This window comes from Aotus nancymaae, unplaced genomic scaffold, assembly GCF_030222135.1.
Source record: "Aotus nancymaae isolate 86718 unplaced genomic scaffold, 86718_ANA_hifiasm-v0.15.2.pri h1tg000008l, whole genome shotgun sequence".
NCBI classification, from domain to species: domain Eukaryota; kingdom Metazoa; phylum Chordata; class Mammalia; order Primates; family Aotidae; genus Aotus; species Aotus nancymaae.
The window spans coordinates 29,633,477-29,777,655 of NW_026988419.1; the positions used below are offsets into that span (position 1 = coordinate 29,633,477).

The window sequence follows — 144,179 nt, forward strand, 5'->3', positions numbered from 1 at the left end:
ATCCATAAATAAAGGTTTATTGGAATGCAGCCTCGTTCATTTGTTTATATATTGTTTATGTCTGCTTTCACACTACAATGGCAAAATTGATTATCTAAAGAAGACAGTATAGTCATAAAGCCTAAATTATGTACTATCTGGCCCTTAACAGAAAAAAATTTGCCTATTCCTGGTCTACAACATTGAAAGAGTTAGAGATGTTAAATAGGAACATGTCAAAGAAATCAATTTCAGGCAAACCAACAAAGGCTATCAAGTAGCCACATTAAGTCCCACAATCAAAACTAAGCGGTTACCCTGAGGAGCGGGAAAAGAAAAAAAAATGAAGGAATATACAAAGTACACACTCTACACTTGGTGTGGAGGTAATATCTGTGCTGCTCACTGCCACATCCCTCCCTGTATCTAGCCCGCTTCTTAGTACTGGGCAGATGCCCCTTAACTAGTTCTAGAATGAATGAAGTGGAAGAGAGGAAGGAGAAACATAAAGCAAGTGAAACACGCATTGCATAGGGTTGGGGGTAAGAGGCAGGCTCCCCAACAACAACCTGAAGTTTGTCTACCCTGTGTAATATGTCCAGGTCTCAAAAGTTAGCAGAAATCCCCACTTGGGAAGCTAAGTGTGTGCCCAAGAGATTGAGGAGATGACTAAATAACTATGGTAGCCTGATGCCCATGCAAGATCACCTTTTCCACCCCTTCCTCAGTCACCAGATACAAACATATTTAGTCCAGAAACTAACTTCAGACATGGAGATTAGCAAGGGGAAGGAAATCAAATATAAAGCTCATAAAATAAACAGCACCACTTGTCACTGTTGATCTTTGATTAACTGGCTCTTCTTTCCGAAACAGGGCCTCCTTTTCTTCTTCCTCTCTCTCTCTCTTTCTCTTTGTTTCAGGTGACACCCACACATATCCTTCAGTGTTGGCAGAGATGCTCACTGAGATAACAACTGGAGTTCATGCTGCACATTTTCATCTTTGTGTGTCATCATCACCATGTAAAACCACAACTCTAGGAAAACAAAGCTGTTTGCTGCTCTTTTCAACTGACATTTCCACTCAGCTCATGATTTGTTCTTTGGAGCCAGAGGAGAGTTTCAATCTATCATTGAGATAGCTCTGCCTGATGAAGTGTAAAATCCAGTCCACCCCCACCCTGAAATCCATTCACCTTTCTTCAATTTTTTGTCCCTTCAAATTCCCAGCATCCAAGGACCTTTCAGAGTTTCAACAGGCAAATCAGATAGGAAAATGGGCTTTGGGAAGCACACATTCTAGCCCTGAGAGCTGCACCAAGAATGAGGTCAGCTTGGAAGAGCTGATATATTCTTTGATCACCCAAATTTCATCTCAAGTAATTTTCAGGTGTTGGACCCAGTGTCCACATCCTAAAATGGATGAAAGTCACTCTGAGAAAATGTGTCACCTTCTGTTCTGGTCAGTGGCCTGGGTTTCTAAGTGCTAGGATCCTGTGAATCTTCAAAGAGAAACCACGTATTTCTTCTGGGACGCCAAATCAGAGAAAGCTGAGAGGACCCACCATTCACATGTGTTCTTGATGGGGTGTGATCCCAGTTCACTGCAGCTTCAGCCTCCTAAATAGCTGGGACTACAGGGCTGCACCATCACATTTGGCTAATTTTTTTTTTAAATAGAGACAGGGTCTCCCTATGTTGCCCAGGCTGGTCTTAAACTCCTAGACTCAAGTGATCCCCTTGCATTAGCCTCCCAAAGTGCTGAGATTACAGGCGAGAGTGATCATGTCCAGCCCCAAACTTTCTTATGAGTGCCACTCTCAAATAGTCAAGAGTTAGGCCTCAGTTTAAGAAACACAAATAGATGTTAGAAGCAAAGTTGCCAGACAAGGTTCTGGTCTCCTTTTCAGACCATCCCACTTGCTGCTGCACAGTGTGATGGTCAGGTCCCCATTACAATGGATCCAGAAGCTTCTTTGATTTTTTCTTACCTATCCATTGTCTCTGATCCAGACACGATAGGAGAGAAGAAAGGGTACTGCTTTAAAAAGGAATCAATCTGTTTTACCATACTACAGGGAAAAAGTGAATTCAGGGTTATGGGCAATTGCAATATTTACCCATTTACACAAGCTACAATGTGGTGGAGGTGTTAGGTGAAGTGAAGTTTGCATTTTACTTTGTTTTGAACTTGAATTTCAAGGTACTAGAACCTTTTTACAGAACTGGGTTACACTAGTTTTATTAGCACAGTAAAGGAGTGCTTGTTGAGCAGATTCATTTAATGGCTGACTTTTTTTTTTTTTTACCCATCTTGTTCCTTTCCAATTGATTTGATTTGTCCTATTGAGCTATCCATGAGTAACTAGCTGAGTTCAGTCTTTCTTGGAGTAGTATGAGACATGTAAGCTAATTTTTTTCAAGTTTAATTACCTTTATTAAGTTTAATAAGCTTCATTTCAACAAAGAAAAGAATCAGTTGGGAGATGAACTCATTGCACACCCATTTAATTGACTCTGGATCAGCTTCAGAGTAAAATGTACAACAGAGGAAACAGAAGATGCTACATGAATTATTAGACCAGCTCTTGTGTCTGTTGTTTAAGTGCCTTTCCCTTCCCCTACCCACAAGATGCTGTGTGTGTGCGTGTGTGTGTGCGTGTGACTGTGTGTGTGTGTTATTAGAGTGTTCAGCTATGATATGAGCATGACAGGTGAAGAAGCTGAATCTTCTGTTCCCAGCATTTCCATTTTGAGTTCTTTTTGAATCAAAGCCAGAGAAGGCATTTACAGAATTCGTTGAGGGTAAAATCACCTCAGAAAAAAAGAGCAGCAGGTCAGTAGTAGGATGGGATTTCAACTACAAAGACAACTTTTCAGAAGTCTTAAACTAAAGATATGTTTAAAATATAGCCAGTACTCCATTAAGAGGGAATCTGAGGACTTCAACGGAAAATCAACTTACTCCTGACAGTGACTTAGTTGGCATGACTTTTCTAACAGTATTGGTTTTCCTCACCGCACAAAAATTTCTAAAATGTAAATGAATTTATATTCATCAGATTTTCTTTCACCAGATTTGGCTATATATATATTTTACCTCCTGTTTTTTTAATAAAATGTTTTTGAACTTCTTAACAGGAAAGTAGAAAACAGAACTGGCTCTCTCTCTCTCAAAGTATGATTATAACCTTTAGTCCAATCGTTAATTCATAAGACCATGTAAAACTCATTCACTCAGTCAATAAATATTTATTATATGCCAGGCACTGCTCTGGGCACTGGAGATACAGCAAGAAACAAAGCAAAGTTATTTCCCTCATGGAGCTTATAAACCATAAATAAATAAGTAAAATGTCTGATGTAAGAGATGATAAAATGCTATGGAGAAAAATAAGGAAGCAGACAGGGTGTTGGGGAGTTTATCTAAGGGAGAAGATGACACTTGAGCAAAGACCTGAAGGGTGACGAAGCAAGCCAGGTCATCTATGGAAGGGCATTCCAGACAGAGGAAATAGGACGTGTTAAGGTCCTGAGGTAGGAATATGCCTGTGATGTTTGAGTAGGAATATGTCAGAAAGTATGCATATAGCTTAGGAAAGAGAGACTTCATGAGCCTCAAATGACCTTCCAGATAACAAAGACTCCCTCACCCCAGATCTTGAGAGAGTCTATGTCACTGTCTTTGATCTGGGTTAGTAATAAGTCTATGGCAGTCATGATCCTGGCTCTGGGTCCATTATTGGCACCATCTTCAATCTCCAGCATGTAGTTGAATTTAACACTTTGGGGTCAGTATCCAGGTCTGGTAGAGTTCCCATCTGGCAGTGCAAATGGCTGGGATGAGGAATGAGACATCCATTTGACCATCAACAGCCTCATTAGAATAGCCATGAGGACTGGTGGCTCAGTTAGTTAACCTGAGTGACTGATGAGGTCAAGGCTGAAGTTGGATCTCTCTCAAACTTGAGAGCATTCACATCACACAGAATACATAGGTAAGCCTAGCCTGATATCTCAAAGAGGTCAACCATTGGTCTGATAAGAAATTGTGACTGAAGTCAAGCAAACCAACCAGAAATGTACCCTGCTTGAAGTGAAATTAGTATTTGAAAGTCTAGCTTTTTAAAAAATGGCTAAACAGGAGATTTATACAAGGATTTACCCCACAGTTCTTTTAAATAGCAAGTTCTCTCCAGATTCATTGTCAAAGTGAAGCATATCTAGTCTGAAAGCATATTTTTCTTAATACTGAAAGACAATATTAAAGTACAAATTTAAAGCAGTCATATAGCAGTTTAGTAATTTTATCACTGAATATATAGAACATAATGTACACTTGGTCTCTTTAAATTGGCATGCTTAGTCCAAATAGGTGAGCTCACAATCAAAAATTACAGGAATACCATTAATTTATAAGACTCTTACAATAATAGCAGCAAATGACATTGTTTTCTTCATAACTACCATATCTGAAACTATAAAAGCGTTGCTCCAACCACTGTTTTTGAACCATTTCTTGGTTCATACTAATAGTGAAAATGGACTTCCCTATGTAACATTTCTTCTCTGTTTCTGTGCAGAGTGAGTAAGAAACATCTCAAGTGTGATTCATCTTTAGTAGGCCTACTTTTCCAGTCAGAAAACAAAATCATTTATTACCATTGATCAAGTCTTTCCATTTAAAAAAAAATGTATTTATATATTTGCCACCGCCACTTCTAAACACTCTGCAGCTCTGTCATTTTCAAATACAATCTGATAACTTGGATTGAAGAACTCTGTGTGCCCAAGAAGCTGGCAAGTGGCACAGGTGCCAGGGTAAATTCAACAGTTCTTCATCACCCAAGTACTGCTGGGTTTGATCTTCTTGGGACTGATTAAATTCATGAAAGGGAAGCCCATTTAAAAAATCAACCAAAGTACAGTATTTTCTATCTGGAATCTCAAGATTCCTACTCCACCCCTCCTTCCCACATTGAAAAAAAAATTCAAAGACCTCTTTCTATACATAAAAGTGAGGGGTGCCCTATATTTCATTACAAAATAAACTATTTCAAGAAATAAGAAAATGATGGAAGTTAAGAGGCCCTCATATTATAGCACCTCATCCCTGCGTAGTGGGTTTAAATTTGCATTACAATAGTCCCCTTTTCTTAGGCTATTCCCCTGTTTAATTTTTATACATAATTTATCTATATGGCAATAATGCCAATAGCTAACATTATATGTTAGGCATGCTACTAAATGTCAGGGACAGGCAGAGACAAAGACAGACTTGGGCCATGCCCTCATGGAGATTATAGTATAGGAAGAAACATTTGTGACCATTATCTCCATTTTATAGTTGAAGAACTATCATCTTAGGTGGGCAGTGACTTGCCTGAGGCTATTCAACTAATAACGAGACTTGAACCAAATCATGTGCCTCTAAAATCTAAACTCCTCCAACACTTGAATTAACTGAAGCACGAACAAATGGTGAGGGCCGCCAAAGGGCCATTCTTCAAGGTCCCCAGGCATATTCTAGTTGACTCAAACTGGAGGCAGAAAAATATCCATGGTCATTCCAGGGTCAGGCCCTACCCAGTCCCGTAAGAACTTTGATAATCTCAAAAGACACACTCCAAAATACTTTCCCATGTGAATGGACCTCCAATGTACAGGAGCAGCTGAGTCTAGAGTTTTGGAACTCTGAACCCTAAACCACATAAAGTCCCTGTAGAGGAGCTCTCGCCAAGGCTCCTTCTGCCTGACACCTTCTGGAAGATTGTCACCCAATGATGGCCACCTCCTCAGCACATGGCAAGTATTTCATCATTCCATTCTGTTCTTCCTCCTTCTGAAGAAGCTTCTTGGGACTCATCCCTCACACTCTAATGAATGCTAACATCCCTTCGTCACAGTATTCTCACTTCTCCTACGGACACTCTTTTCGCGTCCCACTTTGGATCTCCACACAAACAATAAAGAGACCAACTGTGCAATCCTGAAGCATATAAAACAGGAAAGCTTCTGCCTGGTCTGATTGGAATGAGCTCTTAGACAAATAATCCTTCATAGTACTTAAATAATTCTGTGGTTTTGTTGTTGTTATCATCGTTTGAGCCAGAGTCTCACTCTATGGCCCAGGCTGGAGTGCAGTGGAGTGATCTTGGCTCACTGCAGCCTCCGCCTCCCAGGTTCAAGCAATTCTCGTGCCTCAGCCTCCTGAGTAGCTGGGATTACAGGTGCCCACCACCAGGCCCGGCTAATTTTTGTATTTTTAGTATAGACCGGGTTTCACCATCTTGACCAGGCTAGTCCTGGCCTCAAGTGATCTGCCCACCTCGGCCTCCCAAAGTGCTGGGATTACAGGTGCGAGCCACTGTACCAGGTCCCATGGTACTGAAATAATTTTGACGTAAAGTGACCTTATTTCCTGACATATTCTTTCTTGATGTAGGAGAACTATTTTATTCTTTCGAAAGTACCTTGTGAACATTAGCACTGAAGTCCCAAACAGGGAGTGAGGAAAGCAAGTTGGTTTACCTGATATTGCTTTGAGGGAATCCCTCATTTGACTAAATCCCTTATTTGGTCAAAATGACTAAATATGGCCAGAATTCATATACTAAAAGGAAATTCATAAACTAAAATTCATAAACTAAAAGGAAAACAGCATTAAATAGGAACTAAGTGGCTCATTTCACGAGTAGGAGACAGTGTTTTAATGTTTTTTAAATATTTGTCTTCTTCTCCCTCCCCCTAATCTAACTTACCCCATCGAACCCACAGATTACACCCATTTAGCCTAAACACCTATTTAACCAAAAGAAATGACTTTCTAGCCTTTCTTCTCCAACTAAAACGTCCGTGGATACCACACTTTTCTTGACTGAGATGTACAGGTGAGTGAGAAAGGAAAGAGGCTCCCAGAATCCACTCCCTTTTTGTTTTCTACACCAACTTCTCAGTCAAGTCAATAAATATAGTAAGTTTGGATGTGGGTCATGGCACTGTAAGACTTGGCCTGCCACAGGAAATCTCTTTAACTTCATTTCAGAGTCTCAAAATGATCTTGATATTTGGTCTAGTCACTCAAGAAAAATCGGCATTGGTGGCCTAACAGGCGCCTGAGGTGGCCGGCTGGAGATGAGGCGGTCATTTCCTATCCAGAGCAGTGATGTTGAGCAGATGGGGGCTGCCAGCCGGCTGGCTTCTGGATAGGCGTCCGTGTCAGGAGCGATAGGCTGCGAAGTCACGTGGCGGGGCGTAGGGCTGGTAGTGCCTGCGGGTAGGCCCGGGGCGGCGGGGAGTCATGTTCATATAGTCACTGTGCAGAAGCCTGCTCCTCCTACTCCTCATCTGCAGAAAAGAGAAGTGTCAGTGTGGAGGGACAATGTCAGGGAAGGAGTTTTAAGACTTTGGGGACAACTATTCATGATATTAACTGTCAAATGACAAATACTAACCTTTTTTGAGTACCTTGGACTTGGGTAATGACTGATCAAACCTAACTACTGACTCTTCAAAATGAACTTGAACTTGAAAAATCTCAATGAAAATATTTTAGAGAAATGCATCCCTGTTACTTTCAATGCTGTCATTTGACCTGAATTCAAAATGCATACTAATTAACATATCCACTGTTGATATCTAATACACTTGAAGGCCCTTCCTCCTTTGACTAGGTTAAAGCCTAACCCTCATTGCAATCTTCTTCCATTAGAATTTGCTTAGCAAGCTGTTTTCCCATAAGTAACCAAAGAGGACCTTCAGCTCCTTCAGAGTCCGGAATAATCACAAATTTGAAAAGATAGGAGTCCATACTAATGGCCATTTACAGTTCTAGACAACTAGTACATTCCTATTTCTTTAGGGGTATGTATTTCTATAAAGACAATAGTGTCACTCCTCTCTCTTCCATAGGCTCAGCTCCCTCAGGATGAATTTCCACCAGGAGTGAGAGAAGTAAGAGCAATAGTTTCACCCACCATGAATCTGAGCAAAGTTTTTGACTAAGGGTTAGGAGCATCATTTCTGGACCAATGTGATAGTAAATTTTACATTTTTTATAAGTGACCCAGAAAACATCAAAAAACAGAAACCCGTCAGATTTCTGGATGCGGAATTCTCTGTTATGAAAAAAGTGCCTAATTCCTGGCACATAGGCTTGATACCTAAGTAGATATGCTGTACATGAATGACATGATACCTAAATGAATAAATAAGTGAATGATTTCAGCCCTGGTTTTGTTCCATACCCTCCTGCCTGAGCACTTCACACCTTCCTTGTCAAAGGGGCATGAGTAAGCGCAAAAGAAAGGTTTGAAAAACACTGACCCCATGTTACTAAACACAGCTAATGTGTTTTAAGGCCTCATCTTCTTCAACTCTCAGCAGCATTCTATACTATTGATAACTCTCTTCTTTTTGTGATACTATTTCTCTTTGTTATCTATGACATCCCAGTTTTTATCCTACCTGTCTGGCTGCTCCTTCCCTGCCTCCTTTGCAAGCTCATCCTTCTCTAACCAGATGTTAGAATTTCTCACTGCTTGGTCCTAGGCCTTCTTCTCTACTCTATCTTCTTTCCCTAGGCAACCTCGTTCACATTCACAGCTTCAATTATCACCTACTCACCCAAATTTATATCTTTGGAATAAACCTCAAAGGCACTCTAAACTCAACATGTCTAAAATAAAACTCAAGAGTTCACCCAAATGCTGTTTTTTTTACCAGTGTTTCTCATCTGAGTGAATGACACTACCATATATACAGTTGCCCAAGACAGACCTCCTAACCTCATCCTTGACACCTCAAACTCCCTTAGTCCCTGTCCCAGGGGACATTTGGTGAAGTCTAAAGACATTTTGGATCTTCACAATGCAGAGGGATGCTACTGGCATCTACCGGGTAGAAGTCAGAGATGCTGCTAAACATCCTATATTGCACAGGGCAGTCCTCTGCAACAAAGAATTGTCTTGGTTCTACATCCTTTCTGTAAATGAAAGACTAGAGCTGTCTTGAGCACAGGATCATAACAGGGCGGAGGTGAGGCCAAGGAATGTCTATCCCCAGATGAGTGTAGAAAACAGCTGGTGATAACCTGGGAAGCATATTTAGTACTTACTCCAACCCTGATGACTCCCCTTGCCAAACCTCCAAGTGTCAGCCTTTGCCTCTGGACACTCAAACCAAACCACAGCTGGTGGAGAGGCCCCAGTAATAAAGGTGTCTTGACTCTCAGGTTCTTCACGTTGCACACAAAGATAATGAAAGGTCTATTCCAGTCAGTCCCGTGCTTATCCTCAAGCGCTTGTCAGATGGCGGACTTACTTATTATCACACTAACTCTAAACACAGCAGTGGGATGAAAATGACAAATGCATGGCTGGAAACAAACACCATGCAGAACCCACAGCACCTATGTGCATCGAGCATGTGTGCATATGTGTGCAGGAAGTACCTACCCTATGTGTCTGTGTCATCTCCTTCAGCAGTGAATGTCAGCTAATGATATGTGATTTCTGAACCACTCCTCCTTCGCCCTTCTTCCCATGCCACCCTTACCCACTTGTCTCCTGGGAATAGCAGAACACAGGGCATATGCAAGGTAGTCTACTTAAGTACATGGTCTTCAAAAATCTAGTGGATTATTATAAAAAGCAGACACTACCTGTCCACATACTATTCACATTCCTCACATTGTGATCTGCAGTGGGGAACATAATGTTTTTTAAAATATTCCTTTAGACTAGGAAAAGGGGCAGCTTTACCAGCACAGCTGCGTAAGTGGAGAATTGAAAGACAGTGACAGGTGCTGGTCTGTGGCAGCTTGACCGAAGGGAATTCTTTATTTATTCAAATGTCAACATCAGGTCAAGAACTGAGATAGAATCTGCAGCTGGTCCCAGAAACCCACGCAGCCTAGAAACCCACTCAACCTAGAACTGCCTACAGTAGCATATCGTAGGCACTCAGGAAGTTCCAGAAAACAGCAACTTTCATCAAGGCACGCTGCAGACCAGCCAAAAATAGGATCTCAGAAAATTACCGAGGAAATAGCTAAACTCTGGGGATCCATAATGGCCTAGATGCCCAGCTCAGCAATGTACTTGTTGCTTAAACAGCAACAGCAGAAGAAGATGACTCCAGAGTAAAAATACTGTGTTATTCAATGAAACGTAGACAAACTTGTACTTGTACTCTTTTGATAAGAGAGTACAAAGACCCAGGTGTGAGATGCAGACAAATGGCAGTTCTTACTGGGTAACTGAACTGACTGCAAGAGGCCACAAATGACAAGACTGCCCAATTCACGGGGAGTCTGTAAGACAAAGTAAAACAAAAATAAATTTTTTTAAGACAAAGCAAGATGAACCTCACTAGGAATTAGTAGTGCTGCCAAGGAGAAACCCAGAGTGTCTGGTGTGTCTGAGTTGAAAGTAAACGGTTTAAACTCATTGAAAGTGAGAAGCTGCTTTTGTCCCTTTGGGTGACTCAAGTCACTCAGTAAATTGATGTCTCATTATACTAACTGACATTCTAATGCATATTTAGAATAAGTTTTCAATAATGAGCAGTGTCCTCTGGCCACTGAAGGTTAAAGTAGTTCCCAAAACTACTTTCTGCAGAGCTAGTAAATTACCTTGACCTAGGTCAGCATGTCACAGGGAAGTGCCTTTCCTGGAGGAGTACCCAAAGGGCCATCGTGCCTGGCCTTTAAGTTAGGAAGTTGAGATTCCCAATGAGAGGATTGAAAAGCCATATGGTAGGCGTAAAAGCCAATGGCCAGAGACTAGGAAGAAATAAAAACTAAGAATTCTAAAAATTCTAAAATTATCAGCAAACACCACAGAGGATCAAAGCTAGAAGGTAAATTGGATGAAGACACCAAGATCTGGAAAGATGAAAGTCAACTAGCATCAGAGGCAGAATTCAGGCGATATTTTACAATACCAATCCCCACCTTCAGGGTTGGGCTACTTGCAGAAGGCAAGCCAGGCAAATTCCTAAGATGATACCTTGTATGAGGAATTTCCAGGAACAAACAACCACTTTGTGTTCTACCCTGCAGCAAGCACAGATTAGGCAACGGGCAGCCTGACAAATGTCCATCTGAGCCCTAGGGTCTTCTGAACTGCAAGGACCATGTGGGGAACAATTGAAAGGTAAACTTCAGCAATAGGCCAAGAAAAGTCTAAAAGAATATAAGACTGGATAATGGGAAGCCATAACTATGGAGCCAGGTCTGTACCCCCAGTCACCAAGCTGATAGTAAACAGGATGGCTTCACATGGTATGGCTTTCAGAAATCACTGACCCATCTATAAATTAGGTAAACATATGGATTATGTCTTAAAGATGAGTATCATACTTCAGGCAGACTCATTTAAATCCTTAATCTGACCTCTCTGGAGGTTATCAATTCATCTATCCAATAAGCATTCATTGGCACCAAATGTACTTAATATCAAATGGAGAATATCAAGAGAAGTAGTGGATGGAGAATATCAAGAGAAATAGTCTTTTATCCTTGAAGAGAATATATTCTTCATTGAATAAGTGACTCACACATGCATGTAACTTCTAGAAAAAAATTCAAAGACAACATGGAGTCAATACATGAGGTATTCTGTACCATACTGTGTGCATAAGAAGTTTCCCAGTAAAAAAAACATTGTCACTCAGGGATCCATTCTCAACTGTAGACACCTTCATCAAAACGTGTTCAAACCTAGGCCAAAAATTCAATGTTGAGGAAAGTAAAGAAAAATACACCACATTTATTACGTAAACATTTGCAAAAGTTGATACTTCAATTCAGCGGTGAGAGCTCAGAAAATTCTAACTCCCATTATAGTTTCATAATGACAGCACCGTACTTGGCCTCACACAATTCAACTACTTCAGAAGAGAAAAAAATATGACTCAGATAAACAGATGTAGTTTCTTTGCTAGGTTTGAATACACGATTTCAGTAGCCAAGTTTCTCATGATTTTTGATCAAGCCAACATTGTACATCAGCTTTAATTGCCTAGCTTCCCAAGTTGCCTAGCTGTTTATACATGCATACGCATTAACACTGTTTTATGTGTCATAATTACATCGCAAAATGGGAAGAAGAAAGGTAACTGCTCCTCATCCCCCCACCCTAATTTGCCCATTTAGCTTCTTATTCTGCCTGGCCACCTACTCAGTGCCTTCTGGGAAATCTAACTCATATCGGATTTTTAGCTCAGATAAAGTTGAACAGGCTAAAAGAAAACCTACTCAACCATGGGGAAAAGAAAATAATCTCATCATATATTAAACAGAAAATAAACCACATAGGCAAACTTCTTGAATATGTTCAGATTGCATGTGCAGTGGAAAAGTTACATAAAAGCAGTGCTGCTTCTCTTACCCAGAAAACACTAAGGGCCACTGTTACTAGCAAGCTGTAGGAAGCCAGGACTCCACCAACCACTGCCAGTGCCCAGAAGGGCTGAGAAGGTCCAGAAAATGAGGGACCTGGACAAAGGTGTTTCCCTGAAAAATAAAATAGAGTGGATTAAATGATACAGGAATAGCAATTGAGTACATTTCCTTCCTTGTGAACATCAGAGAAAAATGTGAAAGAAATAAAAATATTTAAAATACCATCAGCTTAGAGTATATAGATTTCTGCTTTGAGATTCACCCAACCCCACCACTGACCATGACCTGGTCAGTTTTCATGACTACATTTGAAAGCCATTACTTTAGGGTAGTACACTGGAGACTTGTGTTCACTTGACTCTGTGGAATCTACTGTGTGATTCAAAATGGTAACTTCCAATGGCCTTAACCTAACTTCACCCCTTTCTTCCATCAGAAGATAGTTAATCAGGACCCGAAACTGCATCCTTGGAATAAGTTGAATAAAATACATGTTTTCAAACCTTAAAAAAGTCATCAGCCTAATATGGTAGTAGAACACTGGACTGGTAATCAGAGGATAAATTTCTAGCTCCAAGGCCATCTAATAGATTATATGATGACGAACAAGTAGCTTTTTATCTTTGGGACTCAAAAGGGGATGAGAAGGAACCTGTAGAGTTCTATTCAAAATTAGAGAAAATTAGAACTAGAAAGCATACCAATAATCCTCTAGTCCACTGATTTTCAATTCTAGCTGCACATTAAATTATCTGATGAAGTTTGAAAATATAACAATGTCCAGCACCCCTTCCTCAACCCATATCAATTACATCAGAATCTCAATGCCTGGAACGAGGCATTGATATTCCTTTTAAAACCTACTCAAATTCATGATATGCAGACAGGATTGAAAATTACTAAGTACAGGATCATTGGTGTCCTTCCCAGTTCTACTATAAATGACATATTATGTGTATATGTGTGTACACATATATGTAAAATACTATCCTAAAGTAGTAGTATCATTCATATAGGAAAAAATATTTCACTCTTAGCTTCAAGCAAAATAGCATAATTGTTTAACGTTTGACTTGATACAATCAAAATATTCTGCTTGGACATTGTAGATATTAGAAATCTAAATGGGACTCAGCAAACAAAATATTCACACATGAATTGTCTCTATTTTGCCGGAACACAAAAGCTAATCTGCCACATTAAGTTAATGGTTCTTTCTTTATTTAGTATCCTATTTTTCATCAGCACGGCTCTGTTCCAGCATAGAAGAAAAACCATTAATGGCATTATGCTAGGATTCGATATAAAACTGAACATGTATTTTTCTTATCATTCCACAAAAGGGAAAATCTATGAAGTATACACAAAGTATGCCAAAAAAATCAAATTTTACTTGTTGCTATCAATAAACTATATTCTTTTGAGTTGGGAATCATGATTTTTCTCCCCACCATTTAGAGAGAACATAACATCAACAAAAGCTCAGTAGACTTATTTTCACTAATTCACGAATAGTGCTTAATAATTATATTGAGTTTTTGACTATGAAAAAGTTAGGTGACTTATTCAAGATCGCAGAGTTGATTAATAGCAAATTTCATGTCCCCTGGTTTCTAGTTCAGCATTCTTTGTATGTTTAAGAAAATGGAAAGGTACTTTTACAGAGGAAAGTTATGGACCCCCAAAAAATAATTACTTAGAACTGAGTCTTCCTGAATCTTAACCCATTAGAGCCAGCTGTTAGTTGAGGGCACCTGGGCTTACATTTTAATGGTAACCTTTTTTCTGCCATGACCCACTCGAATTGAGAAAAATGAATGATCTAGTCCCACATGCTGCAACTTTATCACTTATTCTCCCACTCAATGTCAGCAAAGGAAAATAAAGATATTCAAAATATAACCTTGAAACTCTACAGTAAAAGGAAAAAACTTTCTGAAAACATTATTTGTCTTTGTTAGTATCAAATCACTTAGGCCTTATTCAACCCTACCACTGACCAAGACCTAGTTTTCTGGACTGCATTTGAAAACCATCACTTTAGGGTGGTATACTGGTAAAGTTATATGTTACCTTTCACGTGGATAATGGTTCCATTGCTCTTCTCGCTGTCTAGGTAAGGAGGAGGATACATGATTTCAATTTTGCAGAAGTAAATATCTGTTTGGTTAACATACAAATTCTGGAGGTAGAATGTCACTGATTCATTCCCCAATTTCCCATCACAGTTGAACCCCGTTGCTGAGTTAACCTGAAGCAACTGGGAGTAATTCCCATGCACAACACAGACTTGCACAGCACTATCCACTCCTTTGTGAAGGGATGCCTGGAACTGCCTTGAGAAGAGATTGCAGGAATACTTGCAGGTAAGGTTGACCGCGTTGTCATACGCCTCAAGCATGGGCAACTGCTTCACCAAAATCTTGTTTCCTGGGGGAAAAAATCATTTGCTTATAACAAGAATATAAGGACAATTTTTATTCCTGAAAGCAAAATGTATTAATTAACTGAATGAACAGATCTCCAGCAAAGGCTTTCTCTTGGCAGAAAATGTAGGACCTCTTGGGGGGATAATTATACTGAGAGTTCAAAAGTTAACATTTTGATATTATTTTCGTCCTCTTTTGAATGGAACAATGGAGCATGTTTTCACCTGGAAGGCAGCACATGACTTTCTGTTGGCAATGAGCACCACAGCCATGCACTCACAATTTTTGAATCTCTTCCTAAGACATTAATATTAATTATGCATTGGGCCAATTTCCTGATGGAGTGATATACTTGGAGGTAGTTTTATTACCTGACACAGACACGCAAATAGATTTGTTTGTTTGATTGGTTGGTTGGTTGGTTGGTTGGTTTCTGAGACAGTCTTACTCTGTTACCCAGGCCGGAGTGCAGTGGTGCAATCTTGGCTCACTGCAACCTCCACCACCCAAATTCAAACAATTCTCCTGCCTCAGCCTCCTGAGTAGCTGGGATTACAGGCATGCACCACTACGCCTGGCTAATTTTTATATTTTTTTAGTATAGACAGGGTTCCACCATGTTAGCTAGGCTGGTCTCAAACTCCTAGCCTCAAGTGATCCACCCGCCTCAGCCTCCCAAAGTGCTGGAATTATAGGTATAAGCCACCACGCCCAGTCTACAGATAGATTTGTTTTTAAGTTGTGATATGGGATTTTGTAAAGGAATTAAAATATTTTGAAACGTTTTTACTTTATTTATTGCCCATTCCAAGAGTGGGATGAAGAGATAAGAAAAAATGTAACCCAAAAGTTTGCTTTAATTTGTTTTCCACACCAAATTCATAGAATAGCCTCCTCAAGAAATTCATAGATTTATGCCCTTAAATCATAAAAGGTGAAAGAGTCTTACAGGAGTTATCTCTCTGGTCCATCATCTACATTTACTCCTATCCCAATAAAACATCAAAGAACCTGGAGACCATTTAGTTCAATCTTTAAAAGCACAGAAACTGAAACTAGGTTATCAACTCCATAAGGGAAGAGAACACATTGTCTCATTTCCCATGGTATCCCCACTGCTGGCACATGACAGTATTATTTCTTTTTTTTCTTTTTCCTAATGACTGTATAAGGCCTAGAAACATTAGCTGGTTTGTCTAAAGTCACCAAACAAATGGTGAGCAAAGCCAGAACTAAAACCCAAGTTGTCTACAACCAACTGAGAAATAGAACACTGAAGCACTGAGAATCAACTTTGCAACCAAGAGAACTTCCAAAATGTTTCTACAACAACAAACCACTTTGTGTCTTTGATTCAAATTTCAATATAAACAAAAGCATTTTTTTTGCTGTTGTTTGGGTTATGCTAATAATTATTTACCTACTTGCGTTTTCTTTATTTGAAACTACATCCCATATACCCACACCAAAGAGCCAAATAGAATCAGATTCATTTTTAAATGAAATTTACAATTTCACTGAATTTGAATTCATACATACAGGTGTTTTGTTTTTGTTTTGCCAAGAAGGGAGTGGCAGAGAACTAAATTAATAGTAGCTTTTTGTCTCCTACATAATCAACAATGCTGGCAGGCATGATGGCTCACACCTTTGTGATCCTAGCACTTTGGGAGGCCAAGGTGGGAAGATTGCTTGAACCCAGGAGTTCAACACCAGACTGGGCAACATAGCAAGACCCCATCTCTACAAAATTCTTTTTTTTAAAAAATCAATGCTGTTTATATCAAGAACTTTAAAATGAAAAAATATCTGTGCTCAGGTCCTCCCACTTCTGGAAATTCTGATTTAATTGGTCTAGGCTGGGGAGACAGGTGGAGAAGGATTAAGTTTTTTTATTTTAGATAATAACTTTATTGAGGTATAATTCAGTTACTATAAAGTTTGCTGTCTTAAAGTGTAAAATTCAGAGATTTTTTAAACATATTCACAAAGTTATGAATGAATCACCACTATCTGATTCCAGAATATTTTCATTACTCCAAAAAGAAATACTATGGTCATTTACCATCACCCCTCTTCTTCCCTCCCTTAAATCCCTGGAAACCACTAATCTACTTTGGTCCTATGAATTTGCCTACTCTGGACCTTTTTAATAAATAGAATCATACACTATATGGCTTTTTGTGTCTGCTTCTTTCACTTAGCATAATGTTTTCAAGGTTCATCCATGGTGTACCATGCATCAGAACTTCATCACTCTTTATGGCCAAATAATATTCCATTGTATTTTCCATTTGTTTTTCCATTCATCACTTTTTGGCTACTATGAATAACGCTGCTGTGAGCATTTGCATACAGATTTTTATGTGGACATATGTTTTCAACTCTCTTAGGTATTTATCAGGAGTGAAATTGCTGGATCATGTGGTAACTCTATGTTTAACTTTTTGAGCAATTGCCAAACTGTTTCCAAAGCAACTGCACCATCGTACATTCTCACTAGCAGTGAATGAGGGCTCCACTTTATCCTTATCCTTGTCCACACTTGTTATTGTCCATCTTTTCTGTTATAGCCATCCTGGTGGATATGAAGTGATATCTCATCATGGTTTGATTTGCATTACTCTGATAACTAATGGTATTATTTATCTTTTCATGTGTTTATTAGCCATTGGTCTATTCTTTTTAGAGAAATGTCTATTCAGATTATTTGCCCATTTATTAACTAGTTATTTATCTTTTTCTTATTGAATTACAGAGTTATTTATACATTTTTTATACTTTTTTTTTGACAGAGTCTCGTTCTGTCGCCTCGGCTGGAGTGCAGTGGCACGATCTTGGCTCACTGCAACCTCTGCTGCCTGGGATCAAGTGATTTTCCTGCCTCAGCCTCCCAAGTAGCTAGAATTGGTGGTGCCCACCATCACGCCCGCTAATTTTTTTATTTTTAGTAGAGATGGGATTTCTCCATGTGGGCCAGGCTGGTCTCAAACTCCCGACCTCAGGTGATCCTCCTGTCTCAGCCTTGATACAAGTTCCTTATCAGATATGTAATATGCAAATATTTTCTCTCATTCTGTGAATTGTCTTTCATGTTGCCTTAAAAGTTCTCCCACTTGATTCTAATATTCAACTGAGTTAAAAGCCACTATGGCCTAGTGGAAATCTAAAAGCCTTCAGTTTTCCAAGGCTAATTAAATCAGAATCTCTGGGTATAGGACCCAGGCATCCATTTATTTTTTTTTTAAGTTTATCTAGTAATTCTAAAGATGGCAGTCAAGTTTGAGAACCAATGGTGTAACAGAGGAAAACTAACTTCTTATCCTCAAATAGGCCTCCACAGGCTTTTCCAACATCATTTCCTCAAAGCAAAACCCTCCTAATTAGGCAGATCATTTAAGCCAATATCCCAGGAACACACTGTGAGTATTCCTACCTCCAAGTATTGTCTACTAACTCCTTGGCACAGAGCACCACTCCCTTCTCAGGTCTCAAAATGATTACTGTCACTATCGCTCACTTGACAGTTGGTCGAGTTCTACCTTTTGAACAACTCTTGTTTCACATGCTTCAATTGCTTAGCTTTGAATTCATGTGCATTTCCCCTAGGCCCCTGGTTTCCAGCCTCTTGACAGAAAAGACCACATATTATGCTTCTTTACCTAACGCAGTGTGACTAATAGACTCTCATTAAATAATTGTTAGAGTGAAAGATGGTTGATCGGACTGTACTATTGTCATCGGCAGCTAGGTCTGACTACCATCTCATTAAATCCTTTTTCAAAACCTATGTCAACAACTTTAACATCACTTATTATTTGTTCCACAAATATTTTGCAAAAGCACTGAAAAGTAATCATGCTAAGAATCAAAAATTTCAACCTACCTTAGTACAAACATTCAATTTGTACGTTGTTGTTGTTGCTTTTGATTTATTTTATTTGTTTCCTTTTTTTACTTAGAAGGAGTCATTAGGTCAGTTTTGATTGGAAGAGCAACCAACTACAGCAAGAAACACCAGTACCTCCCTTCCTTTTCAGAGAGTGCACGTTAGGCATTTGTATTTCTGCTTGCTCACCAAACCCCCCAATTGTGTTTCTGTTGCTAATTATTTGGCTTCTGTTTTAATGCACATTCAAACTCTTCCTGATCTGCCTTTGTGAGCTGATATAAAGAAAAAGATGATAATGAGAATAGGACTTCTTTATGGGGATAAAAAAACAAGTGTGGGTGGGCTGGAGAGAAATCCCAGATGACTCCCCAGTTTGATTCCCTCTCCCAGCACCCACAGTGAGGTGGAGAGGAGAAAGGGAGAGGGAGGAAGGAAGAAAAGCTATGGCATCTTGAGTCCAGTGGTTTGCTGAGTATGTCTTGTCTAACTTAGGGTGTGACATGCTCCTAAGATGCACATGGGAGAGAAGAATTGATTTCCCCAAAATGAATGGCACTCAATTCCTGTCCCTGGGCAGCTCACGATCTGGTGGGGAAGAAAGATATAAATAGACTCTACTTTAAACACAGTGACACCGTGATCTGCACAAAGCTTCTGGGGGCAACTGGGAACCCAGCTAACGTATCTCCAGAGATGACTGTTGACCTGAGTCCTGAAGGATTATACATACGTGGATTTGACCAACTTTTACTAAGTAAAAGTTAGCAGGGCTAAGATGTATCTTTGTACTGGGGACCGGGGTACGGTGGGAGAGTGTGTGTTTGGGCTGAGGGTGAGTTATGGAACTGTGGGGAGGATAAGACAAAGAGAGAAAAAGAGCAGTCTGGGCAATGGAGATGAGGAGGGTAAGAAAGAGTGTGGCAGACATGGGGGATTACAGCTACCTCCTTTTTTCTGGTCCATGAGTTACGAAAGACAAGATTGCCAAAGCAATTATAGTTCATGCCATTAGAGAGTTTGAGCTCTCTTCTGCAGGTGACGAAGATCTATTGAAGGCTTTTAGGCAGAAAAGTGATGCGCATGACTTTTCATTTTATATAGATCACTTTAGCAACAACATGGAAGGTAACTTTGAAGGATGTAAGAGTGAAAACATGTAGACCAGTTAGGATATAGTTGCAGTAGTCTAGCCAAGAGGTGATAAGAGACTTGGCTATGGTTTGAAAGAAGTGAATAGACTTGAGAAATATTTATAGGCTACACTTTGCAAAACTCAACATTGGCTTAGACGTGGTAAGTGACAAAGGAGGAGGAGTTAAAAATGGCTGTCCTTAGGCTGCACAGACCAACCAGCAACTGTTTTCCCTTTGCCCTAAATCTCTTTTCACTCATCTCTTCTTCATTACAAGACCACAATAGGCAGCTCAGAAATCGAGGTGCAGTTTGGACATCTGGGACATGAAGAAGACATTCTTCCAAACTGAGTTATCATTGCAAAGAAAATACAAATTAATTCAAAGTTTACTGAGAACACAGTGGACTCTTAGGCGCTTATTTCAGTATTTGCTGTTTTTCAGAAGGCAGAAGCAGCGATCCTTCTCTCCTAAAACGATTTTTCCTTCACAAGGCTTAATTTAGTGAGATAACTAGAAGATAGATTTTCCTTCTGTCCATCATGGGGACTCCAAATTTCAACCTCAGCCTTGTTGAGACTGATTGGATTTCTCTTGAACCTATTCTACTTCAGCACTACAGACTGAGCACTTTCTCAGGAAGGAGCAATGCAAGGCCCCATTGTCTAGGCTGGCTGTTACATATTCAATATTCTCTTGGTTGATGGCATGTCCAGCAACTGAGCAAGGACACAAAAAATGCTTTACTTTGTGACTCTTTGTGCTAAGATTTTGCTTGGAAAGAGCTTGAAAACTATGGGTTTTCAATAAGGCCATTTGATGAAAAGCCATCCAATTTATCGATTATGTTTACTTTCCTCCCTCTTCTTTGTCAACATAGATCATTTTTAAATTAGCTGGCTCTCAAACGTAGATACTATGCTTGAAATAGTTTGCTTACTATGTGTTAATATGTAGCTAACAGCCTCCCAGTTTAGAATTCAAGCTAAGTTCAAGGTGGCTGATAAAATCTCTTGTTTATCAATATTTATATCCTTATAGCATTTGGTCCCACCTTGGTTCAAGTCAACAATTCAGACAAGCCCAAATGGGAAACTATCTCATAGGACCTCAAAATCTATTTCTGCTTTGTGAGACACTAAATGAAAGAAATTTACTTTTGGTGCTAGAAAAAGATAACCAGTGACTCTAAGTGATACTGAGTATGTGTGATCATTATGACTTCAAGTAAACACAATAATTCTGATTTCTCTTATTTTCTTTTAAAATGGGGCATGTGTAAAAATGCACACCCCTTGCTCTATGACAGTGAAGTAAAAACATGGAGAACTCAAAGTAGCTGATAATCAGAATATCAGATGACATTTGGCTTTGATATGTATTTTGGTTCTCTGAGTTTTTGAAAATCCATAGTACTTCAAATAAAGTAAGGATATATTATAAATGCAAGGATGTATCACAAATGTAAGGACATATCTAGACTCAGAAGAAACCCAAATAGTTAGCTCCCTCATCGTAACTTCTGTTTGATCCAGTTCATGCTAGCAGTGGAAAGCATTCTTCTTAGGCTACTTGGGTATTAGCAGACCTAGCCCTTTCCCTATGAATATTTGATTTTCCTTCTTGTGAGTATTCAGTTAAGGTCTACCTAGGTCAAACCTACTAGGTTAGAAGAAACATTGTCAACCCATCCATTTTCTTTGCTTACATTATCAAAAGATTGGCCTGACTGACATGTCTCTAACTGAATTGACAAGTTGTTTTGATGATAAATTTAGTGCTTTGCTTTTCAAAGCCTTTCCTAGCAGCTAAACAAGCTAAAGGTGTGGAGACAGGAAGCACTAACCTCAAACCTCTTTCCCTCACAGCTCCTGCTTAACAGGCAACATGAAGAGTGAGATCGGAGGTAAGAAGGTACTTATCTGCTGCTTGTGAGCAAGGCAGTGAGAGCTAAAAGATTTCCCACAGATAATTTGTGAATCTTGTGATATAGCCGACTTCAGGAAAATTGAAACTTGCTTGAACTTCCATGAAAATGGCAGTGGGTGGTGGGAAGCTTGGTTTCAAAAAAAAAACAAACAAAAACTTGCCTTTTACACCTCTTATAAACGGATCAATTACCATATTTAGTAACCAGGTCAACCCTCTGCACAGATGGGGTAGTAACCATCTCTAAGGTGTGGCTCCCAGCATCAAAGAACCCTGACCTTAAAAGGACCCTCCCACCAGCTCAGTTAATGCTTAGATTTCCAAAGAAAATGAAGCCTAAAATGCACTATGGGAAACACATTGGCTTAAATGAGTAACTATGGCTTTCATTCACAGGGCTATAAAATGCTCTCTATTATTTTATCTCATCTGAACTCTATATTCAACTGTGAAGTAAATAGACAGGACAGTCATCCTTATGCCTGTTTTACAGATAGGGAAACTGAGGTCAAAGAGGCAGGTGAGTTGTCCAAGGTTACAGGAAACATAAATGATCCTTGAGATTAAAGATCATGCCTCGTGATTTCTAATCTATTGTTCATTTCCCTCTGCCATGTTGCATCAAAATTTCAACACAATTTCAGTGGTTGGTTCTAGATCCTCTCAAAGTTGGACTTGATAGGGAAGATGGTACTAGATGTCTGGAGTGAGGGTTAGGGAAGAGATTACCATTAAGTAGGGGAGTGAATTGAATGGGAAGAGGACCAGAACAAAATAAATGTCATTTTCCCCACCATTTTATTAGAGTCTTATCCTGCAAAAAAAAAAAAAAAAAACTCAACTGGAAGGAAACTTGGAGATGATCTACGCCAATCCCTTATTTTAAAGAAGAGGCCATTGGGGTGGGGATGGGGAAAAAGAAGTAGATGACTTTTCAAACAAGGTCACGCAAATAATGGAAGGGCTAAGATGCAATTTATTTATTTAGGCATCTAGGAGTAACGTTTTAAATCATAAATGGACAAAAAAACAACTTTGTTCATTCAGCAAAACTGAATTTATTTCATGCTCATATCTAGAAAACGTATGTTTCTGAACTTTTTTTGCATCTAATGCTCACATACAAAACATTTTGCTTACAATTTCAAAGACTTCTGGTCACAGATGGATCCCAGATAAGGCCTGCAGACAATATGATCACATCAAATGCATCTTATAAATTATTACTGATGCACAAGTAATAATTATACCATTGAGATCTTCCATTCTAGCTTACCCAAGTGTACAAAAGGGATTGAACATAGACATGAGTCAACACATAAAGTCACTTTTCAGTCTGAACGTCACTAGGAAAATCCTTAACTTCAGGGCTTTGTGAATTACATTTGTTTGTCATGTTTAAGTTGATGATACTCTTATCTTTCCTTTTTTTTTTTTATCGTAGCACCATAGAGAAATAAAATGGCACATAGACACTGGTGAAGTGGAGAGTAAAATCAGCAGCACTCAAGACTGGAATATGTACTGGGAAGCTAAAGAAGCAGAGAGCTGGAATACACATTTAATTAGTGATGTGATTTTCCTCCAGAACTTTAAAGAACTTTATCAGGTTCCATTTATGCACATCATAGACCTTCTTTTGCTAAAAATCAAGTTGTAAGATCCTAATCATCTCGTTTCCTTTTTAAAATTCTGACTGAACAGAATTTAACACGTTAGGTAAGAACTGAAAAAAATGAAAGCTTCTATTTTCAGCCATCTTGCCCTAAGATACTGGTGAGCAAACTGTGTGAAGGTGACGCTGATTTCCCTGGCACAGAAAAGCACCTTCCTCCTGACCACAGAGCTGGTTAAGTTACTGTAACTTTCCTTTGAGTACATTTCCTGTTCGGGCCCAGGATGCCCTTCAGCACGTGACCATCTGACCACTGGCTCCTTTTCTGGCTCTGGAAGGGGAAGGTTCCCCCACAAGATAACCCGGTGGTTGCTCAGGAAACTGTGAGACAAACTGTGCTCGCTGAGAAGAAAGGGGACTCAATAGTCTATGGCTCTGATAACCTTAGCTGGTGGCCTGGCTTCCTTCTGATAAGAGAAAGGAGTACAAAACATTCACCAGACTGTAGCACCTTTCACCATCCTCTTTGAGCTTCATGAGCTACCGTGCTTTGAATGGACCCAGCCTTTATCTCCCAGAAATTCATGTTAAAATGAAAAAATGGCTGGGCGTGGTGACTCACGCTTATAAACCCAGCACTTTGGGAGGCCGAGGTGGGAGGATCACTTAAGGTCTACAGTTCGAGACCAGCCTGGCCAACATGGTAAAACCCAGTCTCTACTAAAAATACAAAAATTAGCCAGGAATGGTGGCAGGTGCCTGTAATGCCAGCCACTCAGGAGGCTGAGGCAGGAAAATCACTTGAACCGAGGAAGTGGAGGTTGCAGTGAGCTGAGATCACGCCACTGCACTCCAGCCTTGGTGACAGAGCAAGACTCCATATCAAAAAAAAAATGAAAAAATGGTAATAATAATGTTAATAATGCAGGTTATGGTTTAAAAATAATTCTGTGGTCATTTCACCTAGTTTTCTGTTGACTATTATCTTGGAACTCTTCCCATTTTCACAAGAAATGAAGATGTAAGGAAAGTCTCTTCACAAAAAAAAGGTGGGGGGCTTTGAATAAGCGTGATAAACCTGCGTATGTAGTTGTCCTCTGGTATCTATGGGGGATTGGTTCCAGGACCCCTGCAGATACCAAAATCCATGGATGCTCAAGTCATGCAGTTGTTGGTTTTCTGTATCCATAGATTCTGCATCCCACAAATACTGTTTTTGATCCATGTTTGATTGAATCCACAGATGCATAACCCATAGATATGGAGGACCAACTATACATTTTCTTGTTCAAGATCCCAAATGAAAACAGATGGCATGCACAAATTTGGGCAAGAGTAGAGGGTTGTATGAAAGGACTGTTGGCAAAGGTGTGGTGACAGCAGAACCAAAAGGAGTACTGCCAGAGCCTGTGACTTGCAGCAGCAGAATTATGACCACCGTGAGGTCTAAAGAAGCCAGGGGAGAGTAAAGGTACCAGAACCAGAAGGAAAGAGAGTTGTGTAGAGGAGGCCACCATGACAGAAGCCATGACTTCCATCAAGGGAAGCAGACCAAGCAACCAGCCTTAGCCAAGATTGTGTATGTCACAACTGTCAGTTATATCAAGCACATCAACTCTTCTTGACAGAAAGTATGGCTTTAAAACAAAATCTAAAGAGATTTTAGTTCAAACAAGGACAAATTATTATAGGTAACAATAGAAGTAGAATCCTGATTAATAAATATACTAAAGGCCTGGCACAGTGGATCACACATGTAAGCCTAGCACTGTGAAAGGCTGAGGCAGGTGGATAGCTTGAGCCCAGGAATTGGAGACTAGCTTGGGAAACATGACCAGACCCCATCTCTACAAAAAATACAAAAATTAGCTGGGTGTAGGCATACCTGGGTGTGGTGGCATGTGCCTGTAGTCCCAGCTACTTGGGAGGCTGAGGTGGGAGGATCACTTGAGCCCAGGAGGTCAAGGCTGCAGTGAGTGGTGATTGCACCACTGCACTCCAGCCTGAGCAACAAAGTGAGACCGCATCTCAAATAAATAAATAATTTACTAAACAAGTTGCTTTTGGTCAGCACTAATCTAGGCCCACCTTAAAGCTTTATTTGTCTTCTTACACAGGCGGACACTATAACGGAGAGGACTTGTCCTTGTCCTTTTAAAAAATTATTGTGGGCTGGGTGTGGTGGCTTATGCCGATAATCCCAGCACTTTGGGAGTCCGAGGGGGATGGATCAACGAGGTCAGGAGTTCAAGACAAGCCTGACCAAGATGGTGAAACCCTGTCTCTACTAAAAATACAAAAATTAGTTGGGCGTGGTGGCAGCCACCTGTGATCCCAGCTACTTGGGAGGCTGAGGCAGAGAACTGCATAAACCTGGAAGGCGGACAGTGCAGTGAGCCGAGATTGTGTGACTGCACTCCAGCCTGGGGACAGTGAGACTCCATTTCAAAAAAAAAAAAAAACTGTGCTACATGTAACTGTCAGAAAGTAACTCAAAGGTCAGATAGTTCAGTAGCAAAAAGTTCCATCTGAGCACCAAGACCTAAGGTGTTCATTTTTGAGAGGGAAAAGTTATCAAAAACAATCAATGAGTACTTTCTGAAAAGAAATTTTGATGTGTCAGAGAATTGTTCTTCGGTAGTCTGACTTCTGCTCTGACAGCGTCATTCATTCAGTCATTCATCAAACAAGTAAGGGACCTAATGTGCTTGGTTCTTAGGAGATGGGAAAATGTAAAAGACAGAGCTGTTTTATCCTACTGTTTCATCCTAGGAGAAATCCTAAGGCAGGTACACAATCACCTACTCTCCAAAGCCATCTGTGGTACATGAACCCTATAAAGGGTCATTGATAGTCACATGAAAGAGGTCTTGTTTCCTGACAGGATGATTCTGGAGGCTTTTGTTGAGACTTGGCATTTAGCTGGAACACAAGGTATGGGGGAAATTTAGACAGGTTAAGATTTGAGGGTTTATTGGGGACTGGCAGAGCATTCTGTTTATGTAGGAGGGAAACAGATGAAGATGGCTGATACCAGTCATGGGGAGCCTTAAATGCCAAGAAAAGGCACATGGATTTTACCAGAAAGGCCACGGGAGATGCTGAAGTTGTCTGAGTTGAGAATGATGTGGTACATGCTGCTTTGGGAAGGTTAGCACAGCCTTGAGGAGTGCAGCAAGCAATCTTGGCTGCCCTTGGCTTTGAGCAAGGTAAGAGCTGAGGCAGAGACCAATCAGGAGGTTGATGCAATAGGACTGATGTAAGTTCATGAGGCCTGAGCTGCAGAGGTGGAAGCTGGTATGAAAGGGTCAGATAAGCTATCGGTGCTTAGTTTTACAGACTGATGGTGAACAGGAATGGAAACTGACATGGAGTTCATGTGCTGGACAAGAGTGTGAGTGGAGGCACCTGACAAAATGAAGTAAGTTAAGAGGAAATTTGTTCATCCTGAAGGAAAGATCTAGAAGGAGTTAGAAGTATAGGACTAGAGTTTGAGGAAGCCAGTCAGGGACAGAAATGCATATTGGGAAGTTCATATGTGTTAGGATAACAATTAATATTAAAATTGCTAAAAACCATCACCTGCGCTGTAATCCACCCTTACCACTCAGAGACACCACCCAGCAATGCAAGATGTGAATTCTCTGGGACCAAAACTTACTAAACTCAAAGCAACATAAACTCAGGTGCAGCGTGACCCAGTCCCTACCGTTCACAGGTCAGGTCTGCAATTTTCCTCTGGTCTCCTAATGGTAGAAGGACAATCGAAGGGGACAATATAGGAAGAGCACCTTAACTTACATGAAAGTGGAACACATACCAAAGCCACCATACAACTTTCCAAAATCAAATCTTACTGTCCTAAAATGTTGCCTGTAGTCCAAATAGGAGGTAACCAGGGAATTACGGCTTTCTGTACATATATATTATTATAGTAATTCAGTTAATGGATCAAAAGAAAACCCACAGGTATAAAGAGACTTCCTTTATTAATGTATTGTTTTCTAAATATATGTTTTAGTCTAGTAACCAAATTTGAGAACCATATTTTCCTCCTGAGCCTCATTCAAAACAACTCTGTAATGAAGACAACAGTATATTTTTCCTGTCTGTTCTCTTCTGCCTAAATCACCTATCTCTGAAGAGTCTGCTCAGGATCACCTTGTCATATACAGAACCTCCCAGGTAAATGTCATGGCCTGGAAGTTTAAATAATTACCATGTTGGACCCTAACATTGCATAAGAAAATAGGAGACAGCAAAAGCAGCATTGCCCCCTCAAAGTCCAGCAGTCATTTCTAAACACATTAGCGTCTAGGATCCTAGTTAGCAATTCCTGCAAGAGATTTCAGAGATGGCTGGTTTGTAATTCCTTGTATTTGTTCTGTCAGGTCATAAGAACATCCACATAGGGGTGGGGTGGTTGAGTCACCTTGTTAGAGCTGATGAAAGTTAGATTTTTTTTAAAATTCCACTTCAGAAGCATTTTTAAGTCAGAAAGTAGACCTGAGATATCCTCCACCTCAAACCCTTCATGTATCAGATGAAGAAACCAACACCTAGAAAAGTTCTGTCACAATGTGACAGACTAATACTCCTAATCACATCCCCCAACTTGAGAAATCCTTGGGATTAGTTTTTGAGTTTGAAAAAAGAGAGAGTAAAAGAATAGCAGACTGGCCTCCCAAAACCCAAGGTCAAGCAACCATATCCTTGTTCCAAAACACACAGGGAGATGCTAAGATTAACATCCCTGACTGGAAACTGGAGCCCTGCCCATAATGTTGGGCAGGGTTGGTTTGAACCCTGTGACCCTGTGATCTCAGCCATGAGCTGAGGTCAAGCCTAGCCATAGTGCGCATTGTTGAGGACTCAAGCAAGAATTTAAAGTACACATGGTCTAAGTCTTCAGAGTCAAGGTGTGTATTACCCAGGTGCCCTTATTGACATAGGTTTAACATTATGACCTACTCTGAGAGGTTTGTTTTTAACCTCAGGTTTACTAGTATAGAATCACTCATCTACCCTAGCTTCATTCTAACTTATCTCTGCCCCAATAAATCTCTTCTTTTCCTCCCCATCTTCTTAGAGATTTGTCCTCCTCTCTCTAATACGCCTATCTCCCATGCAACAAATTTCCCTCTCCATCTCCTTGAGAAAACTGCCCCCACCCTCTTTTTTCCCTTTCCCTCCTCCTCCTTTCTTTGTTAATAATAGCCTTCTTGGCCAGGTACGGTGATTCACGCTGTAATCCCAGTACTTTGGGAGGCCGAGGAGGGCAGATCACGAGGTCAAGAAATTGAGATCATCCCGGCCAACACTATCTCTACTAAGAAATACAAAAATTAGCAGGGCATGGTGGCACACACCTATAGTCCCAGCTACTCTGGAGGCTGAGGCAGGAGAATTGCTTGAACCCGGGAGGCGGAGGTTACAGTAAGCCGAGATTGCGCCACTGCACTCCAGCCTGGCGCCTGGCGACAGAGCAAGACTCTGTCTCAAAAAAAAAAAAAAAAAAATAGCTTTCTTTACCCTCCAGCCCTGCAATACTGCCCTCACTACACACACACACACACACACACACACACACACACACTCTCAGGGTCACTTGACTCCTTCTACATGTCAAACATACTTAAGTCACTCAGCCAGTTGCAAACATTTATTATTACATGTACAAAATACCATAGTAGACATTTTAGGTGATATAAGTTCCTAATTGTCTTCACCTTATCTATTTCCTCTCCTTTTCACTGTCTCTGTTTTGCCCCCCTCCACTTTTTCTTAACCCTGTCTTTCTTCTCCGTGTCTCTGCCTAAACTCAAAAGTCCCACCTGGCCTCCTTTCAGCCAAATCCCAAGCTGTTATTCTCTCCTCTTTCCCTCCTACATTTAATGCTATTAGCCACCACCTCTTTGAAACTCTTTCCCCTGTTAGCTTTAGTGACACTCCACTAGCCTCACTGTCCCCGTCCCCCGCCTCTCTAACCACTTTCTCTCTCCTTCACTAGCTAATCATCCTTTTCAGCTGACTCCCATCACAGCCAGTTTCCAGATTGAGCTCCACCCTCTGCTTTTCCACTGTTATGCCCTCTCCTTTCGACTCACCACCTATTCCCATAACTTTAGCTTCATTCCAAAGATAAGGATTCCGAAATATTTTCTTCTTACCCAGCCCATTACTCCAAAATTACTTGAAAATAAAGTTTGAACTTCTGAGATCAGTATTCAATCCTTTGCTTAACTGGATTCTCCCCTACTTCTCCATGCCCTCACACATTCAGACTTGCATCTGTTCTGAGAGCATGAACCAGTATTCCTGATTTAACTTCTATATTAATCCAGTTTCTCTTCCCTGAAACAACACAGCGTTAGTAAGAACATGAACCCTGGAGTAGGGTCATCAGGATTTATATACTTAGTAGCTTTGTGACCATAAGCAAGATGCTCTACTCGCTCTGTGCTTCAGTTTCCCCATCTATGAAATAGTATAATCATAGTGATCCAATCATAGTAACTACTTCATAGGACTTGGGGGAAGATTAGATGATTTAATACAGGGAAAGCCAGGCAGAATAGTACCTGGCACATTATAAGTGCAAAATAAATGTTAGCTAGCAATTATTATTAATAGCAACATTCATTCAAATCTTGTCTACTGGCCAGTCTAATTCCCAACACTTCATAAAGACTTACCTTTCTACATTAATCTTACCAGATTTATTTTATGTATTTATATATATATTTTATGCTTCCTCATTTTGTTACTAATTCATTCATTTCCTTCTTCAACAAATATTTATTGAGTAACTGCATGCTTATAGCATTGTGCCTAATACAGAGGTTATAAGAATGAATAAGACATGATTCTGCCCTGAAGGAGTTCATAGTCTAGTGGAAAAGAAAATAGATGTGTCAATATACAATAATAATCTGGAGAAACTTGAGAGGGAAAGAGGTCCCTCTCTTTGCCATGTAGGATCTCAGAGAAGGCTTCTTCAGGTAAGAGGTGTAGAGGACATTTGAGATTATAAAAATAATGTATGCAAAGTAAGTCATTAAGCCATCAAATAGCATGATGAGATAGGGATTGCAAAGTGTTATCATTTATCTGTTTCCAGATGTTACATCCTCCTGTTACATATAATCTACTCAACTAAATCATAGAGGCCGTAAAAGCAGAAAGAACTCGATTAACTACATAATTACTTGTACTACATAATACTTGTGTACTGCCTTTATTTTTCTTTTTTGTTTGTTTGGTTTTTTTTTTAGATGGAATCTCGCTCTGTCACCCAGGCTGGAGTCCATTGGCACAATCTCCGCTCACTGCAACCTCCACCTCCCGGGTTCAAGCAATTCTCCTGCCTCAGCCTCCCAAGTAGCTGGGATTACAGGTGTGCACCACCATGCCCAACTAATTTTTGTATTTTTCATAGAGATGGGGTTTCGCCATGTTGGCCAGGCTGGTCTCAAACTCCTGACCTCAGGTGATCCATCTGCCTTGGCCTCCCAAAGTGCTGAGATTACAGGCATGAGCCACCATGCCCGGCCTATATTTCTTTTCATATTTTCTCAGACTCCAGTGGAGATTAAAATATGAGAAGTTTAATAAATATTTGTTAAGTTGAGCTACACCTCTATCAGAACTCCTCTTCCAAGACCAAAATAATCAGTGCATGGGTGGTTCAGTGGTAGAATTCTCGCTTGCCAAGACCAAAATAAAGGCTGAAGTATCCAGGAGACACTTCTTCAAGGAGGTGGAACTTTCACCAAAAGAGTAGATACATGGTGGACTGTGAGCCAATGAGGTGATTCAGATGCTGCAGAAATGAGCTCACAATTAGATCAAAGGTCAAAGTGAATTATGATTGAGTAATTCTGAATGACACCATCAGGAACCATTAACCTGGTTATATTGTCAGCCAGAGTCCCCAAGACAATGAAGATGATGACAAAGAAAAAGATGACAGTAATGGTGATGCAGAGATAAGGGAGCAGCTCAAAGTTAAGTAAGAAATTCTTCACCACCTCGTAGTTTCTCTTCCAGCAATAAAAACAGAAGCACATATAACCTGCATGATGACACCAGACTACATAAACATGCCCTTGAAATTAACATTGATTAATGAGGTCAAAGAAGTGTAAACTCCATTTCCAAGCTTCTACCAAATGACTGAGTAGTTCTTGATTCTATCCAGTGCACTTCTCCTCTAGTATTTGGAGCCATCAAAATAAGATTAACAAGGGAAAAGTTAGACCCTTGCATGCAACCACCTCTCTATAGGGCCTGGGTAACCTTCCCCCCAGCTTCAGGCACCAATTCTCATGCCATAGTTATCAGACTCAAAGCTCTGAGTGAATTGTCTTGTTTTTTTTTTTTTTTATTTTTGGTGCTAACACCCTGTCATTGTTCAAAAACGGTCACAGAAATCACTGTAAAAGAGACACATCTTAACACACCTTAACCAGAGACCCGTTCATTCAGTCACAAAACCACCCTGATGTCATTTTTCCAGATGCTCAGCTAAACTATCAACTGACAAGAAAAGTTCCAGCCTCTGTGCTGTTCCATAAATAATAAATTTCTTGAAGAAAAAGGCAAACAAAAATTTAACCAACATGAAAAAGAGAAAAAGATTCTATCCCTTGCCATGACCTGCTGGGAAACAATTATGCTTTGAAAATGTGTCTGTCCTCTGATTTTCAGACAACAAAGTCTGAAATGAATTGTGTCTCCTCATCAGTGACTACGCTAGTGAATAAAGGGCTTTTATGCTAGAGATGATAAACCACAAATAAAATTTTCTTCTGGGATGTTGGTGGCAGTAAAAATTTTCATTTTGTAAATGTCAGCACACTGAATTCAGGAAATACTTGGAGGAAGATATCCACACAAGATAAAAGCCAAATGGTAATTATATGGCATTTCTCCACCTTGAAAAAAAAGAATAAAGACGTTAAAAAGGAGGAGGGTCTATGTCTTAAAGAAGGGAAGGCAGCGAGATCCTCTCCCCACCCATAGTAAAAGTTTGAATGTGAGAGCTTTGGAGTTAAAATCACAGATTCATTTAAATTTCTAATCTAACTGTAGCAATGACTCATTTCATTTCCTGGTATTTATATATTGATATTAATTTTACAGTCCTTGCTGTAAATGACCTTGCTGGATGATTGCCTTAAAAAACAGTGTGTTAGCTGGGCCCAGTGGCTCATGCCTGTAATCCCAGAACTTTGGGAGGCCAAGGTGGGCATATCACTTGAAGTCAGGAGTTCGAGACCAGCCTAGCTAACCTAGTGATCTACTAAAAATAAAAAAAAATTAGCCAGGCCTGGTGGCAGGCGCCTGTAATCCCAGCAACTCGAGAAGCTGAGGCAGGAGAATTGCTTGAACCCTGGAGGCGGAGATTGCAGTGTGCCGAGATTGCACCACTACACTCCAGCCTGGGTGACAGAGTGAGACACATCTCTCTCTCTCACACACACACACACACACACACACACACACACACACAAACAGTGTGTTAATTAGGGCATGGTAGTAGAGAAAAACAAATCCTTAAGCAATGTCTATATCTTTGAAATATTAATCAAATTTACTTGAAATGACAAAAACATCCAATTTCTTTTAACAGAAAAACTGGTCACAGCGCATTGGAAATCATGTAAATATGGCAATCTGTTGTTTTTTTTATGTTCATTTTTTCACCTTACTTTCCCAAGCCCAGCCTTGGAGCAACACTTAACTGTGAGAAACAATCCAGTGGAATGGTAAAAGAAAAATTAAATTAAAAAGTTAAAAAAGAAAGAAAGAGGAGAGAAACTGAGAAACAAATTACTTCTTCTTTCTGGAGTCATTTGCTGAAGACTAAAAATAAAGTTTTTAATTATGTTGCTTTGCTGATGACTTTTTATTAAATGTCAGTTATTTTCCTGCCTTCTGTGCCTCTCTCAGAAAAATAAGTGCTGAGGGGAAGGCATTGGAGTAATTAGCTGTGTCCAAACTGGCAATTTTTACAGTTTTTTGCCAAAGTTTTGGAGAAATGAAAAGGAATGATCTCATGGAAAAATAAATGGTGTTATGCTAATTTTCCTCTTGATACTGGATGATTAGGCTTGTTAAAAAATAGTCAATATAACCTGAAACATGTGACCGATGCCATGTATTTTGTGCATATTATCCTTCTATCATCAATCCCAGATCATTTCCCTTTTAAGGGCCTGTAGTTCTGGGCTGGACTCATATCCCAAAGTCCAGCAAAATCCTCTCTGTGGATCTCAGTTGCACAATTATCCAAGTCTAGTAGAAAACATGCAAAGGGCTTGTCTAAGTTAAGGTTTCCTCACTCTCCCTAAATCATACTTCTTTAATTTAGCTGTAAGTATCTCTCTACACTATCATCCAAATCATAAGGAATCAGGTTAGACTTAACCTTTATAGAATAAATATTTTAAGCTATGCTATGAACAAATAAGTTGCATTATTAGATTAATGGAAAAAGAAACTATTCTTTATATGCATGCAGGCACACAGGGGCGCAAACAGACACACATCTCAACACAGGTATAACAGTGGTTTCTCAGACCTAGGCAGGACAATTACACTTTGACCAGAGAATTTCCTTATCTATAATTTCTTAATGGAAAGTAAATACAGAGAAAGGGAAAGCACACAAGAAACTTTGCACCATTTGATTAGAATGGATCATAATTTTTTTTTTTTTTTTTTTTTGGTTCTGTTGCCCAGGCTGGAGTGCAGGGGTGCCATCTCAGCTCACCGCAACCTCTGCCTCCCAGGTTCAAGCAGTTCTCCTGCCTCAGCTTCCCAAGTAGCTGGGATTACAGCTGTGTGCCACCACATGTAGCTAATTTTTTTGCATTTTTAGTAGACACGGGGTTTCACCATGTTGGCCTGGCTGGTCTCCAACTCCTGACTTCAAGTGATGCACCCGCCTCGCCCTCCCAGAGAGCTGGGATTACAGGCGTGAGCCACCGTGCCTGGCCGGATCATACATTTTTTGTGTTATCATTATTTTCTTGCTTAAAAGTTTTCTTACTGGAAAAGACTGTGTAAAAGTGTCCCCTTCACTCCCATCCCTTTCCTTCTTTATTAGATAGCTACTCAGTATCTAATGCTAAAAGGTATTGGGAAAGTGAATTGGCATTTGAAAAGTAAATATATCTCAAAGTAGAAAACAAAGACCCTACGTGTGTGAACTCTCCAACCGCTTAGCTAGCTAGCCCTCTTTTAGTAAACTTTCTAAAGAAAACGTACAAAGCTTTGAGTCTTACCAAAAACTTTTCAAAAGACAGTGAAAAAGTGGATGACAGATAAGTGTTCACAAAGCACAGCAGAAAAGTGTTTAGTGTACAAGTACCAGTGTTAAATAGTTTTCAGTCAGGGTAGACTTCCCTTGACTGTCTAACAAATTAAGAAATTTTAACTATTTACTTTAAAATAAGTTTGAGAGATCCCTTAAAAATAAGGTAAAATAAATATTTACTTTAAAATAAGTTTGAGGGGTCTCTGGGGAATGGAGACAGCAAACCACCATGGCATGTGTGTACCTATGCAACAATCCTGCAAGATCTGCACATGTACTACAGAACATAAAGTACAATGAAAACTTAAATAAATAATTAAATAAATAAATAAGGTTTAGACCTTTTAAGATAAATTTTAAAGACTCTTAAGAATATATTTGGTAGCTGTAAATGCTTGGTACCAGATAAGAGAATACCTTATCTCATTGCCAACTCATGTCTTTCATTATATCAACGCGTTTTATAAATATACACAATTTGTGCTCATTGGTACATCAGGCCGTAAAATAAATGGGTATATATGTAATTACTGTACCAAGAGATTGAGGAATCATACTCTTTGGGCTATATACGCTTAATGTTTAAGAATAACACCAAATAATGCAGTACAGGAACTGCCAAAATAAATAAGAAAGAAAACTAAAGATACTGGCTTTTCCATGTATCTTTCAGGGAAAAATAATTGTCCTTATTTAAGCATGACTATTGACCCCTATCAGTCCAGTTTTTGAGCCAAGCGGGGACCTTTTTCTAACTCTGAGAACAAGTTGAAAGAACATCTTACTCCAGCCCACCAAAGTAACAAGTTCTTTCTGTTAGGAATTGCGATTGTGATTTTCTGAAGTTAATTTAACCATGGATTTACCTGGGTCCATGAAATTAAAATCACAGCATGTTAGATGGAATGGCATAATAATCAACAGCACCGGCTCTGGAGTCAGACTAAGGTAATTCAGACCCTGTCTCCAAGAGCTGCCACCTGTACATCCCTGGGAAAATTCCCTTAACGTGCCCACCCCTCAGTCTCTTCACCTGAAATGAAGTTAACTGTAATATCTACCTCCTAGTTATGAGAACTGTGTGCTGCTCAAAGTGCAAGATATATTATCCTCCTCATCATCTTCATTGGGAACTTAACGAATTTTAATCTAAGAAAATAGATTTTGGCTGATTATAAAAGAAAACTAATTTATTAATATTGGTACTGTAGCAGCTTCTGTGGCGACTCCAGGATTCACTTTGGAACTCATTCAATTCGGGTAGATACAGTAATTACAATTCGCATTTATCTTGAGAGCCAAGCACTGACTGAGTGAATCCATTCACATGGATTATTTCCTTTTATCCTCACAATGACTTTGAGGTGAGGTTTATTATCATTCCCACTTTACAGATAAGGAAACTGAGGTTTAGAGAGCTTAAATTGTAGCCTAAGTTTAGCTAGTGAGAATTGGCCCTGTGGTAGGAACACAGACAGCCTAAATCCAGAACTTCCAGAACCAATCTACTTACGGCAGCTCTCTTAAATTAAAAAAAAAAAAAGAAGAAAAAGAAAGAAACTATATATAAATTAAAAATTCTTGGCTGGGTGTGGTGGCCCATGCCTGTAATCCCAACACTTTGAGAGGCAGAGGCAGATGGATTGCTTGAGCTCAGGAGTTCAAGACCAACCTGGGCAACATAGTGAAACCCTGTCTCAATGTAAAAAATAATAATAATAATAAATTCTTGGGACACTATCAACTGATTGCTAGAAAAATATCATTTATTTCCAAGGGACTTTTGTTAAGAGACTATATTGTAGTCTGAGAATCAGTGAGTTTCAAAATAACACATTGCCATATTACAGCAAAACTACAGTTCAAATGTTCAAATTTCATACATTATTAGAAGTTTAAAATAAACCAAGCCAACTGCAAGACCTCAAATAAAATTTAGAGAAGGAAAGATATTAAAATTGTTTACCTGTTGCTTGAATTGAGGGGAATAAGTTGAGAACCAAGAGCAGCCTGAGCATCTTTGTCCTGACGATGGGCTAGGGTTCCAGCCCCTCCTCCTTGAGGAACCTGCAGTGTGAGGGGAACTGAAAGACGCATCTGCCAAGGCCTGACAGTCTCCGTCATCCACGGCCACCACCACTGCCACCATCCCCTTAGGGCACATGATCAGGGGACTCAAACCACAAGGCATCCTGACTGCAGCATTTCACACAGGATATAACATTGTTTTGATGACTTTAGACTTTTACTTCTGTTTATAAAGACCTTTTTATTCTGTCACTGAAAAATAGTGGGTCACTACATGATGGGCTCATGGGAATTATTCTTTATTAATGGATATCAGAGTTGTGGAAAAGGGGTGCTTGAAATCCAGGAGAGATTAAAGGGGAGACAAAGCGTTCCTAAGATAGAATAGGCTGGGAGTGGTGGCTCACGCCTGTCATCCCAGCAATTTGGAGGCCAAAGCAGGTGGATCACTTGAGGCCAGGAGCTTGAGACCAACCTGGCCAACCTGGTGAAACCCCATCTCCACTAAAAATACAAAAAATTAGCCAGGCATGGTGGGGGGTGCCTGTAATCCCAGCTACTAGGGAGGCTGAGGCAGGAGAATCACTAGAACATAGGACGTGGAGGTTGTCATGAGCCGAGATCATGCCACTGCACTCCAACCAGGGTGACAGAATGAAACCCATCCCCCAAAAAAAAAAAAATGAATGAATGAAGTCTCTCACAGAGGAGAGATTTTCATAGGATGGGGACAGGTTGTGTCGAAAAGACAATGGTAAGAACTCTATTGAGGAATTGTGAAACGTCTGGATAAATGTTTAAAGAAGTTATAAATATTAGGAATGTGACATTTGTGTGGGACATAAGGTAGCCCTCTGGAGCTTTTGGCACACAGTGCTTGATTTATGTCAAGCTTCCTCCAACTCACTTCTAGGAACTTTACAAAATCCATCCCACTTGCAAGCAACCAGCCAGCTGAGTATCTGGAGGAGGCTCCCTAAGCTAAGGGAACATCAAAACAACACTGTATGTTCTTAGCAGGACGGTACGGCAACCAAAAGCCCCTTAGCAGCTCATGCTCTCTATGTCCCTCAAGGTTAAGTAATAGGGCACAAAAGGAGGTGGCTCCGTGGCAGGATTTCTGAGACTCATAACCACTCCTCTGCACTCTGCTTCAACTCTCAGGCCCTTTGCAGAGAAAGTTATTCCACCAGCATGGCCAACTGCTCTCCTCTTCTGGTACTCAATGACTTCCTCAAAACTTTTCCAGTAATTTTTTTCTTCTTTCTTGATAATCTAAGCTTTTTGTAACTATTCTAGCTGGGGGTTTTGTGTATGTGGGGTTTTTTTTTTTTTTTAAGATAACTTGTGGCTGGGCACGGTGGCTCATGCCTGTAATCCCAGCACATTGGGAGGCCAAGGTGGGTGGATCACGAGGTCAAGAGATCGAAACCATCCTGGCCAACATGCTGAAACCCCGTCTCTACTAGAAATACAAAAATTAGCTGGGCGTGGTGGCACGCGCCTCTGGTCCCAGCTACTGGAGAGGCTGAGGCAGAAGAATCGCTTGAACCCAGGAGGCGGAGATTGCAGTGAGCCGAGATTGGCCACTGCACTCCAGCCTGGCGACAGAGTAAGACTCCATCTCAAAAAAAAAAGAAAAGATAACTTGTATCGCTTTTTATTCTGACTATAAAATTAAGACATATTTCATAGAGAATGTTTAGAAAAATTATAAACATTAAAACAAGATTCATCCATAATCTTACCACCCTAATATAAACACTGCTACTTTTCTAGTCCACTGCCTTGCATCTGTCTATTAAGATTTTTAAATATTTAATATCATGTTTTACTTATAATTTTCAACAGATATGTACTATTATCTGTTATATCTTGAACATTTTCCCATGTCATTTAAGTATTCTTTGTAAACATCATTTGTAATTGATGCATAATATTCCATTATATAATTATATCACAAATTCTTTAAAAAAACCCCTAGGGTTGTTACCTTTTTTTTCTTTGCTATTTTAAAGTACTATAGTCAAACTATCTGATGACCTAGTTGTAAGAGGAGGCAGGCTTCATGTCCCTCCCTCCTGATCTGATAAATGACAGATCAAAACTATTTCCTCTCCTGGTAGACCTTCTTTGTTCACAGTTCAATTTTCTCACAGACATAGACTTTGTGAACCTCCTTAACACATCTTTCTGCCCTTTGGAGAAATTTGTCCTTGGAATGATTCACTCACACTTCTGAACTGTAGGTAAGTGCCAAAACCATGCTCTAAGTCCTGGAGAAGATTCATTTCTAAAATTCTCCTCAGCCATCCTGGCTCTGACCCTCCATCCAGTTAGGGGAACCCATGCCTTACCCAGGGCCTGATGTCTATCTGGGAAAAATTTACAGATGGCAAGGTGACCTTTTCTAAAAGGTCATCCCTATTCCAGAGCCAACAGCCTTCCTAGATCTTAGAACAAGATGCTCTGAGACTCATTATATAGGCTGAGAATAGATGCAGTAGAAACAAAGATGCCCAGTAGTTTTCTATGATCAACAACAAAAGGCTAAGGAGTAAGTTAATAACTGTCTTCAAGCATATTAAAGATGACTATAAAGCATCTAGTTAATATTACATAAATAGTAATCAGGTGAAACTTAGCTGAAAAGAAACAGTTCACTCATTTGGTCTAACTCCTTTATCTTGCAAGTTCAGTTGACTTATATGAATTCACAAAACAATAATTAAGTATAATTGGCCTTATTATTTGACCAGTCATATTTGATTTTCATTCCATATAATAAAAAGAAACACAAACTTTGACAGTTGCCTCCCTTTGTTTTAACATGTATGACCCTAAAGAGGCAAATCCTTACACATTTGCTTGTGAAATCCAATGGCATTCACATATACCAAGAGTAAGAAATGACAGGGATAAAATAAGAAACTTAAGCCCATCAATATACAGGATACTGAGACCCTACTACATTTTCAGTAAAAACAATGGCTAGCATTTCCATACCAAGAACTTTACATTCCAGACCTCATTTAATACACAACCTGTGAGGAAAATTATTATTATTATCCTGTTTTACATATGAGAAAACTGATCTGAGGCAGGGTTAAGAATTATCAGAACAAAATAATGTCATTTTTCACAGAATTAGAAAAAGCAATCTTAAAACTCTTATGAAACCAAAAAGAACCTGAATAGCCAAAGCAATACTAAGTAAAAAGAACAAAGCTTAAGGCATCACATTACCTAACTTCAAATTATATGATAAGACTATAGTAACCAAACAGCATGATACTGATATAAAAATAAGAAAAAAAAAAAGATACATAGAACAATGGAACAGAACGAGAACACAAAGATAATGCCACATACCTGTAACCAACTGATCTTCAACAAAGTCAACAAAAATATATGCTGGGAAAAGGACTCTCTATTTAATGAATGGTGCTGAGAAAATTGGCTAGCCATAGGCAGAAGAAAGAAACTGGGCACATACCTCCCACCATATACAAAAATTAACTCAATATGCATTAAAGCCCTAAATGTAAGACCTGCAACTATAAAAATCCCAGCTGCCTTTTTTTCAGTTGAACAGGCAACTCTGTCTCCCAGGTGTTCCAGTCGCCAGTTGAAATGACCAGATTTGTGTGAGTTTTTGTGTGGAGACCCACTGCACCAGCTGAAACAGCTGCACTGGAGACTTGTGGTGCTTTTCCGGAAAAAAAGGGCGGCTGAAACAGGGAGCCAGGTGATCTGGCTTGACTGGTCCCACCCCCACAAAGACCAGCAATCTGAAACACTCTGGATTGAGAGTTTCACAGCAAGCACAGCTAGACCTAGGACACTCCAGGTCTGTCAGGGGGAAGGGCAACACTGCCACTACCAAGGCAGTCCGCCATTACTGAGGCAGTCCACCATTACTGAGGCAGTCAGCCATTACCGAGGCAGTCCGCCATTACAGAGACAGTCTGCCATTACGGAGGCAGATAGCCATTACCGAGGCAGTTCTAACTACACCCCTATAAACAAAACTGCAAGGAAGTTCACACAGCAGCTAGGCAGAGCCCACGGCAGCTCAGCAACACCTTTGGTGGCAGACTGTGACTAGGCTACCTCCTTGCTGGGCAAGGCATCTCTGAAAAAAGGCAGCAGAATGACAGGAACTTATAAATAAAGCCCCACCATCCCAGGACAGAACACCTGGGAAAAAAAGGTGGTTATGAGTTCTGCTGCAGCAGACTTAAACGTACCTGCCCAGCAGCTCTGAACAGAACAACGGAGCTCACAGCTCAGCACTTGAGCTCCTATAAGGGACAGACTGTCTCCTCAAGCAGCTCTCCAACACCCGTATAACCAAAGAGACACCTCACAAAGGAGAGCTCAGGCTGACCTCGCATGTATCCTTCTGGGACAAAGATAAGAGAAGAAGAAACTGGCAGCAACCCTTACTGTTCTACAGCTGCTGCAGGTGATCCCCAGGCAAGCAGGGTCTGGAGTGGACCTCCAGCAGTCCTACAACAGGGGGGCCTGACTGTTAGAAGGAAAACTAAGAAACAGAAAGAAATAACTTCATCAGCAACAAAAAGGACATCCACTCAGAGACCCCATTTGAAAGTCACCAAGCACAAAGACCACAGGTAGATAAATCCACAAGGATGGGAAGAAACCAGTGCAAACAGGATGAAAATACCCAAAATCAGAATACCTCGCCTTCTCCAAGGGATCACAACTCCTCATCAGCAAGGGAACAAGGCTGGATGGAGAATGAGTCTGATGAATTGACAGAAACAGGCTTCAGAAGGTGGGTAATAACAAATTCCTCTGAGCTAAAAGATCATGTTCTAACCCAATGCAAAGAAACTAAGAACCTTGAAAAAAGGTTTGACGAAATGATAATGAGCATAAACAGCTTAGAGAGGAATATAAATGAATCGATGGAGCTGAAAACACAAGAACTTCACAAAGCATACACAAGTTTCAATAGCTGAATCGACCAAGCAGAAGAAAGGATATCACAGATTGAAGATCAACTCAATGAAATAAAATGAGAAGGCAAGATTAGAGAAAAAAGAGTAAAAAGAAATGAACAAAGCCTCCAAGAAATATGGGATTATGTGGAAAGACCTAATCTATGTTTGATAAGTATACCTGAATGTGACGGAGAGAAAGAATCCAAGCTGGAAAACACTCTTCAGGATATTATCCAGGAAAACTTCCCCAACCTAGCAAGGCAGGCCAACATTCAAGTCCAGGAAATACAGAGAACAGCACAAAGATATTCCTCAAGAAGAGCAACCCCAAGGCACATAATTGTCAGATTCACCAGGGTTGAAATGAAGGAAGAAATGCTAAAGGAAGCCAGAGAGAAAGGTCAGGTTACCCACAAAGGGAAGCCCATCAGACTCACAGCAGATCTCTCAGCAGAAGCCCTACAAGCCAGAAGAGAGTGGGGGCCAATATTCAACATCCTTAAAGAAAAGAACTTTCAACCTAGAATTTCATATTCAGCCAAATTAAGCTTCATAAGCGAAGGAGAAATAAAATCCTTTATGAACAAGCATTACTCAGAGATTTCATCACCACCAGGCCTGCTTTACAAGAGCTCCTGAAAGAAGCACTAAACATAGAAAGGAGAAACCAGTACCAGTCACTCCAAAAATGTACCAAATGGTAAAGAGCATCTACACAATGAAGAAACTGTGTCAACCAATGGGCAAAACAACCAGCTAGCATCAAAATGGCGGGATCAAATTCACAAATAACAATATTAAGCTTAAATGTAAATGGGCTAAATGCCCCAATCAAAAAACACAGACTGGCAAATTGGATAAAAAGTCAAAACCCATCAACGTACTGTATCCAGGAAACCCATCTCACATGCAAGGATGCACATAAGCTCAAAATAAAGGGATGGAGGAAGATCTACCAAGCAAATGGAGAGCAAAAAAAGAGCAGGAGTTGCAATCCTAGTCTCTGATAAAATAGACTTTAAACCAACAAAGATCAAAAAAGACAAAGAAGGCCATTACATAATGGTAAAAGGATCAGTGCAACAAGAAGAGCTAACAATCCTAAATATATATGTGCCCAATACAGGAGCACCCAGATAAATAAAGCAAATTCTTAATGACTTACAAAGAGACTTAGACTCCCACACAATAATAATGGGAGACTTTAACACTCCACTGTCAATATTAGACAGATCAACGAGACAGAAAATTAACAAGGATACCCAGGACTTGAACTCAGACCTGGACCAAGCAAACATAATAGACATTTACAGAACTCTCCACCCCAAATCCACAGAATATACATTCTTCTCAGCACCACATCACACTGACTCTAAAATTGAAAACATAATTGGAAGTAAATCATTCCTCAGCAAATGCAAAAGAATGGAAATCATTACAAATAGTCTCTCAGACTACAGTGCAATCAAATTAGAACTCAGAATTCAGAAACTAACTCAGAAACGCACAACTTCATGGAAACTGAACAACTGGCTTTTGCATGTTGACTGGATAACAATGAAATGAAGGCAGAAATAAGGATATTCTTGGAAGCCAATAAGAAGAAAGAAACAATGTACCAGAATTTTTGGGACATATTTAAAGCAGTGTCTAGAGGAAATTTTATAGCAATAAATGCCCACATGAGAAGCAAGGAAAGATCTGAAATCGACACCCTATCATCAAAATTGAAAGAGCTAGAGGAGCAAGATCAAAAAAACTCAAAAGCTAGCAGAAGACAAGAAATAACTAAGATCAGAGCAGAACTGAAAGAGACAGAGACACAAAAAGCCCTTCAAAAAAAATCAATAAATCCAGGAGCTGGTTTTTTGAAAATGCTAACAAAATGCACAGACCACTAGACAGATTAATAAAAAAGAAAAGAGAGAAGAATCAAATAGATGCAATAAAAAACAATAAAGGGGATATCACCACAGATTCCACAGAAATGCAAACTACCATCAGAGATTACTACAAACAACTCTATGCACATAAACCAGTAAACCTGGAAGAAATGGATAAATTCCTGGACACTTACACCCTGCCAAGCCTAAACCAGGAAGACGTCAAAACCCTGAATAGACCAATAACAAGGGTTGAAGTTGAGGCAGCAATTAATAGCTTACCAACCAAAAAAAGCCCATGTACACATGGGTTCACAGCTGAATTCTACCAGACATACAAAGAAGAGCTGGTACCACTCCTTCTGAAACTATTCCAAACAATCCAAAAAGACAGAATCCTCCTCAAATCATTTTATGAGACCAACATCATCCTGATACCAAAACCCGGCAGAGACTCAACAAGAAAAGAAAACTTCAGGCCAATATCCATGATGAACACAGATACAAAAATCTTCAATAAAATACTGGAAAACCAATTTTAACAGCACATCAAAAAGCTTATCCATTATGATCAAGTAGGCTTCATCCCAGGGATGTAAGGCTGCTTCAACATACGTAAGTCTATAAACGTAATTCACCACATAAACAGAACCAAAGACAAAAACCACATGATTATCTCAATAGATGCAGAGAGAGCCTTTGACAAAATTCAACAGCCCTTCATGCTAAAAACCCTCAATAAACTAGGTATCAACACAACATATCTCAAAATAATAAAAGCTATTTATGACAAACCCACAACCAATATCATACTGAATGGGCAAAAACTGGAAGCATTCCCTTTGAAATCGGGCACTAGACAAGGATGCCCTCTCTCACCACTCCTATCCAATACAGTATTGGAAGTTCTAGCCAGAGAAATCAGGCAAGAAAAAGAAATAAAGGGTATTGAATTAGGAAAGGAGGAAGTCAAATTGTCTCTATTTGCATATGACACGATTGTATATTTAAAAGACCCTATTGTCTCAGCCCAAAATCTCCTGAAACTGATACTCAACTTCAGCAAAGTCTCAGGATACAAAATCAAATGTGCAAAAATCACAAGCATTCCTATACACCAATAACAGACTTAAAGGGAGCCAAATCAAGAACCAACTGCCATTCACAATGCTACAAAGAGAATAAAATACCTAGGAATACAACTAACAAAGGATGTAAAGGACCTCTTCAAGGAGAACTACAAACCACTGCTCAATGAAATAAGAGAGGACACAAACAGATGGAGAAACATTCCATGCTCATGGTTAGGAAGAATCAATATAGTGAAGATGGCCATACTGCCCAAAGTAATTTATAGATTCAATGCTATCCCCATCGAGCTACCAATGACCTTCTTCACAAAACTGGAAAAAACCACCTTAAACTTCATATAGAACCAAAAGAGACCCCACATAGCCAAGTCAATGCTAAGCAAAAAGAACAAAGCCAGAGACATCATGCTACCTGACTTCAAACTATACTACAAGGCTACAGTAATCAAAACAGCATGGTACTGGTACCAAAACAGAGATATAGACCAATAGAACAGAATAGAGGCCTCGGAGGCAGACACATCTATAATCATCTGATCTTTGACAAACCTGACAAAAACAAGCAATGGGGAAAGGATTCCCTGTTTAATAAATGGTGTTGGGAAAACTGGCTAGCCACGTGCAGAAAGCAGAAACTGGACCCCTTCCTGACACCTTACACTAAAATTAACTCTAGATGGATTAAAGACTTAAACATAAGACCTAACACCATAAAAACCTTAGAAGAAAACCTAGGCAAAACCATTCAGGACATAGGCATAGGCAAGGACTTCATGACTAAAACACCAAAAGATTTGGCAACAAAAGCCAAAATAGACAAATGGGGTCTAATTAAACTCCAGAGCTTCTGCACAGCAAAAGAAACAATCATTAGAGTGAAGCAGCAACCAACAGAATGGGAAAAAAATTTGCAACCTACCAATCTTGCAAAGGACTTATATCCAAAATCTACAAAGAACTAAAACAGATTTACAAGAAAAGAACAAACAAACCCATTGAAAAGTGGGTAAAGGATATGAACAGACACTCTTAAAATGAAGACATATGTGAGGCCAACAAACATATGAAAAAATGCTCATCATCACTGGTCATTAGAGAAATGCAAATCACAACTACACTGAGATACCATCTCATGCCGGTTAGAATGGCGATCATCAAAAAATCTGGAGACAACAGATGCTGGAGAGGATGTGGAGAAGCAGGAACACTTTTACACTGATGGTGGGAGTGTAAATTAGTTCAACCATTGTGGAAGTCAGTGTAGCAATTCCTCAAGGACCTAGAAATAGAAATTCCATTTGCCCCAGCAATTCCATTACTGGGTATATATCCAAAGGATTATAAATCATTCTATTATAAGGACACATGCACACGAATGTTCATTACAGCACTGTTTACAATAGCAAAGACTTGGAATCAACCCAAATGTCCATCAACGATAGACTGAACAGGGAAAATGTGGCATATATACACCATGGAATACTATGCAGCCATTAAAAACGATGAGTTCATGTCCTTTGTAGGGACATGGATGAACCTGGAAACCATGGTTCTCAGTAAACTGACACAAGAACAGAAAATCAAACACTGCATGTTCTCACTCATAGGCAGGTGTTGAACAATAACACATGGACACAAGGAGAGGAACATCACACAAAGAGGTCTGTTGAGGGGGGGACTAGGGGAGGGACAGTGGGGAGTAGAGAGTTGGGGAGGGATAACGTGGGGAGAAATGCCAGATACAGGTGACGGGGATGGAGGCAGCAAACCACATTGCCATGTATGTACCTATGCAACAATCCTGCATATTCTTTATATGTACCCCAGAACCTAAAATGCAATAAAAAAACACACACACATATATATATATATATCCCAGAAGAAAACCAAGGAAAAAAATCTCTTTACATCAGCCAAGGCAAAGAATTTATGAACAAGTCCTCAGAAGCAAAGGCAACAAAAACAAAATAGACAAATGGGACTTAAATAAACTAAAAAGCTTCTGCACAGCAAAAAAAAAAAAAAAAAAAAAAAAAAAAACCATCAACAAAGTAAACAGACAACCTACAGAATGAGGAAAATATTTGCAAACCATGCATCTGACAAAACGCTAATAACCAGAATCTACAAGGAACTGAAACAACAAGAAAAAAACAACAACCCAGTAAAAAGTGGCCAAAGGACAAGAACAGACATTTTTCTTTCTTTTTGTTTTTTTAATTTACTTTAAGTTCAGGGATACATGTGCAGAACATGCAGATTTGTTCCATAAGTATACATGCACCATGATGGTTTGCTGCACCTATCAACCCATCATCTAGATTTTAAGCCACACATCTATTAGGCATTTGTCCTAATGCTCTCCCTTTCCTTGCCCCCACCTCCCGACAAGCCCCAGTGTGTGATGTTCCCCTCACTGTTTCCATGTGAACCCAGTGAGGGGAACATCTCCCACTTATGAGCGAGAACATGAAGTGTTTGGTTTTCTGTTCCTGAGTTGATTTGCTGAGAATGATGACTTCCAGCTTCATCCATGTCCCTGAAAAGGGCATACACTCATTCTTTTTTATAGCTGCATGGTATTCCATGTGCCACTTTTTTTTTTAAGTCCAGTTTATTATTGATGGGCATTTGGGTTGGTTCCAAGTCTTTGCTATTGTAAATAGTGCTGCAATAAATATACATGTGCATGTCTTTATAGTAGAATGATGTATAATCCTTTGAGCATATACCCGGTAATGGGATTGCTGGGTCAAATGGTATTTCTGGTTCTAGATCCTTGAGGAATAGCCACACTGTCCTCCACAATGGTTGAATTAATTTGCACTCCCACCAACAGTGTAAAAGTGTTCCTATTTCTCCACAGCCTCACCAGCATCTGTTGTTTCATGACCTTTTAATAATCACCATTCTAACTGGCATGAGATGGTATCTCATTGTGGTTTTGATTTGCATTTCTCTAATGACCAGTGATGATGAGTTTTCTTCATGTTTGTTGGCCACATAGATGTTTCTTTTGAGAGTTGTCTGTTCATATCCTTAGCCCACTTTTTATGAAGTTTGTTTTTTTTCTTGTAAATTTGTTGAAGCTCATCCACCTTTGTCAGATGGATAGTGTAAGGTTTAAATGAGAGGCAACGGAGGCCAGTTATTGAAATGAAGAAATTTAATCAGCTCCTGGGCAACATTCTGTAGTCCGACAGGAGGGGCTGGAGAAGTCACATGGACTCCTCTCAGACGTGGGGTTTTATAGGGAGTGGAGGCGTTTGATTGGTTGTGGGAGAGCAGGACGTGGACATGGCAAGCTGCTATTGGCAGGTAGGCGGGATTTCCGGTGAGCGGGCTGCCCAGGGGACATGGGACCTGGATGGGACAAAATGCTATTGGGCAGGTTCTGGCAGGGCTTCTTTTGAATTTTGGTGGGATTCTTCAACAGCTGGCTAGGTGCTGAGTGCAGAGCCTAGTGCCTAGTGCAGAAGTGGGCACGGGATGATGATGTGGTTTCTAGGCTTGGAGGGGGGGGCGTGTCCGAGCTCCCGGTGAGGCAATCGGCCTTACAGATAGATTACAAAAATTTTCTCCCATTCTGTAGGTTGCCTGTTCACTCTGATGATAGTTGTTTTGTTTTGTTGCTGTGCAGCACTCTTTAGTTAATTAGATCCCATTTGTCAATTTTGGCTTTTGTTGCGATTGCTTTTGGTGTATTAGTCATGAGGTCTTTGTCCATGCCTATGTCTTGAATGGTATTGCCTAGGTTTTCTTCTAGGGTTTTTATGGCTTTACGTTTTATATTGAAATTTTTAATCCATCTTGAGTTAATTTTTGTATAAGGTATAAGAAAGGGGTCCAGTTTCAGTTTTCTGCATATGGCTAGCCAAATTTCCCAGCACCATTTATTAAATAGGGAATTCTTTCCTCTTTGCTTGTCTTTGTCAGGATTGTCAAAGATCAGATGGTTGTAGATGTGTGGTGTTATTTCTGAGGTCTCTGTTCTGTTCCATTGGTCTATATCTCTGTCATGGTACCAGTACCATGCTGTTTTTGTTACTTTAGCCTTGTAGTATTGTTTGAAGTCAGGTAGTGTGATGCCTGCAGCTTTGTTCTTTTTGCTTAGGATTGTCTTGGCTATATAGGTTCTTTTTTGGCTCCATATAAAATTTACAGTTTTTTTCTGATTCTGCAAAGAAAGTCAATGGTAGCTTGATGGTAATAGCATTGAATCTATAAATTACTTTGGGCATTATGGCCACTTTCATGATATTGATTCTTCCTAATGAGCATGGAATGTTTTTCCATTTGTTTGTGTCCTCTCTTATTTCCTTGAGCAGTGGTTTGTGGTTCTCCTTGAAGAGGTCCTCCATGTCCCTTGTAAGTTGTTTTCCTAAGTATTTTATTCTCTTTGTAGCAGTTGTGAATGGGAGTTCACTCATAATTTGGCTCTCTGCTTGTCTATTATTGGTGCATAGGAAAGCTTGTGATTTTTGCACATTGATTTTGTATCCTGAGATTTTGCTGAAATTGCTTTATCAGCTTAAGGGGTTTTGCGGCTGAGACAATGGGATTTCCTAAATATACAATGATGTCATCTGCAAACAGAGACAATTTGACTTCATTTTGTCCTATTTGAAAAAAACTTTATTTCTTTCTCTTGCCTGATTGCCCTGGCCAAAACTTCCAGTACTATGTTGAATAGAAGTGGTAAGAGAGGGCATCCTTGTCTCTTGCCAGTTTTCAAAGGGAATGCTTCCAGCTTTTGCCTATTCAGTATGATATTGGCTATGGGTTTGTCATAAATACCTCTTATTATTTTGAGATATGTTCCATCAATGCTTAGTTTATTGAGAGTTTTTAGCATGAAGGGATGTTGAATTTTATTGAAGGCATTTTCTGAATTCTATTGAGATAATCACGTGGTTTTTGTCATTGGTTCTGTTTATGTGATGGATTACATTTATTGACTTGGGTATGTTAAACCAGCCTTGCATCCCAGGGATGAAGCCAATTTGATTGTGGTGCTGGATTCAGTTATGATGTGCTGCTGGATTCAGTTTGCCAGTATTTTATTGAGGATTTTCACATCGATGTTCATCAGGGATATTGGCCTGAAATTTTCCTTTTTTCTTGTGTCTCTGTCAGATTTTGGTATCAGGATGATGCTGACCTCATAAAACAAGTTAGGGAGGAGTCTCTTTTTTTCTATTGTTTGAAATAGTTTCTGAAGGAATGGTACCAGCTCCTCTTTGTACCTCTGGTAGAACTCAGTTGTGAATCTGTCTGGTTCTGGGGTTTTTTTTGGTTGGTAGGCTATTAATTGCTGCCTCAATTTTAGAACTTGTTATTGGTCTATTCAATGATTCGGCTTCTTCCTGGTTTAGCCTTGGGAGGGTGTAGGTGTCCAGGAATTTATTCATTTCTTCTAGATTTCCTAGTTGATTTGTAAAGAGATGTTTATAGTATTCTCTGACGGTAGTTTGAATTTCTGTGGGATCAGTGGTGATATCCCCTTCATCATTTTTTATTGTGTCTATTTGATTCTTCTTTATTTTCTTCTTTATTAGGATGGCTAGTGGTCTATTTTAATCTTTTCACAAAACCAGCTCCTGGATTCATTGATTTTTTTTGAAGGGGTTTTGTGACTCTATCTCCTTCAGCTCTGCTCTGATCTTAATTATTCCTTGTCTTCTGCTAGCTTTTGAATTTGTTTGCTCTTGTTTCTCTAGTTCTTTTAATTTATGTTAGGGTATTGATTTCAGATCTTTCCTGCTTTCTGATATGGGTATTCAGTGCTATAAATTTCCCTCTTAACACGGCTTTAACTGTGTCCCAGAGATTCTGGTATGTTTTCTCTTTGTTCTCATTGATTTCAAAGAACTTCTTTATTTCTGACTTAATTTTGTTATTTCCCCAGTAGTCATTCAGGAACAGGTTGTTCAGTTTCCATGTTGTTGTGCAGTTTTGAGTGAGTTTCTTAATCCTGAGTTCTAATTTGAGTGCACTGTGGTCTGCGAGACTGTTTGTTATGATTTCCATTCTTTTACATTTTCTGAAGTGTGTTTAACTTCTAGTTATATGGCTGATTTTAGAATAAGTGTGATGTGACATTGAAAAGAATGTATATTCAACTGGGAGCTGCAGTCCCAGATCTCAGACACTTCTGTGGTGCTCTCCATGGACAACAGCCGCTCCCTGGACATGGACAGCATCATCACTGAGTCAAGGTGCAGTTTGAGGAGATAGCCAGCCGCAGCTGGGCTCAGACCGAGAGCATGTACCAGATAAGTATAAGGACCTGCAGGCTCTGGCTGGGAAGCACGGGGATGACCTGCGGGAGTGCGTCCCTGGAGGCCACCACCGTAGATGCCCAGAAGCATGGGGAGCTGGCCATTAAGGATGCCAACACCATGTCCGAGCTGGAGGCTGCCCTGCAGCAGGCCAAGCTGGACATGGTGCAGCTGCATGAGTACCAAGAGTTAATGAACACCAAGCTGGCCCTGGACATCGAGATTGCCACCTACAGGAAACTGTTGGAGGGCCAGGAGAGCTGGCTAGGGTCTGGGATGCAGAACATAAGTATCCATATGAAGACCATCAGCAGCTATGCAGGTGGTCTGGGCTCGGCCTATGGGGGCCTCACAGGCCCCAGCCTCAGCAATGGCCTGGGCTCCAGCTATGGCTCTGGTGCAGGATCCAGCTCCTTTAGCCACAGGAACTCCACCAGGGCCGTGGATATGAAGGAGATTGAGACCCGTAATAAAAAGCTTGCATCCAAATCCTCTGACGTCCTGCCCAAGTGAACAGCTGTGGCAGCCCCTCCCAGCCTGCCTCTCCTGTGGCTGCTCCAGAGCCCAGGAGAGAGGCCACTGTGCAGGGGAGCACAGGGAACAAGAGACCCACCTAGGCTCAGCCCTAGCCTTCAGCCCACCAGAGGGGAGTTTACTGCCTGGGGACCCCCGTGCCCATGCCTCCAGCTACAAAACAATTCAATTGCCTTTTTTTTTTTTTTTTTTTTTTTTGCCAAAAGTAAAACCTCAGCTAGCTCTGGAAAAAAAAAAAAGAATGAATTATTCACAGCAGCATGGATGAAACTGGAGGTCATTATACTTAGTGAAATAACTCAGAAACAAAGTCAAATACCACATGTTCTCTCTTACAAGAGGGAGCTAAACAATGGGTACACATGAAAATACAGAATAAAATAATAGACTCAGAGACTCCAAAAGGAGGGAGGGTGGGAGGGGGGTGAGGGGTGAAAAATTACCTATGGGGTACAACGCTCACTATTTGGGTGGTGGGTACACTAAAAGCCCAGACTTCACCACTATGCGATATAAGCATGTAAGAAATCTGTACTTGTTCCTCCTAAAGATATATATATATGTATCTTTTAATTTATTTTAAGAGCTATCAGGACAAAAACATAAGTGTATTCATTACCTTTCAGTTGTGAGACATCTAACATGGTATCGCTTCAGAACTTAAGTGGAGTAACTTAGGAAAGGTGGAGTGGCCCAAATGGCCCTGGGAGGTCATGATTAAACTGTGTTTCATAAAAATCCTCCTGTATTTTTCTGGAGAAATTCCAGATTTGTTAAATCCACACAAGCCCTTGATATTCAAGGACATATGAATCATGATGAAACAAACAACCTTAATCAATCAACAAGCAGACTGAAGTCTCAACAACATTGCTTGTTAGAGAAAAATATAGTACAGGTGACCAAATTCTACAGGCTGTTTGAAACATAACAGGAACTAAGCTGAAAGTAAAATCCTGTGAGGGAGTTGAGTGAAGAATGAATCTCAGGGCCTTCACCTCTCACTGGTCTCTGGTCAGGATTTTTTCCTCCAATCTGAGTAAATTGCCCTCATTCTTCTAGGTTCAGAGTAAACAGAACCTCTTCAAAGATGCTGACTCCAGCCACCATCACCTACATACACACACTCCCTGCCTTTGACCCATCTAAACCAGGTCTCCCTGCTGTAATCCCCATTGCGCTCTTTATACAGTGTGGTGGGAATGCCAAGAAGAAAAAGTAATTACAGATGTGTTTGTGCCATTGTGTCTAATGTCTATGTCCTCCATTACACTATAAACATTATGAGGGTGAATCCATGTCTCCCTCATTTCCAGCTGTGTCCCTTGTGTCTAACTCATAGTAAGTGCTCAATAAGACATTTACTGAAGAAATGAAATGTTCCACCATTGCTTTCTCTCTCTGGTACTCTGGCCATGGCAATCTTCCCATCACTGGCTTCCCAAGGATATGATACTAGGAATATTCTTTCTGAAAATAGCACTTCTAGTTAGGACATCAGCCTGATACTCCTGTCTGTTCCCTACCCTGAGCCGTGCTCAATGATATAGAAGACTCAAAAACCTAACACCTTCACAACTCATTTCTCTTACAGCCAAGGCCAGAGTCATGCCTAGCCACTCAGCATCTCCCTCCTCTTTCTCCTGGGCCCCCCGTGGTTCCCACCTGTACCTTGAGAGATGAGGAGCTTCCTGCACAAAATACATTCCCAGGCTCAGTTTACCATTTAGAATGCAGAACAAGAAAGGTAACTGACTTGGGAGTTAAAGTAGCTAACACACAGGACTTGAAGTCCCACAGATTTAGGAATCAAATCTAGTTGGACCACTTTCTAGTTCTGTAATAATCTCAGAAAGCCACAGCCTCAATTCCTCATGTATAAAATAGGGAAGACAATACCTCACTTAATATGTTGTCCATGTCTCACACAATATGTAAATCTCCCCTGCCTTTAAGACAGAAAGAAGGTTTGATGAATCTCTATTTCATACTTATCGTAGGGGCTGAATAAATGTTTGTTGGAACAATCACAATAGATTGTTGAATATATGTTCGATATATTTATGTGGATTGATTTTACTCTACAGCATGAATGCCACCAGAACCCTGATTTTTAAATTAACATAGTATTCCTCCTTGATGTACAATCCTCTAGTATCATATACCAGTATAAACTGCAAAGTATCATTGAAGAGTCTTTAAGAATTATTGTGGTCAAGCTGGCCAATGAGAAGCACTGTGGCTCTCTCTCGTACAGAGCAAGCCTACCAGGATAATATCTTCTTTGATCTAAATTCCAGCTAGAAACTTGCCTTTCATTCTGTTTCTAATCTTCCCCAAAGCCCTGCCTTACAGAGAGGTTCAAATTCTCACATGGTGATTGTAGGGAAATAATGAAGCCTGGGATTTTCTGTTTGAGCTGTGTGGTATTATTCCAGCTATTGCTATGAAAAACTTTGTCAAAAAAATAGACAAAGATGAAGTTAAGAAAGTCATGCATATTATCACAAACCAGCAGGATCAAAGCCTGAAAAAAAAATTTGCTAAGCCTAAGAGAAATAAAAATAAGAAATAATGACAATATTGATTGACTAATCCCACTGAATAAACAAGTATTACAAAAAGATGTATTTGCAGGAACAATCCATGAGGGTTTATTAAGGATTACATGAAAAAAAAATGGTGTTACATTAAAAATATGGTTAAAAGTAGCTTAAAACAATTACCTAAAAACCTTTTGATCACTTAGAGAGACAGGCCTATTACTCCAAGTTATAAAAGCAGCAAACTGACACAAGAACAGAAAATCAAACACCACATGTTCTCACTCATAGGCGGGTGTTGAACAATGAGAACACATGGACACAGGGAGGGGAGCACTATACACTGGGGTCTGTTGGGGGGGAGGGGGGACAGAGGGGGGTGGGGAGTTGGGGAGGGATAGCATGGGGAGAAATGCCAGATATAGGTGAAGGGGAGGAAGGCAGCAAATCACACTGCCACGTATGCACCTATGCAACAACCTTGCATGTTTTTCACATGTACCCCAAAACCTAAAATGCAATTAAAAAAAAAAAAAGCAGTAGCTAACATTTATTAGAGGCATCCTGCCGCCAGGTACTGTGCTAAGATTATGCATGCATTAACTCATTTAATCCTCATAACAACCTAGGGAGGTGGTACTACTATTATCTCCATTTTATAAATAAGTGAATCTAATCTTATAAAACTTAAGTAATTTGCCCACAATGATACAGCAAGCAAAAAAGCAGAGATTTGAACTCGACTTCATCTGACTCAAAAAATGGAACTCTAGATTTGAGCATCATGGGAAAGGTAGACACAGTCCTGATGAACTAGCAGCTTGATCATGTGATTGATAGTGACGAGGTTAGGAGCAAGGTTTCTAAAGAGAAGTGTACCTTCTGTATAGGCAATCTGACCTTCAGCCATCAACTTTATAAAGATTCAGTTAGAAGTCTATGTGTGACTTGCAAAGTCTTCCTTTAGTCCAGGATATGATTGATGGATGCAGTTTTTTTTTTTTTTTTTTTTTTTTTCGAGATGGAGTTTCGCTCTTGTTGCTCAGGCCGGAGTACAATAGTGCGATCTTGGCTCACTGCATCCTCTGCTTCTTGGGTTAAAGCAATTCTCCTCCCAAGTAGCAGGGATTACAGGCACGCGCCACCATGTCCAGCTAATTTTTGTATTTTTAGTAGAGACAGGGTTTCATCATATTGATCAGGCTGGTTTTTAACTCCTGACCTCAGGTGATCCACCCTCCTCAACCTCCCAAGGTGCTGGGATTATAGGCATGAGCCACCGCACCTAGTCTGATGCAGTTCTTATTACTTCCCTGCCAACTTTATATTCATGTAGACCCAGACAAGAGAAGATGCAAAACTTGTGAAGTTGTGACATCATCCTGGAGAAATCAATCCTGACCAGACCATGAATTTGTGTACTCTCAGCAAGAGCAATACATCACGAACCCAGGGAGTGCTGAGCTGAGCTTTAGGACCGCTCCATGACAAAAGGTCCATTCACTTGATCCTCTGAAAAAAAGCAGAGGAGGGTGGCAGATATAAAAAAATGTCAATTGTCATCATTAAAGGTGGGAGAAAACTATCGCCAATACTACTCCATCTAAACTATTATGACAGGGTAAACTTATAAGTCTTAGGTCCAAAGAGGAAGTTTACTTTTCTCAAAAATCCTGTAATTCTGAAGCTTTAATGGGCGCACTGAGCCATGCTCTTTCTGGGCTCACTGAAGACCAGCTACCTGTCTTATTGCTGACATTCGCAAAGGTATCAAGAACTCTGTGTTAGGCTGATTTTTTTTAATTTTTTGAAACCACTGGGAAACTTGGATATTTTCTGGAAACGGGAATGTTAATTAAATATGACTGGGGTTGAGAGGGCAAGGTAAGAAATGTGTTTCACTCCACATCTTGTATTGAACCTGATTTGACCCTCTCCGATTCCCTACTGTGCAATCAGTGGAATGGTAAGGAAGCCACCTCTGACCCCTGCAGGAACTGCAATCTTGTCCTAGCCTTGGGAAACTGTCATGCTTGGTTTTCCTCCTTTTGGAACAATTTTAAGGGCTTTCATCCCCTAACATGTTGTTTAATGCAGCACCTCCAGGAAATAGAACTTTTAACTTCAACATTGCTCTCAGTGGTCTCTCATGTTACCAGGCCCCCATGGGAACCTTCTCATCCTCCCCATTGCTGTATCTCCCTTCCCCCTACCCCTTCCCACCAGTTCCCACACTCACTGAATAAGGAAGGTCAATCTGAATACATCTGTCCACATCTCCGGAATGTCACAGAGGAGTAACAGCTGTTGACCTCTGTTCTGAACACATTATCCTGTTTGTCCCAAAAGTATCTTGGGCGAGTTCCAGCTAATATATGTAATCTCTACTTCCTATGGGGAACTTAGGGCCTACAGAGTATACTCCCCACACTTGCTTTTTGGCACTGGTATAAACACAACCTGCTTTCAAGTACCAAATCCTATCATTGCTATTAATAATATTAATAATTAAAATAATAATGGCCAAAATTTATCAAGCATTTGCTAGATGCTAGATATAGCACAAAGCTAAAAGCATCCCAAGTTTTTAAGCTTTAATTTTTCCTTTAAGTTTTAGAAAAAGCAGTAATTTTCTTTCTTCCTAAGTGACTATGCTTCCACATCTTAATGTACCCACACACACAAAACCTTTATTAACCTCTCATGGGCACAGACGGTAAAACTGAAGACTGTGTGCTCTCTTCTAGAAATATTGGAGGAAAAATAAAGGAACTTGATGAGAAAAAAATACCTGAATCTGAGATGTTTCAAGATACCCAATCGTAAGGTAAAGAGCAAAAGTAAAGAGGCTACAGCCCAAGACAAGGTCCAAACAAATCTAATATTTGTCTGAGAATCTGTCCAGAAACACCTATTAACACCACAATGCATATGATGTCATGTATACACTGTCTCGAGGAAAATTTCAGGCTAAACTTGTTCTTACAGAATTTAGCTTCCATAGCCGGGCATGGTGGCAGGCGCCTGTAATCCCCAGCTACTCGGGAGGCTGAGGCAGGAGAATTGCTCGAACCCAGGAGGCAGGGTTTGCAGTGAGTCGAGATCGCACCATTGCACTCCAGCCTGGGTGCCAAGAGCAAGACTCCATCTCAAAAAAAGAAGAATTTAGCTTCCAGTATATTACAGATGGCTCGGATTTGGAATGACTTGTACTTGGCTCATCATTCTCTTCATTGAGGGGCCAGAGTCAATAGAGGAAACACAAGGAAATCTCATCCCTTTCAGGAATCTAATCTAGGCTGATCTCTCACACTGTTGTTCATTGTATGAAATTCACCCAGCTTTGTTATGCCAAATTGTTATAGGACTTTTCTAGAAAAATTGGAATTCTGTAGCTGACCTCTAAGCAGAACAAATGACAGTAGAAAGGCCTAGAATGACCTTGAAACTGCATTGGCTCACCCAACAAACCTGTGTTCAGAGACTACAACACAGCACGTGTTACTCTACACCGTGGTGCCAGGAGAGACTAAGGTGGTCAGACCTCTTGTCTCCAGGGCGCTCCAGTCTGGAAGAAACACTGAGGAAGAAGGCCCTAACTTGCCTGAAGAGGCTTCTCAGGGCAGAGATGCTATGACTTGGAGGATAAGCAAAACTGGCCAGAACAGCATGGCGAAGAGAGGACCTTCCCTTCCAAGCAAAGTATACACTACTTGGAAAAGCTTAAAAGTGCATGGCTTGCTAAGGGAACCACAAGGAGTTCAGTGTGACTGAAACAGAAAAGACACTGAGGATGGGCCCAAGAGGTGACAGATAGTTGAGGCCGGTGACAAAGGACCTTTTATGCCTTGCTAAGGAGTTTGCTCTTCGTACTGAAATCAATGAGGAACCATCATGACATGGGTCAGCACACAGGTCTAGGTTGCCAGGACAGATTTAGGAGGCAACAGCATATAAAAGCCAGGATTTCAAATTAGGTTGAATCTCTTACAGCAATCCCAATGGACTGAAATCAGCTGTCTGACTCACCATGTTGAACGGGATTTCTGAAACCTTGTATCAGTTCAATGGGAGCTTAGGAAGGGGAGGAGGTTCATAGGAAATAGCACTCCTGGGACTCCCAGGTCAGCGTGAGAATAAAGCCATGAATCCAGATCAGATTGCAGGCTGCTGTTCCACACCTGTCCCTTAAGTCTTGGCATTTTTCCATTGCTGGAGTTCGGGTTGGCTAACAAATTATTCCTTTCTACTTGCTAACTCAGTTCTAAATCCTGTAAGACAGGCCAAGAAAGACAAAGGAGTCAGGCAGATGGAGATGAAAATATCACTGATTGAGGACTACCCCAAGAACATGGCTGAGCTATGCAGCCACAACAAGCACCCAGAATTATTAGGCAGACCCTCCACCTGTCACAGTTCTTGCCCGGAAACCACAGGTCCCACCTCAAAGGAGAGAGTCTTTACCACTAAGCTACCATGTGACCCAGAGCAGGACGCTTGCTCTCTTCAGGGAGGCAGGTTTCAAATGTGGGTGCAGGTGGCAGCAGGAGAAAGAGGGAGAAAAACTGAGACATAAGAGATAGAGCATAATCTGCAGGAGAAAAAAAACAAGGCAATGAGAAATGGCCCTAGGATGCCAGCTAATACTTTAGCATTCATTAAACAGAAGCAAGCTTCCTTTGAGACTATCACACTTGTCTAGGAAAACAGAAGTTTTAGCAATTATAGATTAAGAAGCGTTGATCAGGCACTTTTCAATCCACACACGTTATCTCACAGAAACACTGTGTAGGAGTCATTGTTATTATTCCATTTTATAGATGGGAGGATCTATTAAGTAGCAGAAAAGGATTCAAATACAATCCTTCCAGTCTAAGATTGTAATCTTGGAAAAGCTGATGGATTCTTGGACTCTGGCTTCTTGCTCTTTGCCATTAAACTATCACTTCAGAATGAGCTTCCGCTAGCCTGTGTGAATGAATGAAAGGGGCATTATCAAAAACCATCATTCCATTTGTGTGGTGGAGGATGGGAGGTGGAGGATGGGGGTGAGCGAATGGCCTCATAAGCTTGCAAGTTCAATTTCTAAAATCTCTGAAGAAGTGAACAAACATTTCTTCTTCCCTCTTTCCTCCCTCTCTTCAAGCTGCAGAAATAGAAGCACTTTAATTTCAGCAGAGGGGACTGAAGGTGTAGTGTTTACTCTGGGTGCCATCCTCAGACATTTGGAAAATCAGGCTAACTTCTCAGGGCTTGCTGTTGATGCTGTGTCTCTATTGAGAAATTCAGACTTCCTAAAAATAGCATCCATAAGATGCTGAGCAATGAGAGATGATTTGCATTCCACTTGCAGATGTTGTCCCTGAACACTCTGAGGCTACCGCCCAAGGGAATAGGGAGGGCTCTGACTGGCTGAATGGACTTTCTCCAGGTCCTAGAGGTCAGAGTTTCGAGAAATTGTGTCGGTTCTTTTTCCAGATCTTTACTTAGGGAAGGTTTATGGAAATGTACAATATGTGCCCAAGATTGTGGGCATGTTCTCTCGGATCTCTCTCTAAGCTCTCTAGATCCATTACTCTCTTTTTATTTCTCAGAAATTCAGTCTCTGAATTAGTCAACAAGCTGGACAGAATTACATACGTATCTCTGTGCAAACATGAGGTTAAGTACTTATTGCCTCTTCCCTTTTTCTACTCAGTCAGAATGCAAAAAATGTCTCACATGAAAGTGGCTGTGTGGGTATTTTGTCCGCAACATTCCCATTATATCCGATTGGCAAGACTGTGTCCATAAGTCTAACAGCTCTTAACCTTTTTTGTGTCAGGGACCCTTTGGTGGTCTGGAAGCCTAAAGATCCCTTCTCACAATCATGTTTTAAAATGCATAAAATAAAATACATAGGACTGCAAAGAAAACTGAAAGTTTTGAAATGTAGTTTTCAAATTTTGTAAACAAATATTCATGATCTAGTAATATATATGCTTTATCAACATATTAAATAAAATCTAGCTATGGTGTGATACTGCCATAATTTTGAAGCAGTGGTAAACATAAGTAATATTTTGAGACACCTGCAACAACTATAATGTGACATGAAAATATCTGTAATTCTATTGATGACAGACTGACGACTGCTGCAAAAATTACTGTGGTTTGTTACTTAAATATATCATTGAAATGTTAAAGTTTAGTTAGAGAGAATAATGAAAATGAAGGTGTAATTTTTTCTCAACCAAGTTTACACTGGACACCTAGTTAAGAACCCCTGAATACATGAGTATATCCAGTTCCCATCAGCATCTCATCTACCCACATGTGGATGACACACACATGCACACCACTGCATTCCCTATGGTCTCGATACTGGAATCTGGCAGCATTTTAATGACAACCATAAAGGACACTTCCCAGATGGTTTATGCAGTGAAAGATCAAGGAGCAGAAAGTGCAAATAACACTGTAGACCTCAGTAGCAGTATTCTCTGTAGCCTCCACTTCCAAATACTAGTTGGGTAGGGATGGCCACTCCCAACCATAGTTTTCTCCTTTCCTCATGATACCTGGACCAGAACGATAAACTGCACAGCTTTACCTGTACTTGGTTTACTCCCACATTTTAGATAAAGTCCAACATTCCATTCTACTCACTGCTGCTCAGCAGGGTGAACATGTGGTAGCTGAGATGAGGCTACACGTGCAGTGGGAGGACCACACTCAAGCTCGGACCGCTTGCTGTGGATAATGATGTAAAGCTTCCTGAGCGCTCTGCAAACATTCCATATCCACCATTTGGTATCATGTTCTTGACAACAGATCCAAAAATCCTTAGAAGACTTCTGCCAGTTAGGACACATTCTCCCCCTCACTCACTCTGCTATAGACTCATGGGCATTGTTTTTTAGCCTCTGAAACACCAATTGATTTTAGGCCTGGGGTCTTTAACATGAGTTTTTTTCCTCTAAAATATTCCTCCCCTTTACTCATCCCAGGCCTTTTCCTTCCTCCTGAAAGTTACTTCTGACCACCCTATGTACTTCCATTTAATTCCTACCTCAATATCTAGTTTACTTTTTATAACTGGCCACATAAAACATAATATTTTTTTTTGAGACAGAGTCTTGCTCTGTCACCCAGCCTGGAGTGCAATGGTGCAATCTTAGCTCACTACAACCTCCACCTCCCAGGTTACAGCGATTCTCTGCCTCAGCCTCCCAAGTAACTGGGATTACAGGCATGCCCCACCACGCCTGGCTAATTTTTGTATTTTTAGTAGAGACCAGGTTTCACCATGTTAGTCAGGCTGGTCTCAAACTCCTGACTTCGTGATCTGCCCACGACCAAAGGGCTGGGATTAGAGGCATAAGCCAACACGCCTGGCCACAAAACAAAACATATTATTTTATGTATTTTTTTTATTTGTCTGCGTCTTCCAGTAAAGGTTGAAATTTTTTTTAGACGGAGTCTCACTCTGTCACCCAGGCTTGAGCACAGTGGTGCGATCTCAGCTCTTGCAACCTCTTACTCCCTGGTTCAAGCAATTCTCATGCCTCAGTCTCCTGAGCATCTAGGATTACAGGTGTGTGCCACCAGGCCCAGTTAATTTTTGAATATTTTAGTAGAGATGGGGTTTTGCTATGTTGGCCAGGCTGGTCTTGAGCTCCTGACCTCGTATAACCCACACACCTTGGCCTCCCAAAACGCTGGGATTACAGGCATGAGCCACTGCACTGGGCCAAAGGCTGAACTTCTTAAGGGCAGGGACTATGTCTGGTTTGTCCACCTCTGTATTCCAGCAACAATACAATGCTTGGCACATAGCAGGCACTCAACAAAAATTTGGTAAGTGGATTAATAAGTAATAAGTATTCCCTTTTATAATAGGGGAATATTCTCTGTAATACACAATGTACACTCTAGGCTCCTATACCAGAGCAGTCATGGAAGGTAGTGAGTGGGGTGAAGTATCAAATATTCAAAAGCATCCTCTGTTTTATGGATGAGAAGTGATATCTCATTTGGCCTAGTTTGTCTGTCACCTGTTGATCCAGCTGCCACAATTCACCCTACTTGCTGTGCCAGAATCTAACAACTGGTGTGAATAATTCTATGCCTACTTCTCTGATTCCAGGAAAGATGGTGATATGAAGCACAGAGCTGTTGTTTGTTTGTTTGTTTGAGACAGGGTCTCACTCTGTCACCCAGGCTGGAGTGCAGTGGCACAATCTCAGCTTACTGTAACCTCTGTCTCCCACATTCAAATGATTCTCCTGCCTCAGCCTCCCTAGAAGCTGGGATTACAGGTGCCTTCCACTGTGCCTTGCTAGTTTTTTTGTAATTTCTAGTAGAAACGGGGTTTCACCATCTTGGCCAGGCTGTTCTTGAACTCCTGACCTCGTGATCCACCTGCCTTGGCCTCCAAAGTTCTGGGATTACAGGCGTGAGCCACCATGCCCAGCCTAGAGCTGTTGAATCTCTGGAACCATACATGGAGTTTGGCACCTCAAGGATGTTCCAATCCTGGCTGGCTAAGCACCCCTTCTGGCAAACTCTCTAATGTCAGTGTTGTGGTACAGGTCAACTTTGGGGTGGTAGTCACCTCCCTGGAATTCACTTCCTTTGCAAGCCATTCATTCATCCAACAAATGATTACTGAGAATTTTACTCAGTGATAGGCCCATTAGTATGAGCTGGGAAGACAAAGACAAATAAAGCATGCCCTCAAGTGGCTCAAAACAGACAAGTAAACCAATGACAACTTGCCCAAGGTGAGTTTCTACTTTCACATTGAGAGAAGCAGAGCGTATTATCCTGGCTCATAAAGAACTACCTTTCAAAACATCTATAAAACTATTTAAAGGAACCCGCCTGCTAAGCACACCCACAGACACGTTCATGTGTATGTGTACATGTATGTATACATTCACATTTGCTCTCTCTCACAAGATCCTGAAAGTATCAAAGAGAAAATGAATCTCCCTCCTAGGGGCATATGAACCAGACTTTACCATTCAGCACAATTACTGTTGCTTTAAGAGACTGTCTGGAGCTCCTGCCCTGCCCAGCCCAGTAAGCACAATGGAACATTTTCCTTGGGATTACCTCACTCCTACTGACCCACACAGGAAATAATTATTTTTGTAGTCGCCAGTAAACAGTGAAACACACTTTCTTGAAAAATAAGCTCTTTTTGACCCTGCAAGACAGTGACTTTACAAGTATGGCTGAACCTAATTTCCATCCAAATTCAACAATTTTGTACGTAAATGGTGCCTTATTCTTGGATTGTGGGTTCCCAGATCCAGACCACACTTCAGAGTTCTGCCAAAATGCCACAGCAAACAGTGGTTTCCTTGTATTTCTGGCTAAAGAAGAATGTAACATCAAAGAAATATCAGATTTCTTTCCCAAGACAGAATATGAAAACTCCATAGATGCCCTAGCAACACATTCAAACACCGTAGTCATGTCTGAGAAAGTGCTGCTGCTCTTTCAGATGTCAGTCATTGGGTGCGCCAGAGAAATATGCCAGCGTCTAAAGGAGTCAGTGTCAGTGTTGGGCAGGATTTTTGAGTCTAAGTGAAAAATCTAGATCTCCACTCCCTTTTCTGGTGCCTAATATCATAGCCCTTTCTTTGTCTATGTAAGTATAAGTGATGCCATTGCTGGGTTGTACCCTTAAAGGAAAGAGGCAGGTCATATGGGTCCTAGACCCATATAGATCCTAGGTTGGCAGAGTTACATGATAGAAGGCACCTGGGTTCCAGATCCTTGGGCTACCATACCAGTCCTGGACTCCTTAGGTCCAGATTTTTAGATGAGACAAGAGAAGCCATCCTATAGTAGTCCTCAAAAGCCTGCACCATAAATGGAAACTGCAGAGTGTCCCAGGAACTGATCTCAGAGAAGTAAGGCTACCTGTTGAAAACAGGTAACTTGGGGTAATGAGGCAATGTTCTCAATTGTCATTGACTCTATTCTACTGAAATCCAAAGTCACTGAATTAGGATAAATGCTTGACTTCCTTGACAGAGACCCAAATAATAGCAGTTTAAGCACACTAGATGGTTTTTCCTGTCTCATCTACCAATCTGGAACTAAGCAGTCCAGGACCGGTATGGCAGCTCGAGGGTCTGAAACCCAGGCGTCTTCGATCATGTAACTCTGCTGACCTTGGACCTATATGGGTCTAGGACCCATATGGCCATGGCTACTCCCAGCTACATGTTGGGAATTCTGTTACTATAGAAAAAAAGAAAATTGATGTTGGGGGATAGCCAGTAGTTTACTACAGTCGTCAATTTTCAGATAACTCCTTTGAATAATGGACAAGACATAGCCTCTTTTGCTGCAAAGCTATTGCAGTGTGCCTCCCTCCAAACCTGCTCCATTTATCAGACTAGCTGCACCATTATGACACACTGGTTTGCCTAAGTAAGGAAAGGCTGTGAGAGTAGAGCTACTGCGTGTGGTAATCCCTGACCAGTTGAGTAAGCAGGGCTGTCCCTCCTCCTGGGAAACTCCCTTGATGGTGCCTCTGCTGGGTCTAAGAGTGTTACCTTTTTCCTGTAGACCAAAGACTCTGCTTTGATGACCATAAGCCCCAGAGGTTATTCCATGGTGTGAGAATGACCTTGTCTCACTCTGTCTTCTCTACAGCCCTAATAGGAGAACAATCTAGTAGTAAGTCAGAGTCTCAAAGCTCCCAGGCAGTTTCAGCCTTGGAAAAGAGAGAGTGTTTCTCCAACCCTGAAACCCCAAGGGAGTAAAGTACAAGAAAGGGGCTAAGGCCAGGCACGGTGGCTCACACCTGTAATCCCAGCACTTTGGTAGGATCACCTGAGGTCAGGAGTTCAAGACCAGCCTGGCCAACATGGTGAAATCTGGTCTCTACTAAAAATACAAAAAATTAGCTGGGCGTGATGGCACATACCTGTAATCCCAGCTACTCAGGAGGCTGAAGCAGGAGAATCACTTGAACCCAGGAGGCGGAGGTTGCAGTGAGCCAAGATCACACCATTGCACTACAGCCTGAGCAACAAAAGCAAAACATCATCTCAAAAAAAAAAAAAAAACAGGCTACATGTCAAATTAGAACTTTTGTGTGGACTTCTGAGTTCACTCCAAGAAATAGGTTATGTCAAGAGGAAGCTTGGGAGTAATTGATCCAGCCCTCTTCTTGGGTCATTTTGGAATGAGACTCACTGACTGCTAAAGCTATAGAGAATTCCTAAGCAGGGACTTCCCAGAGATTTTCCTTCACTACGGAGGGAAAAACGAGGGGCTCCATGCTGAATGGATTAGAATCCCACCTGGTGTTTACCAAACTGCAGGATATGCTTAATATCCTGGCATGAATAGGCCATCACTTGGCGGCAGCAGACAGCACCTGTTTATAGTGTCTAGTCTGTTCAAATAAACTCAATGACGCTCCAATACCAAGTAATATAAAAATACTAAAGGTATGGGTGTTCAATAGCTCAAAGATAAGCTGAGAAATGAATCAGTATGGAGTGTCAAATTGAAACAATTTCTGTTGAGGGAGAATGAAACATGTAAGTGAGTCTATTTTTGTGTTCTTAGCAGAAATTATAATATATTATCAAATTATGATTAAGTCATAGCAAAAAAATATTTGAGTTGAGAAATATTAATTCTACTTTATGAAGAAACAAAATATTTTCATTGAACGTAGATCCACAAACTATAGAAACTTTGAGATTTAAGCAATCCCACGGTTGATTTTAGTGATTGTCTGTAATGCATGTGTGATGGCTGATACATAATGTTCACACACACACACTACAGAGTACAGGACAATAAAATCTTAACAATGATTTTAATTACAAAACTATTCCAAATTCCAATTTAGGTCTCTGGTCAGGGAACATTAGGACATCCTTTTCCTGTTTCTGCCTTGTCCAAAAGCTGGGACAAACTCTTGGAAGGGGTCCAGGAGGTCAGGAAGAAATTATTTTAAGTGTTGTTATGTTTGGGAGAGGCAGCAAGGCAACATGAATTGAGCTCTATATCTGCATCCCTGTATAGTAAAATAAAGCATGCCCCAAAAAGACTCTGTTTTGTTCATTTCTGGCAGTGGGCAAAGGAAATTGCACAAATGTCTTACACAAGACCTTAGTCGCTCCTTCCTTCACTCCCTTAGCTCGGTGTATGCCCCTCCATTAGCACTTACCTCATTCATTACACTGTAATTACTTGCTCAAAGGCCTGTCTCCAGCACTGGTCTGTGGCATGGGAAGGAGTTAAGAATACTAGCCCTGGAGCCAAATTGCCAGGATTTGAATCCTAGCTCTGTCATTAACTAATTTCTGTGACTTTGAGCAAGTGCCTTAACTTTGCCAAGCCTCAGTGTCTCCATCTGTAAAATGTTAGTAGTTATAGGTCTAATATGATCCCTATGAATGTTTTATGACAAATGAATGAAAAATACATTCCATTTTAAGGCACATCTTGAATAACTGTTAGCTGTTCTTAGCATTACCATCTAGAGATAAATCACATCCTTTTCATCTTTGCATCCCCAGCCTTCATAGTGTAGTTAACTCCTGAAAGTCTGTAAGTTGAATGAACTAATGAATGAGAAAATGTGGTGGAGAAAAGGCATTCCCCTCTAATGCCCCTCTCACTCTGCTGCAAAGCAGCAGAAAAGCCTGGTAAGTTTTGAAAGAGTAACTAGGTATGCGTGACTCAGTTCCAGCTGGCTTTCTCTTGAGCATAAGCTGCCTTCATGGGGCTCTTGCCAGACTCTACCCTTACAGCTTTTCCCTGCTGGGTAGGCCTACCCCTTGTCTCCCTATCTTCCCCTGAGGGGCCAACTGTCCACAAAAAGCAAACACTCTAGGCCGGGCACGGTGGCTCATATCTATAATTCCAGCACTTTGGGAGGCTGAGGCAGGTAGACCACTTGAGATCAGAAGTTTGAGACCAGCCTGGCCAACAAGGCGAAACCTCATCTCTACTAAAAATATAAAAATTAGCTAAGCACAATGGCAGATACCTGTAATTCCAGCTACTTGGGAGGCTGAGGCAGGAGATTCACTTGAACTCAGGAGCCGCAGGTTACAGTGGGCCAAGATCACGCCTCTGCACTCCAGCCGAATGACAGAGCAAGACTTCATCTCAAAAAAGAAAAAAAAGTAAACACTCTATACTTTTTTTCCTCCAGGGGTAGGCTCTCCCTGACATGGTTTGGTGCCATCTGAGACTGGATAGGAAAGACTGGTGAATTCTGGGCTCAGCTAGTAAGTTTGTAGGTCCTCACATGAAGCTATTCCTCCAGCCTAACCTGACCAATCACTAACATGGTATTTTGACTTTCACCTGCCATTTGTTTGGATCATTCCCCATATGTTCTATTTATTGGGCCCTCTCCAAAACTCTAACAGTGGCTTAATAACAAGAAGTGTTTTTTCCAAATTTTAATTTTTCAGAATTTTAATACACGGCTGCTCCTGGGAGAAACTGAAAGTACACAGATTTCTGGGGGACTTAACAGTCAGAAAAGTAGGGTGCTGCTTGTTCTCTTTTTGCCTGTCCAGATCTACTTTTAGCTTTTCTCTTCTTTGCTGCACCTCAGGAGTTGACCACCTTGGACCACATCATCTAGGCTTTCTTGCCTCTGTCTTCCAGCTGGCCTCCACCAATTGCAGGAGATTCAAGAGTGAAAAGAGAGAGAGAGACCAGAGCATTTGTTCTGTTTACTCTTTCCCCAACTGGTTGCATTCCTCTACTTATGGCCACAGCTCATCTTCAATACCCCTCTCCCAGGGCTACCATTCTTTCTGGGTCTCTAACACCACTCGCTCTCCTGCAGGGGCAGGCCTTGGAGCAGAAATAACAGCTTCCCAACGTTGCTAGTCCCCTAGGTGCTTCATCATCTTTGTTAGTCTCCTTAATCCTGCCTGCAGCTCTACAAGGAGTCCCTTTGTTGAAGTATCTTTCTCTCAAGGAAAACTTTGACTGTGCCATCTCTTTCCCACTTGGACCATGATTGAAATAACTGATGAAGAATGACAGGAAGACCCTTTTGGGGGTGGACACATAGGTCATGCAAAATCCAACGTCAATACCCATTTGTCCCGTCCAGAAATATTACCCTTATTTTGATTACACCTCACCTAGCAACCTTCTGATAGTCTGACTTCATGTTGTTCTTGCATGTTGTTCTAGTTAAAGACATAGAAAACCTTGGTCAAACTGTCTCTATATACAGATTCTTGTGAGAGTTCAGTATCTCTTCTCAAATCAATAGGTACTAAATGGTAAGTCAAAAGAAAGCGGTTGTGACAGAATTAGCTCAGTTTACTTTTTTTAATTCTCTGGAAAAAAATCATAAATTTGAAGGAGTGGCATTCTAAGATAAAGAGCTCTAAGATCTGGGTTCAAAGATAAAGAATCTGAAGGTTAACAGGGACAAGCTTCTGAGAATACAGCCACTAATTGAGCTTAGATATAGACTCAATTTTTATAGTCCAACTTTCTGATCTATTTCCATCTTCCCCTTTATATTTTAACATGCATGGCTATTGACCTATGTTTACAAATGAAGGCAATTTCTCACAGCCTAAAATTTTAATACAAGAATAAATTCTCACTCAAAAGAAACATCGGTAAAGATTAGTTCATTGACACTGAGTGTGATGGCTCATGCCTATAATTCCCGCACTTTGCGGGGCTGAAGCAGGAAGATCACTTGAGGCCAGGAGTTCAAGAACAGCTTGGGCAACATAGCAAGGCCCTGAGTTTACAAAAAAAAAATTTTTTTAACTAGCCAAGCACAGTCGTTCACACCTGTAGTCCTAGCTCCTTGGGAGGTTGAGGTGGGAGGATCACTTGAGCCCAGGTTACAGTAAGCTATGATGGAACCACGGCACTCAGCCTGGGTGTCAATGCAAGACCCTGTCTCTAAGACACAAAACAAACAAATAAAATTAGCCCATTGAGAGAATTCTAAAAGGTAGCAGCCAAACAATAATTACTTTTCTATAGAAAAGGTGGAAAAACAGCTGGGCGCAGTGGCTCACGCCTGTAATCCCAGCACTTTGGGAGGCCAAGGTGGGTGGTTCACCTGAGGTCAGGAGTTCGAGACCAGCCTGACCAACATGGAGGCTGCAGCAAGCCGAAATCGTGCCATTGCACTCCAGCCTGGGCAACAAGAGTGAAACTCAGTCTCAAAAAATAAGAAGAAGAAGAAGAAAGAAAGAAAACGTGGGGGAAAAAAATCCCAACCACCTTCTTCTAGCATTCCAAACGTTTTACAATCCAAAGCCATTATACCTCCTAAACTCCTGACATCAAAAACACATTATGCTGCTTCCTGCCATTTGGCCTTTGCTCACTCTGTGACTCATAACCTGAAACACCTTCCCCTGACCTCTCCATCTGTCCCGCCTGATTCTTCAGCCTTCAACAGTCAGATGCAATCTCCATTCCTCTACAATGCTTTTCCAACCATGGCAACACATAGTGATTTCTGTCCTTCAAGTACTGCTGGCACTTACTGACATCACTTATTAAATTACATGACACTATAATTTGACTATTTCACTGTCTTCCTCCAATTACATTCATGGGGTAATTCTTGGTGATTTCAGTATCCTTCCAATAACCCAGCCTCTGCTGTCTTTTTATTTACCCCTATTTAGTTGCCCTTTACAGCACTTTACCACCTAATCCCTTCTTGTCATTATCATTATTACCATTAACTGAACCCCCTTCATAATCTTAATTTCAAGCATTTCATTCTCTAATCACAACCTCCAATATTTCAGATGACTCTGACTATAACCCAATGCCCTCCTGTTGTCAAAGCCTACCATCTTATCATCACCTCTCAAGATCTTCATGTTCTTGTTTTTCTCCTTAACCAGCTTAAAGTCCAATATTCATCAGGATATTCATTAACCTATTAGACACACCTTTAATTCCCCATACCTTCTCTACCTCCTTCATGCTCTGCCTATTCTGTACCTACATTTGAACATGGCTGGGAACAAGCATAGAATCACTTTGTTCTCAATTTAAATTGTGACTTTCTTTATTGACTCTTTCTTAAAGTATTCAATTTGGGTTTCGTAGAAACAATAATCCTCTTTCCTTTTGCACTCATAGGCTTACCTCTTATTTCATTAAATAATAACTAAGTATAGTAACAAATGCAACTAACTGGTATAAACAAGTTTGGAAATAAACCAAGTTTACTCTTAGTGAGCATAAAACTAAAGAGAACAGAAGCATAGGGTATAATGGTGAGTAGCCTACTAACATAGAGTGTGCAAAGTGCCATGGACCTCAATGGGATGCATTACAGAGGATGTGGAGAACCTCTGTTAATCTGGTAAGTCATTAAGTGAGAGTCAGTTACAAAAATGTCTACTGTACATGTATGCATAAAACTATAAATTCTGTAAATTAAAATCTGCAGGCCAGGCACAGTGGCTCATGCCTGTAATCCCAAAACTTTGGGAGGCTGAGGTGGGTAGATCATGAGATCAGGAGTTTGAGACCACCCTGGCCAACATATTGAAACCCTGTCTCTACCAAAAATAAAAAATAAATAAAAATAAAAAAATTAGCTGGGCATGGTGGCATGCACCTGTAATCCCACCTACTCGGGAGGCTGAGGCAGGAGAATTGCTTAAACTTGAGAGGCAGAGGTTGCAGTGAGCCAGATGGTGCCACTGCACCCCAGCCTGGGCGACAGAGCAAGACTCCATCTCAGAAAAAAAAAAAAAATCTGCAAATAAGCAAAAAATGACTTACCTCTTACCACTTCTTTATTTCCAATATAAATAGTCTATTTGGGGCTATATTTATTGGATTTATGGTAAGGCCATTGAGAAGCCAATCCATTTGCCTCAAACTTCTCCGTCATTTGGTAGTCATGCCACCATTTTGGCTTCATTCAATAATGGTCATTTCTTAGTTGGTATTGTAGCATAAATATCAAGTTATTTAAGATTAAGTAGCTTCACCCAGAAGTAAATTACCTCCTCCACATACATTAAGGGCAGTGTCTCTGAATCACTCGTTTTCGTTATTGTTGTCCCCCTAAAGAACATTTTCAGACATTTTCTCTTAATTGCCCCCATGAAGTTTTAATATCATATATACTGTATATCTGTTTGTATGTTTTATATATATATAGAGAGAGTTATACATTAAAAAGTAAGATTACATATAGTCACAACCAATTTTCACTTCCCTGGGGGAAACATAGCTCCTGTTGAGAATGTATGACTCAGGGTATATGAGGTGCAACCTGTATAAGGTTCTTACTGGACTGTCCTCCACGGTTGACAAGGTAAGCACAAATGGGACGCTCATCTGGGGAGGCAGAGGTGGTCTACTTTAATGGTGAAGCTGTGAGTAGTGTCCCATACTTCTATTTTTTCATTTCTTTTTTTTCTTCTTTTTTTTTGAGATGGAATCTCACTCTACTGCCCAGGCTGGAATGCAGTGGTGTGATCTCAGCTCACTGAAACATCTGCCTCCCAGGTTCAAGCAATTCTCTTGCCTCAGCCTCCTGTGTAGCTGGGATTACAGACATGCACCACCGTGCCTGGCTAATTTTTCTGTTTTTAGTAGAGATGGGATTTTGCCATGCTGGCCGGGCTGGTCTCGAACTCCTGACTTCAGGTGATCCACCCACCTCAGCCTCCCAGAGTGTTGGGATTACAGGTGTGAGCCACTGCACCCAGCTTATTTCTTTTATTCTTTCTTTCTATCTCTCTTGCTGTCTTTATTCTTACCAATTCAGCTCTCACATTTTTATTAAAATGGCAAGCAATTCAACACCAGACTAGGAATAAAGAAGACAATATTTTCATCAAACATTGCACAATATTAAGCAACAGTAGCAAATACGCCGTTTCTTTTCAAATTATTAGCAGAAATAAAATATCTGTGAATACTGTTATCCAGCGTCATCACACCATTTTATGTGCCCTCTCATCTTCATACTTGTTTATTGTCAACAGCATAGATATCATGTGTGTTAGCAGCACAGTCCAGAGATCCACATGATAGCATTCAGAAAAAAAGAAAAGAAAGGAAATCAAAAATGAAAAGAAGATGGAAAGAAAGGGAAAGAATGCTAGGTAGGGGAAGAGAGATCCTGATTTATATGCAAAAATTTCAAAGAGAACTATGAAATATCAACCTAATAGTAGTTTATTGTCCTACTATATTAAGGAGGTCAGTTTGTTCCTTCAGTGTTCGTCTTCTAATACTGAAGAGTTGTTTTCTTAGATCTGGAGCCAGAAAAAAAATGTGTATCCTGTTCTGTGTATAATTATTTCACAAGCTTCTAAGAGTAGTCTTTCTGACATTTGGAGAGCAGTGCAAATTATTGTTACTCTTATTTTCTACCTCTAGATCCATCTGTAATCTCATTTGCTTTTTTGGTTTGTTGGTTTGTTTGTTTTCTTTCTTACATTTCCCTTTCCTGGCATGTCTTCTCATACTCTTAATGTGCAGGAATCACACCTCTGACTATAGACTATGATAATTTTTTAGAGTTCCACAACTTCCCTGCAAAACTGGATTCTGATTTGCTTGATAGTTTCAAGATGACTAGAAAACAACTTTGGGGAAAATCAAAGTATCACTAATGATTAGCTGGTGTTTGCCCAAAACATGGGTTTTGCTATCAACAGTTGGGCCAACCTAGGCAGCTAAATATCTAGAATGAATAGCAATTTATTTGCTTTTCCCTGTAGAAATTATACATCTTAATTTTACAAACTCAATTACTTCAAGAGGCTAGAAGGGAAAAGAGGAAGCAAATGCAAGACACATTTCTTACAGGCATCCAAAAACCTGCCAAAACTTTACATTTTCCTGCCACTTTCAGCTCAAATCCTTTATTTCAATATTTTACCTAAATCGTTTCTTTTGATAGAATTAGAAATTAAGCATTTGAGTGATTATTTATGTAAAGTTTGTCTTCCTCCATCAGACTGTACACTCCACAAAAGCCAATGCCTATTTTGCTCACCTGTACATGATAGATGCTCAATCCATTCATGTTATTGAATAGACTGGATGGGAGATTCAGTTGTGCAATTAAATCGATTGGATGGGAAGAACAGTTTGATATGACACTTTTCTCGATGCAAAATGATGCCATAAGAACAATTGTTATCTTTTTTTCATTCATCTTGATTCCTTTATTCATCCTAGAGCTATGTGGTGCCTGAACAAAGACTATTAAGACATAGTCCCTGGCCCTTAGTGACTCACAGTCTATAGAGAGAGACAGACATAAACCAGTAAACAGTAATATAATGAGAGATGAGAAATAATAAATATCAAGTCAAGGGAGAGAGAAAAATAGCAATCAAATTACCTCTTGTTGAAATCAGAGTTGTAGCTCAGGCAGGCAACCAACCGTCTAAGGCAGAAAAAAATAAAGGATTTAGAACTGAATTTTTGTTTTGTTCTGCTTTGTAATGCAACCATTGAAAATGAAGCCAAACTAAAATGGGAGCTTTGTCCACCTAACCCTATTCAGGTCTTGGTTTAAATATCACTCCTTCAGAGAAATCCCCTCTGATCCCTTGCTGCACACACTCACTGGCTTAGGTCTCCTCCGTGCCCTTTCACTTGACTGAGAAGTCCAAAGAACATGTTTGTCTAGTCCACTGACTATTATATCTCCAGTGACTAGAACTATCTCTGGCACTTAGTAGGTGCTCAATAATGTTTCATGAATAAAGTCTCCCTTGCAATTATTTCTTTTCTCTTTTCAAACCAATTTGTCTGACTTTTCCACTCTACAAACAGAAAAAAAAAATCTTCTCTCCAAATAATGTTCTTTGCCTTTTCCTTCAAGATGATTATTTTTCTAATATTTCAAAACATTACCATTCAATAACCGGAAGTAAATTACATTTTGTATATCTACATCCAGGAGGGAATTGAACCTGAAGAGATACCTGCGGCTTCTTCCTCCACCGCTGCTGAGAATCCTCAAAGACTAGGCCTGTTTGTAGATTTCCAGTTTGCCTATGGGATTTCTCCACACTTCATATGCACACAGTTTCCACAAGATATGGCCTGAAGAAGGCAGACTTGGTTTTGGATAGTAAAGTGTTCTCAAGGGAACAATAAAAAGTCAGCATTTACTATCTGTGCCCGAAATTAATTCTACCCTCTGCTTTCAGTAAATCGAGGAGAAGCAGCACAAAATCCCAGTTTAAGGCTTGATGTGCTTCAGATATTTAGAAACAGAAATTTCAGAAGGACCATGAAAGAGCCTCCAGTCCTAAAGCACCAAGTTCTGAGGTCAATGGATCCTGTGTTTGGTGCTTCCCCAAGCCGTCTGGCAGCCAGAGAGAGATATTTTAAGTCATGGCAAAGTATGTGGCAACCTCAAAAACCACACCCTTTGAATGTCAGCCTCCTCCACCAACATGGGGTAAGTCTGACACGGAGCAAGAAATAAAGGCCGTGCCATGAGGATATCAGCCTCACTGAAATGCTGTTGACTTTAAAAAAAAGAAATACAATTAGTAGAAGTTTCTTATTCTTTTATTTGCTAAATATTCTGCTGAAAACTGGAAAACTCAGTCAAATTTGGACGTTTCCAGATGTCCAGATGTGTCCTAGATACAGCCTAGATGCCAAGAAGAAACTTGAATTGATTTAAATACGGGGTATTTTTTTTCACTGTAGAAATATCTCTTCTGAATTATACACAGTCTTTCACATGACCTGGAAGGAAACAAGACAATATAGTTACTGAGGAGGGATATGGTCGATACCCATAAATATTGGCTAAAAGTAGACATAGGATTAGAAAAAAAAAGTTTCAAACTTTTTAATAGTGTCCTTTTCTCACACACACACATACACACATTAAAATGATTACTAAAAGAAAATATGGGGACTTTTTACAAGTGTGTTAAATACATACTTGCTGTTTTCATTGTAACAGATGTTATATCATTATGTACCAATTGTAACAACTGATGTAACTGATATCTCCTGGAATTTCCTGGTGGTTCTTATTTCATCTAGAAATAAGGATTTCATTTTGGGTTTGTTTGTTTGTTTGTGATGGAGTGTTGCTCTGTCACCAGGCTGGATGGAGTGCAGTGGTGCAATCTCGGCTTACCACAACCTCCACCCGCCAGGTTCAAGCGATTCTCCTGCCTCAGCCTCCCGAGTATCTGGGACTACAGGTGTGTGCCACCACGCCCACCTAATTTCTGTATTTTTAGTAGAGACAGGGTTTCACCATGTTGGCCAGGATGGTCTCGATCTCTTGACCTCATGATCTGCCCAGCTCGTCCTCCCAAAGTGCTGAAATTACAGGCATGAGCCACCATTCTCTGTTTGTTTGTTTTTTTTAAGTAAAATAATTCACCTTTGGAGGAGGAGTACCACCTTCTGAGATCCTGAGTTGATGGCAGCAGACAGAACATCTCTGGATGACCTGGTTCTAGTACCAGTCCTGCCACATATTATTCACCAGAAAAATAGACCGAAGTTCTCACCATAAAAAAAAAGATAAATATGTGAGGTAATTTATATGTCAATTATCTGCTTTAGCCATTCCACAATGTATGCATACATCAAAACATCATGTTCTTGGGGGGTGGGAAGTTGGGGAGAGATAGCATGGGGAGAAATGCCACATATAGGTGAAGGGGAGGAAGGCAGCAAATCGCACTGCCACGTATGCACCTATGCAACAATCTTGCATGTTTTTCACATGTACCCCAAAACCTAAAATGCAATTTAAAAAAAAAAATCATGTTCTATACCATCAATATATACAATTTTGTTTGTCAATTAATTGATTTTCTTTTTTTTGAGACGGAGTCTGACTCCATCACCCAGGCTGAAGTGCAATGGCGCAGTCTCGGCTCACTGCAACTTCTGCCTTCTGGGTTCAAGTGATTCTCCTGCCACAGCCTCCTGAGTATGGGATTACAGGTGCCCACCACCACCACTCCTGGCTAATTTTTGTATTTTAGTAGAGATGGGGTTTCACCATGTTGGCCAGGATGCTCTTGATCTCCTGGCTTCATGATCTGCCTGCCTCAGCCTCCCAAAGTGCTAGGATTACAGGCATGAGCTACCACACCCAGCCTGTATTATTAATACAATTTATTTAAATCTTCAAAAAATTTAAACAATTTTATTTTAATGTTTTTTTTTTTTTTTAAGATGGGGTCTTACTCTGTCACCAGGCTGGAGTACAGTGGCACCATCTCAGCATGATCCACCTGCCTCACCCTCCCAAAGTGCTGGGGTTACCGGTGTGAGCCACAGTGCCCATCCGATTTGTGCACTTTTCTATATGTATATATAAAATTAAATTTTTGTTTAAATAATAATTGGAGGGATTAAAAATAAGATGGAACTAAAATTCTAGAGAGCAACAACATGGAATACAGGATAGGGATGTCAGAGCTCAATTATTCCATAGTGGTTACATTGTTCTGAGACTAGAAACATTTATTAATGTTAGTTAAATAGACATGCTAAAATTTGTAAGGTAACAAATAAAGAATAAGAAAAAAATGTAAATTTTTACAACAAAGAAAAGATATATTTATTTTTTAAAAGTGATGCTAAAAATGTAAAAGAAAAGCACGAAGAAAAAACATAAAATTTCTTTCAAATGATGATATAAATATACCCAAATACATCAGTATTCACAATAAATATAAACAAGTTAAACTCACCAATTTAAGAAACAGTTATTCTCAGATTGGAATAAAAACAAGACAAAATGCAGCTACAGATGTCTTACAAGAAACACACCTAAACATGGCAACACATATATAAAGTAAAGGGATAAAGCTGTTGTATTAGTCAGGGTTCTCTAGAGGGACAGAACTAATGGAATAGATACATATCTAAAGGGGAGTTTATTAAGTATTAACCCACACAATCACAAGGTCCCACAATAGGCTGTCTGCAGGCTGAGGAGCAAGGAGAGCCAGTCCGAGTTCCAAAACTGAAGAACTTGGAGTCTGATGTTCAAGGGCAGGAAGTATCCAGCACAGGAAAAAGATGGCCAGTTTCTCTTTTCACATTTCTCTGCCTGTTTTATATGCTAGCTGAGCTGGCAGCTAATAGATTGTTCCCAGCCAGATTAAGGGTGGGTCTGCCTTCCCCAGCCTACTGACTCACAGGTTAATCTCCTTTGGCAACACCCTCCCAGACACACGCAGGAGCAACACTTTGTATCCTTTAATCCAACCAAGTTGACACTCAGTATTAACCATCACAGCTGTCTAGTCAGATGTTGGATTGATCTAGGGTTGAGGAGTTGGTGGGTGACTGCAATGGAAGGACAAAGTATCAGGAAAGTAGAATAAAATGGTGAGAGAGTGGTCAAATGTCGGGGACCAGCCCTGACACATACTGTTGGGGTTGCAAGGGTTGGCAGAGACAAAGAAATGAGAAAAGACAAGTTAAGAGTGCATAAAGTGGGGACCAGGGGACCAACATGACTATGGAGGCTGCAAAGGCCCCAAGCTCTGGAGACCCACACCATTTAGTATACAACACAAAGCAAGAATGTAGTAGGGGTGTGAGGGGAGATAGCTAGGGTAGTTTGGCATTTCCTTTGAGGGATATAGAAAAAATTCTATTCTACATTTAATCATTAAACAAGCTAGAGGGGTCATAAATAGGAGCCAGCAAGTCTGGTCACATTCTTGTGCTTCCAAGAGGCGTTCCTCCCTTGAGCATGGAGCATGGTGTTCTATAAGATTTTTCTTTCTGCACCAGATAAGTAGGTCATGCCACGAACTTCCAGCAGTCAAAAGGATAGGTTACAAGTCTAGGTTGGCTTGTAAGGAAATGATACCAGAAAACTGCTGATGGGGGAAACAGAACAGTTGAGGAAATGCGACAGTCAAGTAAATGACAATCTAGTGGGTCCCAAAGCAGACGTGATAACAGAGCAAAGGAGCAAGTTTGGGTCCCGTCAAATTTAAATATAGACCTAAAAAGGCAATTTGATCTCTTCTGTATCTTTCCCACTTCCTTATTATAAACAATCTATAGGGCTCTGCAAGATGTAAAGAAGAGAATCCACAGCAATGTCCTCTAAAGTTGAAGATACCAGTCTTTAAACTATAGTCAGCCTTGAATTCCATTTTAGAATTGTGCAGACAGGGCCAACAGAAAACCAGGCATCTGGTCAACAACCAAAATCTCACTGGGTCTTGAAGCAATCAGGGCACAGAAATTTAAAAAAATATCTAAGCAAACATTGACCTTTCATGTAACAAAATGTAACACATATTTCCTTTGGTAAAGTTCATTTCTATTTTCCTGTGTTATATACCACTTACTTGAGGGAAAATAACCCTTAAAATGTTTGTGAGATCCACTAAGTGGAAACTTCAGTTCTAGTATAGTAAGTACATGGCTATAAACTCCTTAACAGGCCTCCATCTACTGAAATCCCCTTTTTTTTTAAGGGGTCTCACTCTATTGCCCAAGCTGCAGTACAATGGTGTGATCATAGCTCACTGCAGCCTCGAATTCTTGGGCTCAAGCAATCCTTCTGCCTCAGCCTCCCAGGTAGCTGGGACTACAGGTGCACACCACCATGCCTAGCTAATTTTTTTTTAACTTGTTTAGAGTTGTGGGACTAGGGGAAGGAGTCTTGTGATGTTGCCCAGTCTGGTCTTGAATTCCTGGCCTCAAGCAATCCATTCACTTCAGCCTCCTGAGTAACTGGGATTACAGGCATGAGCCACCACGCCCAGCTCTTAAATCTTCTTAAAGTCTCAGCCCACATGCCACAGCCTCCTTAAGCCATCACCAACTTCCTCAAGCAAAATGTATTATTGTTTCCTCTGCATTCCCTCTTCACATTAGTAGTATGGTCAATACATCAATAATTCTATTCTGCCTTTAGCATAATTATTTACATAAATCCTCATCTCTCTTAAAAGGATAAATATCCTGAGGACAAGAACCACTCTTGAACTCACTCCAGAATATAGCACACCGTCCTAGAGTGAAGAAGGGGCCATAAATTGGACATAGACAGTTGATCCACTTCCCAGATAAGGAAGTATGATTTGGTTTCATGGCATTTTACTTTTCTCCTTTAAACTGAAGAGGTTGCTCGGAGAGCAACTGATCTTCCAGAAAGTGCTGCCAACATCTCTCCACTCCAAAGAGCTAGAATACCAATAAACCAGGCCAGGCGCAGCGGCTCACACCTGTAATCCCAGCACTTTGGAAGGCTAAGGCGGGCAGATCCCGAGGTCAGGAGATCAAGACCATCCTGGCTAACATGGTGAAACCCATCTCTACTAAAAACACACACACACAAAAAATTAGCCGGGCATGGTGGCATGCACCTGTAGTCCTAGCTACTCGGGAGGCTGAGGCAGGAGATCGCTTGAACCTGGGAGGCGGAGGTTGCAGTAAGCCAAGATAGTGCCTCTGCACTCCAGCCTGGGCAACACAGCAAAACTCCATCTCAAAAAAAAAAAAAAAAAAGAACACCAATAAACTGATATTACCTCTTCCTAATGTTTGCTTCCGTTAGGGACAACTTTGAACCACACACACACTTTTTTTTTTAATGATTTTCTGTGAGTAAACTCTTGAGGAGTCATATAACCCACGCCTATCCTTCAAGTGTATCTGTACCAACCTTCCTGTTAAGTCCATGAAGAGAATCCATTATGTTAGTATATTATTTCTAATGGTAAAGGCCATCAATACATGGGCCACTGTTCACTATGCCTGATGAGAACCTTACTAAAATATTGTCCCCTCTTTTCTACCTTCATCTTAAGGGAGAAGGGAGATGTCTAATCAAGAAATAAAATCTCATTGGTTCTCAGGGTAATCTTTGCCGGGGTCCCAGATTAGGGTTAAATTGTTACTATAGCTGTGGCAGACTTTGATGGTGCAAAATCCATAGAAACACATTAGCGCCCATCATTGTTAAAAAACATAGTATTAAATGTGCTTAGGCACAAGAACTATAATCTAAGAGGCAGAATCCAAGTCTTAAATCTCTAATTCCTGTTTTCTGAAGCATAGCAAAGTAATTTACTCTCAAGTAAAACAATCTTTCTAGATCAGTGGTTCTCAAAGGATGAAGTTCCTAGATCAGCAGCATTAGCATCACCTGAGAGCTTGTTAGAAATGCAAATTCTCAACTATGCAGCCATAAAAAGGAATGAGATCATGTCCTTTGCAGGGACATGGATGAAGCTGGAAACCATCATCCTCGGCAAACTAACTCAGAAACAGAAAACCATGAGGCTGGGTGTAGTGGCTCACGCCTGTAATCCCAGCACTTTGGGAGGCCAAGGTGGGCAGATCACTTGGGGTCAGGAGTTCAAGTCCAGACGGGCCAACATGGCCAAACCCCATCTCTACTAAAAATACAAAATTAAGCCGGGCATGGTGGTGGGCACATTTAATCCTAGTAACTCAGGAGGCTGAAGCAGAAGAATCACTTGAACCTGGGAGGCAGAGGATGCAGTGAGCCAAGATCACACCTCTGACTCCAGCCTGGGTGACAGAGTGAGAGACTCTGTCTCAAAAAAAAAAAAAAAACATGGCATGTTCTCACTCATAAGTGGAAGTTGAACATTGAGAGCACATGAACACAAAGAGGGGAACAACACACACCAGGGCCTTTTGGGGAGTGGGGGATGAGGGGAGGGAACTTAAAGGACAGGTCAATAGTTGCAGCAAACCACCATGGCACACCTACACCCATGTAACAAACCTGCACATTCTGCACATGTATCCCGTTTTGTTGTTGTTTTTTTTTAGAAGTAAAGAAAAAGGTAAAAAAGAAATGCAAATTCTCAGCCTCACCCTCTATCTGCTAAAGCCGAAACTTCAGGTGTGAGACTCAACAATCATGTTTAAACAAGCCCTCCAGGAGATGCTGGTGCACAGTGAGATATGAGAACCACAACTTTAGACCAGACCAAATAGTGGTCTGTGGAGCACAGCATTAGCCATATCCTGGGAACTCATTAGAAATGCAGAATCTCAGGCCCCACCTCAGACCTACTAAATCAAAAACTGCATCTGAACCAGATCCTCAGATGATTTGTATATACATTCAAGTTTGAGAAACAGGATCAAGGATCAAACTGAGAAAGTTTAAAACCTGAATAAATAGGCTGAGCATGGTAGCTCACACCTGTAATCCCAGCACTTTGGGAGGCTGAGCGGGGTGGATCACCTGAGGTCAGGAGCTCAAGACCAGCCTGGTCCGCATGATGAAACCCCATCTCTACTAAAAATACAAAAATTAGCTGGGCTTGGTGGCATAAGCCTATAGTCCCAGCTACTCAGGAGGCTGAAGCAGGAGAATTGCTCAAACCTGGGAGGCAGAGGTTGCAGTAAGCCAAGATCGTGCCACTGCACTCCAGCCTGGATGACAGAGTAAGACTCTGTCTCAAAAAAAAAAAAAAAAAAAAAAAAAAAACCTGAGTAGATAAATATGTCACTGCAAAATTTATAATACACTCTCTTCCTCATATAATTCTCTCAATAACCTTGTAGATCAGATATTATCATGACCTCCATCTTATGTATGAGACACAAGAAGAGTGGATAATTGGCTTGAAGTCACAAAGCCAGCAAACAGAAGAGCCAGGGTTTCAACCTATGTATTATGACTATGAAAGGTAGGCTCTTAGCCAGCACCTACACTAAGTTCTGATTGTGACTCCAATAAGGTCATGTTCTCTCTCTCTTTCACATCACACTGCCTCCCTAACAGCAATTACACTCACCGCAATTAAGCCTTTCCCCTAAAACTAAAAATAATATGTATCTATTTTAGTTGAGCAAATATTTATGGAGATCTATTTTGTAGAAAAGAAGCCTGACCTGGTGGAGCTTATAGTGCTAGGTTAATAAGTGTAGGTGCTCAATAAATAATTGCTGAACCAATGAATCGGTGAGTAATTTTATTATAATATGCTAAGTAATTCAGGAAGAAAGATGAGAGCCCTGTGTACATTCTGGGACCTCAGACGTTTCCTGTAAATGATGAATGCTGAGCTGAACCCATAAAGAGAGGGAGTGTCAGCCAGACAAAGAGTAAGAAAAAGAGGATTTCAGGCATGCTAAAGTGCTAGGGCTTTATCTGAGGATGACAAAGAATCACTGAAGTATTTAAGGGAACCATATGGTCACTCAAATAGATATGTGTGAACACATATATCTAAAGAGTTATACCAAAAAAAAAAAAAATCAAAATACCAAGAATGCACTCCCCAAAGCCATTAGAACTTCCAGTCTGAAATAAACCACCGGGATTTAGATTATTAGCAATCATATTCTGTCGGAGTGTATAAATGTGTGATTTGTAATTAAGGTCTTACCTCCCTGTACATGGGAATGGAGAGAAAGGGCTTAGTGGTCTGAGTTGCCTGCAGGATTCTGAGGACCAAAAAGAGACAGAGGAAACAGAGAGCAGAACTGGGAACCTTCAGAAAATAATGGGAAGCCCCCGCTCCTGACTTAGTTTCAGTATCAACTCTTATGGAAAATAGGAACAAGAAGGATAAATTTGAGTAACACATCATTTTTCTTTTTGACACATAAATGACACATCACTAAGACATCTGCTGTTGAGAATTCCTCAGAAAGTGAAATTCTCCTCCTCCTTAACTTCATGGTTTTTGGTTTTTGGTTTTGTTTTTGAGACGAGTCTCACTCTAACCTAGGCTGGAGTGCAGTGGCGTGATCTCTGCTCACTGCAACCTCCACCTCCTGGGTTCAAGCAATTTTGCTGCCTCAGCCTCCCCAGCAGCTGGGATTACAGGCATGCACCACCACGCCCAGCTAATTTTTTTGTATTTTTAGTAGAAAAGGGGTTTCATCATGTTGGCCAGGCTGGTCTTGAACTCCTGACCTGAGGTGATCTGCTCACCTTGGCCTCCCAAAGTGCTGGGATTACAGGCATGAGCCACCATGCCCAGGCATGTGTACTATTTTTTAACACAGATTTCCTGGAATTTTTATTAAGAATTATAGACACTTAAGCAATAATTTCCATATAGTAGTGTTTGTAAACCATAAAGCAAATACATATTTTTTTCTTTCTCTCCTATTTTTCCTTACATTTTGCTTTATCTCCAAAGAATTCAAAATTATTAAATAGATTAAATAACAATATTTGGGGAGGGACGGTTACTTGTATCCTCTGTTTCAGGCACAGGCATCAAGGTATTTCCTCATCAAAAAAATCTAATTTTCTTGTTTATTAGGGTTCCAGTATTAAAAGCATTTTTCTTGAGGTGTTTTTTTAAAAGGGAAAAAACAAAACAAAAAAAAACAAAAAAAAAAAACTTTGATTCTTAGTCACCCAAACCAAAGTTCAGACTTGTAAGGATCCCTCTTCAGTAGGGTGTGTTGGAATGTTGATGGATTGGGCCATGCAGCCAAGGCCCCCACAGTTGGGAGTGGAGGGACAGCGTTTCTTCCTTGTCCAGACACCAGCATGAACTGGGGATCCTCAAAGAAAGACATGACCCAAGAGATCAGGGTCACTTGTCCGTCTAGCAGAGATCAAAGCAGCCTTCCTTCTGAGAAGTACCCTCAGCTCCCCAGCCTGTCCTTAGAGAACATCATCAATAGTCTGCATAGGGGCAGAAGGAAAAGAGGCAAAGGGTGTGTGGGGAATGTCGATTCACTTCCTGCCAAGACATGAAAGCAAGGCGAGAATGTGCAACCACCTGCCACAGCCTTGTTTGCCCTTAGACTTTTTTCATCCGCATCTTGGCATCCTCAGTCAAAAATATAATAGGTCACCCAAATATTTTAATAAAACATTTTCTAGGGCAGACTCAAGAGTATTAAAACTACCTTAAACCAAGCAAGCACAGCAATGAGAAACCTCATTTCAACTGCTCCTTATATAAAGATTTGGTTCAAAGATCAATTCTGGAGATTTTCTTTTTGTCATAAAAGCATGAACTGCATTGAGGAGAATTTTGATGAATAATTTTTTTAATTATTTATAAATATCTACTGATTTAATACAAATATTTTCATGGGCATGTATTTGCTGCAGGCTTAATTAAATGAGCAAGTAGATATTTATATACACAGTTACGGGTCTATTTTTGAAACTGCTTGTGAAATGTTCTTCTATTTTACAAAGTACTAATTCCAGATAAAAAGGGCATATAGAAGCCAGGCATGGTGGCTCACTTCTGTGACCCCAGCACTTTGGGAGGCCAAGATAGGAGAATTACAGGAAGTCAGGAGTTCAAGACCAACCTGGACAACATAGTAGTAAGACCCCATCTCTACAAAAAATGTAAAAATTAACCGGGCATGGTGGCATACACCTGTAATCCCAGCTACTCTGGAGTCTGAGGCAGGAGGATTGCTTGAGCCCAAGAAGGGGTGAGCTGCAGCGAGCCATGATTATACCACTGCACTCCAACCTGGGTGATAGGCTATTCATTTCTATTACCCCCAATGTTTGGAGACTTTTTTAAAAAACAATTATTAATAGATAAGCAAGCATTCGATAAACATCATCTGCTTGATTTCCCACTCTTTAGAAAACCATGAACAAATATTTGATTTTTACCACTTAGCAGTTTAATATTTCTTGGTCATATAGACAAGTAGGTTATTGAAGAGACTAATATACTTGCATTTCCTCTTTTAAATACGACCTCTGAAATAAGCAGTTTGAAAATTATAATTGCCATACCATGTCAAGTGGCTGATCATCCAGTGTGATATTTTGTCTCTGAGTACAGTCCAAACACGGACTGTGTGAAGCTATCATTGTTCCCCATAATGGCAAAAGATGAATGTCTCTCCTCCATTTCCCATCTCAGAAAAAAGAACTGCAGTTCCCCCTACTAAAGGCAAACCCCTCCTTGTATGTTCTCAACCCTAGCTTCTCCCATTTCCTCTGAGAGCTTTTGAGCCATCCCTTATCCCAACCCCATTCCCACCCCACCCCCTCCCATTTACCTACACAGATCCCCAAATCATATAAATATCTTACCTCAACTCTCGGCTACTGTTTCATCTCTATCTTTCTTCTCTTTATGAAATCTCTTGGACTCTGTACTCTCTGCCTCTACTTCCTCTTTATCCTAGCTCAATCCTTGAAAGTTGGTTTCAAAACCCATAAATAGGCTGGGCCTGTTGGCTCACACCTGTAATCCCAGCACTTTAAGAGGCCAAAGTGGGCAGATCATGAGGTCAGGAGATCGAGACCATCCTGGCTAACACAGTACTAAAAATACAAAAAATGAGCCAGGCATGGTGTCACGCACCTGTAGTCCCAGCTACTCGGGAGGCTGAGACAGGAGAATCACTTGAACCCAGGAGGCAGAGGTTGCAGTGAGCCAAGATCATGCCACTGCACTCCAGCCTGGGCGACAGAGCCAGACTCTGTCTCAAAAAAAAAATAAAAAAATCATAATTATAGGCCAAAACAATCTCTTCTCAACAGCTTCTCAATGATCAAATCCACAGGCCCCTCCCCAGTCCTCATTCTCGTCAGCTTCTCTTCCTGTCTGAAACTGATTCCTCATCCCATTCTTAGGAAACTTCTTTGCACTGTCTGCCACCTCCCCTTTTCGAACTCTTGTTTCTTTGTCTATCTCTGTCTCCCTTGCAGACTCTACTTTCTCTTCTTGTCCTGGGAGTAAAGCATTATATATGGATCTACTCTTGGGCTTCTCATCTCTCTGGGCCTCAGTCTTTGAAGATCCTTTATAGGTAAAAGATCCCAGGTATGCCAGTTCTGATCTGAACTCCAGGTCCACATTGCTCACTGCCTGTTAGAGATCTCCACCTACATATATCTCAAACTCAGTATGTTCAAACTCTACTTAACCTTCCTGTCAAGCCTGTTCCTCTTTTCCAGACACTAGGAAAAAAATCTAGGAGTCATCTTCAATTATCTTCTGTTTCTCATCTCCCACATTTAGTTACAACGTCCTATATGTTATTTTATTTTATTTTATTTGACAGAGTTTCACTGTGTCACCCAGGCTGGAGTACAATGGCACGATCTCAGCTCACTGCAACCTCCACCTCCAGGAATCAGGCAATTCTCCTGCCTCAGCCCCCGGAGTAGCTGGGATTACAGGCACCCACTACCACGCTCGGCTAATTGTTGTATTTTTTTTAGTAGAGACAGGGTTTCACCATGTTGGCTAGGCTGGTCTTGAACTCCTTACCAAGGTAATCCGCCCACCTCGGCCTCCCAAAGTCGCCCAGGCTGGAGTGCAGTGGTGCAACCTCTGCCTCCTGGGTTCAAGCAATTCTGCTGCCTCAGCCTCAGGAGTAGCTGGAACTACAGGTACACACCACCATGCCAGGCTAATTGTTGTATTTTCAGTAGAGACAGGGTTTCACCATGTTAGGATGGTCTCGATCTCCTGACCTCGTGATCCACCCGCCTCAACCTCCCAAAGTACTGGGATTACAGGCCTAAGCCATGGTGCCTGGCCCCTATATGTTCTTTTTACATGTTCCCACTTTCACTATTGCCTTCTGTCTGGATTGTTCCAAAAGCCAAGAGATGGTCCTACATATCCAGTCTCCTTCTTTCCTAACCCCCAATATACCCTATATACTGCTTCCAAAGTAGCCATTGAAAATATGGTTCTTTATGGAGTTACTGCCCTGTAAAATGAAGCCCCAATACCTTGAGATGCTATTCAACCCCCTAAAAAATGGCCTGCCTTTGATTGCACCTGCTCATGAATCCTTCACTGCAATAATACTGGATGCTTCAGCTACCAGAGCACCACACTGCCATTGTCTATGGCTGTTGCTTCTGCCCCAAATGTTCTTCTCCACCTCTGGAACCCTCTCCACTCATTAAAACTAAGGAACATTTCAAATTCTGCCTCTTCTGTGAAAACTTCTCTGTTCTCTTAGAAACTTCTTTCTCTATGAGACTTAGACCTCAGTGACGTTAAGGTAAAGAAATGTCTTTGCAAACTTGCAAACGCATGTTGTGCCAAACCCTGTATTCAGGATGTAGAGAATACACGGTTCCTGTTTTTCGGAAACTTCGGCTTCAGAAGGAGAGAGAATACTTAGCATACTAAATTGTAACTGTGGCTCAACAGTTTGGGAGGCCAAGGCGGGCAGATCACCTGAGATGAGGAGTTCAAGACCAGCCTAGCCAACATGGCGAAACCCCATCTCTACTAAAAATACAAAAATTAGCCAGGCGTGGTGGCAGCACCTATAATCCCAGCTACTCAGGAGGCTAAGGCAAGGAGAATTGCTTGAACCTGGGAGGCAGAGGTTGCGGTGAACCGAGACATGCTATTGCACTCCAGCCTGGGCAACAGAGCAAGACTCTGTCTTAAAAAAAAAAAAACTATAACCGTGTGTGCATTCTCTGCTACAGATGCTCTCAGAAGCACAGGGAAAGGGAACTGAACCCAGCCTTGGGTGTCAGGATGACTTTCCAGAGGAGCAAAACAGGTGTTGAATAAAGGACAGTTGTTGGCCGGGCACAGTGGCTCTCACTTGTAATCCCAGCACTTTGGGAGGCCGAGGCAGGCAGATCACCAGGTCAGGAGCTCGAGACCATCCTGGCTAACACGGTGAAAAGCTGTCTCTACTGAAAATACAAAAAAAAAAAAAACTAGCTGGGCATAGTGGCACATGCCTGTAGTGCCAGCTACTGGGAGGCTGAGGCAGGAAAATCGCTTGAACCCTGGAGGCAGAGGTTGCGGTGAGCCAAGATCATGCCATTGCACTCCAGCCGGGACAACAGAACAAACCTCTGTCTCAAAAAAAAAAAAAAAAAAAACAGAAAAAGAAAAGTACAGTTGTTCAGACAGAGACAGGTGTGAAGAACATGCCAGAAGTGAAATATTACATATGGAAAGGCATGAGAAACCATGTTCCATTTCAGAAATTCAGGTAACTCAGTTGCCTGAAGTATAAAGTGCATGGGTGGGCAGGTGCGGTGGCTCACACCTGTAATCCCAACACTTCGGAAGGCCAGACACCTGAGGTCAGGAGGTCAGGACCTGAGGTTAGGAGTTCGAGACCAGCCTGGTCAACAGGGTGAAACCCTCTTTCTACTAAAAATGCAAAAAAATTAGCTGGCCATGGTGGTGGATGCCTGTAATCCCAGCTACTAAGGAGGCTAAGGCAGGAGAATCACTTGAACCCAGTAGGCAGAGGTTGCACCAAGATTGCGCCACTGCACTCCAGCCTGGGCAACAGAGTGACACGCTGTCTCAATAAAATAAAATAAAGGGCATGGGGGAGGTGGGACAAGAAGCTGGAAAGGCAGGGACCACTTGCAAAGAGGCTTGAGTGCCTGTATCAGTTATCTACTGCCACAATGGTGCTGCACAAAAATCATCCCAAAACTGTGGCTTCAAACAATAGCCATGCCTGCTGTGGTGGCACATACCGATAGTCCCAGCTACTTGGAAGGCTGAGGCAGGAGGATCACCTGAGATCAGGAGGGTCAAGGCTACGGTAAGCCATGATTGCATCACTGCACTCCAGCCTGGGCGACAGAGCAAGACTCTTGTCTTTAAAAAAAAAAAAAAAAAAAAAAAAAAAAAAAGGTGACTTATTCTTGCTTATAAATCTGTGGGTCAGCAGTCAGCAGGGTGGTTCCCCTAGTCTGAACTGGGGTCATGTAGGCATATGCAGTCAGAGTGTGCATTAGGAAGCACTCCTGCTGATCTTGCCAGAGCTGTCTCGTGTGTTTGGGAGTCAGGTGGCTGTGATGGGTTTAGGATGGCCTTGAATCTCCTCAATGTGTGTCTCACATTTGGCACTACGGTAGCCTAGGTGAGTCCTCATGACAAGGAAGAAATGATGAAGAGAACATACCCAGTCATGCAAGAGGGCAAGAGGAAACGCATGTGCTTTTCAAGGCTCTGCTTGCATCATGTTTGCTAACATTCCAGGACCAAAACAAAGCAAGTCACACCATGAGCCCAGAATCAGAATGGGAGGGAACTCAAAGGTTCAGGGCAAAGGCTGTGAAAACTGGGAGGGGCTTCATGTAATTAATCTACCATAGTGCCCTGTAAAGGAGTCTGAATTTTTACACTTATATGCATGTTGTTATTCCTATTGATTAGAAACTCTTGAGCACCAGGACTGTATTTTATTCATTACTCTATCTGCCATAGCAGTTAACATAATAATATACCCAAAGTACACATTCAATTAATTTTGACAGAGTATAACTGAATCCCTAGTTTATATAATAATTTATTATATATACTAGCTTCAAGTTTTCTAAACACTTATCAAGTACATTTATATTTTCAATCTATATTATCCTTGGAGTGCCAAGTTCTATCTATTTATTATCTGCTGCGTAAAATAGTAATTCCTGTTCACTGCCTAAACACCATCTCCTTTAAGCTTAACCGGGCTAATTCTAATGTTGAAAGGAAAGGTGAAAAAATAGGCAGGGTTTTTTCTCCAGTTCTTCATAATTTTGCAAATTTCATACTGGCCCTCCTTCTTCCAAAAAAAAAAAAAAGACTTCAAGCTTCTTGGCCCATCCTCCAATTGTTTAAACAAAGATTTTTCTTCGCTCTACCTTTCTCTCTACCCTTTTCTCTTTCTTGAGAAGGAGCAATTAGAACTGCCCCCAGGACCACAGAGGAAATGCTTTGCTTTGGTTTGAGGCTTTCCAAATATCATTGCAAACTCAGGGCACCAAATATGTAGCTGACAGCAAAACCGTTTATAATTATGCAACAAGAAACAAGCCACCGAAATCCCTTTTCTATGCATATCCTGTCTCCCTGTGCCCTCGTTCTTGTCTCCACAATCCCACCCACGGTTGTCATCTAGAAAGGCCCAGGGAACTGGCCTTTCTCTGGGCACCAAGTGGCAAGAGGCAAATACCTTGGAATCATCTTTGACTCCTCTCTTTCGTTGTTTTTTTGTTTGTTTGTTTTTGTTTTTGAGACAGTCTCTTTCTGTCACCCAGGCTGGAGTGCAGTGACGTGATCTTGGCTTACTACAACCTCCATCTCCCCAGTTCAAGCAATTATCATGCCTCAGCCTCCAGAGTAGCTGGGACTACAGGCATGTACCACCACACCTGGCTAATTTTTGTCTTTTTAGTAGAGACAGAGTTTCACCATGTTACCCAGGCTGTTCTCAAACTCCTGGCCTCAAGTGATCCACCTGCCTTGGCCTTCCAAAGTGCTGGGATTACAGGCATGAGCCACCACCTCAGCCTGACTCCCCTCTTTCTTTCACACTCCACATTCAGTCCAGCAGCAAAACATGTCAACTCCATCTTCAAAACACATCCAGAGTCTGACCATCTCTCATCACTGTGGCTGCTATTATCCTGGTCCAGACCACCATGCACTCTCACTTGAATGATCAAAATAGCCTCCTACCCACTTTCCCACCCACCATGTCTTCCACACAGAAGCCAAAAACATAAGCCTGATCATGTCATTGCTCAAACTCTTCCAGTAGATTCCTCTTACTCAGAATAAGAGCCAGATTCTCACCTCAGTCTGTAAGGACCCACACGATTCCCCTGCACCCTCATCTGACCACCTTCCAGTGCTTTATTGGCTCACTTTGATCCCGCCAGGAAGACAATGGTCTTCCTGCTGCTCTTGAATGTGCCAACTGTGCTGCCTCCTCAGGGTCTTTGCCTGTGATGTTCTTCAGCCTGAGTACAGTTGCTACAGACACCCACATGGCTCACCAGTTCCCTGTTCAAATGTTGCCTTATCAGAAATCCTTCCCTACCCACCAGTTATGAATTAGCACTCATGGCTCCTTCCCCACCCATCACTCTCGATTCCTGCCTTATTATACATGTTATATATTCATTTGTATACTTGTTTATCATTCACCCTTCCCACTAAAATTTAAGATCAGCAAAGCAGAAATTGATCTGTCTTATTCACTGTTTTATCCCCAAAGACTAGAATATATACTAAGTAGATGGTAAACCATCAACAAATAATTTGAGGCCAGTCGCGATGGCTCATGCCTGTAATCCCAGCACTTTGGGAGGCCAAGGCGGGTGGATCACTTGAGGTTGGGAGTTTGAGACCAGCCTGGCCAACATGGTGAAACCCTGTCTCCACTAAAAATACAAAATTAGCCGGCCATGGTGGTGCATACCTGTAATCCCAGCTACTTGGGAGGCTGAGGCAGGAGAATTTCTTGAACCCAGGAGGCAGAGGTTGTGGTGAGCTGAGAATGCGCCATTGCACTCCAGCCTGGGCAACAAGAGTGAAACTCTGATGAAAGAAAGAAAGAGAGAGAGAGAGAGAGAAAGAGAGAGAGAGAAAGAGAGAGAGAGAGAGGGGAGGGAGGGAGGGAAGGAAAGATTCTGTATCAGGTAGCTATGCCCTACCCACACTGCACATAAGCATTAGGCACAGCCTCATTCTGAATCAAATTTGTTAGGTTTTATTCATTTCTTCTCCTTTTGATTCATTCCTCCAAACTATCCAGGATTTACATTTGCCCATGATACTAAGAAACTTGAGGAAAATGAATGCTGTAGTATTTAAAAAGGATCAACTTTAGATATTTGCTTTAAGGAAAAGGGAAAGAAAGTTTCCAGCCAAATTCCTAAATTAATGTGCATGATAACAAAATAAACTTGCCTAATCTTCCTGGAATCACTTGGGTAATTCTGAACATGGAGTGATAATACCACCAGCTTCTCTAAATGCAAGGCAGATGCTTGCAAACCTGAGCCTTTAATACCAAGCAAGTGCTAACTTTTAAGTATATATATAATGCTATTCTCCACATATCCACACCTCTACATCATCAAACTATAAAAGAACCCACTGAAATTCTGGGACATCATCCAGGCTTCACCAAGCTACATCATGTCCGTATGTCTCCCAGAGCAGTCAACTCTAAGTGTCACCAACTGGAAAAGCAGCCTCGTATTGTCATCCTACAAGGAGAAGGGCAAAGGTCTGCTTTCAGATGCCAGTGTAAAGCCATTGGGCAAGGATCCTCAGATGCACTTCCAATTTTTTCATTCTGTTCTTTTTTTTTTTTTGAGATAGTGTCTCACTCTGTTGCACAGGCTGGAGTGCAATGGTGTGATCTCAGCTCACTGCAACCTCCCTCTCCTGGGTTCAAGAGATTCTTCTGTCTCAGCCTCCCAAGTAGCTGGGATTACAGGCGCCCGCCCCCACGCTCGGCTAATTTTTGTATTTTTAGTAGAGACAGAGTTTTACCATGTTGGTCAGGCTGGTTTCAAACTCCTGACCTCAAGTGTTCCGCCCACCTCAATCTCCCAAAGTGCTGGGATTACAGGCATGAGCAATCGCACTCGGCCTCATTCTGCTCTTCTTTTAAGGCAGTGGTTTTCCAACAGTATGCTATGGCACCACATTTGTTTGGCAAAATAAATTTTGTAAAACCTGTTTTTGCTGCAACTGAGTATACATACCGTTATACTAAGGTCTATAAAGATTCATCCTGCAAAAAGTAAAGGGTGTGGCATAATGACAGATTGCAACAAAGAACAATTATATGTTTTCCAAAACATGGAAACACTGTTCTCCAAACATATGAGATATCAAGGTAAGGGCAGTAAACTGGGCAGTCCTCAGACCTAGACATGGCATGGAAAGGGAAGCATAGGAGCTGTGCCTTTGCTGTATGTACTTGTATGTATGCCATAGGATACTGTTTTATCATAATATCATACTGAAGATAGTGGTGTAGTTTCAATTCCTTTAAGCCCTTATTTGTGTTGCCAATACTTACAGCCCTTGAAAGTTTCTACAAACACCGGAGATTGAGAGCCTCTAGTAGAGCAGAAAGCTTTATACTTGTATGGAAGACCAGGGAAACGGATACAGATTTATTGTGATTTAGGTTACCTAAGGATACTCCCTCACACAGAATATGAAATTAGAGAAAGCCTTTTTTTTTGAAACGGAGTCTTGCTCTATTACCCAGGCTGGAGCAGTGGTGCAGTCTCGGCTCACTGCAACCTCTGCCTCCCAGGTTCAAGGCACCACACTTGGCTAATTTGTTTGTATTTTTAGTGGAGAGACAGGGTTTCAACATGTTGGCAAGGCTGGTTTCAAACTCCTGACCTCAAGTGATCCACCCGCCTTGGCCTCCCAAAGTGCTAGGATTATAGGCGTGAGACACCGTCCGGCCAAGGGAAGGCTTAATTTAAGAATGGATTCTGTATCCCACAGGCAATTTTCGGAAATGAGTAGTCAAAGAAAATTAGACCAACCTGAAATCTGATGTCTGTATAACAGAACATTCGATCATCTAGAGAATTATCTTCAGTTTGTGCTTTAAGATGTAACTATCCCTCAGTATTCCAAAAGTAAAACACAACGGCTATCACAGTGCTTGAAACTCCTAAAAGTGTTCCTCCTCCTTCTGCCTCTCTGTTTTTCAACTATGGTTCACTGGCAGCAACTTTTTTCCCAAAGGTTTGTGTCTGAACCAGAGGAAAATGCTGGGACTCTTGGAGAAGTTTTGGCTTTAGTATATTTTATAAGAGAAATAAATGTGAGAGTTTCCCATCTCTGTCAATCATATTCATTCAAAATAATAGCACTTGCCAGGACCGGGGATTATAGGGAGGGAACGGGAAAGGGGGAAGGTAATGTCATGAATTGTTCCCCTGCAGCTGGTATTTCTCAGTCACAACTGTACATACAAAACAAAAGACCTCTTCAGAAAACCAGGGACAGACAGAGAGGCCAACAGAAAGAGATCATTATAATCATATTTTAGAGATCAAACAGCTTGAATTACATTTGCTTGAGCCCAGTTAAGTTTCCTGGTTGTTTCATACAGAACATAGCAATTTAGCATACCCTAACATAAGAATATAATGTAATGGCAAACATATACAATATTATCTCCAGGCATGTACCATGTAGCAGGATTTTATCTTCTACTTCTTATCTTCCACAGCGCTGGGGATAAAAGATATTCTAACACAGGGAGGCAGTATAGCACAGTGGTTAAGAGCACAGGCTTGGTATCACATCAGGATAGAGACCTAGCCTTGCCTCTTACTACCATGTTACTTTAGGCAAGTTTCTTAACCGCCCCAAAGGCTCAATGTCCTCAACTGCTAAACAGAAGTTGGGATTTATCTACTTGGTGGTTATGATAAGAATGAAGAGAGAGTACACCTGTAAAACACTGAGCACAGTACCTGGCCTGCAGAGAGGACTTAGTAAATGTTTGCATTTAGAGTCTATAAATGTCTGAATAAACAAATACTTTGTTTTTCCTTAGACCTCTTATTTTCTATCCTCATTCTACCCCCAATCTAAGCAAAAAGGAGGGACGTATTTGGAAGTCATTGCAGCATGTTTGTCACGTCATATTGCTAAAAAGGAATGAGATAACTAACTTGCTAGGCTTAGTTTTGCTGTTGGATCAAAGGCCTGCTACACAGCTGTGCTCCTGCAAAGGACTCTTCCCCTCTCTCCTTCTAGCACGTCCCCTTTACCGCTACATGACTCCAGGACACAGCAGCCACCAGCACTGTTCACAGGAGAGGTGAGTGTCACATGTAAGCAATCAGTTGGCTCCCATCCAGGAAGTAAGGCTTACAAAACATTTATGCAGGCAGTAGTCTTCCAGGGCAAAAGTCCACAGTGCTATCCACAGGCAGATACGAATTGGGAGTCAGACCAGAAGGTTTCAGGAAAAACATTCTTGTCTTTTTTCATTAAATAGACAAAAATATGATATGTGCCTAGCTTTAGAGCTTGGCCAGTTCCCTAAGATATTTCCTTAACTGTCTGTAACTTCTTCAAAACAACATTAAGAATGACCACACATTGGGGCCAGGCTCGGTGGCTCACACCTGTAATCCCATCTTTGGGAGGCTGAGGCGGGCAGATCACGAGGTCAGGAAATCGAGACCACCCTGGTCAACATGGTAAAACTCTGTCTCTACTAAAGATACAAAAATTAGGCAGGAGAATCACTTGAACCAAGAAGGCGGAGATTGCAGTGAGCTGAGATCCTGCCACTGCACTCCAGCCTGGCGACAGAGTGAGATTCTGCCTCAAAAAAAAAAGACTGGCCACACACCACATAACCAGAAAAAAACAAAAAAAAAACAAGGGAACTCTGTTTCAGTCCACATGAACGATGAAATCAAGGAGGAATTTTACAATTACAGGTTTCCTTTGACAAAGGGATTTTACGACTGCTTTGGCCTCAGAAGTGGGTGGTGCTTTCACTTGGAATGCCTCAAAAACTGAATGTTCACACCGGGGATAAGAAATCTGGTCACATGCAAATTCCAAATGCTGCTTCTAATGAGCTGCTGTTAAAACCACGTTTTAAAAATGCTTCCTAAAAGCATACAGAATGCATAAACATGAAGGTATTTGCCTGTGTCAGAAATTGCAGAAGTGCTAAACAACACTGAGTTTAACTGGCCCAAAGCCAAGTGAAGCACTTCACTCTGAAAGAAATTATAGTACTGTCATTGTGTTGTAATATGCCTCTATAAAATGGAGCATTGTGTTTCTGCTGAGTCTTGAACAGAAAATGAATCAGGATCTGGCATCCTTAGAGGAATGGGGAGAAGTGTATTTTTGCTTACAGAGAAGAGGATATTCACTATGTTCCACGAAGTAAACGTTTTGCTCATTTTTTAAAAAAAATTCTGCCTTTAAAAAGGAGCTCTCTCTGACTCACATTTGAAAATGCTTATTATGTTCAGAAGATGTTGCCATCTTTTGCTCTATAGACTTTTAGAAAAGCACTTGTTCGGTTTTGGGGTTTTTTTTGTTGTTTGGGTTTTTTTTTGTTTTTGTTTTTGTTTGTTTTTGTTTTTGTTTTTGTTTAGATGGAGTCTCACTCTGTCCCCCAGGCCAGAACGACATGGCACAATTTCAGCTCATTGCAACCTCCACCTCCCAGGTTCAAGCGATTCTCCTGCCTCAGCCTCCTGAGTAGCTGGGACGACAGGCATATACCACCACACCCAGTTAATTTTTTGTATTTTGGGCAGAGATGAGGTTTCACCATATTGTCCAGGCTGGTCTGGAATTCCCGGGCTCAAACAATTCTCCCACCTCAGCATCTCAAAATGTTGGAACTACAGGTGTGAGTTACTGCGCCTGGCTGTTACCACGTTTTTAAGACTCAACTGTTACATGGAAAATAAGCTCAGGTACATATGCTCAAGTGCAGAAAGGTAAGCCTGGTAAAAAGCAATAATAATCCTAGTGCAGAAAGACTCAAGCAGGCTGTCATTATGAAAGGTTGGTTGCTAGTTGGAAAAGAACAAAGGTCACTATAGTTCAACTTTTACATTTTTATTCTTTTTATTCCCTGGAATTGTACAATGTCATGCTTTAGGCTAGATAGTACCTACAGTTATTTTTTTATTACCCTATTAAAATACTCTTATGGTTATTACTACCCATCCCAATACTCCAAGCACCTCTTTGTTCTGAAAACTTTATAAAAATCTAATTTTAATCAACTGACATATGTTCCAAATTGAGAGTCTAAGCCCCTAATCTTTATTAACTTTTAGGTTCTTGTTGCCTTCAACCCAGAATTTGATGTGTCCACTAGAATGGAAGGCAAGAAATAGCCAATGACATACACATATGTATATATTAGGATATCTGTACCTTTGAGGAAATAGCAATAGTTACAGCTATCCTTCATCAAGTATTACAGTAGGCAACTTGCTAAAGGCTTTAAAACATGATCTCCTTTAATCCATACAACACTTTTTTAAGTAGAATCTATTATCTTCGTTTTACAGAAGAGAAAATTAGACCTTACGCAACTTGCCCAGGGTCATAGATCTAACAAATCAGAGAGCCAAGAGTGAAATCAGGCCAAATTAACATCCATTACACAATACTGTCTCCCAAGCTCCAAGTCTGTTTACCCTGGGCAAATATTACACGTATATTTCAAAAGCAAAGGAAAAAGAGGGAAGTGGATGCTTCTAAATGGAAGAGAAGCAAATGGAAAATTTTGTGTGGCTATTTATTCATCCACTAAGTTTATTAGAGGCAAACACACTATACGAGATCGTCTTCAGAGAGCTAACATTAACTGGAAAGACACCTAAGAATATAAGTCAAAATGTTAAAAGTGCTCCAATAGAGGTATACCCAAAGTACTGTGTATAGGGGCATAAAGAAAAAAGATCTTTTCTGACTACTTGACAAACGTTGGATAGATTTGTTTTTCCTTTTAATCATTACTATCACATTCATTTTATCTACTCATTAAGAACATTTGACACCTGTTTGCCAAAATTAATGCATGTTAATTCTGAATATTTGAAGACTTTCAAGTCAGTGAACTCAAAATTCTATATTCTATATTCTATATTCTATGCTTCTATAGTCTCAGATGTTGTTGGTAGCTATGAAAGTTGGTAAAATATACATATTACATATATACAGTTACATAAATATTTATATAAAATAAGGTTTTAGAAAGCAAACTAGTTTTGGAAAAGCAAATCAGTAACATGAATCAGACTTCTTGGAACTTATCTGCTTTACTGATAAGTTCTTGGGGTAAAGTGTTAATTCAGTCCTTGCTTATTATATAATAAATTGATGGCCCTAATGTCCATCAGTTGGGGATTAATTAAATTCTGATACATCCATACGATGGGTTGCTATGCAGTTGCTAACAGAAGTAAACACTCATTAAAGAAAAGAAAACCTCCATGGCAGATTGTTAAATAAAAGACAAAGAACAAAAGAATATTATATCATTTACATTAAAAAGATATATGTATACATGTATATGCACACATACACACACGCACACATATCATGGATAAAATAAATGCATGGAAAGATATCAGGAAGGATATTTTGAAAATGTTAACACTGGGAATTAGGATAACTTTATTTCTTAATACATCTCTGTTTCTTGAATTTTCTGCATCAATTTATTATTTTGGTAATCAGAAAAGAAAGGAAAACAATTATTTTGGAAAAGAGGAAATGTAGCTGCTTTTAGAGTTAAATATTATAAAATTATATATTCCAGAAATAATATTTCACTCTCTCTCTCTCTCTCTATATATATATATATATCTTTTTTTTTTTTTTTTGAGACATAGTCTCACTCTGACACCCAGGTTGGAGTACAGTGGCACAATATCAGCCTACTGCAACCTCTGGCTCCCAGGTTCAAGCAATTCTCCTGCCTCAGCCTCCTGAGTAGCTAGGACTACAGGCGTGTGTCACCACATCTGGCTAATTTTTAGATTTTTTAGTAGAAATGGAGTTTCACCATATTGGACAGGCTAGTCTCTAACTCCTGACCTCATGATCCACCTGCCTCAGCCTCCCAAAGTGCTGGGATTACAAGCGTGAGCCACCGCACCCAGCCTATTTCAAAATATATTTCTATTGAAGTAGTAGCAACTCACTTTGAACAAAACCTTTTATTCATCAGATAATAGACTTGAACTTACTCTGTGGATTTGTTATCATCAGAAAGTCATAACCATGTTGATAACAGCAGAAAACAGACAAATACCTAGGCAGACAGGAGTGGGTCCCCAGTGAAACCTCACCTTCAAGCCAAAAACAACCTGAAGCCTGAAAGACCGGGCTGCTGGTTCCAGATGAAACTCATGACCCAGAGTGAGAATTTCTGTTCCTGTTTGCCTACACTTTCCCAATTCATTCTTTTCCAAATAATGTATTTTAATCAATTGAATGTTACCTTTTCCAATACTACCTATGGCCCACCCTCCCCCATTCTGTGCCAATTAAAAACCCCAGACTCAGCCATACTGAGAGAGACCACCAACATCAGGTGGAGGGGACCACCCTCACATCTCCCCTCTACTGAGAGCTGTTTCATCACTTAATAAGACTCTTTTCCACCCTTCTCGCCCTTCAATAGTCAGTGTGATCTCATTCTTCTTGGACAAGGGACGAGAATTTGGGACCCCAGTGAACACCAGTACAAAGAAGGCAGTAACACTGTAGTAGCCCCCCACACCCTCACCAGCACTCCACAGCTGCCCAACATGACAGGAAGCAGCGGCAGGGCAGGCCAGCCCCAAAACCGTGGACTGGAGCAGGGCAATGGAACTGACAGACTTAACACACCCCTATTCATCAGGCTGTGGACTGCAGGACTAAAAGAGCTGTTAGCATGCCGTAACACCTGCTCTGGAGCGTCAGGATTGAGGGCTTCCTTGTTTGGGCACCACCATGTTCCTTCCCCTCGTCTGGACACTGGAGTCTACTGCAGGAGTTGCTTGCAAAACACCTGGTCTAGCTGCAAGCCCCACACAGAGCCCACTCCTGTGCCAACACTTGGAATGGCCTGGCCGGGCCCTGCACTCATTTGCTCACACACTCCCCTCCCACCAGGGGCTGAGTGTACAGTTGCAGTGACCACGGGATCCACGCTGGAGTGCAAGCTAGGTGCAACCCAGTCAGCTGAGAGGGTGGGGCACCTCCTATGGCAAGCCCAGGCCTAGCAAGGCCCAGGAAGGGGCATTGCTGGCTAGAGGTCTCCAAAAGTGGCTGAGGAAAATCTTGCGTCAATGTCAAAACTTATGAACATGAGGTTGGACTTGACTATCTTGTCCAATGCAGAGAAACAATCAAAAAGAGCCAAAAGTTCCATTTAGCATATGAAGTATATTCTAGCAGAGAAAAACACAGGTCTATGCTTTTTAAGTCTACTCTAGAGGCAACAAGGAATAACACTAACTTTGGTGGTCATTTTTTTTTGAGACAGAGTCTCACTCTGTCAACAGGCTGGAGTGCAGTGGCACAATCTCGGCTCACTGTATCCTTCACCTCCAGGTTCAAGCAATTCTCCTGCCTCAGCCTCCCAACTAGCTGGGACTACAGGCGTGCGCCACCATGCCCAGCTAATTTTTGTATTCTTAGTAGACACAGGGTTTCACCATGTTGGCCATGATGGTCTCAATCTCCTGATCTTGTGATCTGCCTGCCTCAGCCTCCCAAAGTGCTGGGATGACAAGCATGAGTCACCATGCCCGGCCAACTTTGGGGTTCTTTCTAAGATGATTCTGGTAATTTGTAACCTGGCTTCAAGCCAGAGAGCCCAAGTAGCTGGAAGAAATATGCTAATTTTTTGTTCTCCGTTTTTTATTTCCTTACCAGTGATTCTATGTTTACAAACTAAATGACAAGAGAATCCAAAAGCATTCCCAACTTTGCATGCATTATAATACATACCTCCAAAACCACTTCCACTAAGGAAGCAGGCATTATAGACTCATGTAAACAATAATATAAAGAAACATCATTTACTTTTGGTTATATGAGTCAGATTGCTGACTGATTAAAGAAACCAGTTTGCACAAAGATCCCTGGGCTTTTATTTCCTCCTATGCAAAATTAGGCCTCTTCCATGGCTAACATTCTAAGATTCTATTATTTACAGTTCTAGGAAATGTACTATTGAGAGCATAGTTCCCAATAGATGATATTTCAGAATAGAATTTATTCCAATTATGAAAATAAACTGATTATATTAGCAGTATGTGTTTTTGTTGCATTCCTGTCATTACTAAAAAAGAATAATTATAAATTTCTAAAAAATAATTAAGTGGATTTGATGTAAACAATCTCATGCCAAGTGCTGAGATTTAATGGAAATATATGTAACTCAGTAGTGAGAAGTAGAAAAAGAAATTTATGGAGGAGGAGAATGAAGAAAAAAATGCTTTGTTTTTTTGTTTTTTGGTTTTTTTGAGACAACATCTTGCTCTGTCATCCAGGCTGGAGTGCAGTGGTATAATCTCGACTCACTGCAACCTCCACCTCCCAGGTTCAAGTGATTCTCCTGCCTCAGCCTCCCGAATAGCTGGGACTACAGGCACGCACCGTTATACCCAGCTAATTTTTTTTTTTTTTTTTTTCAGTAGAAACGGGGTTTCACCGCCTAGGCCTCTCAAAGTGCTAGGATTACAGGCATGAGCCACTACACCCAGCCAAAAAAATGTTTTTAAAAATATTTTCAAAAATGAAAAGTGTAGAAAGAGGAACTTAATTTTTTGTTTTGAGGTGGAATCATGCACTGCTGCCCAGGCTGGAGTATACAATCTCAGCTCACTGCACCCTCTACATCTTGAGTTCAAGCTATTCTCCTGCCTCAGCCTCCCAAGTAGCTGAGTTATAGATGCCACCACCACGTCCAGCTAATTTTTTTTATTTTTAGTAGAGATGGGGTTTCACTATGTTGATCAGGCTGGTCTTGAATTCCTGTCCTAATGATCTGCCTTCCTCGGCCTCCCAAAGCGATTACAGGTGTGAGCCACCACCCCATCCCCTTTTTTTTTTAATGAATTAAACTGAGACATAGCCAGAAACAGGAAAAACAGTCTCTATAACCAAAATGACATAGAAATTTGTGCAATTCATACTTTAGTATGAATTTTCCTAAATTGCCCCTAGATAATCCTTGGTCAGTTTGAACAATTCTAACCACTTTTCAAATAACTGATATATCATCCCCAACTTCCAAAATATGGAAAGTCCTTAACTTTCACACACATATGTGAGGGTAAAAACCAAATCATTTTCCATGAAAGCATATAATTTTCACGTTGCTCTAGGGCCAAAATGATAAGAATGTTCTCAGGCTCTCAAATAGTTTAAGGTCGCCCTTTTAAGAATATTAAATGTTTGAATCTTTGACAGTAGGAAATTTCTAGAAGTTTATCCAACAGTAAATCCTCACTTAACATATTTTCATCTAGGATCTAAAAAAGAATAACATTAGGGAACATTCTGAAAATTAATTGGAGAGGAAGTCGGTTGTTGCACAGAAGTGCAGTCGGGAGCTGGACATGGTGGCAGGCCCCATAGTCTCAGCTATTCAGGAGGCTCACTTGGGAGGATCACTTGAGCCCAGGAGTTCAAGATCAGCCTGAGCAACATAGTGGGACCCCATCTTTTTCAAAAACTACATTTTAACAAAGTATAGTGGGCTAGGAGATGAGTGGATTTGACGTGATCCTGGACAAGTCACTCAGCTTCTGAGCTCTACTTTCTTAAACTTTAACAGTCTCTTTTCAGAATTACATCCAGAACTTTAGAGTTAGAATGATCTTAGTTCAACTCTTGACCTTGTTATTTACCAAGCATGTGCCAATGCAAACTTACCCTTTTTTAAGTCTATCTTCTCATCCACAAAAATGAAATGTGAATATCCACTCCTTCAAATGATGAAACTACTACAAGAAAATATTGGAAAAATCTCTAGGACACTGGTCTGGGCAAAAATTTATTGAACAAAACCCCACAAAAGCACAGGCAACCAAAGCAAAAATGGACAAATGGGATCACATCAAGTTAAAAAAGCTTCTGCATAGCAAAGGAAACAATCAACAAAGTGAAGAGACAATCCACAAAATGGGAGGAAATATTTGCAAACTACCCATCTGACAAGGGATTAATAACCAGCATATATAAGGAGCACAAACAACTCAATAGGAAAAAAAAAATCTAATAATCCAACCAAAAATAGGCAAAATATTTGAATAGAATACATATTTTTCAAAAGAACACATATAAATGGCAAACAGGAATAGGAAAAGGTGCAACAACACTGATCATCAGAGAAATGCAATTCAAAACTACAATGAGATATCATCTCACCCCAGTTAAAATGGCTTATATACAAAAGACAGTCAATAACAAATGCTAGTGAGGACGTGGAGAAAACGGAGCCCTCATACACTGTGTACAACTACTATGGAAGACAGTTTGGAGGTTCCTTAAAAAACTAAAAACTGAGCCACCATATGATCCAGCAATCCCACTACTGAATAGATACCCAAAAGAAAGGAAATCAGTATATCAAAGAGGTATCTACACTCCTATGTTTGTTGCAGCACTGTTCACAGTAGCCAAGATTGAGAAACAGCCTAAGTGTCCATTAACAGATGAATGGATAAAGAAAATGTGGTGCTCATACACAATGGAGTACTATTCAGCCATCAAAAAAAATGAGAGCCATTCATTTGCAACAACATAGATGGAACTAGAGGTCATTATGTTAAATGAAACAAGCTAGGCACAAAAAGACAAGCATTGCATGTTCTCACTTATTTGTGGGATCAAAAAATCAAAACAGTTGAACTTATGGGCACAGAGAGCAGAAGGATGGTCACCAGAGGCTGGGAAGGGTAGTGGAGAGCTGAGAAGAGGTGGAGATGGTTAACAGGTACAAAAAAATAGCTAGAAAGAATGAATGTGTCCTACTATTTGATAGCACAACATGGTAACTATAGTCAATAATAACTTAATTGTACATTTTTAAATAACTTAAAGAGTATAATTGCATTGCTTGTAACTCAAAGAATAAATGCTTGAGGGGATCGAGACCCAATTTACCCTGATGTGCTTATTTCATATTCCATGCCTATATCAAAATATCTCAGGTACTCCACGAATACAAAAACCTACTATGTACCCACAAAAATTAAAAGAAAAAAAAGAAAATAGTTGGGCACAGTGGCTCACACCTGTAATTCCAGCACATGGGGAGACCAAGATGGGCAGATAGCTTGAGCTCAGGTGTTCAAGACCAGCCTGGGCAACATGATGAAACCCTATCTCTACAAAAAATAAAAAAATTAACAAGATGTGGTCAAGCACTCCTGTAGTTCCAACTACATGGGAGGCTAAGGTGGGAGAATCACTTGAGCACAGGAGGTTGAGGCTTCAGTGAGCCATGATCGCACCTCTGCACTCCAGCCTAGGCGACAGAGCGAGATCCTGTCTCAAAAACAAAGAATACCCACTCACAGAGTTGTTGATGTAATATGAGAAATTGCATAATACACAGGTAGGAAATGCTTAATAAATGTTAGCTCCCTTCCTCCCCACCTCTCCTTTTCTGCATTCCTATTTCTTTAGAAATAAAGTTTAACACTTTATAATATCTTTAAAATGTGATGATTCTAGTTCACTTTAAAAACTTTTGTTTTGGCTGGGCGTGGTGGCTTACGCCTGTAATCCTAGTACTTTGGGAGGCTGAGGTGGGCTGATCATAAGGTCAAGAGATCGAGACCATCCTGGCCAACATGGTGAAACCCCATCTCTACTAAAAATACAAAAATTAACTGGGTGTGGTGGCACACACCTGTAGTCCCAGCTACTCGGGATGCTGAGGCAGGAAAATTGCTTGAACCTGGGAGGCAGAGGTTGCAGTGAGCTGAGATCATGCCACTGCACTCCAGCCTGGTGCCTGGCCACAGAGCAAGACTGTCTCAAAAAAAAAACTTTTGTATTGAGGTATAATTTACATACCATAAAGTATGTAAAGTATACAAATGACAATTTTTATATATGTATATACACCCATGTAATCACCCTCAGAGCCAAATATAGAACATTTATTTATAGTATCCTCCCAGGAGATTCCTGCACACTACATCCAACCAATGCCCCTCCAAAGGTAACCATTATTCTGCCTTCACTATTATAACTAAAGTATTTTTAAATGATATAAAAAATAAATGATGGTATATCTATACCAAGGAGTAAACGAGCAGTGGTTAAAACAAAGAAAGTAGAGCTACACACACAAACATGGAAATATCCCAAGATACATTGTTCTGCATTACTAAGATAATTGAAAATTAATAACAGCAATGCTAATGGAAAGGATGGTAGATGGAAAAAAAGAACAGAAATATAATGGGTAAAGCTCTCTGAGTCTTTCTGAAATCCTCACTAAGGCAGGGGGGTGGTGGCTCACACCTGTAAACCCAGCACTTTGGGAGACCAAGGCTGGCGGATACACTTGAGGTTAGGAGCTCAAGACCAGCCTGGCCAACATGGTGAAACCTTGTCTCTGCTAAAGAAAAATACAAAAAAAAAAAATTAGCTGGGTGTGGTGGCACATATCTGTAGACCCAGCTACTTGGGAGGCTGAGGCAGGAGAATTGCTTGAACCCAGGAGGTGGAGGTTGCAGTGAGGTGAGATCACACCACTGCACTCCAGCCTGGGGGACAGAGTAAGACTCCGTCTCAGAAAAAAAATCTCACAAAGCATGCCCTCACTTTGTGGCAGAAGTATCCAAACTGAATTCAGTCACCTAAATTGGAAGCATAGCAGGAAGCATTGAGAGACCACATATTTACAGAAACAAATATACTCCTCTCCCTCTAACTTGGACACCACCACATCCTGAGCTGAAACTCCTCATAATCCTTGCAGGGCTCCACCTTTTCTATTGCCAGCCAAAGGGCCAAAATGAAAGACAGAGAAACCTGCGGGTTCAGATCATTGCAGCCTTGCTGTGCAATAATATGGATGCCAGCCCTGGGGTCTATCCGACTCTTCCCAAAAGTCACAACCAAATATAGTTTCTCCTGAGATGTAGTGAATAAGCCTGGCCTCAAAGATTGTGCTGGTCAAAACCAACCTAACAGGGCAAGTCCTTATCTAGAAAGTTCCGAACCCATCTAATTTGCATCTAGACCTTCAAACTAACTTTTTGTGAATACCTGGATTTAAATAGTAAACGACTAAATGAGTTCAGATGAAGAGGAGACAACAGGTTTCTTTTCAAAGGTACGCAAACGGTATCTGAAATCACCTTCACTCTCCCTTCGCAAGTCAATGTGAATGAATGGGTGGGCACACAGTAGTTACACTTTAATCCATTTTCTTTTTCAATTGCCAGCACGAGGCTTGAGAGCCTCCTTGTTAACAATTCTCACAGCCCAAACCCTTCTCCAGTGCAATGTGAGCTTCTTTCCTCTTGTCCTGTTGTTTGTGGAGATGAGAAACAACCGATGTCTTTCTGTTAATGACCCTTCAAATCAGTTAGACCTTTCTTGTCTAAGCTAAATAACCCTACAGCTTTCTGGTCTTTCCTCACAGCCTTTATTTTCCAAGCCTTAATTACATTTTTGCTCTTCTCTGGAGCTCTGCCAGTTCCCAACATCCTCCTTAAAAGGGAGACACAAAGTAGCCACAGTTGAGGTCAGCCCAGTGCTGGGAAAAGCTGACAAGCCACTTCCTGCCCTTTGCCTTCCATGCGTCCCACTATCTTACTGACTTTACAAATAAACAGCACTTAGTGAACTCATTCTAGCAGGGCTGTCATATAAGCTGAAGCCCACCTTTCCCACCTTGCATCTCAGCATTTTGATTTTGTCCTGTAAACTTTTTGCGCTTACCCCTTTTGAGCTTTTCTGTCTAATTCAAAATGTTTCACCCAATGAATTGTCTGAGTCACTTTACATTTGATCCCTCCTTTCTCTACTTCCTCACAAAAACTTTTCTAAATTCAGGAAGTGTCTTTGCAGAAGCCAAGCCAGTGATCAAAATCTATTGAGATTTCCCCTGTCTCCACGACACCATCCCCAAGGCAAGTACTGCTGACACTGTGGTAATAAAAACTACCAGGAAATGTGACATCCACTATTTCATTAGTTCCTCACAACAACCAATCTTATCACTCCTATTTTATTGAACAATTTAAGGTTAGCTAGATTAAGTTATTTGCTGTAGCCACAAAGCAAGCAAGTGCTGGATTCAAATGTGAATCTTTCTGCCTCTGAACTCACTGGGCCACAATGTTGCAAAATCAGTGCTCACTGGCATTCGGATATAATCCACTAGGCAAATGTGACTCCATTTGTAAAGTCTATGCTCTCTCTTTTGGAGGTGAGGCATCTTTCTCCTGCTCTTCAGTGTCAGAACTGCAGGTTCTCTGGGCTTTTGGACTCTAGGACTTGCACCAGCCACCTCCTCGGGACTTGGGCCTTCAACCTCAGACTGAGAGTTATAGATTCCAAGGCCTTCAGACTTGGACTGAGTCATGCTGTTGGCTTTCCTGGTTCTCCAGCTTGCAAATGGCCTATCATTAGACTTGTCAGCCTCCGTAATGGAGCCAAGTTCCCCTAATAAATCCCTTATCCTTAATTCAAGAAGGAGATGTTAAGAAAAAAAAAGGAAAAAAAAATAATTTTAAAAATCCCTTATCCTATCTCTCTTTCTCTGTCTATATATATGCAAATTATATATATAATATATAACTGATTTTATATATTATATATTTTATATATTATAAAAATATTTATATAAAAATTACATTATAAATATATATAAATTTTTATATATTATATATATAGTTATATATCATATAATATAAATATAAGTATAAGCCAGGCATGGTGGCTCACAACTGTAATCCTAGCACTTTGGGAGGCTGAGGCGGGTGGATCACGAGGTCAGAAGTCGAGACCAGCCTGGCTAACGTGGTGAAACGCTGCTTCTACTAAAAATACAAAAATTAGCCAGATGTGGTGGCATGCATCTGTAGTCCCAGCTACTCGAGAGGCGGAGGCAGGAGAATTGCTTGAAGCTGAGAGGCAGAGTTTTCAGTGAACCAAGATGAGGCCACTGCACTCTAGCCTGTGCAACAAAGCAAGACTCCATCTTCAAAAAATAAACAAATAAATAAATAAAGTGTATTTATAATACACTTATAATACTTATAAACACTCTTAAATATGCTTATAAGTATGTATTTATAATGTAATATAGCATGTTGTGTCTGCTTCCTGCGGGACACGGTGGTAACCACTGGGTTGGGAACATGAGTGATTTTTTGCCATATTTCTCCTGCTTCTTTTCTCCTCTTTTTTACTTTGTTGGTAGAGCACAGTATGGGTCACAAGAAGAAGAAGAAACAGCTGAAACCATGGTGCTGGTATTGTATAGAGATTTTGATGATGAGACGACCCATATACAGCACCAAAAAGCAAAGCATTTTAAATGTCATATATGTCACAAGAAATTGTATCCAGGACCTGGTTTAGCTATTCATTGCATGCAGGTGCATAAAGAAACAATAGATGCTGTACCAAATGCAATACCTCGGAGAACAGACATATGGTATGGATATATGCCATATATACAGCATGGACATGGAAAAGAGATCCATGAAAAAGACATGAATAAAGACCGGGTGCAGTGGCTTAAGCCTGTAATCCCAGCACTTTGGGGGGCCTAGGTGCATGGATCACGGAGTCAATAGATCAAGACCATCCTGGCCAACATGGTGAAACACCGTCTCTACTAAGTATACAGAAATGAGCTGGGTGTGGTGGCGCGGGCCTGTAGTCCCAGCTACTTGGAAGGCTGAGGCAGGAGAATCACTTGAACCCGGGAGGCAGAGGTTGCAGTGAGCTGAGATCACTCCATTGCACTCCAGCCTGGCAACAGAGCAAGACTCCATCTCAAAAAAAGAAAGAAAAGAAAAAGACATGGATGAAAGATGATGACTTTTTGAATAGAAAACACAAGAAAGTCAAGGAAAGAAGCAACAAGATGATTCCGATGAATATGATGATGACAATTCTGCAGCCTCAACTTTATTTCAACCACAGCCTGTTCAACATCAACAAGGTTATATTCCCCCAGTGGTGCAGCCAGGGCTGTCACCAGTATCAGGAGCACCAGGAATGCCTCCGGGCATACCTCCACTAATGCCAGGTAATCCTCCTCTGATGCCAGGAATGCCACTAGTTATGCCAGGCATGCCACCTGGATTGCATCATCAGAGAAAATGCACCCAGTCGCTTTGCAGTGAAAACATAATGATGGGTGGAATATGCCACCTGGGCCAGAAATGCCATCTCTGATGCCTAGAATGTCACCAGGTATTCCCCCCACCCCCATTCCACGTCCTGGAATTCCCCCAGTGACCCAAGCACAGACTGTTTCCGCGCCAGGTATTCTTAATAGACCACCTGCACCAACAGCACTGTACCTGCTCCACGGCCTCCAGTTACTAAGCCTCTTTCTCCCAGTGCTGGACAGGCTCAGGCAGCTGTCCAAGGACCTGTTGGGACAGATTTCAAACCTTTCAATAGTACCCCTGCAACAACTACAGAACCCCTACATTCCCTGCTTATACATAGTCTACAGATTCAACCACTAGTACAACAAATAGTACTGCAGCTAAACCAGAAGCTTCAATAACAAGTAAGCCTGCTACACTCAGAATAACCAATGCAAACAGTAAGTTGATCCATCCAGATGAGGCTATATACCTGGAAGAGAGAAGGGCACAGCTACCGCGATATCAGTGTAATCTTCTTCAGCAAGGACAGGTCCCCATAGGTAATCTACCAGTTGGACCAATTGGAGGTATGATGCCACTATAGCCAGGCATCCCACAGCAACAAGGAATGAGACCCCCAGTGCCACCTCATGGTCAGTATAGTGGTCATCATCAAGGCATGCCAGGATACCTTCCTGGTGCTATGCCCCTGTATGGACAGGGACCGCCAATGATGCCCCCTTACCGGGGTGGACCTTCTTGATCTCTGATGGGAATGAGACCTCCTGTAACATCGCAAGGTGGCCGTTACTGATCTTACCTCACCCAGTCTAATAGGTTTGGAGATAAAACCTTTTCTCAAGTTGTGCTGTTTATATAGCCAGCCTTCTGTCAACAAGGCTTCATTGCGACTTTAACAAATATTATCTTCCCACATACCAGGAATTATTGGACATTTATTTTACATGGGAAAAATTATTTGGAATAATAAAGCAGGAACTTTTCCTGAAGTTGCAATTTATACTGTATGGCTTCTTTTTGATGTTTCATCTAGGTTTTTAGAAGTGAAATATAGTAAATTTGGTTTATTAAATCGTGAATTACATGAATATATCACCTTAATAAAGGCAAGTTCTGTAAGCTTACATTGCTACTTGTAAAGTTATGCCTTCACAGCATTTCAGATGCTGTTGGACTTCATGTCACCAACCTAGCTTAGTGAGGGCCATAACTGTTTCCAAGTACTTGTACTTTGGAAGTCTGAATGTGTAACAATATTTAATGTACTTAGAGTTCCTCATGTTGCAGGGTTCAAGAAATCTGACCCACCAATGTCATGTGACTTTTCTATACTGGTAAACTTCATTGTAATAAAATGAGAAAAAAATGTATGCCTTTTTATTCATAACCCAGCTGTGGACTACTGCTTGAAAGGTTTGTACAGATGCATGCCATGGTATATGTCCACATAATAAAATTTATAGTTACCAATGCAATCAATGCAATATATATATAGTAGGAAGTAAAAAAGTTCCTCTTCAAAGTTCCCTTTCTTGTTTAAGAAAAATTCATAAGTGTTAGAAATAATAGTTAGTTTTAAATACTTTCTTCAAAAGCCTTCTCACTTTTTTGCTAGAAGCCCTATCCTATAGCTGTTATACATGCTTACAGGCATGTAGTACATTCTATATCCTTGTACTTTAACCAAGATATCTGTGCTGGATGTGCTCACTGGCATGCCCCAGCTCACAGCCTATGCCCCTTCCTTATTTGGACTTCCTTTTTTTTTTTTTTCCTCTCCATTGCTTTAAACTGTTTAGAAAAGTTTCAAGTTATTAGCCAATCAGGTTTTAGTTTAGATTGTGAGGTCTGGCTCCAACCAACGGAGATCAGACATAGCAGTAAGGACAACCACAAATTCGTAAGAAATAAATCAGTCTGCTTTCCTTTGTTTATTGTATTCTCATGGCAAGGTTGCTAACAAGAGTATCCTTTCTGCAGGAAGTAAAAATAATTGCTTTGCTAAGAGATCCTTTGTCCCAGTACTAATTTTTCTTTTCGGCACCAAAAAGAAAAACTTTACACACAACATATATAATATAAATATAAGTTATATATGGTAATATAGAGAGGCATTATATATAAAGACATTTTGTAATTAGGTATGTATATATTATATATAAAATTATATATTTATATATATATATAATTGATCCTGTCTCTCTGGAGAACCCTCACTAAAATGGATTCTGGTTTCCCCCGAAAATCAACAACAATCATGGATTCCTAACAAACACAGGAAAAAGAAAAAGAAAAGAATGAAATTCAAGAAGAGGGGAAGAGAGGGCAAGACAGACAGGAAAGGAATGGTTGAAAGTCGTCAAAATCTGTTTCAGGTGACCCTCTCTGTAAGGCTTTCAAGAGCCCTGTTCCTCTTAATCATAGAAATAATAACATGAGACAGAAATAAATTGTTTATGGTCCTGACAGAGTGTAGACAGAATGCATCTCTAGATTCTCCTGGACACAAAGAATTTCCCAACAGTGGACAAGAGTAATACAGCCAGATAAAAGATTCCCTAAGGAGACATAATTGTTTAATCAGTTGCTTCAACAGTTTTTTTGTTTTTGTTTTTTTGAGACTTGAGTCTTGCCCTGTAACCCAGGCTGCAGTGCAGTGGTGTGATGTCGACTCACTGCAACTTCCACCTCCCTGGTTTAAATGATTTTCCTGCCTTAGCCTCCTGAGTAGCTGGGATTACAGATGCCTGCCACCACACCCAGCTAATTTTTGTATTTTTTAAATAGAGACAAGGTTTTGCCCTGTTAACCAGTCTGGTCTCGGACTCCTGACCTCAGGTGATCCACCCACCTCGGCCTCCCAAAGTGCTGGGACTGCAGGCATCAGCCACTACACCGAGCTGCTTCAACTGTTAATTTACCTCTAAACTGTTGATTTGGAAGACAAGCATCATTTATTATATTAAGTCTGTTAAAGATTTATCAAAAAATGAATGTTACGAAAATAAAATAGATATGTGGGGGAGGAGGGAACTGGAAAGTACTTTGTCCACTTGTCAGTAGAGCTGTGTGTGTGTAAACCCCTCAGGATGAGAGCTGAGCACAGTACTGCGCTGGAGGCATCATGGGGATGGGAAGGGTGCTGAGGGGACCTTTCATACAATATCATTGAGTCTTTTATTACCAGACGTTTGTATACAACATGGGTCTAAAATTTGTAAGAAACAGATTATTTTTAGGATTTCATCAGCCAAGGCCGGGTGCGGTGGCTCAAGCCTATAATCCCAGCACTTTGGGAGGCCAAGACAGGCAGATCATGAGGTCGGGAGTTAGAGACCAGCCTGGCCAGCATGGTGAAACCCCATCTCTACTAAAAATACAAAAATTAGCCGGGTGTGCACCTGTAGTCCCAGCTACAGGGAGGCTGAAGTAGAAGAATCACTTGAACCTGGGAGGCAGAGGTTGCAGTGAGCTGAGACCATAGCACTGCACTCAAGCCTGGGCAACAGAATGAGACTCCTTCTCAAAAAAAAAAAAAAAAAAGATTTCATCAGCCCAAAACCCATTTTAAAGAATTTTATTATTTAAATGAAAAACAAACCTCAATTGTGTGGGCAAAATATTAAGGAATATACAGTAAAATAATATATAGTAAAATGTAATAAGAGATGTGGATTTGGAGAAGATTAGCTTTTAAAAATTTATTCTCTGAAATCACTTTTTAAAGCTCCTAAGAAGAAACAGAATAATTAGTTCTCGATCAATATCAGTTCTACAAACTCAATATTATTAGGAAGAGTGACCTAAATGTTAAACTTCTCCTCAAGGATTTGATGAACTTTCTCTACTGTTTAAAAAAAAAAAAGTCCTACTTTTTAACTAAAATGAGACCCATACTAAATCAAATAGGGATTCCTTAAAATTATTTAAACTAGTTTCATGAGCTTAATATCCTTGACGTTGGCGGGGCGCACTGGTTCCCCTGCCTGTAATCTCAGCACTTTGGGAGGCCGAGGAGGGTGGATCACTTGAGGTCAGGAGTTTGGGATCAGCCTGGACAATATGGTGAAACCCCAACTCTACTAAAAATACAAAAATCAGCTGGGTGTGCTGGCATGTGCTTGTAATCCCAGCTACTCCAGAGGCTGAGGCAGGAGAATCACTTGAACCTGGGAGGCGGAGGTTGCAGTGAGCCGAGATTGCTCCATTCCCATTGCACTCCAGCCTGGGTGTTGCAGTAAGACTCTGTCTCAAAGAAAAAATTTTGATGTTACAGATCTTTTTCTTTTCTCTGAGACAAAGTCTTGCTCTGTCACCTAGGCTGGAGTGCAGTGGCACAATCTCAGTTAACTACAACCTCCACCTCCTGGGTTCAAGCCTCAACCTCCTGAGTAGCTGGGACTATGGGCATGCACCACCACGCCCAGCTAATTTTTGTATTTTTAGTAGAGATGGGGTTTCACCATGTTGGCCAGATTGGTCTCGATCTCTTGTCCTCCTGATCTGCCCGCCTCAGCCTCCCAAAGTGCTGGGATTACAGGCATGAGCCACTGCGCCCGGCCTCAGTAACATATTTTTATAGAAAATTGACAAGTCTACTAATGCGTATTTAAATGTTAACAACTAGAGAACTGCTTGTGCACCCACTCTGATTTAGATGTTTATCTTATGAAATAAAGACATTTGTTTAACTTTCCAAACAAAATGATTTCAAGATTTCTCAATAGTCCTTCTAAGGCTGCTCACCTCTGTAATCTGCTTACTTGCAAAAATAAATCCATTTCAATCACTGCCTGGCCAAAGTTTAAACTTAAAAAAAGACTCAACAATTAATCAATACGTTGATCTGCTGATGCAGCAGAATGTAGCTAGCCCTGACCTCTGACTAGTACAGAGGTCATCCTACTAAAACAGTAAACAAATTATTCTTGATATAACTCAGAGAATGCAACCTAGCAATAATGCCTCACCACGTGGATTCAGTTATGTGCACAACCTCAATAAATGTTTTGCTGAAATTAGTGTCAAATACGTGTGTGTTAAGCTCCTCCATTGTAGGAGATGACGACAAGAATTCGTAAATAGTTTAGGTCTGCAATTAAAGTATTCTCTGTTTTTCTACAACAGAATTCCTCTAACACTAACACTGCAGCATTTATTATTAGGAAGCATAAAAAGAGTAAACATAATTTAGAGTCCTAACCAAAATTAATGTTCTTTAAGTTCGTAACTATCTTTATACAGAAAAATTTCATAAAGATAAAAGTTAATTAGTTATTCTATGCAACCTGTATGGAATTACCTTAATTTAAACATAATCTAATTAGGTCACCTTCTGGTTGACTCTGCAGTAGGCTTTTAATTTGTAAGAACAAATTTTTTTAAAAAAATTTCAATGGCAGGTTGGGTGTGGTGACTCACTCCTGTAATCCCAGCAGTTTCAGAGGCCGAGGTGGGCAGATTACTTGAGGTCAGGGGTTTGAGACTAGTCTGGCCAACAGGGTGAAACCTCATCTCTACTAAAAAATACAAAAATTAGCCAGGTATGATAGCACATGCCTGTAGTCACAGCTATGTGGGAGGCTGAGCCACAAAAATTGCTTTAACCCGGAGACAGAGGTTGCAGTGAGCTAAGATTGTGCCACTGCACTCCAGCCTGGGTAACAGAGTGAGACCCCATCTCAAAATAAATTTAAAAGAATAAAAATAAATAAATAAATCATGGTAAACATCTATTCTTGGTTTTATTCTTACAAGATTGTATTTGCCTGGATGATCTACAGGCTCAAAATGTTTGGGATCTTTCACAGTAGCTTTAAAAAAACATATAGTCAGTTCAAGTTCACAGTAAATCTTCATCTGTTGGTGACAAAAAGATGCCGGTAAAACACTGAACAATTTTAAATTATGTGGGGTCCTATTCACCCATCTGGGAAGTAAATGCATCCTAAAACCACTGAACCAAGGTCAATGAGGCCAGGCAAGTACCATCATTAATGTCCAATGGCAAGCAACAGGGCAGAAAGACCTGAATTTCCTTTCTTCTTCTACTAGAATGGTGAGCAGTCATGAGGGATATTTGCATGGTATTTATGTCTCGTCTTTTCCCCTTCTTTGCTCACAAGTTTCCTTTGAAAGAGATCCAAGCCTTGGCAAGTGTTTTGAGTTTCTTGAAGTTAATACCTGGGCAAGGGTGCTGTCTGAGGAAGAGGTCTGTGGACAAACAAAATAGACAATGAGACAGGGTGATAACAGTCCCAGGCTGGGTCCCAGCCTTACCACAATGGCAGAGGAGGGCCAGGGTCTGGGACCTTTGGCTACAAGTAGCTGAAAGGCATCGTAGAGCTTGATTGAAAGCAAAGGCTCTAAAGCCAGACTACCTGGGTTTGAATTCCAGTTCTAATACTTCTTAGCCTTAAATGAAAGTTGCCAGGATTTTAAAATTTAGGAAATGAAAATTTTTTTAAATTTAGAAAAATAAATAAAAAAAAATTCTTAGCCAGTTAACAGTGAGCAAGTGTTTTCATAGCTCTAAGCCTCGGTTTCTTTATATGAAAAAGAGTGATATTTGCTCTCATCCACCTCTACATGTTGTTGTAAATATTAACTAATGCTTATAAAGCACTCACTCACAACACATATGGACAGCATGCAGTTAATGTTAGCTATTCCCCACTGCAGCTCAGTATCCTATTGTCACTGTAAGTCTTTTTCTTTTCTTTTCTTTTCTTTTTTTTTTTTTTTTTTTTGAGATGAAGTTTCACACTATCGCCCAGGCTGGAGTGCAGTGGCGCACTCTTGGCTCACTGCAACCTCCGCCTCCCAAGTTCAAGTTATTCTCCTGCCTCAGCCTCCTGAGTAGCTGGGATTATAGGCACCAGCCACCACGCCTGGCTAACTGTGTGTGTGTGTGTGAGTGTGTATTTTTAGTAGAGACAGGGTTTCACTATGTTGGCCAGGCTGGTCTCGATGCCTGACCTTGTGATCCACCCGCCTCAGCCTCCCAAAGTGCTGGGATTACAGTCATGAGCCGCTGCACCCTGCCCCATCACTGTAAGTCTTTAGATGATTTTATGCTTGGATTTATTATTATTATTGATTTCCAAGCCTCTAGTCTGTCCCCTTCTGAATCATCCTGCAGATGTCTGCCTAGTTAAGCTTTCCAAATCCCTCTTCCATCATTTCTCTTCCCTGCTCAAAATCTTTCATTGGCTCCCTACCTCCAGGAAAATGTCTGAACTCCTCAGTCTAGCTAGCAAAACTCCTATTGTCTGGCTCCCACCCACTTTTCTAACCCTTCACTGCAGCTAGTCTGACAGCCCTTTTCTTTGTATCACCTGGCTGATACATATTTCTGTTTCACTTTTTACATACATGGTATACTAGATACACTGTAAGTGGTTGGTAACTGTTTGCTGGTGTCATTTTTACTGTGGCGGGCTGGAGAATGGGTATTTATGTCTAACGGTAGCAGAAGATCCTGAAGGCTGTGGTTTAGCCAGAGGAAACATTTGCACAGATGTGCTTAAGAATATATACTATGTATTAAAGATATTTTTTAGTAATATCCTTATTGAGGAGTTTAGAAAGAAATTCTCAGATGAAGGGTCTAAAAATTAGGCTCTAGTGCCTTAGAGGATTTAAAAAGCCAGAATTGCATCCTTGTCTAAATATTACTATCCCTACTGTAAATCATATCCATTCAAACTTCTCCCCATAGGAGCACCCACCTTCAGAGGAATTTATTTTTTGATTTATTTATACAAAGCAACAAAGTAATCTCTCTTATCAACAAAAACTTCCGGCTTTATTCACAAAACTGACTTAAAACTCACTATTCTGATGGCTTGCTTCCTTTATGGTGCCACTGGGGTTTGGGAAGTACATAGCAGAGCCCAGTATGCCTGGGATTAAGGAGCAATTCAGAGTGGTGTGCTGATAACCCCTGAGGTTGGGGTGGGGTGGTGGGGGGAGGGACTCTGAGTAGTTACTGCTAGCTATTCATTGAGAAAGTGAAGGGCAATAAAAAATAATAATAAAATAATTAAAAAAAGAAAGTGAAGGGCAACCCCCACCTAGCAATTTCCAGATGAACATCTTCTTCCAAGGACACTTCATTTAATGGCACTGGAAAGGGGATAAGAAAATTGTTTTTACATAATTTTAGAACATGCAGAAAGTTTAGACAATCGCTTCCTCTTGTACAAAGGAGTTTTACAAGCCACTTTTTTTTTTTTTTTTTTTTTTTTTTTGAGACAGAGTTTCACTCTTGTTGCCCAGGCTGGAGTGCAATAGTGTGATCTCGGCTCACTGCAACCTCCACCTCCCAGGTTCAAGTGATTCTCCAACCTCACCCTCCCAAGTAGCTAGGATTACAGGCATGCGCCACCACGCCCAGCTAATTATATATTTTTAGTACACGGTTTCTCCATGTTGGCCAGGCTGGTCTCGAACTCTTGACCTCAGGTGATTCACCCACCTCAGCCTCCCAAAGTGCTGGGAGACTGTAAAGTCATGAGCCACTACGCTCAGCCAGCAAGCCACTTTTAACAAATTAAGTGCAACCCAAAAATTCAGACCTTCAATTTTGAGCTCTAACTGGATAGCAGGCACAAATTGGTAGCCCTTGAGCAAAATACAGCTCACAGGTATGCTTTGTCTGGTCAGCACAGTGTTTTTACTTTTCAAAAATTTATTTAATTAAAATGTCTTTAGACTAGATATATGTTCTGCAATTTGACACAGTCCCCACCATTCCCTATGATCTTATACCCTCTCATATTTATGTTAGCTAATAGTCCCTGCCTGGAGACACTGGGTTTACAGTTCTTACCAGAGCTTGCCTCTTTGTCTGACCCACCTCTTATGCATGAACTTTGGTAATACGTCTAGCATGTGCCCTCACTTCCCTCTGCCTCAGCACGTCATTCTCTTCAACGCTCCATCATGAGTTTATACTTGGTTCCTTTTCTGAGCAATCCACTGGAGGCTCTTTTTAAAAAAAAAAAAAAAAAATCACATAATGAAAAGGGCCTACCTCCACTTCATACTCATCCACTATGCTTAGCTCAACCCTCATTTTACCCACAGGGCTCAGCTAGGATTCAAGACAGATAGGGTCTCCAGAAGTCAGTTTCTGCTTTCCTTTTCAGTATGAAAAATCTAGCCTTGAATTTGCCATCAGTCACCCAAGCTGGAGTGCAGTGGCCTGATCATGGCTCACTGTAGCCTCAACTCCCAACCCCGGGCTCAAGTGATTCTCCCACCTCAGCCTCAAGTGATTCTCCCACCTCAGCCTCCCAAGTAGCCGGGACTACAGGTGCACACCACAACACGTGGTTCATCTGGCTCATTTGTATATTTTTCGTAGAGATGGTGTTTAACCATGTTGCCCAGGCTAATCTCCAACTCCTGGGCTGAAGAGATCTGCCCACCTCTGCCTCCCCAAGTGCTGGAATTACAGGCATGAGCCACTGTGCCCAGCCTTCACAATATCTTAATTAAGGATAAGAAATTACCTTCACTAGGCCGGGAGTGGTGGCTCACGCCTGTAATCTCAGCACTTGGGGAGGCCAAGGTAGGCAAATCACAGGGTCAGGAGTTCCAGACCAGCCTGGCCAACATGGTCAAACCCCATTCCATCTCTACCGAAAAAAAAAAAAAAAAACACACAAAAAAAATTAGCTGGGTGTGGTGGCATGCACCTGTAATCCCAGCTACTCAGGAAGCTGAAGCAGGAGAATTGCTTGAACCCAGGAGGTGGAGGTTGCAGTGAGCCGAGGTCACGCCACTGCACTCCAGCCCAGGAGACAGTACGAGACTCCGTCTCAAAAAGAAAAAAAAAATATATCTTCACTGAAAGGAGATGGGCCCTGCACTTTGGGAGGCTGGGGCAGAAGGATCATTTGAGGCCAGGATTTTGAGGCTGCAGCGAGCTACGAACACACCCCAGCATTCCAGCCTGGGTGACAGAGCAAGATGCTGTCTCTAAATAAAGAAATAAAAGGAGGTGGGGAGGGTGGTAAGCTGAACTCTTAGTTGTTCACAACTTTAAGCCTGTCCAGAGACTTCTACACAACCTTCAAGTACAACCTGCCTTGTCCAGCTCACCAAGAAAGTAAAGTGGCCTTTGTTGCTTTGGTTTTCACCAGATCATTTCATATTAAGTAAAATGCATGCGATTCCATTTCTTGGCCATGATAGGGGATAAAAGACAGAGTCAGACTTTGACATAAACAGGACTCATCCAGTAAGCAGCCAGTAGGAATGTTGGCAACGTGTAATTAGCCAGCTGGTCTGTTTAAATCCACCCTCTTCTCTAAATGCCAAGTGTTGAAGAATTAAATATTTTAGCATGCCAGGCATAGTTCAAAACCGGATTTTTAAAATCCGTTTTCATGTTGCCTCCTTTCTCCTTAGCCAGTTTTATGTACAAACTAGGGGTCAAGTAAGTTAATACTTCCAACAAATGGGCGTTGAAACTTTTGGTTGGAGCCAGTTGTGAAGTCAGTATAAACTTTTCCTGAACTCTTGATCAAAAAGAAAACTTCTTGAGTCTTAATGATCTTTGAAACTGGAATGCTCAGAGCCCATCTCACAATCTAGTCCAGCTCCTTCAGTAGGACACATATTTTTCCTTCTTGCCTGGGTTACAAAAGTTATGTTGGTTATCAAAACAGACCCAAGGCATTCATGAAGCAACTGAAAATCATGGTGCTTGACAAGGCCCAGCTCTCATCGTATTTGCCTTTGCAAATTCCAATCTCTTGTTCTGGAGTCTGGGAGGTAAACAGTCTTCCACATCCTGGGTCTCCCACTCCGATTGGTTCACCCTTCTCACATGCTGTCTTGTCCTTATCTTTCTCCTTGGCTTGTTAATGTGTTTACTTCAATTAAACTAAACTCAAACTCATGGCCAGAGTAAGAGCACTTCAACTCATTAATTTTTCCTTTTGTCTTCTGATATTCAAGCCTAAAATCTGCATTAGCTTGGATATTCTTGGACAAGTAATTTAGAGTAAGGGATTGTAAGTGTAAGGGCGTTAAGTGTCTTACTACAGAAATGTTAAGCTTCTGTCTTAACTCCCTCTCAGATTAAGCAGTGGCCAGTTCCTTTGAGATTTTTTTTTGGTGGGCTGGGTGGGATGGAGTCTCACTCTGTCACCCAGGCTTGAGTGCAGTGGTGCAATCTCGGCTCACTGCAACCTCCGCTTCCTGGGTTCAAGCGATTCTCCTGCCTCAGCCTCCTGAGTAGCTGGGACTACAGGCACATGCCACCACACTCGACTAATTTTTTGTATTTTTAGTAGAGACGGGGTTTCACCGTGTTAGCCAGGATGGTCTCGCTCTCCTGACCTTGTGATCCACCCACCTTGGCCTCCCAAAGTGCTGGGATTACAGGCGTGAGCCACCATGCCCATCCCAGTTCCTTTGAGATTTTAGGAAAAAATGTTCTCACAAAGGACTAGCTTATAGGAAATATTCCACCTTGGGGCATTTATTTACTGAGATAATTTCCCATTTTGATATTACTAATTACTCTTTCCAATGAGTAATAATATGTTTTTAAATTCTGTTTTCAAAGAGAAACAACAGCATGTAATTTGCTCTTCATATCTCAGAGTTGTATGTTGGATATAAAATTTACCATATGGCCATATATTAGAATTTAATCTTTTGCTGTGTTGTTGTTGTTGTTGTTGTTGTTGTTGTTGTTTTGAGACAGTCTTGCCTGTTGCCTAGGCTGAAGTGCAGTGGCGTGGTCTCGGCTTACTGCAACCTCCACCTCCTCCACCTCCTGGGTTCAAGCAATTCTTGTGCCTCAGACTCCTGAGTAGCTGGGACTACAGGTGCACACCACCACGCCCAGCTAATTTTTGTATTTTTAGTAGAGATGGGGTTTCACCATGTGGCCAGGATGGTCTCGATCTATTGATCTCATGGTCCACCCGCCTCAGCCTTCCAAAGTGCTGGGCTGACAGGTGTGAGCCACCGAGCCCGGGCTCAACTAATTTTTTTTTTTTTTTTCCTGAGACGAAGGCTCACTCTTGTTACCCAGGCTGGGGTGTAATGGTGTGATCTTGGCTAACTGCAACCTCTGCTTCCTGGGTTCAAGCGATTCTCCTCCCTCAGCCTCCTGAGTAGCTGGGACTACAGTCATAAGCCACCATGCCTGGCAACTTTTTGTACTTTTAGTAGAGACAGGGCTTTGCCCTGTTAGCCAGGCTGGTCTCAAACTCATGGCTTCAAGTGATCCATCTGCCTTGGCCTCCCAAAGTTCTGGGACTACGGGTGTGAGCCACAGTGCCCAACCTAGAATTTAATCTCTGCCAAATATGCTACCAGTTCTTAGAGGCACTATTTGTCGGAAAGTAAAATGCACACTTAGAACAACTGTAGAGTGTAGAGTTCAGTGTGTTTCCCTCAGATCCTGTTGTAGTACACAGAGCCAACACATTTGTTTTTCTTTTATGGTTCCTAGGAGAAAAATCCTTTGCTTTTTCCTTACATGCTTCATTTGGTCCCCAAATCCCTAATCTATGTGTATCTGGGGTCTGATACTAAGCAAATTTCATGAGTCAAAGACCAACACACATGTGCAGTGGTTAAACAGCCTAGGAAAAGTCACTGGGTGGACTTCAGCAAACTGCTCTTTTCCTCCATTCAACCCAAATTCCTATCTCCCCATGCCTGGCAACATTGACCAATTTCTGAAATTCCCTTTCTTCCTTCCTTGTGTTTAGTATCCACTTGCTCGACTCTCCAAATTCCTGCCCAGCTATGACTTATGGATTTCATGTTGAACCAGTCTCCTGCTCCCAGTTACCCAGGACTGTGTCTCAGGTGCCCAGTCTGCCCATTATGCAATAATGCTCTGTGAAAAAGGCAGGTTACGAGATTGTTTATAGAGTACAAACAAACAAAAGTAAAACTATGCATAAACAATAACCTAGTAGAAAATCCATCTATATATATATATATATATATAAATTTTTTTTTTCTTTTTTGAGACAAAGTTTCGCTCTCGTTGCCTAGCCTGGAGTGCAATGGCACGATCTCGGCTCACTGCAACTTCTGCCTCCTGGCTTCAAGCGATTCTCCTGCCTCAGCCTCCTAAGCAGCTGGGATTACAGGCATGAGCCACCATGCCCAGCAAATTTTTGTGTTTTTAGTTGAACAGGTTTTCACCATATTAGCCAGGCTGGTCTCAAACTCCTGACCTTGTGATCCACCCACCTCTGCCTCCCAAAGTGCTGGGATTACAGACATGAGCCACCACGCCCAGCCTAAAATCAATTAATCTGAATTAAAAGCATTTTGTCTTTCAAAGGGCAATGATACCTACCAAAAAAGGGTATTGCATTAACATTTCTAATTATATGAACTCTGGGTACAAAAGGCAAAAAATAAACAGATTCTCCCCCAAAAACTCATGCCTCAGAAGAAATGATCTTAATTTTTTTTGTTTTCCCATAAGATCCAACTGGCAAGAAACTTCAGGCTGTGGAAAAGCACTAGACAATCATAATATGGTGCAACATGGCTTTAATTTTGTCATTTAAACCCTCTCGCTGCAGGAAGAGGCTGCTTTAGCGATGGGTGTGGCAGAGACGCTGTCTCATACTAGCCTGTGGATTTCCTTTCCAGAGTAAATCTTTTAAGATTCTTCTTAGGCATGATCTCTTCCATGACGTCTTCCCTTTACCCTGAGCTGGAATAAATGTCCTCCTTGCTTCCTCAGTACCCCGTGCAGGCCTCCTTCCCTGGCCACATCAAATGACATAATCTCACCACGAGGCTGTAAGAGTCTCAGAGCAGCAGCAACAGTGTTGTTGTTGTTGTTGTTGTTGTTGTTGTTGTTGTTTTGAGATGGAATCTCTCTCTGTCGCAAGGCTGGAGTGCAGTGGTATGATCTCTGCCACTGCAACCTCTGCCTCCCGAGTTCAAGCTATTCTCCTGCTTCAGCCTCCCAAGTAGCTGGGATTACAGGCGGGTGCCACCACTCCCAGCTAATTTTTGTGTTTTTAGTAGAGACGGGGTTTCACTATGTTGGCCAGAATGGTCTCAATCTCTTGACCTTGTGATCCGCCTGCCTCGGCCTCCCAAAGTGCTGGGATTACAGATGTGAGCCACCACGCTCAGCTGCAACAGTGTTTTATTTTCGGTGCTCTTCACAGCACCTAGCAGAACTGGCAGATCCTGTGTGCTGAATAAATGTTTGTTAAATGAACTGAGTTATTCTCCCAAAGTGTGAGAGAAATTGTATACGTTTCCTAAGGCTACCATAACAAGGAACTGCAAACTGAGTGACTTAAGAAAAATGTATTCTCTCACAATTATGGAAGCTAGGAGTCTCAAAATCAATGTGTTGGTAAGGTTGGTTCCTTCTGGAGGGCTCTGAGGCGGGGCAGGGGTGTTCCACGCTTCTCTCAGTTTCCGGTAGTTGCAATCCTGGGTGGTCCTTGACTTGCAGTGATATCATTCAGCCTCTTCTTGCATCTTCACGTGGTGTCTCCCCTGTGTCTCTGGGTCCCGGTGTCCAATTGTTCTTCCTTTTTTTTTTTTTTTTTTTTTTGTTGAGACAGTCTCACTCTGCCGCCCAGGCTGGAGCACAGTAGCACAACAATCTTGGCTCACTGCAACTTCCTCCTCCTGGGTTCAAGTGATTCGGGTGCCTCAGCCTCCCAAGTAGCTGGAATTATAGGTTCCCGCCACCACATCCAGCTAATTTTTGTATGTTTAGTAGAGACAGGGCTTCACCATGTTGGCCAGGCTGGTCTCAAACTCCTGATCCACCTGACTCAGGCTCCCAAAGTGCTGGGATTCCAGGTGTGAGCCCGGTCTGTTCCTTTTTTTATAAGGACATCAGTCATATTGGATTTAAGGCCCACCTTAATCCAGTTTGACCTCATCTTATCTCAGTGACATCTGCAAAAACCCAATTTCCAAAAATGTCACATTTACAGATACTGGGGTTAGGATTTGAATGTATCTTTACTTAACTCACAACGGAAATTATAGCTATAGCTAGCTAGATACTATAGTAGAGTACAGATATGGAATGAAGTGGTAATAACAAGCTAATGTACCCAGTGTAACATATGGACTCGCAGAGTATATGATTGTTTCTCCAGAGGCTTGATTTTTTTGGAAAAGAATCTGTTTATGTTTTTGCCCTTTGTATCTAGAGTTCATATATTTGGAAATGTTAATGAAATACCATTTTCCTTTGTAGATATCATTGGCCTTTGAAAGACAAAATGCTTTGAGCTCAGATTAAAATTCAAGAGAATTTTAGAGAAATTAGGATGTGAAAGTAGGGTGCGAGCTTTTTCAGAAAGGAGAGTTTCTTGGGACCTTCCCATGACAAAAGTCATATATACAAAACAGGAAAACAACTAAAAGAAAAAGTGATGCACAGATAAGTTGAAAAATAGAAAAGTAGAAAGATGATTTAAAAATACTCTTAGTCTCAGATCACTTGTGGTCAGGAGTTCAAGACCAGCCTTGCCAACATGGTGAAACTCTATTTCTACAAAAACACAAAAAATTAGCCAGCGTGGTGGCACATGCATGTAACCCCAGCTACTCAGGAGGCTGAGACGAGAGAATCACTTGAACCTAGAAGTCAGAGGTTGCAGTGAGCCGAGATCATGCCATTGCACTCCAGCCTGGGTGACAGAGCGAGATTTCATCTCAAAAAAAAAAAAATTCTCTTAGTCTCACCCTTTAGAGGCTATCACTATATTAGTATTTTGGTGGATTTTTTACTAGATTGTTTTTCATTCATAGTTTTTATTTTGTCTCTTCATATTCTATAAACAATCTTGTATCCTACCTTTTTAACACAGCATTATAGCATAAACATTTTCCCAGGCCTTTAGAAACTCTTTATAAACATAATTGTAATGGCTATAAAACATTTGGCTGCATAGATGCCCATAATTTATTTAACCAGGTCTTGTGTTGGCCATTTAGGTTAGATCATAACTTTTAAAATAGCCTTCAGATAAATTTAATGAGTTTTTAATTGGAGATTTTAAGTAATTTCATCATAGACTCACAGTTGTCTCATAATACAAGGACCTTTTTATCATCAGGAAGTTGACTTTAAAACAAACTTAAAAGACAAAGACTTTGACGATGTCCACAGGTCTTCTCTCCCCCCATCCCCAATGCCCCCAAAGATTTTCCCTCCGTTGGCCTGTGGCTCTTTATTGCTGGATCCACTGATCTTCCCACCTCATACCCTACTGACCCATTTCCTGGTCAAGCTGAGCATGAAGCAACAGGCTCTGGAGCCTCAGCATCCCCTCCTCAGGCTGAGAATCGGCTGTGTCACCCTCTCATCCTGGCCCATGGCAAGCACTTCAGAGCTGGTCCAGGCTCCTGCTTTGCTCCCCAGGTCACTCCCCTGTGGGGTTTATTTGAGTTTTTCTTGCTGCTAGTGTGGCTCAAAACCCTGGAAGAGCCCACATTCCACCTAAGTCATCAATCCCACCCCAAGATATTCTCTAATAAAGAACCTCTGTCATCCAAATGTCCTGGTCTGTACACACACACACCCCCAGACACACATTCATCCAATTGTGCTTCTGTATCAGTTCCTGTTTTTTCCATTTCTATTATAGTAGCTGCCTTAGTCCATTTGTGCTGCTATACCAAAATACCTTAGATTGAGTAATCTGTACACAATAGAAATTTATTTCTCACAGTTCTGGTGACTGGGAAGTCCAAAATCAAGGTATTGGCAGATTCAGCGTCTGCTGAGGGCCCAGTCTCTGCTTACAAGATGGTACCTTATTGCTATGTCCTCATATGGTAGAAAGGGACAAAAAGGGATGAACACTGTATCCTCACATGGCAGAAGAGACTGAAGGACCAGGCAGCTCTGGAGTCTTCTTTTATAAGAGTATTCATCCCATTCATGAGGGTGGAGCCCTTATGGCCTAACTACCTCCTAAAGGACCTACCTCTTAATATTATTACCTTGGGGTTTAAGTTCCAACATAACAATTTTGGAGAGATAGATACATTCAAACTGTAGCAGTAACCTGTCTTCTACCAAGATCCTCGCTGTCCTAGCCCTTGCCCTGAACCTCACCTGGTACGTGATACCCAGACTCCCTTACCTCTGCTTATTTATCTAAGCTCTTGAGAGTCACCTACCTGTGGGGATGCCCAGCTACTTCTTGAATCACTGAGGCTAGATATTACCCTTAGGCAAAACATTCTGCTCTCCCAGCTCAAATTTCTCTATTGGATAGGCCCACCCACCCTTATATCTTCAACATGCCTCAGTGCCCATCTCACCACCACAGTGAGCAAGACTAGCAGCAGTTCTAGGCCCCTGCATGGCAATCTGAAGGGCTGTAAATGAACAAGATAGCACAACAAGCACTTCACAAAGTACTTGGATATTGGTCCTAAATATAGCTTCATGAAATCTGAAAACTCACCTTATTTTTTTCATTGCCCATTTGGCAGCAAAACCTGACTATATTTGTTTCCTGTGGCTGCCATAACAAATCACCACTAACTTAGTAGCTTAAAATGATAGAAATATGTTCTCTTACAGTTCTGGAGACCAGAAGTCCAAAATCAGTTTCACTGAGTCAAAATCAAGGGGTTGGCAGGGCCACACCCACACCTGAAGCTCAAAGGGGAAAATCTGGTCCTTACCACTTCCAGCTTCTGGTGGCTGCCAGCGTTCCTTGATTTGCAGCCACATCGCTCCAATCTGTTCGCCTCTAAAGTAACATCATTTTTTCTCTTCCATGTGTGTCAAATCTCACTCTGCCTTTCTTTTATAAGGATATGTGTGAGGACATTTAGGGCCTACTCAGACAATCTGGGATAATCTCACACATCAAACTCCTTAGTTCAATCACATATGCAAAGACTATTTTTCCTAATTAGGTAACATTTACAGTTTTCAGGGATTAAGACTTGAGATCTATAGGTGTCCATTATTCAGCCTGCTACAACGACCTATAGGACAATAAGGCTGTTTATGATCTTTGTCAAACCCTCTTAATGTGAATAATCATGTCTTGCAAAAAAAAAAAAAAAATACTGGTGTGGGATTATAGGGTGCTGCTCCAGACCTTAATGGGGGTGTTGAGTAATATGCAACATGGGCGCTCTTCTTCCTTTCTTTTTTTTCTGAGATGGAGTCTAGCTCTGTCACCCAGCCTGGAGTACAGTGGTGCAACACTGGCTCACTACAACCTCCGCCTCCTAGGTTCAAGCAATTCTCCTGCCTCAACCTCCTGAGTAGCAGGGATTGCACCTGCCACCACACACAGCTAATTTTTGTATTTTTAGTAGAGATGGGGGTTTCACCATGTTGGCCAGGCTGGTCTCAAACTCCTGACCTCAAGTGAGCCACCCGCCTTGGCCTCCCAAAGTGCTGAAATTACAGGCTTGAGCCACTGCACCCCGCCTCTCTTCTTCCTTTCTAAAGCCAGAAAAAATTCTGTGTCACTCTAAAACATACTTGTCCCCAAAGGTTTTCAATAAAGGTTTGTGGTTCTGAATTCCCTGCCTCAAGAACACCAATCCTTGCCATCCACACAGCATTTTACAGCCCTTTCACCAGCACATCAATCCTACAACAAAGCAGGTCTCATTATTCCTGTTTTAAAGATAGGAAACTTGTGGAGTTGAGTGGCTTGCCAGGTTCCCATAATTAATCAGTAGCAAAGACCAGAACCAGAATCCGTGGCTCTGATCCCCAATCCAGTACTTCCATTGTGTCAGAGCTGTCTCCCTAGAGAGGCAATCTGAAGCGAGTATGACTTGAATACTCTTTAAAGCATATGATTTGAATATTTTTACTGGTGAAGATTAGAAATAGCACTTTGAATCCTGTCAAATGATAAAACAGATAGGCCCTGAGCCAACATTAAACAAAGGAGACAGAAAAGGTATAAGAAAATATTGTCTAAAAACTAAAGGCAGCTATGAAGGCTATGTGCTTATTGACTTGCCTTTTTCCATTACTCTTTTTTTATTTTCTATTTATGAATTGTCTATTTTTGGCGTTTGGGAAGAAAAATCTGCATTCATATAGAAATTCACATTATGTTACAGGCAAGTTGACACCTCATTTATAAACTGGGATAATGATGCTTCCTTTGTAAGATTATTGTGAGAATTAAATGAGCATGCATGAAGTGCCTAACACAGAGCCTTAATAAATGAGAATTACCTTGCTCCCTCCTTCTCACCCTCTTCCCCAGCCCCACTGCCACCCTAAACCTTAATCCTAGTTAACTGAAATAACCTCTTAAAGCTGAGTCTCCTTTTTTTTTTTTTTTTTTTAACAAAGTCTCACTCTGTTGCCAGGCTGGAATGCAGTGGCATGGTCTCAGCTCACTGCAACCTCCACCTCCCGGGTTTAGTGATTCTCCTGCCTCAGCCTCCCCAGTAGCTGAGACTACAGGCATGCCCAGCTAATTTTTGTATATTTAGTAAAGATGGGGTTTCACCATGTTGGCCAGGATGGTTTTGATATCTTGACCTCATGATCCGCCCGCCTTGGCCTCCCAAAGTGCTGAGATTACAGATGTGAGCCACCATGCCTGACCTTTTTTTTGGGGGGGTGAGGGGGCAGAGTCTTGCTCTGTCATCCAGGCTGGAGGGCAGTGGTTCAATCTTGGCTCACTGCAACCTCTATCTCCCAGGTTCAACCAATTCTCGTGCCTCAGCTTCCCAAGTAGCTGGGATTACAGGCATGTGCCACCACACCAGGCTAATTTTTGTATTTTCTTTTTTTTTTTTTTTTGAGATGGAGTTTCGCTCTTGTTACCCAGGCTGGAGTGCAATGGCGCGATCTCGGTTCACTGCAACATCCACCTCTTGGGTTCAAGCAATTCTCCTACTTCAGCCTCCCGAGTAGCTGGGACTACAGGCGTGCACCACCATGCCCAGCTAATTTTTGTATTTTTTAGTAGAGATGGGGTTTCACCTTGTTGACCAGGATGGTCTCGGTCTCTTCACCTCATGATCCACCCGCCTCGGTCTCCCAAAGTGCTGGAATTATAGGCGTGAGCCACCGCACCTGGCCCCCTAATTTTTGTATTTTCAATAGAGATGGAGTTTCACAATGTTGGCCAGCCTGGTCTAAAACTCCTAATCTCAGGTTATCTGCCCACCTTGGTCTCTCAAAGTGTTGGGATTACAGGTGTGAGCCACCATGCCTGGTCACAGCTGAGTCTTCTGAGATTCAACATCCCCAAGCTGCTGAGCCTGAGTGGGACCCACCAGCCCAGCTTTCCCCACTCCAACCAAGTATACTGAATCGTATGACCAAGCACACTGTCCCAATTGGAATCTGCATGCATCCCTGCCAGCCTTGGGCAGAAGCCAGTGTATAATCCTCTCAATTCGTCCTTCTCCCCCAGTACTTTCATTCCCTTATCTCCATGATACTCCACTTCCTTCCTAAGTGATAATAGTGAAAAAGTAGCTGGATAGCTTGCCCAGGGGGCTTGTGCCTTAAATAAGGAAAGGGTTTCAGATGGTGTTATCAGCCTTCCTCTTTTCTTCAGGCCTTGTATGATCTTTTAGTTACCATTTATAAAATCCAACTAGCCTAAGCAAATTTCCTCCTCAGCTCTTATCTACACTTCCACTGCTTTCTCTGATCACTCTTGACCTCTCCACCCTCTCCCATGCTTCCTGAAACTCCTCTTCAAGGGCACTAAGATCTCTCTGGTTTCTCTTGCAGCACTCCCTTCCTTTTCAGGCCTTAACTGAGACCTAGTCCTTGGAGGATCTGGCTCTCCTCTGATACTCTCTCAAGGGAGGCTGTTCATGCCCCTCCACTTAAAAGCAAGATCTGCATTCCCTTCATGCCCCAATGTTGATTCCAAGTTATTACTTCTCTACTTTAGTATCAGAGTTTTCAGAGTCCTTGATGAACTGATCAGGAGCTGGTAAGTGATAAAAATGAAAATGCAGAGCCGGGCATGGGGGCTTATGCCTGTAATCCCAGCACTTTGGGAGGCCAAGGTGGGCAGATCACCTGAGGTCAAGAGTTCAAGACCAGCCTGGCCAACATAGTGAAAGGCCATCTCTACAAAAAATACAAAATCAGCCAGAGGTGGTGGAGCAAGACTGTAATGCCAGCTACTCGGGAGGCTGAGGCAAGAGAATTGCTTGAAACCAGGAGGTAGAGGCTGCAGTGAGCCAACATTGCTCCACTGCACACTCCAGTCTGGGCAACAAGAACGAAACTTCATCTCAAAAAAAGAAAAAAGTAAAAAGAAAATGTAGAGTGGATATCATGTCCATAGGGCCTGTGTCTTAAATAAGGAGAGGATTTTCTATGACGTTATCAGGTTTCCTCTTTTCATCTTTCCTCTCTTTCATCAAGCCTTCTGTTATCCTTTAACTACAAGGATAAAACCAAACCAACCTTGACATCCAATTTCCATGAGTTCCTCAACGCTAATCTGCAACTTCCATTCTGCCTAAATCACTCACTCCAATAGCCTCACCCAGGGACTTCTTATCCTGCATCTCAGTCTATCTGCTTAACTGCTTCATCTCTGAAATCTCGAGCACCATTATCCAAGATTCATCCAGTTCTCTCATATCCCCACTCCAGTTACACATGCTCTTCCTTAACATCTCTAACTTAGCAGAGGAGATTAACCCCTTGCCAGCATCGCTGCTGCCCCATCGGCCTCCAGGCCTACAGCCCATGGCTGATCACCTGCTCTACCATGTTACCTGGATGCCTCACTCCCTTACCCATCTGCTTCTAACTGCTTTGCACATGAGCACCAAAACTCCTACCCTGGGTCATTTCTACAGTTGATTTCCTCTGCCTGCAACCGGTGGTGCTAAAGTACAGAAATCAATCACATAACCCTGCAGAATTTTGCCACTTAATGTTCATGTTCAACAAACTCAGCTTTGCCCTTGTGCCAGTGGACAATTATTTTAACTGCCTTAATCAGCAACTTCGCCCATTCTCCCAAGCAGTTATTCCAAAATTTTAATTCCCTGCTGAAATTCACATTTTTCTTCCTTTGTTCTCAGCACATGGTTTTTTTGTTTTTTTTTTTTTTGAGACGGAGTTTCGCTCTTGTTACCCAGGCTGGAGTGCAATGGCGTGATCTCGGCTCACTGCAACCTCCACCTCCCAGGTTCAGGCAATTCTCCTGCCTCAGCCTCCTGAGTAGCTGGGATTACAGGCACGCGCCACCGTGCCCAGCTAATTTTTTTGTATTTTTAGTAGAGACGGGGTTTCACCATGTTGACCAGGATGGTCTCGATCTCTTGACCTCATGATCCACCCGCCTCGGCCTCCCAAAGTGCTGGGATTACAGGCGTGAGCCACCGCGCCTGGCCCTTCAGCACATGGTTTTATCTCTTCATTTAAAAAGAAAATTAGCTGGGCATGATGGTACACACCTGTAATCTTAGCACTTTGGAGGCCAAGGCAGGTGGATTGCCTGAGCTCAGGAGTTTGAGACCAGCCTGGCCAACATGGTGAAACCCCATCTCTACTAAAATACAAAAAATTACCCAGGCATGGAGGCGTGCGCCTGTAGTCCCAGCTACTTGGGAGGCTGAGGCAGGAGAATTGCTTGAACCGGGAGGCAGAGGTTGCAGTGAGCTGAGATCATGCCACTGCACTCACATCCAGGCAACAGAGTGAGACTCTGTCTCAAAAAAGAAGAGATAGAAAAAGAAAACGTTATTACACTCCTCACTTTCTATCTCCATTAATTCACTTTTCTTCACCCTTCAACCCTCTTCAGTAGGAATCTCTTTTATCAAATGCCATTAATGGCTGGGTGTGGTAGCTCATGCCTATAATTTCAGCACTTTGGGAGACTTACCTGAGGTCAAGAGTTCAAGACCAGTCTGGCCAACATGGTGAAACACCTTATCTAATATAAGTACAAAAATTAGCCAGGTTTGGTGGCGCATGCCTATAGTCCTAGCTACTCAGGAGGCTACCACAAGAATCACTTGAAGCCGGGAGGCAGAGGTTGCAGTGAGCCAAGATCATGCCACTGCGCTCCAGGCTGGGCAACAGAGTGAATCTGTGTCTCAAAAAAAAAAAAGCCAGCCAGGCACAGTGGCTCACACCTGTAATCCCAGCGCTTTGCGAGGCTGAGGCGGGTAAATTGCCTGAGCTCTGGAGTTAGAGACCAGCCTGGTCAACATGGTGAAACGCCATCTCTACTACAATACCAAAAATTAGCCAGGCATGGTGGCGCATGCCTATAATCCCAGCTACTCGGGAGGCTGAGGCGGGAGAATTACTTGAACCCAGGAGGCAGAGGTTGCAGTGAGCTGAGATCATGCCATTGCAATCCAGCCTTGGCAACAAGAGCAAAACTCCATCTCAAAAAAAAAAAAAAAAATGCCACTAATAACCTCCAATTTCCAATCTCAGTGCATGTTTCTCAATCCTTAGCTTCCTGGACTTCTCTGCTTCATTTGACACTGTCAACCCTTCTCTCCTTTGTGAAACTTGTAGTCTATTCCCTTGAATTCCATGGAAATAGAAGTATGGTAATAACCAGCGTGTAGGTAGTCATAAAGAACCAGTGGTGAAAAGAATGGATTCACTGTTGATGGTGTCTAGAGGAGGAAGAACAATCAAGGCCAGAGAAACCTTATGCTTCAGAGAAGCCACTCTGGCCCTTTCTCAGCTATGCCCCTTCTCACAGGGTGAGGCATCCGCAGGGCCTATGTACCGACCAAGACCCCAGTATACTCTGCCCAAATGGCCTCAAGACTTTCAAGGCTTGTACAGTCCTCTTGCCTAAATCCTGAGGGTGGACTGCACCATCAGGGTGCTCACATCTAGGCCTAAAGAGTGGCTGGAGGCAGCTGTTTACAGAAGTGTGAGCCGAGTTTTGACATGCAAGTGGGGGTAACCACATGCTTGCAAAAAGGTCCCTTGTAGCAGGGGCTGCAGCCAGGTCCAAGAAGAAAAGGGGATTAGACATGGTCAGAGTCTGTTTCTCCCATGCTGCCACGTTCCAACATGAACTCCAACATGGAATTCCAACATGGAACTCTAAGGAGTAGAATTCCAGGATATTATGAAGCTATGTTTTTCAAAGTAGGAGAGTAAAATATATATCATTTAACATTTTGTTAGACTGATTTATAACTATTTTGGTTTAAAAAAATCTTGGTTTTGGCTTCTTTTCTTTAATGGTTGCTTAGCAAAGTATAGGATTTTAGGTTGCCAGGTCTTTGAGGATAACACTAATTTGCTTTGTTTTGTTTTGTTTTGTTTTTAATTGTGGTAAAATATACGTAACATAAAATGTTCTGTCAACTATTTTTTTTTTTTGAGTCGGAATCTTGCTCTGTTGTTAAGCTGGAGTGGCAAGATCTCGGCTCCCTGCAACCTCCATCTCACGGGTTCAAGTGATTCTCTTGCCTCAGCCTCCTGAGTAGCTGGGACTACAGGCGCATGCCACCATGCCTGGCTAATTTTTTGTATTATAATAGAGACGGAGTTTCACCATGGCCAGGATGGTCTTGATCTCCTGACCTCGTGATCCGCCCGCCTCAGCTTCCCAAAGTGCTGGAAGCCACCGTGCCCGGCCAACCATTTTTAAGTGTACAGTTCAGTGGCATTAAATACATTCACACTGCTGTGCTACCATCACCATCATCTGCCCACAGAACTCTTTTCGTTCTGCAAAACTGAAACCCTGTGTCCATTAAACAGTAAATCCCTGGCAGGCATGATAGCTTACACCAGTAAGTCCCAGCTACCTGGGAGGCAGGAGGAGTTCAAGGATGCAGTGAGCTATGATAGCATCGCTACACTCCAGCCTGGGTGACAGAGTGAGACCCTGTCTCAACACACACACACACACACACACACACACAAATTCTAATTCCTCATTCCCTTCTCCCTACCACTTACCCCCTAGTAACCACTGCTTTTTGTTTTGTTTGTCTCTAAGAATTTGAGTATTCTACGTACCTCATATAAGGAATCATACAGTATGTGTCCTTTTGTGACTGGCTTATTTCACTTAGTATAATGTCCTACATTGATGTTGTAGCTTGTATCAGAACTTCCTTCCTCTTTACAGCTGAATAATATTCCATTGTGTATATAAATCTTTGGTTTATCCATTCATTCATGGATATACACTTGGGTTGCTTCCACCTTTTGACTATGGCAAAGAATGCTGCTATGGACATGGGTATACAAATATCTCTTTGAGTGCCTTGATTTATAACTTTTAAATATTTAGACATACAGCATGTGGCTTCCATTTGTACTCTTGCCCCAGACCCCACAAATGTTAGAGCAGGTCTGTGTGGGAGCAGAGTATTCATATTTGCCAAAGACAGCGACCAGCTTTCACATTAGGTGCCATTTCCCCTGGATCCATGGAAGCTGCTTGGAAATTTGCATTGAGAGTCAGCAGGGAGGAATCCCTGAAGTGATTAGTGATGTCTGCCCTGAGCAGACCTAACACTTTCCCTGACCTAGTTACAGCTCTTCATTCATGCAGGAGAAAATTAGGGTCAAGAGCAGTTAAAATACTTCCCTGCTCTAGTGAGGAGCAGAATAGAAGAGGACTCAGGTTCTCTGATTCGAGCTCAAAGCACTGCAATGCTGGAGGCGGGGCAACTTCATCCTCAGGAGACATGAGGAAGAAACTCCTTCCCAGGTTCCTCACAGAGGAGAGCTGCCGTGCTGGGCTTGTGCTCAGAAAGGGGGTATAACAGAATGGAATAATTAATTTGAAAAGATGTCATGTGAGAAAAATGCAATCACAGGGGTTTTCTAACAAAGGCAATAGTGTTCTAAATTATGTAGAAATTATTCTGATTTGATTTTAATGAAAAGGATGTGAACAATCAGTTTGGAGGCACAAGGAAATATTTTAATAGCAAGACTGAGTTTGAGGAATTTAAATGAGGATAAACTAGCTAGGTCTTGTAAATGGACTGTTTTAAGGGGAAATTCATTAGCCAATACTTTTGTTTGTTTGTTTGAGACAGAATGTTGCTCTTATTGCCCAGGCTGGAGTGCAATGGCACAACCTTGGCTCACCACAACCTCCGCCTCCCGGGTTCAAACAATTCTCCTGCCTTAGCCTCCAGAGTAGCTGAGATTACAGGTATGTGCCACCATGCCCAGCTAATTTTGTATTTTTAGTAAAGATGAGGTTTCTCCATGTTGGTCAGGCTGGTCTCAAACTCCTGATCTCAGGTAATCTGCCCACCTCAGCCTCTCAAAGTGCTGGGATTATAGGTATGAGTCATTGCACCCAGTTTTTTTTTTTTTTTTTTTTTTTTTTTTTTTTTTTTTTTTTTTTTTTGAGACAGTCTTGCACTAGAGTGCAATGGCGCCATCTTGGCTCACTGCAACCTCCACCTGCCAGGTTCAAGCGATTATCCTGCCTCAGACTCCCAAGTAGCTGGGATTACACGCGCCTGCCACCATGCCCGGCTAATTTTTGTATTTTAGGGAGGGACAGGGTTTCACTATCTTGACCAGGATGGTCTCAACCTCCTGACCTCATGATCTACCCACCACCCACCTCAGCCTCCCAAAGTGCTGGGATTATAGGCGTGAGCCACCTGGCCTTTTTTTTTTTTTTCTTTTTTTAGTGGAGTCTTGCTCTTTTATCCAGGTTGGAGTGCAGTGGTGCAATTTTGGCTCACTGCAAACTCTGCCTCCCAGGTTTAAGAGGTTCTTCTGCCTCAGCCTCCCGAGTAGCTGGGATTACAGGCACATGCCACCGCACCCAGCTAGGTTTTGGGTTTTTTTTAGTAGAAACAGGGTTTCACCAGGCTGGTCTCGAACTCCTGACCTCAAGTGATCCACCCACCTTGGCCTCCCAAAGTGCTGGTATTACAGGTGTGAGCCACTATCCCTGGCCTCATAAGCCAATATTTAACTCTACTCTTGTAATCGTCCCAGGATATAGGTGTCTGCATTAGGTGAACAGACAAGCATGACCGACAATGGTCTGGAACCTGTATAGGTGGTTGAGGAGATGTCTGGCTTTGCACAAGATAAAGTCCAAAACTACGTTGCACAAGATAATTATTTTGTGCAAGATAATCTTTGCACAAGGTAATTACTTTGCACAAGATTATCTTTGCACATGATAATTACTCCAAACTTCAGCTTCTTCGTTTATAATACACGGCCAATAATATCTACCTTTTAATGTCGTTATGATAATTAAAGGTAATAATGACATAGAAAACATAAATACAGAAAGCAGGCATTTGAATCCTTAGCTGTGTGGACTCTACCATTTGCTCAGTCATACAACGACATTTTACTAAGCATCTGTTACGCACCATGCACAACTGGGCTGTGGGTCCCACTTTCCCATCAAGGGAAGAGAAACAAATGCCACTTAAGGGAGCTGGTACCCACTGAACTAAATTAAAATCCTCCTTTGCACATTCAGTCCTGGAAATCAGGTTAATTTCTGAAAATGTTTTCAGTCTCCTTTGTGAGAAGGTAACAAAACCTCTGAGGACAATTCCAACAGATAGTATCTGGTTTAACCAGCAATGGTTAGGCACACATTATACAGCAGAAATTCAAGAATAACTGCTTGGGTTCAGCTTTCAGCTGTGCCACCTATTAGATGAGTCAATCCCTTAACTTTATCATACCTCAGCCTCCTCATCTGTAAAATGGGAATAATCATAATGCCTCAGCCAGGCTCGGTGGCTCACACCTGTAATCTCAGCACTTTGGGAGGCCGAGGCGGGTGGATTACGAGGTCAGGAGTTCAAGACCAGCCTGACCAAGATGGTGAAACCCCATCTCTACTAAAAATACAAAAAATTCGCCAGGCACAGTGGCAGGCACCTGTAATCTCAGCTACTCGGGAAGCTGAGGCAGGTGAATCGCTTGAACCCGGGGTGGGGGGAAGAGGGGTAGAGGTTGCAGTGAGCTGAGATAGCGCCACTGCACTCCAGCCTGGGCAACAGAGTGAGACTCCGTCTCAAAAAATAATAGTAACAATAATGTCTCTTCATAGAGTTGATGTGAGTTTTAAATGAATTAATATGTGTGAATGTAGCTGTGATGGCCTGGTACATGCTCAGTGTTATACAAATATTAGCTATTGTTGTTAAAATCTCCATTAATCAATGACATCTAAGATTCTCCTATTTCCATTACAAACACAGGCCTGGTCCCTTTGTAAGTAGTCCTGCAATAAGAGTCAGTGATTATTTTTTCTTTTCTTTTTTCTTTTCTGAGACAGAGTCTTGTTCTGTTGCTCAGGCTGGAGTGCGATGGTGCAATCTCAGCTCACTACAACCTCCGCCTCCCAGGTTCTAGCTATTCTCCTGCCTCAGCCTCCCGAGTTACTGGGATTACAGGTGCCCGCCACCACACCCAGCTAATTTTTGTATTTTTAGTAGAGATGGGGTTTCACCATGTTGGTCAGGCTGGTCTCAAACTCCTGACCTCAGGTGATCCACCCGCCTCAGCCCCCCAAAGTGCTGGGCTTACAGGCGTGAGCCACTGTGCCTGGCCATTTAGTATTACAACTTCGCACTATCGGCACTAAAACTATCGGCACTAAACAAGTAAGCAAATTATAGGTACATGGAAAAATTCCAATACCTACCCTAGCACCACTTAACGCATGGTCTAGCTTCTGTGTAACAACCTGTTTCATTCATTCCCAATCGGCCCAGCCTTTCCCCTTAAGTCTGTAGGTGAGAAAAACAACCAAGAGTTTAGAATGAAAACACTTTTTCCAAATCCTTTGAGCCAGTGTTTTCCCTTCTGGCAAACCATCCTGGTTTGGTAAACTACCCTCCTGAGAGAAATTCAAAGATTTACATATAAATATTTTTGTAACAGGAATTAGAAGTAAAACTTCAACTGAGGCACAAAGATAGAAACATTTCTGCATTCCAAAGGAGGTATAAGTCAAACGCAAAATTTTGACAGGACTTAGCTGAAAATTACTCACAATGAAGATATAAAAGGCACACACTGGGGCCTGTCAAGGTGCAGAGGGAATATGGGGGGAGGGGCAGCATCAGGATAAATAGCTAATACATGTGGGGCTTAATACCTAGGTGATGGATTGATAGGTGCAGCAAACCACCATGGCACACCTGGCCGGGTCCTGAGTAAGACCCCAGGCAGAGCGTTCTCCTAGGGAGTCTGCCTCTGATTCCTGGGATGCACACGCCTTCCATCTCTCCTGCTGCCAGTCACCACTGCTTTCTCAGATGTGAGTGGTACCAATGTCTGTGTCCTTCAATGGCAAGGGGCACATATCGAACTTTCTGAATTGTACCTTTTATTTCTCCTCCTGGGTCTTGAAGTGAAGAGGGGAAGCATCCCTCACCCTTTTGGTGGAGAAGTGAGACATAGCACAATTTCTTCCCAAGAAATGCTCCTCAAAAACCCCTTTTCCTCCTCTCTCTCAGACCTTTTATATCTTTTTTTTTTAATCTAATTTAGGCCGGGCGTGGTGGCTCACGCCTATAATCCCAGCACTTTGGGAGGCCGAGGCGGGAGGATCACAAGGTCAGGAGTTCAAGACCAGCCTGACCAACATGGTGAAACCTCATCTCTACTAAAAATACAAAAATTAGCCAGGCATGGTGGCGTGCCTGTAATGTGAGCCGAGATCCTGGGCGACAGAGTGAGACTCCATCTCAATAAAAACCCCAAAAACAAATTTTATATATATATATGTATATATATATACACGTGTATATATATATATATATATATATACACACACGTATATATATATATATATATATATATATATATATATACACACGTATATATATATAATTTAGCCAGATGCAGTGGCTCACACCTGTAATCCCAGCACTTTGGGAGGCCAAGGCGGGAGAATCACTTGAGGTTAGGAGTTTGAGACCAGACTGGCCAACATGGCAAAACCCTGTCTCTACTAAAAATACAAAAAATAGCCGGGCACGGTGGCGTGCACCTGTAGTCCTAACTACTTGGGAGGCTGAGGCAGGAGAATCACGTGAACCCAGGAGGCAGAGCTTGCAGTGAGTACTGCACTCTAGCCTGGGCAATAGAGGGAAACTTCATCTCAAAAAATAAAATAAAATAAATAAATTTTAAAAAGGGCCCCTACCCAAGACCACGTGTGTGGCAATGATAGAGCCCAGCTGAGAAAGTCTGTATGGAATGGACTGCTGGAAAGCAAGGGTCCCCCAGGACAGCAGCCAGCTCAAGGAGACTGAATCACCACTGCCATCAAGGAAGCGCACCCCTGAGAGGGAGACAGCTGCAGACTACCAGCCCAGCTTATGAGAGAACCGAGTAGGAATTCTATATCCCGTCCCATTACCTCTCATCCTTTTCCCTGCCCTGCCCTGGGTCAGCAACAGTAGCTATTGAGTAGGGGAAGAGGGAAACAAGAAGCTGACCACACACAACCTGCCACTGGCCTACCTGGGGGTGTGAGGAGCCATACCTTTAAATGAAGATTAAAATGTGGCTTCTTATTTTGGACTAGACATTTTAATTTCTGAATGGAGATCATGAGGCTTAATGTGACTTTGTGAAATTCATGGGACTGCCCTAGTTTTCATTTAGGGTCAAGGGAAATACTTTCCTTCCCTGGATAAATTGTTAAAGTCAAAATTTTGAAAGATAAAAATATGACTGCCTTTTGTTTACTGCCTATGAGCCTGATTTCTTCATTGTGCCATTTATGTGTCCTTTATTTTTATACTAAAGTTAGGAATAACCTAATTATCGATTAATAGGAAAATAATGATTTATAAGTACTATATTTAGTTTATGCTTTAAAGTACATACATACAAAGTATTAAACTGAAAATACAAAATGTCAAATTATACATAGTATGATTATCATATAAAAATGTATAGTTGGCCAGGCATGGTGTCTCATGCCTGTAATTCCAGCACTTTGGGAGGCCGAGGCAGGCAGATCACCTGAGGTCAGGAGATCGAGAGCAGCCTGGCCAACAAGGGGAAACCCCATCTCTACTTAAAATACAAAAATTAGCCCAGCATGGTGGCAGGCACCTGTAATCCCAGCTACTCAAGAGGCTGAGGCATAAGAATCACTTGAACTTGGGAGGTGGAGGTTGCAGTGAGCCGAGATGGCACCATTGCGCTCCAGCCTGGGGGAAAAGAACAAGACTTCATCTCAAAAAAAAAAAAAGTATAGTTCACATGATGAGAATAATGATACACATACACACACACACACACACACACACACACAGTTAGAAGACTAGAAGGAAACACATTGCAGGTTTAAAATGGTTATTTTGGGCTGGTATGAAGCAGGAAGTTTTATTTTCTTCTGTATATTCCTCTGTATTTTTCAGCTTTGTCTCCCTTTTTTTCCTGCCTTTTTCATCCCTATTCCTCACTCACACATAGGGCTGTCCAATGGCATTGCTTAACCATTGGCAGTCAAGAAGTCAACTGCTTTGGGAGGTCGAGGCAGGTCAATCATTTGAAGTCAGCAGTTCAAGACTAGCCTGACCAACGTGGTAGAACCCCATCTCTACTAAAAATACAAAAAATTAGTTGAACATGGTGGCAACCGCCTGTAATCCCAGCTACTCGGGTGGCTGGGACAGGATAATCGCTTGGACCCTGGAGGCGGAGGTTGCAGTGAGCCGAGATCATGCCATTGCACTCCAGCCTGGATGACAAAAGCAATATTCCACCTCAAAAAAAAAAGGGGGGACTGGGTGCAGTGGCTCGTGCCTGTAATCCCAGCACTTTGGGAGGCCGAGGCCAGCAAATCACGAGGTCAGGAGATTGAGACCATCCTGGCCAACATGGTGAAACCCAATCTCTACTAAAAATACAAAAATTAGCTGGGCATGGTGGCGTGCGCCTGTAATTCCAGCTACTCAGGAGGCTGAGGCAGGAGAATCGCTTGAACCTGGGAGTCAGAGGGGGCAGTGAGCTGAGATCACACCACTGCATTCCAGCCTGGTGACAGAGCAAGACTCCATCTCAAAAAAAAGAAGTCAACTGATGTCCCAAGCATGGGCCACTTCTCCGCAGCTTCTCTCCAATGTTCAGTGTTTCACAAACTGTTTTCTGCAAGCCATTAATTCCAAGACATGCAATGCACATTAGTACATTAAATATTTTCAAGCTGGGTGCAGTGGCTCGCACCTATAATCCTAGCGCTTTGGGAGGCCAAGGGGGGGGTGGATCACCTGAGGTCAGGAGTTCAAGACCAGTCTGACTAACATGGTGAAACCCCATCTCTACTAAAAACACAAAAATTAGCTGGCTGTGGTGGTGGATGCCTGTAATCACAGTAACTCCGGAGGCTGAGGCAGGAGACTCACTTGAACCGAGGAGACAAAAGTTGCAGTGAGCCAAGATCGCATCACTGCACTCCAGCCTGAGCAACAGAGCAAGACTCCATCTAAAAAAAAATTGAAATGTCCTGCCAAAAAAAAAAAAAAATTCTTGAAATTTGTTTAACGTAGGACTGTTCGTATCTTTTTTTGATCATACACAATGGCTAAAACAGAACAAAACAAAACAGAATGAAAATATTAGCAGTTTAAGCAACTTGAGTTTGGAGGAATCCCATTTGAAAAATGCCACCTTGATTTGTAGCTCACCAAGGCAACAATGATTTCAGTTGGGAGATTATTGTTAAGGTACTAGGCGGCTCTGGGAGGTCACTCTTCTTTTCAGCAAGCCTTCCGGACATAAATCTTGCTTCTTTGTCCATTAAGAGAAACTAGAGAAGGAACCACCTACTGCTATCCAAAGAGCATCGTCCCACCCATTTTAGCCAATGACAGATGAAATGAAGCAAAAATAGGCCTATGATTGATGGACACATCAAAGTCAAAGGACTTTTAGAAGCAAAATTACTGCCTGAAGAGTCTCTCTGGACTTTATTACTTTTTATCTCAATGCTTTATCATGTTAAGGGTAATTTCTTCACTATGTCTCTTTTAGATATCACTATTTATCTTGTTGAAGTCCCAAGTTGGATTGCCTTAAATGAACCCTGTAACTGCTATAAACCTAGCACCACAGCCAGGAAGACCAAGTCGTGTAACTGGAAGGAAATTGATTATCTAACCCTATAAATTCAGGCACAGGGATCTCCCTATTCCTTACCATTACCTGGAAGCGACGAATTCCTAACTCTTTCTCATTGTTAAGTCCCCAAGAAGAGGTCTCCAAGGCCAAAGTATCTGCAACAGCATGAAAAACTTTCAGAGCCACTAATGAAGAAGGGAATCTGTATTAGGTCTAGAGTTTCTAGGGTACCTGCTAGGTCTTTTTCTTTTTACCAAATGCCCACAAAGTTTCCACCCAGCAATGTGAGGTCCTCTGCAGGAATTTACAGATCACTTGGGACTTCATCACATCTGTACTTTATCATTCTGAATACACAACTTCATTCCTCCTGATCACAGACGGACCAAGCTCTGTATTTCCTGACACATTGAAAAGGTTGTTGTTTTAGGTTTGTTTGTTTTCTGGGGGGTAAGGGGGAGAGACATAATTTCATTGTTATAGTGCTTAAAACCTTCTTATAGAAGTGTGATATTTATTGTATCCAATAGTATGTTTCTCAATGCAATCATGCATTGTTTAACGATGGGGACACATTCTAAGAAATGTGTCATTAGGTGATGTTGTCGTTGTGAGAACATCATGGAGTGTACTTACACAACCTACACAATAATCTCCCAACTGAAGTATAACCTACTACACACCTAAACTACAGGCTATAAACCTCTGTAAAACGTTACTGTACTGTATACTATAGGCCATTGTAACACAGTGGTAAGTATTTGCCTATCTAAACATAGTTAAACACAGAAAAGTACAGTAAAACTATAGTATTATAATCTAATGGGACCACTGTAATCCATGCAGTCCATCCTTGACCAAAATGTTATGCAGCACATGACTGTACCAATCTCCTAAAACATTGGCTTTAATCTCCATGTTCCCACTTTTGAAACAGAGCAGGGAAAGTCCCAAGTGATAAGCATTAGCAGATAAACGCTTACATCCAGAGGGAACTGTAGACACTTTTAAGAACAGCTGGAAACCATTTCATTAATGTGTGGGAAGTGTTTCCTTTTATAATCTATATTTCATTTACAGCCATGTGACTGATAGTGGCAAGAAATTTGTGGTTAAAACACAGTAAATGAGCAATAGAGTACTTGACCAGAGGGAAAAAAGATGTTATACTAGAAAAAACATGAAAGGCATAAATCATATATTGAGAAGGTCACTCAGTGTGAGCTACTAAGCCGCCCAGAGTTATTGACATCATGCATTATGTATGGACCCATTTTACAAACCATTGTTCTTCTTCCTCCCAAATGTGCTCTGAATGAATGACAGAGAGCCCATGCTGTTCCTCTTGTACTATTCTGGTTGAATCCGAGGTTTGGTAATTTTCCTAAAGGAAAAAAAATCAAACTCATAAAAAATGTTCACTGACTACCTGGCAGAGGGCCTGAGACCATATTCAGGATGTGATACAACACAATTATTTGATTGCTGTCTTTTTCAACACACATTGAAGCTCTACGAAATTAGTTTTGCCTCCATTCCAAACTCAGTTGGCACGGCTGTTTCACAGGTCCTCTGACGAAGTGAAAGCATCTACTGCTGCTGTGTTCTCCAAGGAAGCAGATGATACTCATGAAGATTCAAATGGAAACTAATATGAATGTCATGTGGGAACCTACCTTGGTGGAAAGGCTCAAAGCCTCAAAACTAAATATGCTCAAATTGCATGAATTTAGTAAATCAATATAAAAGACACCACAAAAAGCAACATGAAAGAGATGGGTAAGTGAACACAGTTAGGATAGGATGCAACGGGTGGAAGGACCACACTATCTGAGTCCTGGCAAGGGCAATGTGTGGGTCTCCTGTCTCTCTGCTACATCAGCCTCCCCCACTGATGTGTGGTTATGAGGACCAGAGATAAAGTAATGAGGTGGCAGCAAGGGGATTGCAGCGAGAAGGTGCCTGGGCCAGTGACACACTTACTCTATCAAAGAGGTACAGGGACAAGTAGACTTGGCCACAGCTATAGCTTCCCAATTAGCCTGCTGAGCGCCTCTGGGTTTTATGTGCATTTCTTGGACATAAACATGTGGGATCAGAATGGGTGTCACTGTTGGATAGCAGTTTAGGAATGATGTAGCTGTCAGACCAGAGATGCATAATTAGGACTTAATCTCTTCATCTCTTTCTATTTATAAGTAACATTCCTTCTTTTCCCATCATATATTCCTTTATTCCATCTTTCTTTAATACGTTTTACAGAATACTAACTTACTATCTATATTTAACACATCTTATGAATTCTGCCTGCCTCACAAGCTATTTCCTTACTCATTATCTAAACTTAACATCCCGGGAGTTTTACCAATATCTCATAAGCTGCTAGCTTGATTTCTATGTGTACTTGGTATTTCTGCATGCTTTATCCAGCCCCCGCCATTTGCTTTCTTCTATAGCAGAATTGAATATGCATTACACATGGACCTTCTCTCGTACCTTT

The 144,179-nt window shown here is 41.3% G+C and overlaps 1 protein-coding gene, 1 long non-coding RNA gene and 1 pseudogene across 3 annotated transcripts; 1 reads left to right on the forward strand and 2 right to left on the reverse strand.

Annotated features, from left to right (window-relative positions):
- Positions 1-2,206: 2,206 nt before the first annotated feature.
- Positions 2,207-36,816, reverse strand: CD28 (CD28 molecule). The gene is made up of 4 exons (XM_012446340.3): positions 36,675-36,816; positions 14,461-14,817; positions 12,374-12,498; positions 2,207-7,328 (listed from the first exon to the last, which is right to left on the reverse strand). The coding sequence occupies exons 1-4, from the start codon at positions 36,724-36,726 to the stop codon at positions 7,200-7,202; spliced, it is 663 nt and encodes a 220-aa protein (XP_012301763.1). The 5' UTR covers positions 36,727-36,816; the 3' UTR covers positions 2,207-7,199.
- A 17,767-nt stretch (positions 36,817-54,583) lies between these two features.
- Positions 54,584-109,401, reverse strand: LOC110567666 (uncharacterized). 2 transcript variants are annotated; one of them, XR_002478014.2, is made up of 5 exons: positions 109,091-109,401; positions 108,808-108,879; positions 73,994-74,771; positions 73,405-73,449; positions 54,584-55,550 (listed from the first exon to the last, which is right to left on the reverse strand). It is a non-coding gene; the product is annotated as an uncharacterized LOC110567666 (long non-coding RNA). The 2 variants fall into 2 exon arrangements; XR_010341357.1 differs by lacking the exon at positions 54,584-55,550 and adding an exon at positions 67,068-67,174.
- Positions 107,702-109,414, forward strand: LOC105712705 (BUB3-interacting and GLEBS motif-containing protein ZNF207-like; annotated as a pseudogene).
- The last annotated feature ends 34,765 nt before the right edge of the window (positions 109,415-144,179 follow it).

Excerpts from the sequence above, each read along its gene's own strand:
- CD28 (XM_012446340.3), bottom strand. The coding sequence starts at position 36,726 with ATGCTCAGGCTGCTCTTGGTTCTCAACTTATTCCCCTCAATTCAAGCA. Across the intron at positions 12,499-14,460 it reads AACCATTATCCACGTGAAAG|GGAAACACCTTTGTCCAGGT; the intron begins GTAACATATAAC and ends TTTATTTTTCAG. Across the intron at positions 7,329-12,373 it reads TGGCCCTTAGTGTTTTCTGG|ATGAGGAGTAGGAGGAGCAG; the intron begins GTAAGAGAAGCA and ends TCTTTTCTGCAG.